The sequence below is a fragment of the Entelurus aequoreus genome, linkage group LG13, assembly GCF_033978785.1.
Source record: "Entelurus aequoreus isolate RoL-2023_Sb linkage group LG13, RoL_Eaeq_v1.1, whole genome shotgun sequence".
Lineage (NCBI taxonomy): Eukaryota > Metazoa > Chordata > Actinopteri > Syngnathiformes > Syngnathidae > Entelurus > Entelurus aequoreus.
The window spans coordinates 39,410,614-39,554,792 of NC_084743.1; positions in this window are offsets into that span (position 1 = coordinate 39,410,614).

Here is a 144,179-nt window from a genome sequence, read left to right on the forward strand (position 1 = left end):
TGGGAACGCCTCGGAATACCCCGAGAAGAGCTGGACGAAGTGGCTGGGGAGAGGGAAGTCTGGGATTTTCTGCTCAGGCTGCTGCCCCCGCAACCCGACCTCGGATAAGCGGAAGAAAATGGATGGATTTAGAATGACAGTTATACTGTCAGATTGAGTACAAAAACTAACTAAACCTTACACAATATAATGTTTCTAGTAAAACTCACAAAGATACATATCTCCAGGCATTATTAGCCATTTTGCATGTGTGGTTTAGGAGTTATGTTTAAATAAATAACTGTCAGATTGAGTGTGACACTAAACTGTCATAGTGAGTAAAACCCTTATTTTGTATTTGCAAACCTTACAAAAACAACTAAATCTAGTTAAACTCACACAGATACAATATTACAGGCATTTTTAGACATAATGCATGTTTGGTTTTAGAGTAATGTTTATATAACTTTCATATTTAGTATGACAGCTGTACTGTCATATTGAATAACAAAAACAACTAACTTGTGTCTTTGCAAACCTTACAAAATACCGTTTTTCTAGTAAAACTAACTAGATACATGCTCCAGGCATTATTAGCCATTTTGCATGTGTTGTTTGAGTTATGTTTAAATAACTGTCATATTGAGTGTGACAGTATACTGTCATAAAACCCAATTTTTGTATTTGCAACCGTGATTCTAGTAAAACTCACATATATACAATATTACAGGCAGTTTTGGACATAATGCATGTTTGGTTTTGGAGTTATGTTTATATAACTTGTATATATAGTATGACAGCTAAACTGTTATATTGAGTAAAAAAAACTAACTTGTGTTTGTCATAAAACCCAATTTTTGTATTAGCAAACCATACAACTGATTCAAATAAAACTCACATGGATTCAATATTACAGGCATTTTCAGACATTTTGAATGTTTGGTTTAAGAATTATGTTGTAATACATTTGTATTGCTTTGTTCACATTATCTCAGGATTTTTAGAACATTACTGTCATATTGAGTAAAAAAATATTTTTTGTGTTTGCAAGCCCTAAAAAAAGCATATGTTTCCAGTAAAACTCCCAAAGATGCATTATTTCAGGCATTATTAGCCATTTTTCAGGTGTGGTTTAGGAGTTATGTTTAAATAACTGTCATATTGGGTGTGGCGTTGTACTGTCATATTGAGTTAAAAAAAACTAACTTGTGTCTTTGCAAACCTTACAAAAGAAAATGTTTCTAGCAACACTCACAAACATATTTTTTTTCACGCTATTAGACATGTTTCATGTGTATTTAGGAGTTATAATTAAATAACTTTCATATTGAGTGTTAAAGTTATAATGTCATTATGTGTAAAACCTAATTTTTGTATTTGCAAACCTTACAAAAACAATTGATTGTAGTAAAACTTACATAGATTCAATATTACAGGCATTTTTAGACAATTTACATGTTTGGTTTAAAAGTTGTGTTTGAATACATTTGTATTGCTTTTTTCTCATTATCTCAGGATTCTAAGATCATTACTTTCATATTGAGTAAAACACTACTTTTTGTTTTTGCAAACCTTACAAACTCACATAAATACATTATTACAGACATTTTTAGACATGATACATGTTTGGTTTTGGAGTTATGTTTATATAACTTTTATATTTAGTATGACTGTTATACTGTCATATTGAATTAAAAAAAATAGCTTGTGTCTTTGCAAACTTTAAAAAAGTTCATTTTTCTAGTAAAACTAACAAATATACATGTCTCCAGGCATTATTACCCATTTTGCATGGGTTGTTTAGGAATTATGTTTAAAGACATTTTTATTGCTTTTTTCGCATTATCTCAGGATTCTTAGATCATTACTTTCATATTGAGTAAAAACACTACTTTTTGTTTTTGCAAACCTTACAAACTCACATAAATACATTATTACAGCCATTTTTAGACATAACACATGTTTGGTTTTGGAGTTATGTTTTGATAATTTTCATATTTAGTAGGACTGTTATACTGTCATATTTTAATTTAAAAAAACTAGGTTATGTCTTTGCAAACTGTACAAAATATAATTTTTCTAGTAAAACTAACAAAGATACATGTCTCCAGGCATTATTAGCCATTTTGCATGGGTTGTTTAGGAATTATGTTTAAAGACATTTTCATTGCTTTTTTCGCATTATCTCAGGATTCTTAGATCATTACTTTCATATTGAGTAAAAAACTACTTTTTGTTTTTGCAAACCTTACAAACTCACATAAATACATTATTAAAGGCATTTTTAGACATGACACATGTTTGGTTTTGGAGTTATGTTTATATAACTTTTATATTTAGTATGACTGTTATACTGTCATATTGAATAAAAAAAAAACTGGCTTGTGTCTTTGCAAACTTTACAAAAGATCATTTTTCTAGTAAAACTAACAAAGATACATGTCACCAGGCATTATTACCCATTTTGCATGGGTTGTTTAGGAATTATGTTTAAAGACATTTTTATTGCTTTTTTCGCATTATCTCAGGATTCTTAGATCATTGCTTTCATGTTGAGTAAAAAACTACTTTTTGTTTTTGCAAACCTTACAAACTCACATAAATACATTATTTTAGGCAATTTTAGACATGACACACGTTTGGTTCTGGAATTATGTTTATATAACCTTCATATTTAGTATGACTGGTATACTGTCTTATTGAATAAAAACAACTAGCTTGTGTCTTTGCAAACTTTAAAAAAGATACATTTTCTAGTAAAACTAACAAAGATACATGTCTCAAGCCATTATTACCCATTTTCCCTGGATTGTTTAGGAGTTATGTTTAAATACATTTTTATTGCTTTTTTCGCATTATCTCAGGATTCTAAGATCATGACTTTCATATTGAGTAAAAAACTACTTTTTGTTTTTGCAAACCTTACAAACTCACATTAATACATTATTACAGGCATTTTTAGACATGACACATGTTTGGTTTTGGAGTTATGTTTATATGACTTTTATATTTAGTATGACTGTTATACTGTCATATTGAATAAAAACAAACTAGCTTGTGTCTTTGCAAACTTTACAAAAGATCATTTTTCTAGTAAAACTAACAAAGATACATGTCTCCAGGCATTATTACCCATTTTGCATGGGTTGTTTAGGAATTATGTTTAAATACATTTTTATTGCTTTTTTCGCATTATCTCAGGATTCTTAGATCATTACTTTCATATTGAGTAAAAAACTACTTTTTGTTTTTGCAAACCTTACAAACTCACATAAATACATTATTACCGGCATTTTTAGACATGACACATGTTTGGTTTTGGAGTTATGTTCATATAACTTTTATATTTAATATGACTGTTATACTGTCATATTGAATTAAAAAAACTAGCTTTTGTCTTTGCAAACTTTACAATATATAATTTTTCTAGTAAAACTAACAAAGATACATGTCTCCAGGCATTATTAGCCATTTTGCATGGGTTGTTTAGGAATTATATTTAAATACATTTTTATTGCTTTTTTCGCATTATCTCAGGATTCTAAAATCCTTACTTTCATTGAGGAAAACACTACTTTTTGTTTTTGCAAACCTTACAAACTCACATAAATACATTATTATAGGCAATTTTAGACATGACACACGTTTGGTTCTGGAGTTATGTTTATATAACTTTCATATTTAGTATGACTGTTATACTGTCATATTGAATAAAAAAAACTAGCTTGTGTCTTTGCAAACTTTACAAAATATCATTTTTCCAGTAAAACTAAAAAAGATACATGTTTCCAGGCATTATTAGCCATTTTGCATATGTTGTTTAGGAGTAATGTTTAAATACATTTTTATTGCTTTTTTCGCATTATCTCAGGATTTTAAGAACATTACAGTCATATTGAGTAAAAAAACTACTTTTTGTGTTTGCAAGATTTAAAAAAGCATGTGTTTCGAGTAAAACGGCCAAGGATGCATTATTTCAGGCATTATTAGCCATTTTTCATGTGTGGTTTGAGTTATGGTTAAATAACTGTCATATACTGTCAGTTATGACATAGTAAGTAAAACCTAATTTATGTATTTGCAAACCTTACAAAATCATTTAAATCTAGTAAAACTCACATGGATTCAATATTACAGACATTTTTAGACATTTTGCATGTCTGGTTTAGGAATTATGTTGGAATCATTTTTATTAATTTGTTCGTATTATCTCAGAATTTTAGAACATTACTGTCATATTGAGTAAAAAAATAATTTTTGTGTTTGCAAGCCTTAAAAAAGCATATGTTTCGAGTAAAACTTACAAGAATGCATTATTTCAGGCATTGTTAGTCATTTTTCATGTGTAGTTTAAGAGTTATGTTTAAATAACTGTCATATTGAGTGTGGCAGTTAAACTGTAATATTGAGTAAAAAAAACTAACCTGTCTTTGCAAACCTTACAGAAGAAAATGTTTCTAGTAACACTCACAAAGATAAATTTTTTCACGCATTATTAGACATGTTTCATGTGTGGTTAGGAGTTATAAATAAATAATTGTCATATTGAGTGTTACAGTTTTAATGTCATGTGTAAAATCTAATTTTTGTATTTGCAAACCTTACAAAAATAATTGATTCTAGTAAAACTTATATAGATTCAATATTACAGGCATTTTTAGACATTTTACATGTTTGGTTTAAAATTTGTGTTTGAATACATTTGTATTGCTTTTTTCGCATTATCTCAGGATTCTAAGAACATTACTTTCATATTGAGTAAAAAACTACTTTTTGTTTTTGCAAACCTTACAAACTCACATAAATACATTATTACAGGCATTTTTAGACATGACACATGTTTGGTTTTGGAGTTATGTTTATATAACTTTCATAATTAGTATGACTGTTATACTGTCATATTGCATTAAAAAAACTAGCTTGTGTCTTTGATATCTTTACAAAAGATCATTTTTTTAAACTAACAACGTTACATGCCTCCCTAGGCATTATTAGCCATTTTGCATGTGTTGTTTAGGAGTTAGGTTTAAATACATTTTTATTGCTTTTTTCCCATTATCTCAGGGTTCTAAGAACTTTAAAGTCAAGTAAAAAACTACTTTTTGTGTTTGCAAAATGTAAAACTCAGTAAAACTCCCAATGATTCATTATTTCAGGCATTATTAGCCATTTTTTTGTGTGGTTTATGAGTTATGTTTACATAACTGTCATATTGAGTGTGATTTTGTCATTGTGAGTAAAACCTAATTTTTGTATTTGCAAACCTTACAAAAACAACCGATTCTAGGAAAACTCACATTGATACAATATTACAGGCATGTTTAGACATATTGCATGTTTGGTTTTGGAGTTATATTTATATAACCTTCTTTCTGAGCCGCCACCTTTGTGGTTTGCGTGTCCCACTGATCCAGGAACTATGTTGTCCGGGGGCTTCTATGGTCTCCCAAGACAAACAGGTCCTAGGTGAGGGATCAGACAAAGAGCAGCTCAAAGACCTTTATTAAAAGTACAATTGAGGACCTAGATTTTTTCTCGCCCGGACGCAGGTCACCGTGGCTCCCCTGTGGAGCCAGGCCCAGAGGTGTGGCACGATGGCGATTGACGGGCCTGTCCCCATGGGGCCCAGCCGTGCTCAGCTCGAAGAGGCAACGTGGATCCCCCCTCCAGGGCTCACCACTCATGGGCTGGGTCATAGAGGGTGCAGTGTGAGCTGGGCGGCAGCCGAAGGCAGGGCACTTGGTGGTCCGATTATCGGCTACATAAGCTCGCTCTTGGGACGTGGAACGTCACCTCGCTGGGAGGGAAGGAGCCTGAGCTGGTGCTTGAGGTGGAGACGTTCCCGGCTAGATATAGTTGGACTCACAGCAAGGGCTCTGGAACCTGTTCTCTCAGAGGGGCTGGACTGAGCTGAACTTTCATTACTTGCAACGCCAGAGTGGAAGAGATTCCACACTGGCGTTGCAACTAATGAGAGGCTGGGGTGGCAATTCTTGTTGCCCCCCGGCTCAAAGCCTGCACGTTGGACTTTAAACCCAATAGACGAGATGGTAGCTTCCTTCAGCCTTCGGGTTGGGTGACGGGTCCTGACTGTTGTTTGTGTTTACACACCAAACAGCAGCTCAGAGTACCAACTCTTTTTGGATTCCCTTGAGGGAGTACTGGAGAGTGCTCCCTCGGGTGATTCCCTTGTTCTGCTGGTGGACTTCAACGCTATGTTGGCAACGACAGTGAAACCTGGAGAGTCGTGATTGGGAAAAATGGCCACCCGGATCTGAACCCAAGTGGTGCTTTGTTATTGGACTTTTGTGCTTGTCACGGATTGTCCATAACAAACACAATGTTCAAACATAAGGGTGTCCATATGTGCACTTGGCACAAGGACACCCTCGGCCGCATGATTGACTTTGTAGTTGTGTCATGGGATTTGCGGCCTCATGTTTTGGACACTCGGTGAAGAGAGGGGCAGAGCTTTCTACCAACCACCACCTGGTGGTGAGCTGGCTCCGATGGTAGGGGGGGATGCCGGTCAGACCTGGCAGGCCCAAACGCATTGTAAGGGTCTGCTGGGAACACCTAGCAGAGTCTCCTGAAGAACTTTGAACATGTCCGGAAGAACTTTGAACATGTCACGAGGGAGGTGCTGGACATTGAGTCTGAGTGGACCATGTTCCGTTCCTTTCTTGTTGAGCCAGCTGATTGAAGCTGTGGCCGCAAGGTGTTTGGTGCCTGTCGTGGCGGTAATCCACCAGCAGTGAGGGATGCTGTCAAGCTGAAGAAAGAGGTTTTGGCTCATGGGACTCCAGAGGCAGTGGGCATACCGACAGGCCAAGTGAGACCTCCTCAGTCCCACCAACACGTCTTCCTATGAGGAAACAGTGCCTGGGAAGTCTGTGGTGGGCTCTCCTATTTCTGGGGCTGAGGTTGCCAAGGTAGTTAAAAAGCGTGTGTGTGTGCAGAAAACATCGCACAGGGCGATGTGATGCGTCTAGTGCAGTAGCCTTGGAGTAGTAGTACCTGTAGTTAGTGCATGCTGCATGCCGCTTTTGCTTGCTATGCTGCATGCTGCTTCTGCCTGATACTTATTGCTTTCAGCTAGTGCCGCCGGCTAGCCCTCTGTCTCAGAGGGCGAAAAGAGGAGCCGAGTGCATAAGCCTCCTCAGCCGGTACATAGCCTCTCCATTGTCAAGACTCGTACATGCCTCCTCGTGGCCACACACGGTAACTGGAACCTCGCGGTTCCAGGCTAAGTTGTACGGGATCTCGGAGCAGCAGGGGGCCCCAGAGACGGGGCATGCAGGCCCACCGGTGTGTGGACATGCCCTGGTGCCCAGTCAACCCCTGTCCCAGCTATGGGTAAATAACCCCAGCTATGGGCGAATAGTGAAAACCGCCTCAACGGTGGACCAGGCGGAAGATGGCGGCAGCGGAATGCACCACAACGGCTGGGAAGGCGGATGAAGGCTGCAGCAAAGACGGGTCCCCAGTCGTCTTGGTCTCCATGCCACTGGACCCTGGCCCGCTCAATGCCAAGGACTGTGTGGTGGCTGACCGTGCACCAGTCTCCCCACATTAAAAGATTCCACGCACAGGCGTCCTCCATATAGGGAATCCACCCTAAGACCCTACGGAGGACAGTCATACTCGTTTCGAGTGACCGCCGACGACGACGAGTTAAAAAGCTCCTTGGTGGCAAGGCCCCAGGGGTATGAGCTCCGTCCGGAGTTCCTTAAGGCTCTGGATGCTCTGGGGCAGTCTTGGTTGACAAGACTCTGCAACATTGCGTCTACATCGGGGGCGGTACCTCTGGATTGGCAGACCGGGGTGGTACTCCTCAGCCTTCCCGGTAAGGTCTATTCATGTGTAATGGAGAGGAGGAACCTCGGATCCAGGACGAACAGTGTGGTTTTCGTCCTGGTCGTGGAACGGTAGACCAGCTCTATACTCTCGGCAGGGTCCTTGAGTGTGCATGGGAGTTTGCCCAACCAGTCTACATAAGTTTTGTGGACTTGGAGAAGACATTCGACCTTGGCCCCCGGTAAATCCTGTGGGGAGTGCTCAGAGAGTATGGAGTATCGGCATGTCTGATTGTGGCGGGTGTCTCCCTGTATGATCAGTGTCAGAGTTTGGTCCGCATTGCCGGCAGTATGTCGGACCCCTTTCCAGTGAGGGTTGGACTCCGCCAAGGCTGCCCTTTGTCACCGATTCTGTTCATAACTTTAATGGACAGAATATCTAGGCGCAGTCATGGCTTTGAGGATCCCCTCAACGCCATGACTGCGCCTGGTTTGGTGGCTGCAGGATTAGGTCTCTGCTTTTTGCAGATGATGTGGTCCTGATGGCTTCAACTGGCCAAGATCTTCAGCTTTCATTGGATCGGTTCGCAGTGAAGCGACTGGGATGAGAATCAGCACCTCCAAGTCCGAGTCCATGGTTCTCGCCCGGGAAAGGGTGGAGTGCCATCTCGAGGTTGGGAAAGAGATCTTGCCCCAAGTGAAGGAGTTCAAGTACCTAGGAGTCTTGTTCACGAGTGAGGATAGAGTGGATTGTGAGATCTACAGGCTGATCGGTGCGGCGTCTTCATTAATGAGGACGCTATATCGATCTGTTGTGGTGAAGAAGGAGCTGAGCCAGAAGGAAAAGCTTTCAATTTACCGGTCGATCAACGTTCCCATCCTCACCTATGGTCATGAGCTTTGGGTTATGTCCGAAAGGACAAGGTCACGGGTACAAGCGGCCGAAATGAGTTTCCTCCGCCGGGTGGTGGGTCTCTCCCTTAGAGATAGGGTGAGAAGCTCTGTCATCTGGGAGGAACTCAGTGTAAAGCCGCTGCTCCTCCACATTGAGAGGAGCCAGATGAGGTGGTTCGGGCATCTGCTCAGGATGCCACCCGAACGCCTCCCTAGGTCCGAACGGCAGGAGGCCATGGGGAAGACCTAGGATACATTGGAAAGACTATGGCCTGGGAACGCCTCGGGGTCCCCCGAGAAGAGCTGGACGAAGTGGCTGGGGAGAGGGAAGTCTGGGCTCTCTGCTTAGGCTGCTGCCCCCGCAACCCGACCTCGGATAAGCGGAAGAAAATGGATGGATTTAGTATGACAGTTATACTGTCATATTGAGTGTGACAGTATACTGTCATAAAACCCAATTTTTGTATTTGCAAACCTGATTCTAGTAAAACTCACATCTATACAATATTACAGCCAATTTTGGACATAATGCACGTTTGGTTTTGGAGTTATGTTCATATAACTTTAATATATAGTATGACATCTATACTGTTATAATGAGTAAAAAAACTAACTTGTGTCTGTCATAAAACTCAATTTTTGTATTTGCAAACCTTACAAAAACAAAAGATTTTAGTAAAACTCACATGGATTCAATATTACAGGCATTTTTAGACATTTTGCATGTTTGGTTTAGGAATCATGTTGGAATACATTTGTATTGTTTTTTTCACATTATCTCAGCATTTTAAGAACTTACTGTCATATTGAGTAAAAAAAAACCTTTTGTGTTTGCAAGCCTTAAAAAAACAACCGATTCTAGTAAAACTCACATTGATACAATATTACAGGCATGTTTAGACATCTTGCATGTTTGGTTTTGGAGTTATGTTTATATAACCTGCTTTCTGAGCCGCCACCTTTGTGGTTTGCGTGTCCCACTGATCCTAGGAGATATGTTGTCCGGGGGATTCTATTCCCCCTGATAGGGTCCCCTAAGACAAACAGGTCCTAGGTGAGGAATCAGACAAAGAGCAGCTCAAAGACCTTTATGAAAAGTACAAATCGAGGACCTAGATATTTTCTCGCCCGGACGCGGGTCACCGTGGCTCCCCTGTGGAGCCAGGCCCAGAGGTGGGGCACGATGGCGAGCGACTGGTGCCCATGGGGCCCAGCTCGAAGAGGCAACGTGGGTCCCCCCTGCAATAGGCTCACCACTCATGGGCTGGGTCATAGAGGTCGGGTGCAGTGTTAGCTGGGCGGAAGCCGAAGGCAGGGCACTTGGCGGTCCGATAATCGGCTACATAAGCTCGCTCTTGGGACGTGGAACATCACCTCGCGAGGTGGAGAAGTTCCCGGCTAGATAAAGCTGGACTCACTTCGACGCACAGCCAGGGCTCTGGAACCTGTTCTCTCAAGAGGGGTTGGACTCTCTTCCACTCTGGCGTTGCAAGTAATGAGAGGCTGGGTTGGCAATTCTTGTTGCCCCCCGGCTCAAAGCCTGCACGTTGGACTTAATCCAGAAGACGAGATGGTAGCTTCCCTCCGCTTTCGGGTTGGGTGACGGGTCCTGACTGTTGTTGGTGTTTACGCACCAAACAGCAGCTCAGAGTACCCACTCTTTTTGGATTCCCTTGAGAGTGCTCCCTCGGGTGATTCCCTTGTTCTGCTGGGGGTCTTCAACGCTCATGTTGGCAACGACTTTGAAACCTGTAGAGTCGTGATTGGGAAAAATGGCCACCCGGATCTGAACCCAAGTGGTGCTTTGTTATTGAGCTTTTGTGCTCGTCACGGATTGTCCATAACAAACACAATGTTCAAACATAAGGGTGTCCATATGTGCACTTGGCACCAGGACACCCTCGGCCGCAGTTCCATTATTGACTTTGTAGTTGTGTCATGGGATTTGCGGCCTCATGTTCTGGACACTCGGGTGAAGAGAGGGGCGAGCTTTCTACCGATCACCACCTGGTGAGCTGGCTCCGATGGTGGGGTAGGATCCCGGACAGACCTGGCAGGCCCAAAAGCATTGTGAGAGTCTTTTGGGAATGCCTAGCAGAGTCTCCTGTCAGAGAGAGTTTCTTTTTCCACCTCCGGAGGAACTTTGAACATGTCACAAAGGAGGTGCTGGACATTGAGTATGAATGGATCATGTTCCGTGCCTCTCTTGTCAAGCCAGCTGATTGGAGCTGTGGCCGCAAGGTGTTTGGTGCCTGTCGTGGCGGTAATCCTAGAACCCGCTGGTGGCCACCAGCAGTGCGGGATGCCGTCAAGCTGAAGAAAGAGCTTATCTGGACCTTTTGGCTCATGGGACTCCAGAGGCAGCGGGCATACCGACAGGCCAAGCAGTGCCTGGGGAATCTGTGGTGGGCTCTCCTATTTCTGGGGCTGAGGTTGCCAAGGTAGTTTTAAAAGCTCCTCGGTGGCAAGGCCCCGGGGGTGGATGAGCTCCGTCCGGAGTTCCTTAAGGCTCTGGATGCTGTGGGGCTGTTATAGTTGACAAGACTCTGCAACATCGCGTGGACATCAGGGGCGGTACCTCTGGATTGGCAGACCGGGGTGGTGGTTCCTCTCTTTAAGAAGGGGAACCGGAGGGTGTGTTCCAACTATCGTAGATCACACTCCTCAGCCTTCCCGGTAAGGTCTATTCATGTGTACTGGAGAGGAGGAACCTCGGATCCAGGACGAACAGTGTGGTTTTCGTCCTGGTCGTGGAACGGTAGACCAGCTCTATACTCTCGGCAGGGTCCTTGAGTGTGCATTGGAGTTTGTCCAACCAGTCTACATGTGCTTTGTGGACTTGGAGAAGACATTCGACCGTGGCCACCCCGGGAAGTCCTGTGGGGAGTGCTCAGAGAGTATGGGGTATCGGCATGTCTGATTGTGGCGGGTCGCTCCCTGTATGATCGGTGTCAGAGCTTGGTCCGCATTGCCAGCAGTAAGTTGGCTGCCCTTTGTCACCAAATGTGTTCATAAATTTTATGGACAGAATTTCTAGGCGCAGTCATGGCGTTGAGGGGATCCGGTTTGGTGGCTGCAGGATTAGGTCTCTCCTTTTTGCAGATGATGTGGTCCTTATGGCTTTAACTGGCCAGGATCTTCAGCTCTCATTGGATTGGTTCGCAGCCGAGTGTGAAGCGACTGGGATGAGAATCAGCACCTCCAAGTCCGAGGTTCTCGCCCGGGAAAGGGTGGAGTGCCATCTCGAGGTTGGGCAGGAGATCTTGCCCCAAGTGGATGAGTTCAAGTACCTGGAGTCTTGTTCATGAGTGAGGGAAGAGTGGATCGTGAGATGCACAGGCTGATCGGTGCGGCGTCTTCAGTAATGAGGACGCTATATCGATTTGTTGTGGTAAGAAGGAGCTGCGCCAGAAGGAAAAGCTCTTAATTTTCCGGTCAATCTACGTTCCCATCCTCACCTATGGTCATGAGCTTTGGGTTATGACCGAAAGGACAAGATCACGGGTACAAGCGTCCGAAATGAGTTTTCTCCACTGGGTAGCGGGTCTCTCCCTTACTGAAAGAATTTTCACCGTTTAATTACAGTAACCTACTGGCAGCTAATGGTTCCAGTATAAAACTGTTTTTCTACAGCACACATACTGTGATTTATCACTACAGTTTATTACTGTAAAAAGTATCACAGTACTGTGCTGTATCAAATATACGCTTCACAGCATAATACTGTCATCTGTTTAGCGGCATCACACTGTTATTTTAGTGTATCTACTGTAATATCCATTAACTGTTAATTACAGTAAAATAATTGTAAGCACTATAGACTGAGCTTTACAGTATAATGCCACTAGAAGTTAATGAGTTGAACTTTTAATTTTTCAAAATCAAAACTCCTGCAATCTGCTGGCATAAAAATGACTGGAGAAATGGCCTTGCAAGATTATGTTTTTATTAACCAATTATTTTAAAGTGCATCAAATAAATTCAATGTACATTTAGTGCATTCTTCTTATTTTCAGTAAAGCATTTTAACATTTATAACATGTCCACTTAATTTCTAACTGGAGACAAAACACTGAACACGAGTCCAGTGTTTAGTTGTCGGCTACATAAAGCCCCACTCAAAGTCTGTGAGATGTTTTATAAGGGTGGCTACGTGAGGATTTACAGTTGCTGCCTTTTTCTGGACCAGCTTCCCGGTCTTCTTGGACAGCACCTTTCCCTGGCTAGACTTTGTTCCCCTCTCAGGGTTAACGCCAATGAATCGCCTAAAAAAGAGAGAAAGCATATTAGATATTCTGTTGTGATTGAAGATTACTTGCAGTCGATACAGAACCCCCCTCACATTTTTATTTAGGAATATGCACTGCACAAATATTAATATCAATTTTAGGATATATTTGAGCCTATACCATAACCACAGCTGTAGATGAGTGAATGCTCTAAAACCCATTAAGACAAATTCAGAGAGGAAGACAATGCTAAAGCCTCCCCAATCCCTCTCTCTATTTATGTTTTCTCTCCATCTACGGGACCGTGTATTTACGCTGATGTTTCCTGCTTTCACCCATTTAACATATCGTTACCTGCTCATTACCTATCTTCTCTGCATCCTGGGGTCACACTGGTGCTTCTTGCCTTTACCCATTCAACATATCTTTACCTGCACATTACCTACCTTCTCTGTATCCTGGAGTCAAGCTGGTGTTTCCTGCCTTTACTCATTCAACATATCTTTACCTGCACATTACCTACCTTCTCTGTATCCTGGCGTCTAGCTGATGTTTCCTGCCTTCACCCATTCAACATATCTTTACCTGCACATTACCTACCTTCCCTGCATCCTTGGGTCACACTGGTGCTTCTTTCTTTCACCATACAACATATCTTCACCTGCACATACCTACCTTGTCTGCATGGCCTCGACCACACCTGCGCTTCCTTCTTTCACCCATTCAACATACCTTCACCCGCACATTACCTACCTTCCCTGCATAGTGGGGTCACACTGGTGCTTCCTGCCTTTACCCATTCAACATATCTTCACCCGCACATTACCTACTTGCTCTGCATTCTCGGGTCAAGCTGGTGCTTCCTGCCATCATCCAGTCAACATATCTTTACCTGCAAATTACCTACTTTTTCTGCATCCTGGGGTCAAACAGGTGCTTCCTTCTTTGACCCAGTCAACATATCTTTACCTGCACATTACCTACCTTCTCTGTATCCTAGAGTCAAACTGGTGCTTCGGTCCCTAATAAGAAGGTCCACAAAGGAACAGAAGAGTCATTGATTTAAGGCACAAAATTGGGGAAAGGACAAGTCAAATTCCTGAACAGAGGTGAGAAATATAAAATAAAATATCCTAACAGTATTTTAACAGTATCAAGAGGATTTACCTTTGAACAAATTCCAATGTCCGAGGACCTTCCTCTTGGTATTCCAAGTTGAACACATAGTAGGTGGCAAGAAGGGCAGCAAGCCCTGAGATTAAGCTAGGTTGGACGCCTTTGCAGATGACATCACCTTCCATGCTGATCATCCAACGTTTTATTGTGACTTTGTCACCAGCAACTGGTACAGTCAAGAAATGCAGTTTATGTTCCTAAACAGTATCCAATATGGGTAGCATTTTAAAAGTATTTGGAATGGCCACCTCACTCGCTCTCTCTTTACTCTGTTTACATCTAGTCTCCTAAGGCAGTGGTTCTCAAATGGGGGTACGCGTACTCCTGGGGGTACTTGAAGGTATGCCAAGGGGTACGTGAGATTTTTTTTTAATATTCTAAAAATAGCAACAATTCAAAAATCCTTTATAAATATATTTATTGAATAATACTTCGACAAAATATGAATGTAAGTTCATATACTGAACAACTAATCAAGTAGGCTATTCCATTCATTACCATAAAGCCAGAGTTTCCCCCATGCCATGATGGTTTGACCCTACCTGGCGGTGCCACACGGCACCAACTGTCAATCAACTATCCATGTAGAAAACAATGGAGGCTTGGTTAAAGCGTAGTGGACATGTTCCATAAATATTGATGTTAAAGATTTCTTTTTTTTTGAAGAAATGTTGAGAATGAAGTTCATGAATCCAGATAGATCTCTATTGCAATCCCCAAAGAGGGCACTTTAAGTTGATTACTTCTATGTGTAAAAATCTTTATTTATAATTGAATCACTTGTTTATTTTTCAACAAGTTTTTAGTTATTTTTATATCTTTTTTTCCAAATAGTTCAAGAAAGACCACAACAAATGAGCAATATTTTTCACTGTTATACAATTTAATAAATCAGAAACTGATGACATAGTGCTGTATTTTACTTCTTTAACTCTTCTTTTCAACCAAAAATGCTTTGCTCTGATTAGGGGGTACTTGAATTTAAAAAATGTTCACAGGGGTACATCACTGAAAAAAGGTTGAGAACCACTGTCCTAAGGCAGTGGTTCTCAACCTTTTTTCAGTGCTGTGAACATTTTTTTAATGCAAGTAGACCTCCATGTCTTTATAACAGGAATATCCTGAATTCTCAAGTTGCATATCACAATAGTCATCATCAGTGTTAATAACACAAGAGCTGCTTGGATTTGCTGTTGAGCAAGTCAAACTTCGTTCAGTGTAGCCGTAGTGCTTCCTTGACACGTGCGATGTGAAAGTAGACTTAACTGTAAATCTTATTTCACATTGACTGAAGGGGCACGTAACTGTCGGTAATATGACTTTTCAAATGCAGGAAAAGGGCCCGTATATCATCGCACTTCGCGCTACATGAGACAATATTACAAGGTAAACCTTCTGCGCTATACATATCAGTCCTACTCTTGCCATATTTATGACGACGGCTGTGAGTTTTGAAGGCTGAGAAGTTGGAAAAAACTCTTTTGCATTTAGGGAAAGCACACTTAAACGATGCATTAGGCATACAACTATGACTTCGCATGTGTCTAACATACGCAAATACATTGCTGCAAGTCGTAGCACATATGTTGCAAGTTATCATCTTTTATGATGACTATGACAAAAAAGAAGAAAACTTAGCTAGCTAGCATGCGGCGGTACATGTCAACGATAGTGTCTGTGATGCTGACTGTGACGCTATGTCATTTCGGACTTTATAAATATATATATAAAGTAATTCAAACAGAAAATGACACATCAAGGTACAAGTGACTCTTACCTTGTTATCAAAAACACACAATGCAGTAGGATGGATTTAGCAGGGTCGGCCAGGTGAAATGAAGCTCGGTTGGACGAATTGTGGGCGGACCCAAGAAACAAGTCTGAAAAATACTGAATTACACTGTAGGTTTTACAGTAACTTACTGCTGGTTGATATTTTTTGAAAAATGCAACAAAATTTACAGTACTTAACTGCATTTAAGAAGAACATGATAGGTTGATTGGCAACACTAAATTGGCCCTAGTGTGTGAATGTGAGTGTGAATGTTGTCTGTCTATCTGTGTTGGCCCTGCGATGAGGTGGCGACTTGTCCAGGGTGTACCCCGCCTTCTGCCCGATTGTAGCTGAGTTAGGCTCCAGCGCCCCCCGCGACCCCGAAGGGAATAAGCGGTAGAAAATGGATGGATGGATGGAGTATATAACTGTAATTTTATTTTTTATTTTTACAGTAATTTTTTACAGTGAAGGTCATGGGTGTCAAACTCTGGCCCGTGGGCCAAATTTGGCCCAACGTGTAATTTGACTTGGCCCTTGAGGCAATATCAAATTAACACTAAAGCTGGACCGGCGATTATACATTGCGGCAGTGCCGCGGTAACACCGCATTCACCGCTACTTCTAATACTTGCCAAGACAAAAGTGACTCCAGCACTGCTCCCGAATTTTTTATTTTTAGCTAGTCAAACAAGTGCCGGCCCAGTTTCACATCAGTGCAGCTTCTGCACCCACACACAATTGAATGCAACGCATACTTCATCAACAGCGATACAGGTTACACTGACGGTAGCCAAATAAAAAACTTTAACACTTTTAGAAATATACGCCACACTGTGAATCCACACCAAACAAGAATGACAAACACATTTCGGGAGAACATCCGCACCGTAACACAACATAAACACAACACAACAAATACCCAGAACCCTTTGTAGCACTAAATCTTCCGGGACGCTACAAGGTGTGTGTGTGTGTGGGGGGGAGGTTTGGTGGTAGCGGGGGTGTATTTTGTAGCGTCCCGAAAGAGTTAGTGCTGCAAAAGATTCTGGGTATTTGTTCTTTTGTGTTTATGTTGTGTTACGGTACGGATGTTCTCCCGAAAAGTGTTTTTTATTTTTGTTTGGTGTGGGTTCACAGTGTGGCGTATATTTCTAACAGTGATAAAGTTTTTTATACTGTCACCCTCAGTGTAACCTGTATCGCTGTTGATGAAGTATGCGTTGCATTCATTTGTGTATGCGTGCTGAAGCTGCACATATCTTGTGACTGGGTCTGAATGATGTTAGAATTGGGTGTACGAGATATGACTGTTGAACACCTTGTTCGATAATGAAAGTTGCCTCAGCTCAAAGCCTGAGCCCCGAAATTAAAGAACTAGCATCTAAAAAAAGATGCCAGGTATCTGGCTTGGGCACATCAAATTAGATCAGTGTGTTGCAAACTGAGCAGTTTAAAGTCCTGAATGGTTGTTTTATTCATTGTTATTTTATTTTCAAATTCATTAGCCTGTGGAAAAAGTTAATGTTGATATTTACCTCAGAAGGCTGCAAATAGAAAAGAGGCATTCAATTTTTATTTAAATTGTATTTGATATGCAATTGATATTTTTTAATTATTATTATTATTATTTGAAACTCCATTTTGCATGTCACTATAAAGTTATATAAGCCTTGCTTGTTCAATATTCAATGCAAAACTTGTTTGGGTCCCTATTAATAGGTTAATTTGTTCAACCTTGGCCCGCGGCTTTGTTCAGTTTTAAACTTTGGCCCACTCTGTATTTGAGTTTGACACCCCTGGTGAAGGTGAAGCTCTGTCGTCCTGGAGGCCACGGGGAAGACCCAGGACACACTGGGAACACTATGTCTCCCGGCTGGCCTGGGAACGCCTCGGGATCCCCTGAGAAAAGGTCCTAGGTGAGGGATCAGACAAAGAGCAGCTCAAAGACCTTTATGAAAAGTACAAATCGAGGACCTAGATTTTTTCTCGCCCAGGCGCAGGTCACCGTGGCTCCCCTGTGGAGCCAGGCGCAGAGGTGGGGCACGATGGCGAGCGACTGGTGGCCGGGCCTGTCTCCATGGGGCCCTGCCGGGCTCAGCTCGAAGAGGCAACGTGGGTCAACCCTCCAATGGGCTCACCACTCATGGGCCCATTGAGGTCATAGAGGTCAGATGCAGTGTGAACTGGGCTAGAGCCGAAGGCAGGGCACTTGGCGGTCCAATTATCGGCTACATAAGCTCGCTCTTGGGACGTGGAACGTCACCTCGCTGGGAGGGAAATAGCCTGAGCTGGTGCGCGAGGTGAAGAAGTTCCGGCTAGATATAGTTGGACTAACTTCGACGCACAGCAAGGGCTCTGGAACCTGTTCTCTCAAGAGGGGCTGGACTCTCTTCCACTCTGGCGTTGCAAGCAATGAGAGGCTGGGGTGGCAATTGTTGTTGCTCAAAGCCTGCACGTTGGACTTTAACCCAGTAGACGAGATGGTAGCTTCCCTCCGCCTTCGGGTTGGGTGACGGGTCCTGACTGTTGTTTGTGTTTACGCACCAAACAGCAGCTCAGAGTACCTACTCTTTTTGGATTCCCTTGAGGGAGTACTGGAGAGTGCTCCCTCGGGTGATTCCCTTGTTCTGTTGGGGGACTTCAATGCTCATGTTGGCAAGGACAGTGAAACCTGGAGAGTCGTGATTGGGAAAAATGGCCACCCGGATCTGAACCCAAGTGGTGCTTTGTTATTGGACTTTTGTGCTCGTCACGGATTGTCCATAACAAACACAATGTTCAAACATAAGGAAGAACTTTGAACATGTCACGAGGGAGGTGCTGGACATTGAGTCTGAGTGGACCATGTTCCGTGCCTCTCTTGTCGAGCCTGCTGATTGGAGCTGTGGCCGCAAGGTGTTTGGTGCCTGTCGTGGCGGTAATCCTAGAACTCGCTGGTGGCCACCAGCAGTGAGGGATGCCGTCAAGCTGAAGAAAGAGCCTATCGGGTCCTTTTGGCTCATGGTTCTCCAGAGGCAGCGGGCATACCGACAGGCCAAGCAGTGCCTGGGGAATCTGTGGTGGACTCTCCTATTTCTGGGGCTTAGGTTGCCTAGGTAGTTAAAAAGCTCCTCTGTGGCAAGGCCCCGGTGGTGGATGAGTTCCTTAAGGCTCTGGATACTGTGGGGCTGTCTTGGTTGACAAGACTCTGCAACATCGCGTGAACATTGGGGGCGGTACCTCTGGATTGGCAGACCGGGGTGGTGGTTCCTCTCTTTAAGAAGGGGAACCGGAGGGTGTGTTCCAACTATCGTGAAACACACTCCTCAGCCTTCCCGGTAAGGTCTATTCATGTGTACTGGAGCGGAGGAAACTCGGATCCAGGACGAACAGTGTGGTTTTCGCCCTGGTCGTGGAACGGTAGACCAGGTCTATACTCTCGGCAGGGTCCTTGAGTGTGAAGCGACTGGGATGAGAATCAGCACCTCCAAGTCCAAGTCCATGGTTCTCGCGCAGGAAAGGGTCGAGTGCCATCTCCAGGTTGGGGAGGAGATCTTTCCCCAAGTGGAGGTGTTCAAGTACCTAGGAGTCTTGTTCACGAGTGAGGATGGAGTGGATCGAGAGATCCACAGGCGGATTGGTGCGGCGTCTTCAGTATTGAGGACGCTATATCGATCCGTTGTGGTGAAGAAGGAGCTGAGCCAGAAGGAAAAGCTCTCAATTTACAGTCGATCTACGTTCCCAGCTTTGGGTTATGACCGAAAGGACAAGCGGCCGAAATGTGTTTCCTCTGCCGGGTGGTGGGTCTCTCCCTTAGAGACAGGGTGAGAAGCTCTGTCATCCGGGAGGAACTCAAAGTAAAGCCGCTGCTCCTCCACATTGAGAGGAGCCATGAGGTGGTTCGGGCATCTGCTCAGGATGCCACCCGAACGCCTCTAGGGAGGTGTGGCAGGAGGCCACGGGGACGACCTAGGACACATTGGAAAGACTATGTCCCCGGCTGGCCTGGGAACGCCTCGGAATACCCCGAGAAGAGCTGGACGAAGTGGCTGGGGAGAGGGAAGTCTGGGATTTTCTGCTCAGGCTGCTGCCCCCGCAACCCGACCTCGGATAAGCGGAAGAAAATGGATGGATTTAGAATGACAGTTATACTGTCAGATTGAGTACAAAAACTAACTAAACCTTACACAATATAATGTTTCTAGTAAAACTCAGAAAGATACATATCTCCAGGCATTATTAGCCATTTTGCATGTGTTGTTTAGGAGTTATGTTTAAATAAATAACTGTCAGATTGAGTGTGACAGGAAACTGTCATAGTGAGTAAAACCCTTATTTTGTATTTGCAAACCTTACAAAAACAACTAAATCTAGTTAAACTCACACAGATACAATATTACAGGCATTTTTAGACATAATGCATGTTTGGTTTTAGAGCAATGTTTATATAACTTTCATATTTAGTATGACAGCTGTACTGTCATATTGAATAAAAAAAACAACTAACTTGTTAAACCTTACAAAATACCATTTTTCTAGTAAAACTAACTAGATACATGCTCCAGGCATTATTAGCCATTTTGCATGTGTTGTTTGAGTTATGTTTAAATAACTGTCATATTGAGTGTGACAGTATACTGTCATAAAACCCAATTTTTGTATTTGCAACCCTGATTCTAGTAAAACTCACATATATACAATATTACAGGCAGTTTTGGACATAATGTATGTTTGGTTTTGGAGTTATGTTTATATAACTTTTATATATAGTATGACAGCTAAACTGTTATATTGAGTTAAATAACTAACTTGTGTTTGTCATAAAACCCCATTTTTGTATTAGCAAACCATACAACTGATTCAAATAAAACTCACATGGATTCAATATTACAGGCATTTTCAGACATTTTGCATGTTTGGTTTAGGAATTATGTTGTAATACATTTGTATTGCTTTTTTCACATTATCTCAGGATTTTTAGAACATTACTGTCATATTGAGTAAAAAAATAATTTTTGTGTTTGCAAGCCTTAAAAAAAGCATATGTTTCCAGTAAAACTCCCAAAGATGCATTATTTCAGGCATTATTAGCCATTTTTCAGGTGTGGTTTAGGAGTTATGTTTAAATAACTGTCATATTGAGTGTGGCGTTATACTGTCATAGTGAGTTAAAAAAAACTAACTTGTGTCTTTGCAAACCTTACAAAAGAAAATGTTTCTAGCAACACTCACAAAGATAATTTTTTTCACGCTATTAGACATGTTTCATGTGTATTTAGGAGTTATAATTAAATAACTTTCATATTGAGTGTTAAAGTTATAATGTCATTATGTGTAAAACCTAATTTTTGTATTTGCAAACCTTACAAAAACAATTGATTGTAGTAAAACTTACATAGATTCAATATTACAGGCATTTTTAGACAATTTACATGTTTGGTTTAAAAGTTGTGTTTGAATACATTTGTATTGCTTTTTTCGCATTATCTCAGGATTCTAAGATCATTACTTTCATATTGAGTAAAACACTACTTTTTGTTTTTGCAAACCTTACAAACTCACATGAATACATTATTATAAGCAATTTTAGACATGACACACGTTTGGTTTTGGAGTTATGTTTATATAACTTTTATATTTAGTATGACTGTTATACTGTCATATTGAATAAAAAAAAACTAGCTTGTGTCTTTGCAAACTTTACAAAAGATCATTTTTCTAGTAAAACTAACAAAGATACATGTCTCCAGGCATTATTACCCATTTTGCATGGGTTGTTTAGGAATTATGTTTAAATACATTTTTATTGCTTTTTTCGCATTATCTCAGGATTCTTAGATCATTACTTTCATATTGAGTAAAAAACTACTTTTTGTTTTTGCAAAACTTACAAACTCACATAAATACATTATTACAGACATTTTTAGACATGACACATGTTTGGTTTTGGAGTTATGTTTATATAACTTTTATATTTAGTATGACTGTTATACTGTCATATTGAATAAAAAAAAACTAGCTTGTGTCTTTGCAAACTTTACAAAAGATAATTTTTCTAGTAAAACTAACAAAGATACATGTCTCCAGGCATTATTAGCCATTTTGCATGGGTTGTTTAGGAATTATGTTTAAATACATTTTTATTCCTTTTTTCGCATTATCTCAGGATTCTTAGATCATTACTTTCATATTGAGGAAAAAACTACTTTTTGTTTTTGCAAACCTTACAAACTCACATAAATACATTATTATAGGCAATTTTAGACATGACACACGTTTGGTTCTGGTGTTATGTTTATATAACTTTCATATTTAGTATGACTGTTATACTGTCTTATTGAATAAAAACAACTAGCTTGTGTCTTTGCAAACTTTACAAAATATACATTTCCTAGTAAAACTAACAAAGATACATGTCTCCAGGCATTATTACCCATTTTGCATGGGTTGTTTAGGAATTATGTTTAAATACATTTTTATTGCTTTTTTTGCATTATCTCAGGATTCTTAGATCATTACTTTCATATTGAGTAAAAAACTACTTTTTGTTTTTGCAAAACTTACAAACTCACATAAATACATTATTACAGACATTTTTAGACATGACACATGTTTGGTTTTGGAGTTATGTTTATATAACTTTTATATTTAGTATGACTGTTATACTGTCATATTGAATAAAAAAACTAGCTTGTGTCTTTGCAAACTTTACAAAAGATAATTTTTGTAGTAAAACTAACAAAGATACATGTCTCCAGGCCTTATTACCCATTTTGCATGGGTTGTTTTGGAATTATGTTTAAATACATTTTTATTGCTTTTTTCGCATTATCTCAGTATTCTAAAATCCTTACTTTCATATTGAGGAAAAAAATACTTTTTGTTTTTGCAAACCTTACAAACTCACATAAATACATTATTATAGGCAATTTTAGACATGACACACGTTTGGTTCTGGAGTTATGTTTATATAACTTTCATATTTAGTATGACTGTTATACTGTCTTATTGAATAAAAACAACTAGTTTGTGTCATTGCAAACTTTACAAAAGATACATTTTCTAGTAAAACTAACAAAGATACATGTCTTTAGGCATTATTACCCATTTTGCCTGGGTTGTTTAGAAGTTATGTTTAAATAAATTTTTATTGCTTTTTTCGCATTATCTCAGGATTCTAAGATCATTACTTTCATATTGAGTAAAAAACTACTTTTTGTTTTTGCAAACCTTACAAACTCACATTAATACATTATTACAGGCATTTTTAGACATGACACACGTTTGGTTCTGGAGTTATGTTTATATAACTTTCATATTTAGTATGACTGTTATACTGTCTTATTGAATAAAAACAACTAGCTTGTGTCTTTGCAAACTTTACAAAATATACATTTTCTAGTAAAACTAACAAAGATACATGTCTCTAGGCATTATTACCCATTTTGCCTGGGTTGTTTAGAAGTTATGTTTAAATAAATTTTTATTGCTTTTTTCGCATTATCTCAGGATTCTAAGATCATTACTTTCATATTGAGTAAAAAACTACTTTTTGTTTTTGCAAACCTTACAAACTCACATAAATACATTATTACAGGCATTTTTAGACATGACACATGTTTGGTTTTGGAGTTATGTTTATATAACTTTCATATTTAGTATGACTGTTATACTGTCATATTGAATAAAAAAAACTAGCTTGTGTCTTTGATATCTTTACAAAAGATCATTTTTTTAAACCAACAACGTTACATGTCTCCCTAGGCATTATTAGCCATTTTGCATGTGTTGTTTAGGAGCTGGTTTAAATACATTTTTATTGCTTTTTTCCCATTATCTCAGGGTTCTAAGAACATTACAGTCAAGTAAAAAACTACTTTTTGTGTTTGCAAAATGTAAAACTCAGTAAAACTCCCAATGATTCATTATTTCAGGCATTATTAGCCATTTTTTTGTGTGGTTTATGAGTTATGTTTAAATAACAGTCATATTGAGTGTGATTTTGTCATTGTGAGTAAAACCTAATTTTTGTATTTGCAAACCTTACAAAAACAACCGATTCTAGGAAAACTCACATTGATACAATATTACAGGCATGTTTAGACATATTGCATGTTTGGTTTTGGAGTTATATTTATATAACCTGCTTTCTGAGCCGCCACCTTTGTGGTTTGCGTGTCCCACTGATCCAGGAAATATGTTTTCCGGGGGCTTCTATGGTCTCCCAAGACAAACAGGTCCTAGGTGAGGGATCAGACAAAGAGCAGCTCAAAGACCTTTATTAAAAGTACAATTGAGGACCTAGATTTTTTCTCGCCCGGACGCAGGTCACCGTGGCTCCCCTGTGGAGCCAGGCCCAGAGGTGTGGCACGATGGCGATTGACGGGCCTGTCCCCATGGGGCCCAGCCGTGCTCAGCTCGAAGAGGCAACGTGGATCCCCCCTCCAGGGCTCACCACTCATGGGCTGGGTCATAGAGGGTGCAGTGTGAGCTGGGCGGCAGCCAAAGGCAGGGCACTTGGTGGTCCGATTATCGGCTACATAAGCTCGCTCTTGGGAGATGGAACGTCATCTCGCTGGGAGGGAAGGAGCCTGAGCTGGTGCTTGAGGTGGAGACGTTCCCGGCTAGATATAGTTGGACTCACAGCAAGGGCTCTGGAACCTGTTCTCTCAGAGGGGCTGGACTGAGCTGAACTTTCATTACTTGCAACGCCAGAGTGGAAGAGATTCCACACTGGCGTTGCAACTAATGAGAGGCTGGGGTGGCAATTCTTGTTGCCCCCCGGCTCAAAGCCTGCACGTTGGACTTTAAACCCAATAGACGAGATGGTAGCTTCCTTCAGCCTTCGGGTTGGGTGACGGGTCCTGACTGTTGTTTGTGTTTACACACCAAACAGCAGCTCAGAGTACCAACTCTTTTTGGATTCCCTTGAGGGAGTACTGGAGAGTGCTCCCTCGGGTGATTCCCTTGTTCTGCTGGTGGACTTCAACGCTATGTTGGCAACGACAGTGAAACCTGGAGAGTCGTGATTGGGAAAAATGGTCACCCGGATCTGAACCCAAGTGGTGCTTTGTTATTGGACTTTTGTGCTTGTCACGGATTGTCCATAACAAACACAATGTTCAAACATAAGGGTGTCCATATGTGCACTTGGCACAAGGACACCCTCGGCCGCATGATTGACTTTGTAGTTGTGTCATGGGATTTGCGGCCTCATGTTTTGGACACTCGGTGAAGAGAGGGGCAGAGCTTTCTACCAACCACCACCTGGTGGTGAGCTGGCTCCGATGGTAGGGGAGGATGCCGGTCAGACCTGGCAGGCCCAAACGCATTGTAAGGGTCTGCTGGGAACACCTAGCAGAGTCTCCTGAAGAACTTTGAACATGTCCGGAAGAACTTTGAACATGTCACGAGGGAGGTGCTGGACATTGAGTCTGAGTGGACCATGTTCCGTGCCAGCTGATTGAAGCTGTGGCCGCAAGGTGTTTGGTGCCTGTCGTGGCAGTAATCCACCAGCAGTGAGGGATGCTGTCAAGCTGAAGAAAGAGCCACCGGGTCCTTTTGGCTCATGGGACTCCAGAGGCAGTGGGCATACCGACAGGCCAAGCGAGACCTCCTCAGTCCCACCAACACGTCTTCCTATGAGGAAACAGTGCCTGGGAAGTCTGTGGTGGGCTCTCCTATTTCTGGGGCTGAGGTTGCCAAGGTAGTTAAAAAGCTCCTCGGTGGCAAGGCCCCAGGGGTATGAGCTCCGTCCGGAGTTCCTTAAGGCTCTGGATGCTGTGGGGCAGTCTTGGATGACAAGACTCTGCAACATTGCGTCTACATCGGGGGCGGTACCTCTGGATTGGCAGACCGGGGTGGTGGTTCCTCTCTTTAAGAAGGGGAACCGGAGGGTGTGTTCCAACTATCGTAGATCACACTCCTCAGCCTTCCCGGTAAGGTGTATTCATGTTTAATGGAGAGGAGGAACCTCGGATCCAGGACGAACAGTGTGGTTTTCGTCCTGGTCGTGGAACGGTAGACCAGCTCTATACTCTCGGCAGGGTCCTTGAGTGTGCATGGGAGTTTGCCCAACCAGTCTACATAAGTTTTGTGGACTTGGAGAAGACATTCGACCTTGGCCCCCGGTAAATCCTGTGGGGAGTGCTCAGAGAGTATGCAGTATCGGCATGTCTGATTGTGGCGGGTGTCTCCCTGTATGATCAGTGTCAGAGCTTGGTCCGCATTGCCGGCAGTATGTCGTACCCCTTTCCAGTGAGGGTTGGACTCCCCCAAGGCTGCCCTTTGTCACCGATTCTGTTCATAACTTTAATGGACATAATATCTAGGCGCAGTCATGGCTTTGAGGATCCCCTCAACGCCATGACTGCGCCTGGTTTGGTGGCTGCAGGATTAGGTCTCTGCTTTTTGCAGATGATGTGGTCCTGATGGCTTCAACTGGCCAAGATCTTCAGCTTTCATTGGATCGGTTCGCAGTGAAGCGACTGGGATGAGAATCAGCACCTCCAAGTCCGAGTCCATGGTTCTCGCCCGGGAAAGGGTGGAGTGCCATCTCGAGGTTGGGAAAGAGATCTTGCCCCAAGTGAAGGAGTTCAAGTACCTAGGAGTCTTGTTCACGAGTGAGGATAGAGTGGATTGTGAGATCTACAGGCGGATCGGTGCGGCGTCTTCATTAATGAGGACGCTATATCGATCCGTTGTGGTGAAGAAGGAGCTGAGCCAGAAGGAAAAGCTTTCAATTTACCGGTCGATCAACGTTCCCATCCTCACCTATGGTCATGAGCTTTGGGTTATGTCCGAAAGGACAAGGTCACGGGTACAAGCGGCCGAAATGAGTTTCCTCCGCCGGGTGGTGGGTCTCTCCCTTAGAGATAGGGTGAGAAGCTCTGTCATCTGGGAGGAACTCAGTGTAAAGTCGCTGCTCCTCCACATTGAGAGGAGCCAGATGAGGTGGTTCGGGCATCGGCTCAGGATGCCACCCGAACGCCTCCCTAGGTCCGAACGGCAGGAGGCTATGGGGAAGACCTAGGATACATTGGAAAGACTATGGCCTGGGAACGCCTGGGACGAAGTGGCTGGGGAGAGGGAAGTCTGGGCTCTCTGCTTAGGCTGCTGCCCCCGCAACCCGACCTCGGATAAGCGGAAGAAAATGGATGGATTTAGTATGACAGTTATACTGTCATATTGAGTGTGACAGTATACTGTCATAAAACCCAATTTTTGTATTTGCAAACCTGATTCTAGTAAAACTCACATCTATACAATATTACAGGCACTTTTGGACATAATGCACGTTTGGTTTTGGAGTTATGTTCATATAACTTTAATATATAGTATGACATCTATACTGTTATAATGAGTAAAAAAACTAACTTGTGTCTGTCATAAAACTCCATTTTTGTATTTGCAAACCTTACAAAAACAAATGATTCTAGTAAAACTCACATGGATTCAATATTACAGGCATTTTTAGACATTTTGCATGTTTGGTTTAGGAATCATGTTGGAATACATTTGTATTGTTTTTTTTCACATTATCTCAGCATTTTAAGAACTTACTGTCATATTATGTAAAAAAACCTTTTGTGTTTGCAAGCCTTAAAAAAACAACCGATTCTAGTAAAACTCACATTGATACAATATTACAGGCATGTTTAGACATCTTGCATGTTTGGTTTTGGAGTTATGTTTATATAACCTGCTTTCTGAGCCGCCACCTTTGTGGTTTGCGTGTCCCACTGATCCTAGGAGCTATGTTGTCCGGGGGCTTCTATGCCCCCTGATAGGGTCCCCCAAGACAAACAGGTCCTAGGTTAGGAATCAGACAAAGAGCAGCTCAAAGACCTTTATGAAAAGTACAAATCGAGGACCTAGATATTTTCTCGCCCGGACCCGGGTCACCGTGGCTCCCCTGTGGAGCCAGGCCCAGAGGTGGGGCACGATGGCGAGCGACTGGTGCCCATGGGGCCCAGCTCGAAGAGGCAACGTGGGTCCCCCCTGCAATAGGCTCACCACTCATGGGCTGGGTCATAGAGGTCGGGTGCAGTGTTAGCTGGGCGGAAGCCGAAGGCAGGGCACTTGGCGGTCCAATAATCGGCTACATAAGCTCGCTCTTGGGACGTGGAACGTCACCTCGCGAGGTGGAGAAGTTCCCGGCTAGATAAAGCTGGACTCACTTCGACGCACAGCAAGGGCTCTGGAACCTGTTCTCTCAAGAGGGGTTGGACTCTCTTCCACTCTGGCGTTGCAAGTAATGAGAGGCTGGGTTGGCAATTCTTGTTGCCCCCCGGCTCAAAGCCTGCACGTTGGACTTAACCCAGAAGACGAGATGGTAGCTTCCCTCCGCTTTCGGGTTGGGTGACGGGTCCTGACTGTTGTTGGTGTTTACGCACCAAACAGCAGCTCAGAGTACCCACTCTTTTTGGATTCCCTTGAGAGTGCTCCCTCGGGTGATTCCCTTGTTCTGCTGGGGGTCTTCAACGCTCATGTTGGCAACGACTTTGAAACCTGGAGAGTCGTGATTGGGAAAAATGGCCGCCCGGATCTGAACCCAAGTGGTGCTTTGTTATTGGACTTTTGTGCTCGTCACGGATTGTCCATAACAAACACAATGTTCAAACATAAGGGTGTCCATATGTGCACTTGGCACCAGGACACCCTCGGCCGCAGTTCCATTATTGACTTTGTAGTTGTGTCATGGGATTTGCGGCCTCATGTTTTGGACACTCGGGTGAAGAGAGGGGCGAGCTTTCTACCGATCACCACCTGGTGAGCTGGCTCCGATGGTGGGGTAGGATCCCGGACAGACCTGGCAGGCCCAAAAGCATTGTGAGAGTCTTTTGGGAATGCCTAGCAGAGTCTCCTGTCAGAGAGAGTTTCTTTTTCCACCTCCGGAGGAACTTTGAACATGTCACAAAGGAGGTGCTGGACATTGAGTCTGAATGGATCATGTTCCGTGCCTCTCTTGTCAAGCCAGCTGATTGGAGCTGTGGCCGCAAGGTGTTTGGTGCCTGTCGTGGCGGTAATCCTAGAACCCGCTGGTGGCCACCAGCAGTGCGGGATGCCGTCAAGCTAAAGAAAGAGCTTATCTGGTCCTTTTGGCTCATGGGACTCCAGAGGCAGCGGGCATACCGACAGGCCAATTAGTGCCTGGGGAATTTTGTGGTGGGCTCTCCTATTTCTGGGGCTGAGGTTGCCAAGATAGTTTTAAAAGCTCCTCGGTGGCAAGGCCCCAGTGGTGGATGAGCTCCGTCCGGAGTTCCTTAAGGCTCTGGATGCTGTGGGGCTGTTTTAGTTGACAAGACTCTGCAACATCGCGTGGACATCAGGGGCGGTACCTCTGGATTGGCAGACCGGGGTGGTGGTTCCTCTCTTTAAGAAGGGGAACCGGAGGGTGTGTTCCAACTATCGTAGATCACACTCCTCAGCCTTCCCGGTAAGGTCTATTCATGTGTACTGGAGAGGAGGAACCTCGGATCCAGGACGAACAGTGTGGTTTTCGTCCTGGTCGTGGAACGGTAGACCAGCTCTATACTCTCGGCAGGGTCCTTGAGTGTGCATGGGAGTTTGTCCAACCAGTCTACATGTGCTTTGTGGACTTGGAGAAGACATTCGACCGTGGCCACCCCGGGAAGTCCTGTGGGGAGTGCTCAGAGAGTATGGGGTATCGGCATGTCTGATTGTGGCGGGTCGCTCCCTGTATGATCAGTGTCAGAGCTTGGTCCGCATTGCCAGCAGTAAGTTGGCTGCCCTTTGTCACCAAATGTGTTCATAAATTTTATGGACAGAATTTCTAGGCGCAGTCATGGCGTTGAGGGGATCCGGTTTGGTGGCTCCAGGATTAGGTCTCTCCTTTTTGCAGATGATGTGGTCCTTATGGCTTTAACTGGCCAGGATCTTCAGCTCTCATTAGATTGGTTCGCAGCCGAGTGTGAAGCGACTGGGATGAGAATCAGCACCTCCAAGTCCGAGGTTCTCGCCCGGGAAAGGGTGGAGTGCCATCTCGAGGTTGGGCAGGAGATCTTGCCCCAAGTGGATGAGTTCAAGTACCTGGAGTCTTGTTCATGAGTGAGGGAAGAGTGGATCGATAGATGCACAGGCTGATCGGTGCGGCGTCTTCAGTAATGAGGACGCTATATCGATTCGTTGTGGTAAGAAGGAGCTGCGCCAGAAGGAAAAGCTCTCAATTTACCGGTCAATCTACGTTCCCATCCTCACCTATGGTCATGAGCTTTGGGTTATGACCGAAAGGACAAGATCACGGGTACAAGCGGCCGAAATGAGTTTTCTCCGCTGGGTGGCGGGTCTCTCCCTTACTGTAAGAATTTTCACCGTTTAATTACAGTAACCTACTGGCAGCTAATGGTTCCAGTATAAAACTGTTTTTCTACAGCACACATACTGTGATTTATCACTACAGTTTATTACTGTAAAAAGTATCACAGTACTGTGCTGTATCAAATATACGCTTCACAGCATAATACTGTCATCTGTTTAGCGGCATTACACTGTTATTTTAGTGTATCTACTGTAATATCCATTAACAGTTAATTACAGTAAAATAATTGTAAGCACTATAGACTGAGCTTTACAGTATAATGCCACTAGAAGTTAATGAGTTGAACTTTTAATTTTTCAAAATCAAAACCCCTGCAATCTGCTGGCATAAAAATGACTGGAGAAATGGCCTTGTAGGATTATGTTTTTATTAACCAATTATTTTAAAGTGCATCAAATACATTCAATGTACATTTAGTGCATTCTTCTTATTTTCAGTAAAGCATTTTAATATTTATAACATGTCCACTTAATTTCTAACTGGAGACAAAACACTGAACACGAGTCCAGTGTTTAGTTGTTGGCTACATAAAGCCCCACTCAAAGTCTGTGAGATGTTTTATAAGGGTGGCTACGTGAGGATTTACAGTTGCTGCCTTTTTCTGGACCAGCTTCCCGGTCTTCTTGGACACCACCTTTCCCTGGCTAGCCTTTGTTCCCCTCTCAGGGTGAACGCCAATGAATCGCCTAAAAAAGAGAGAAAGCATATTAGATATTCTGTTGTGATTGAAGATTACTTGCAGTCGATACAGAACCCCCCTCACATTGTTATTTAGGAATATGCACTGCACAAATATTAATATCAATTTTAGGATATATGTGAGCCTATACCATAACCACAGCTGTAGATGAGTGAATGCTCTAAAACCCATTAAGACAAATTCAGAGAGGAAGACAATGCTAAAGCCTCCCCAATCCCTCTCTCTATTTATGTTTTCTCTCCATCTACGGGACCGTGTATTTACGCTGATGTTTCCAGCTTTCACCCAATTAACATATCGTTACCTGCTCATTACCTATCTTCTCTGCATCCTGGGGTCACACTGGTGCTTCTTGCCTTTACCCATTCAACATATCTTTACCTGCACATTACCTACCTTCTCTGCATAGTGTGGTCACGCTGGTGCTTTCTACCTTTACCCATTCAACATATCTTTACCTGCACATTACCTACCTTCCCTGCATCCTTGGGTCACACTGGTGCTTCTTTCTTTCACCATACAACATATCTTCACCTGCACATACCTACCTTGTCTGCATGGCCTCGACCACACCTGCGCTTCCTTCTTTCACCCATTTTACCCATTCAACATATCTTCACCCGCACATTACCTACTTGCTCTGCATTCTCGGGTCAAGCTGGTGCTTCCTGCCATCATCCAGTCAACATATCTTTACCTGCAAATTACCTACTTTTTCTGCATCCTGGGGTCAAACAGGTGCTTCCTTCTTTGACCCAGTCAACATATCTTTACCTGCACATTACCTACCTTCTCTGTATCCTAGAGTCAAACTGGTGCGTCAGTCCCTAATAAGAAGGTCCACAAAGGAACAGAAGAGTCATTGATTTAAGGCACCAAATTGGGGAAATGACAAGTCAAATTCCTGAACAGAGGTGAGAAATATAAAATAAAATATCCTAACAGTATTTTAACAGTATCAAGAGGATTTACCTTTGAACAAATTCCAATGTCCGAGGACCTTCCTCTTGGTATTCCAAGTTGAACACATAGTAGGTGGCAAGAAGGGCAGCAAGCCCTGAGATTAAGCTAGGTTGGACGCCTTTGCAGATGACATCACCTTCCATGCTGATCATCCAACGTTTTATTGTGACTTTGTACAGTCAAGAAATGCAGTTTATGTTCCTAAACAGTATCCAATATGGGTAGCATTTTAAAAGTATTTGGAATGGCCACCTCACTCGCTCTCTCTTTCCTCTGTTTACATCTAGTCTCCTAAGGCAGTGGTTCTCAAATGGGGGTACGCGTACTCCTGGGGGTACTTGAAGGTATGCCAAGGGGTACGTGAGATTTTTTTTTAATATTCTAAAAATAGCAACAATTCAAAAATCCTTTATAAATATATTTATTGAATAATACTTCGACAAAATATGAATGTAAGTTCATAAACTCAACAACTAATCAAGTAGGCTATTCCATTCATTACCATAAAGCCAGAGTTTCCCCCATGCCATGATGGTTTGACCCTACCTGGCGGTGCCACACGGCACCAACTGTCAATCAACTATCCATGTAGAAAACAATGGAGGCTTGGTTAAAGCGTAGTGGACATGTTCCATAAATATTGATGTTAAAGATTTCTTTTTTTGTGAAGAAATGTTGAGAATGAAGTTCATGAATCCAGATGGATCTCTATTACAATCCCCAAAGAGGGCACTTTAAGTTGATTACTTCTATGTGTAAAAATCTTTATTTATAATTGAATCACTTGTTTATTTTTCAACAAGTTTTTAGTTATTTTTATATCTTTTTTTCCAAATAGTTCAAGAAAGACCACAACAAATGAGCAATATTTTGCACTGTTATAAGATTTAATAAATCAGAAACTGATGACATAGTGCTGTATTTTACTTCTTTATCTCTTTTTTTCAACCAAAAATGCTTTGCTCTGATTAGGGGGTACTTGAATTTAAAAAATGTTCACAGGGGTACATCACTGAAAAAAGGTTGAGAACCACTGTCCTAAGGCAGTGGTTCTCAACCTTTTTTCAGTGCTGTGAACATTTTTTTAATGCAAGTAGACCTCCATGTCTTCATAACAGGAATATCCTGAATTCTCAAGTTGCATATCACAATAGTCATCACCAGTGTTAATAACACAAGAGCTGCTTGGATTTGCTGTTGATCAAGTCAAACTTCGTTCAGTGTAGCCGTAGTGCTTCCTTGACACGTGCGATGTGAAAGTAGACTTAACTGTAAATCTTTTTTCACATTGACTGAAGGGGCACGTAACTGTCCTACCTTCGGTAATATGACTTTTCAAATGCAGGAGAAAGGCCCGTATATCATCGCACTTCGCGCTACGTGAGACAATATTACAAGGTAAACCTTCTGCGCTATACATATCAGTCCTACTCTTGCCATATTTATGACGACGGCTGTGAGTTTTGAAGGCTGAGAAGTTGGAAAAAACTCTTGTGCATTTAGGGAAAGCACAGTTAAACGATGCATTAGGCATACAACTATGACTTTGCATGTGTCTAACATACGCAAATACATTGCTGCAAGTCGTAGCACATATGTTGCAAGTTATCATCTTTTATGATGACTATGACAAAAAAGAAGAAAACTTAGCTAGCTAGCATGCGGCGGTACATGCGCGTGGTCAACGATAGTGTCTGTGATGCTGACTGTGACGCTATGTCATTTCGGACTTTATAAATATATATATAAAGTAATTCAAACAGAAAATGACACATCAAGGTACAAGTGACTCTTACCTTGTTATCAAAAACACACGATGCAGTAGGATGGATTTAGCCAGGTGAAATGAAGCTCGGTTGGACGAATTGTGGGCGGACCCAAGAAACAAGTCTGAAAAATACTGAATTACACTGTAGGTTTTACAGTAACTTACTGCTGGTCGATATTTTTTGAAAAATGCAACAAAATTTACAGTACTTAACTGCATTTAAGAAGAACATGATAGGTTGATTGGCAACACTAAATTGGCCCTAGTGTGTGAATGTGAGTGTGAATGTTGTCTGTCTATCTGTGTTGGCCCTGCGATGAGGTGGCGACTTGTCCAGGGTGTACCCCGCCTTCCGCCTGATTGTAGCTGAGATAGGCTCCAGCGCCCCCCGCGACCCCGAAGGGAATAAGCGGTAGAAAATGGATGGATGGATGGAGTATATAACTGTAATTTTATTTTTTATTTTTACAGTAATTTTTTACAGTGAAGGTCATGGGTGTCAAACTCTGGCCCGTGGGCCAAATTTGGCCCAACGTGTAATTTGGGGCGGTATAGCTCGGTTGGTAGAGTGGCCGTGCCATCAACCTGAGGGTTGCAGGTTCGATTCCCGCTTCCGCCATCCTAGTCACTGCCGTTGTGTCCTTGGGCAAGACACTTTACCCACCTGCTCTCAGTGCCACCCACACTGGTTTAAATGTAACTTAGATATTGGGTTTTCACTATGTAAAGCGCTTTGAGTCACTAGAGAAAAGCGCTATATAAATATAATTCACTTCACTTCACTTCACTTGACTTGGCCCTTGAGGCAATATCAAATTAACACTAAAGCTGGACCGTCGATTATACATTGCAGCAGTGCCGCGGTAACACCGCATTCACCGCTACTTCTAATACTTGCCAACCCTCCCGGGAGTGAAGCCAGCACTCCTCCCGAATTTTTTTTTTTTTTTTTTCAGCTAGTCAAACGAGTGCCGGCCCAGTTTCATGTCAGTGCAGCTTCTGCACCCACACACACACAATTGAATGCAACGCATACTTCATCAACAGCGATACAGGTTACACTGACGGTAGCCAAATAAAAAACTTTAACACTTTTAGAAATATACGCCACACTGTGAATCCACACCAAACAAGAATGACAAACACATTTCGGGAGAACATCCACACCGTAACACAACATAAACACAACAGAACAAATACCCGGAACCCTTTGTAGCACTAAATCTTCCGGGACGCTACAAGGTGTGTGTGTGTGTGGGGGGCGGGGGTTTGGTGGTAGCGGGGGTGTATTTTGTAGCGTCCCGAAAGAGTTAGTGCTGCAAAAGATTCTGGGTATTTGTTCTTTTGTGTTTATGTTATGTTACGGTGCGGATGTTCTCCCGAAAAGTGTTTTTTATTTTTGTTTGGTGTGGGTTCACAGTGTGGCGTATATTTCTAACAGTGTTAAAGTTTTTTATACTGGCACCCTCAGTGTAACCTGTATCGCTGTTGATGAAGTATGCGTTGCATTCATTTGTGTATGCGTGCTGAAGCTGCACATTTCTTGTGACTGGGTGTGAATGATGTTAGAATTGGGTGTACAAGATATGACTGTTGAACACCTTCGTTCGATAATGAAAGTTACCTCAGCTCAAAGCCTGAGCCCCGACATTAAAGAACTAGCATCTAAAAAAAGATGCCAGGTATCTGGCTTGGGCACATCAAATTAGATCAGTGTGTTGCAAACTGAGCAGTTTAAAGTCCTGAATGGTTGTTTTATTCATTGTTATTTTATTTTCAAATTTATTATCCTGTGGAAAAAGTTAATGTTGATATTTACCTCAGAAGGCTGCAAATAGAAAAGAGGCATTCAATTTTTATTTAAATTGTATTTGATATGCAATTGATATTTTTTAATTATTATTATTATTATTTGAAACTCCATTTTGCATGTCACTATAAAATTATATATGCCTTGCTTGTTCAATATTCAATGCAAAACTTGTTTGGGTCGCTATTAAAAGGTTAATTTGTTCAACCTTGGCCCGCGGCTTTGTTCAGTTTTAAACTTTGGCCCACTCTGTATTTGAGCTTGACACCCCTGGTGAAGGTGAAGCTCTGTCATCCTGGAGGCCACGGGGAAGACCCAGGACACATTGGGAACACTATGTCTCCCGGCTGGCCTGGGAACGCCTCGGGATCCCCTGAGAAAAGGTCCTAGGTGAGGGATCAGACAAAGAGCAGCTCAAAGACCTTTATGAAAAGTACAAATCGAGGACCTAGATTTTTTCTCGCCCAGGCGCAGGTCACCGTGGCTCCCCTGTGGAGCCAGGCGCAGAGGTGGGGCACGATGGCGAGCGACTGGTGGCCGGGCCTGTCTCCATGGGGCCCTGCCGGACTCAGCTCGAAGAGGCAACGTGGGTCAACCCTCCAATGGGCTCACCACTCATGGGCCCATTGAGGTCATAGAGGTCGGATGCAGTGTGAACTGGGCGGCAGCCGAAGGCAGGGCACTTGGCGGTCCGATTATTGGCTACATAAGCTCGCTCTTGGGACGTGGAACGTCACCTCGCTGGGAGGGAAAGAGCCTGAGCTGGTGCGCTAGGTGAAGAAGTTCCGGCTAGATATAGTTGGACTCACTTCGACGCACAGCAAGGGCTCTGGAACCTGTTCTCTCAAGAGGGGCTGGACTCTCTTCCACTCTGGCGTTGCAAGCAATGAGAGGCTGGGGTGGCAATTGTTGTTGCTCAAAGCCTGCACGTTGGACTTTAACCCAGTAGACGAGATGGTAGCTTCCCTTCGCCTTCGGGTTGGGTGACGGGTCCTGACTGTTGTTTGTGTTTACACACCAAACAGCAGCTCAGAGTACCCACTCTTTTTGGATTCCCTTGAGGGAGTACTGGAGAGTGCTCCCTCGGGTGATTCCCTTGTTCTGTTGGGGGACTTCAATGCTCATGTTGGCAAGGACAGTGAAACCTGGAGAGTCGTGATTGGGAAAAATGGCCACCCGGATCTGAACCCAAGTGGTGCTTTGTTATTGGACTTTTGTGCTCGTCACGGATTGTCCATAACAAACACAATGTTCAAACATAAGGAAGAACTTTGAACATGTCACGAGGGAGGTGCTGGACATTGAGTCTGAGTGGACCATGTTCCGTGCCTCACTTGTCGAGCCTGCTGATTGGAGCTGTGGCCGCAAGGTGTTTGGTGCCTGTCGTGGCGGTAATCCTAGAACTCGCTGGTGGCCACCAGCAGTGAGGGATGCCGTCAAGCTGAAGAAAGAGCCTATCGGGTCCTTTTGGCTCATGGGACTCCAGAGGCAGCGGGCATACCGACAGGCCAAGCAGTGCCTGGGGAATCTGTGGTGGACTCTCCTATTTCTGGGGCTTAGGTTGCCTAGGTAGTTAAAAAGCTCCTCTGTGGCAAGGCCCCGGTGGTGGATGAGTTCCTTAAGGCTCTGGATACTGTGGGGCTGTCTTGGTTGACAAGACTCTGCAACATCGCGTGAACATTGGGGGCGGTACCTCTGGATTGGCAGACCGGGGTGGTGGTTCCTCTCTTTAAGAAGGGGAACCGGAGGGTGTGTTCCAACTATCGTGAAACACACTCCTCAGCCTTCCCGGTAAGGTCTATTCATGTGTACTGGAGAGGAGGAAACTCGGATCCAGGACGAAGAGTGTGGTTTTCGCCCTGGTCGTGGAACGGTAGACCAGGTCTATACTCTCGGCAGGGTCCTTGAGTGTGAAGCGACTGGGATGAGAATCAGCACCTCCAAGTCCAAGTCCATGGTTCTCGCGCAGGAAAGGGTCGAGTGCCATCTCCAGGTTGGGGAGGAGATCTTGCCCCAAGTGGAGGAGTTCAAGTACCTAGGAGTCTTGTTCACGAGTGAGGATAGAGTGGATCGAGAGATCCACAGGCGGATTGGTGCGGCGTCTTCTGTATTGAGGACGCTATATCGATCCGTTGTGGTGAAGAAGGAGCTGAGCCAGAAGGAAAAGCTCTCAATTTACCGTCGATCTACGTTCCTAGCTTTGGGTTATGACCGAAAGGACAAGCGGCCGAAATGCGTTTCCTCTGCCGGGTGGTGGGTCTCTCCCTTAGAGACAGGGTGAGAAGCTCTGTCATCCGGGAGGAACTCAAAGTAAAGCCGCTGCTCCTCCACATTGAGAGGAGCCATGAGGTGGTTCGGGCATCTGCTCAGGATGCCACCCGAACGCCTCTAGGGAGGTGTGGCAGGAGGCCACGGGGAAGACCTAGGACACATTGGAAAGACTATGTCCCCGGCTGGCCTGGGAACGCCTCGGAAGTGGCTGGGGAGAGGGAAGTCTGGGATTTTCTGCTCAGGCTGCTGCCCCCGCAACCCGACCTCGGATAAGCGGAAGAAAATGGATGGATTTAGAATGACAGTTATACTGTCAGATTGAGTACAAAAACTAACTAAACCTTACACAATATAATGTTTCTAGTAAAACTCACAAAGATACATATCTCCAGGCATTATTAGCCATTTTGCATGTGTGGTTTAGGAGTTATGTTTAAATAAATAACTGTCAGATTGAGTGTGACAGTAAACTGTCATAGTGAGTAAAACCCTTATTTTGTATTTGCAAACCTTACAAAAACAACTAAATCTAGTTAAACTCACACAGATACAATATTACAGGCATTTTTAGACATAACGCATGTTTGGTTTTAGAGTAATGTTTATATAACTTTCATGTTTAGTATGACAGCTGTACTGTCATATTGAATAACAAAAACAACTAACTTGTGTCTTTGCAAACCTTAAAAAATACCATTTTTCTAGTAAAACTAACTAGATACATGCTCCAGGCATTATTAGCCATTTTGCATGTGTTGTTTGAGTTATGTTTAAATAACTGTCATATTGAGTGTGACAGTATACTGTCATAAAACCCAATTTTTGTATTTGCAACCCTGATTCTAGTAAAACTCACATATATACAATATTACAGGCAGTTTTGGACATAATGCATGTTTGGTTTTGGAGTTATGTTTATATAACTTTTATATATAGTATGACAGCTAAACTGTTATATTGAGTAAAAAAACTAACTTGTGTTTGTCATAAAACCCAATTTTTGTATTAGCAAACCATACAACTGATTCAAATAAAACTCACATGGATTCAATATTACAGGCATTTTCAGACATTTTGAATGTTTGGTTTAAGAATTATGTTGTAATACATTTGTATTGCTTTTTTCACATTATCTCAGGATTTTTAGAACATTACTGTCATACTGAGTAAAAAAATATTTTTTGTGTTTGCAAGCCCTAAAAAAAGCATATGTTTCCAGTAAAACTCCCAAAGATGCATTATTTCAGGCATTATTAGCCATTTTTCAGGTGTGGTTTAGGAGTTTTGTTTAAATAACTGTCACATGTGGCGTTATACTGTCATATTGAGTTAAAAAAAAACTAACTTGTGTCTTTGCAAACCTTACAAAAGAAAATGTTTCTAGCAACACTCACAAAAATATTTTTTTTCACGCTATTAGACATGTTTCATGTGTATTTAGGAGTTATAATTAAATAACTTTCATATTGAGTGTTAAAGTTATAATGTCATTATGTGTAAAACCTAATTTTTGTATTTGCAACCTTACAAAAACAATTGATTGTAGTAAAACTTACATAGATTCAATATTACAGGCATTTTTAGACAATTTACATGTTTGGTTTAAAAGTTGTGTTTGAATACATTTGTATTGCTTTTTTCGCATTATCTCAGGATTCTAAGATCATTACTTTCATATTGAGTAAAACACTACTTTTTGTTTTTGCAAACCTTACAAACTCACATAAATACATTATTACAGACATTTTTAGACATGATACATGTTTGGTTTTGGAGTTATGTTTATATAACTTTTATATTTAGTATGACTGTTATACTGTCATATTGAATTAAAAAAACTAGCTTGTGTCTTTGCAAACTTTACAAAAGTTAATTTTTCTAGTAAAACTAACAAAGATACATGTCTCCAGGCATTATTACCCATTTTGCATGGGTTGTTTAGGAATTATGTTTAAATACATTTTTATTGCTTTTTTCGCATTATCTCAGGATTCTAAAAGCCTTATTTTCATATTGAGGAAAAAACTACTTTTTGTTTTTGCAAACCTTACAAACTCACATAAATACATTATTATAGGCAATTTTAGACATGACACACGTTTGGTTCTGGAGTTATGTTTATATAACTTTCATATTTAGTATGACTGTTATACTGTCTTATTGAATAAAAACAACTAGCTTGTGTCTTTGCAAACTTTACAAAATATACATTTCCTAGTAAAACTAACAAAGATACATGTCTCCAGGCATTATTACCCATTTTGCCTGGGTTGTTTAGGAGTTATGTTTAAATACATTTGTATTGCTTTTTTCGCATTATCTCAGGATTCTAAGATCATTACTTTCATATTGAGTAAAAAACTACTTTTTGTTTTTCCAAACTTACATAAATACATTATTACAGACATTTTTAGACATGACACATGTTTGGTTTTGGAGTTATGTTTATATAACTTTCATATTTAGTATGACTGTTATCATGTCATATTGAATAAAAAAAAACTAGCTTGTGTCTTTGCAAACTTTACAAAAGACCATTTTTCTAGTAAAACTAACAAAGATACATGTCTCCAGGCATTATTACCCATTTTGCATGGGTTGTTTAGGAATTATGTTTAAAGACATTTTTATTGCTTTTTTCGCATTATCTCAGGATTCTTAGATCATTACTTTCATATTGAGTAAAAAACTACTTTTTGTTTTTGCAAACCTTACAAACTCACATAAATACATTATTAAAGGCATTTTTAGACATGACACATGTTTGGTTTTGGAGTTATGTTTATATAACTTTTATATTTAGTATGACTGTTATACTGTCATATTGAATTAAAAAAAACTGGCTTGTGTCTTTGCAAACTTTACAAAAGATCATTTTTCTAGTAAAACTAACAAAGATACATGTCACCAGGCATTATTACCCATTTTGCATGGGTTGTTTAGGAATTATGTTTAAATACATTTTTATTGCTTTTTTTTGCATTATCTCAGGATTCTTAGATCATTACTTTCATGTTGAGTAAAAAACTACTTTTTGTTTTTGCAAACCTTACAAACTCACATAAATACATTATTACAGGCATTTTTAGACATGACACATGCTTGGTTTTGGAGTTATGTTTATATAACCTTTATATTTAATATGACTGTTATACTGTCATATTGAATTTAAAAAAAATAGCTTGTGTCTTTGCAAACTTTACAAAATATCATTTTTCTAGTAAAACTAACAAAGATACATGTCTCCAGGCATTATTACCCATTTTGCATGGGTTGTTTAGGAATTATGTTTAAAGACATTTTTATTGCTTTTTTCGCATTATCTCAGGATTCTTAGATCATTACTTTCATGTTGAGTAAAAAACTACTTTTTGTTTTTGCAAACCTTACAAACTCACATAAATACATTATTACAGGCATTTTTAGACATGACACATGTTTGGTTTTGGAGTTATGTTTATATAACCTTTATATTTAATATGACTGTTATATTGAATTAAAAAAAACTAGCTTGTGTCTTTGCAAACTTTACAAAATATCATTTTTCTAGTAAAACTAACAAAGATACATGTCTCCAGGCATTATTAGCCATTTTGCATGGGTTGTTTAGGAATTATGTTTAAATACATTTTTATTGCTTTTTTCGCATTATCTCAGGATTCTAAAATCCTTACTTTCATTGAGGAAAACACTACTTTTTGTTTTTGCAAACCTTACAAACTCACATAAATACATTATTATAGGCAATTTTAGACATGACACACGTTTGGTTCTGGAGTTATGTTTATATAACTTTCATATTTAGTATGACTGTTATACTGTCATATTGAATAAAAAAAAAACTGGCTTGTGTCTTTGCAAACTTTACAAAAGATCATTTTTCCAGTAAAACTAAAAAAGATACATGTTTCCAGGCATTATTAGCCATTTTGCATATGTTGTTTAGGAGTAATGTTTAAATACATTTTTATTGCTTTTTTCGCATTATCTCAGGATTTTAAGAACATTACAGTCATATTGAGTAAAAAAACTACTTTTTGTGTTTGCAAGATTTAAAAAAGCATGTGTTTCTAGTAAAACGGCCAAGGATGCATTATTTCAGGCATTATTAGCCATTTTTCATGTGTGGTTTGAGTTATGGTTAAATAACTGTCATATACTGTCAGTTATGACATAGTAAGTAAAACCTAATTTATGTATTTGCAAACCTTACAAAATAATTTAAATCTAGTAAAACTCACATGGATTCAATATTACAGACATTTTTAGACATTTTGCATGTTTGGTTTAGGAATTATGTTGGAATCATTTTTATTAATTTGTTCGTATTATCTCAGAATTTTAGAACATTACTGTCATATTGAGTAAAAAAATATTTTTTGTGTTTGCAAGCCTTAAAAAAGCATATGTTTCGAGTAAAACTTACAAGAATGCATTATTTCAGGCATTGTTAGTCATTTTTCATGTGTAGTTTAAGAGTTATGTTTAAATAACTGTCATATTGAGTGTGGCAGTTATACTGTCATATTGAGTAAAAAAAACTAACCTGTCTTTGCAAACCTTACAAAAGAAAATGTTTCTAGTAACACTCACAAAGATAAATTTTTTCACGCATTATTAGACATGTTTCATGTGTGGTTAGGAGTTATAAATAAATAATTGTCATATTGAGTGTTACAGTTTTAATGTCATGTGTAAAACCTAATTTTTGTATTTGCAAACCTTACAAAAATAATTGATTCTAGTAAAACTTACATAGATTCAATATTACATGCATTTTTAGACATTTTACATGTTTGGTTTAAAATTTGTGTTTGAATACATTTGTATTGCTTTTTTCTCATTATCTCAGGATTCTAAGAACATTACTTTCATATTGAGTAAAAAACTACTTTTTGTTTTTGCAAACCTTACAAACTCACATAAATACATTATTACAGGCATTTTTAGACATGACACATGTTTGGTTTTGGAGTTATGTTTATATAACTTTCATATTTAGTATGACTGTTATACTGTCATATTGAATAAAAAAAACTAGCTTGTGTCTTTGATATCTTTACAAAAGATCATTTTTTTAAACTAACAACGTTACATGTCTCCCTAGGCATTATTAGCCATTTTGCATGTGTTGTTTAGGAGTTAGGTTTAAATACATTTGTATTGCTTTTTTCCCATTATCTCAGGGTTCTAAGAACTTTAAAGTCAAGTATAAAAGTACTTTTTGTGTTTGCAAAATGTAAAACTCAGTAAAACTCCCAATGATTCATTATTTCAGGCATTATTAGCAATTTTTTTGTGTGGTTTATGAGTTATGTTTAAATAACAGTGTGAGTGTGATTTTGTCATTGTGAGTAAAACCTAATTTTTGTATTTGCAAACCTTACAAAAACAACCGATTCTAGGAAAACTCACATTGATACAATATTACAGGCATGTTTAGACATATTGCATGTTTGGTTTTGGAGTTATATTTATATAACCTGCTTTCTGAGCCGCCACCTTTGTGGTTTGCGTGTCCCACTGATCCAGGAACTATGTTGTCCGGGGGCTTCTATGGTCCCCCAAGACAAACAGGTCCTAGGTGAGGGATCAGACAAAGAGCAGCTCAAAGACCTTTATTAAAAGTACAATTGAGGACCTAGATTTTTTCTCGCCCGGACGCAGGTCACCGTGGCTCCCCTGTGGAGCCAGGCCCAGAGGTGTGGCACGATGGCGATTGACGGGCCTGTCCCCATGGGGCCCAGCCGTGCTCAGCTCGAAGAGCCAACGTGGATCCCCCCTCCAGGGCTCACCACTCATGGGCTGGGTCATAGAGGGTGCAGTGTGAGCTGGGCGGCAGCCGAAGGCAGGGCACTTGGTGGTCCGATTATCGGCTACATAAGCTCGCTCTTGGGACATGGAACGTCACCTCGCTGGGAGGGAAGGAGCCTGAGCTGGTGCTTGAGGTGGAGACGTTCCCGGCTAGATATAGTTGGACTCACAGCAAGGGCTCTGGAACCTGATCTCTCAGAGGGACTGGACTGAGCTGAACTTTCATTACTTGCAACGCCAGAGTGGAAGAGATTCCACACTGGCGTTGCAACTAATGAGAGGCTGGGGTGGCAATTCTTGTTTCCCCCCGGCTCAAAGCCTGCACGTTGGACTTTAAACCCAATAGACGAGATGGTAGCTTCCTTCAGCCTTCGGGTTGGGTGACGGGTCCTGACTGTTGTTTGTGTTTACACACCAAACAGCAGCTCAGAGTACCAACTCTTTTTGGATTCCCTTGAGGGAGTACTGGAGAGTGCTCCCTCGGGTGATTCCCTTGTTCTGCTGGTGGACTTCAACGCTATGTTGGCAACGACAGTGAAACCTGGAGAGTCGTGATTGGGAAAAATGGCCACCCGGATCTGAACCCAAGTGGTGCTTTGTTATTGGACTTTTGTGCTTGTCACGGATTGTCCATAACAAACACAATGTTCAAACATAAGGGTGTCCATATGTGCACTTGGCACAAGGACACCCTCGGCCGCATGATTGACTTTGTAGTTGTGTCATGGGATTTGCGGCCTCATGTTTTGGACACTCGGTGAAGAGAGGGGCAGAGCTTTCTACCAACCACCACCTGGTGGTGAGCTGGCTCCGATGGTAGGGGGGGGGGGGGTGCCGGTCAGACCAGGCAGGCCCAAACGCATTGTAAGGGTCTGCTGGGAACACCTAGCAGAGTCTCCTGAAGAACTTTGAACATGTCCGGAAGAACTTTGAACATGTCACGAGGGAGGTGCTGGACATTGAGTCTGAGTGGACCATGTTCCGTTCCTCTCTTGTTGAGCCAGCTGATTGAAGCTGTGGCCAGCAGTGAGGGATGCTGTCAAGCTGAAGAAAGAGCCACCGGGTCCTTTTGGCTCATGGGACTCCAGAGGCAGTGGGCATACCGACAGGCCAAGCGAGACCTCCTCAGTCCCACCAACACGTCTTCCTATGAGGAAACAGTGCCTGGGAAGTCTGTGGTGGGCTCTCCTATTTCTGGGGCTGAGGTTGCCAAGGTAGTTAAAACGCTCCTTGGTGGCAAGGCCCCAGGGGTATGAGCTCCGTCCGGAGTTCCTTAAGGCTCTGGATGCTGTGGGGCAGTCCTGGTTGACAAGACTCTGCAACATTGCGTCTACATCGGGGGCGGTACCTCTGGATTGGCAGACCGGGGTGGTGGTTCCTCTCTTTAAGAAGGGGAACCGGAGGGTGTGTTCCAACTATCGTAGATCACACTCCTCAGCCTTCCCGGTAAGGTCTATTCATGTGTAATGGAGAGGAGGAACCTCGGATCCAGGACGAACAGTGTGGTTTTCGTCCTGGTCGTGGAACTGTAGACCAGCTCTATACTCTCGGCAGGGTCCTTGAGTGTGCATGGGAGTTTGCCCAACCAGTCTACATAAGTTTTGTGGACTTGGAGAAGACATTCGACCTTGGCCCCCGGTAAATCCTGTGGGGAGTGCTCAGAGAGTATGGAGTATCGGCATGTCTGATTGTGGCGGGTGTCTCCCTGTATGATCAGTGTCAGAGTTTGGTCCGCATTGCCGGCAGTATGTCGGACCCCTTTCCAGTGAGGGTTGGACTGCGCCAAGGCTGCCCTTTGTCGCCGATTCTGTTCATAACTTTAATGGACAGAATATCTAGGCGCAGTCATGGCTTTGAGGATCCCCTCAACGCCATGACTGCGCCTGGTTTGGTGGCTGCAGGATTAGGTCTCTGCTTTTTGCAGATGATGTGGTCCTGATGGCTTCAACTGGCCAAGATCTTCAGCTTTCATTGGATCGGTTCGCAGTGAAGCGACTGGGATGAGAATCAGCACCTCCAAGTCCGAGTCCATGGTTCTCGCCCGGGAAAGGGTGGAGTGCCATCTCGAGGTTGGGAAAGAGATCTTGCCCCAAGTGAAGGAGTTCAAGTACCTAGGAGTCTTGTTCACGAGTGAGGATAGAGTGGATTGTGAGATCTACAGGCGGATCGGTGCGGCGTCTTCAGTAATGAGGACGCTGTATCGATCCGTTGTAGTGAAGAAGGAGCTGAGCCAGAAGGAAAAGCTTTCAATTTACCGGTCGATCAACGTTCCCATCCTCACCTATGGTCATGAGCTTTGGGTTATGACCGAAAGGACAAGGTCACGGGTACAAGCGGCCGAAATGAGTTTCCTCCGCCGGGTGGTGGGTCTCTCCCTTAGAGATAGGGTGAGAAGCTCTGTCATCTGGGAGGAACTCAGTGTAAAGCCGCTGCTCCTCCACATTGAGAGGAGCCAGATGAGGTGGTTCGGGCATCTGCTCAGGATGCCACCCGAACGCCTCCCTAGGTCCGAACGGCAGGAGGCCATGGGGAAGACCTAGGATACATTGGAAAGACTATGGCCTGGGAACGCCTCGGGATCTCCCGAGAAGAGCTGGACGAAGTGGCTGGGGAGAGGGAAGTCTGGGCTCTCTGCTTAGGCTGCTGCCCCCGCAACCCGACCTCGGATAAGCGGAAGAAAATGGATGGATTTAGTATGACAGTTATACTGTCATATTGAGTGTGACAGTATACTGTCATACAACCCAATTTTTGTATTTGCAAACCTGATTCTAGTAAAACTCACATCTATACAATATTACAGCCAATTTTGGACATAATGCACGTTTGGTTTTGGAGTTATGTTCATATAACTTTAATTATAGTATGACATCTATACTGTTATAATGAGTAAAAAAACTAACTTGTGTCTGTCATAAAACTCAATTTTTGTATTTGCAAACCTTACAAAAACAAAAGATTCTAGTAAAACTCACATGGATTCAATATTACAGGCATTTTTAGACATTTTGCATGTTTGGTTTAGGAATCATGTTGGAATACATTTGTATTGTTTTTTTCACATTATCTCAGCATTTTAAGAACTTACTGTCATATTGAGTAAAAAAAACCTTTTGTGTTTGCAAGCCTTAAAAAAACAACCGATTCTAGTAAAACTCACATTGATACAATATTACAGGCATGTTTAGACATCTTGCATGTTTGGTTTTGGAGTTATGTTTATATAACCTGCTTTCTGAGCCGCCACCTTTGTGGTTTGCGTGTCCCACTGATCCTAGGAGCTATGTTGTCCGGGGGCTTCTATGCCCCCTGGTGGGGGCCCCCAAGACAAACAGGTCCTAGGTGAGGAATCAGACAAAGAGCAGCTCAAAGACCTTTATGAAAAGTACAAATCGAGGACCTAGATATTTTCTCGCCCGGACGCGGGTCACCGTGGCTCCCCTGTGGAGCCAGGCCCAGAGGTGGGGCACGATGGCGAGCGACTGGTGCCCATGAGGCCCAGCTCGAAGAGGCAACGTGGGTCCCCCCTGCAATAGGCTCACCACTCATGGGCTGGGTCATAGAGGTCGGGTGCAGTGTTAGCTGGGCGGAAGCCGAAGGCAGGGCACTTGGCGGTCCGATAATCGGCTACATAAGCTCGCTCTTGGGACGTGGAACGTCACCTCGCGAGATAAGGCTGGACTCACTTCGACGCACAGCAAGGGCTCTGGAACCTGTTCTCTCAAGAGGGGTTGGACTCTCTTCCACTCTGGCGTTGCAAATAATGAGAGGCTGGGTTGGCAATTCTTGTTGCCCCCCGGCTCAAAGCCTGCACGTTGGACTTAACCCAGAAGACGAGATGGTAGCTTCCCTCCGCTTTCGGGTTGGGTGACGGGTCCTGACTGTTGTTGGTGTTTACGCACCAAACAGCAGCTCAGAGTACCCACTCTTTTTGGATTCCCTTGAGAGTGCTCCCTCGGGTGATTCCCTTGTTCTGCTGGGGGTCTTCAACGCTCATGTTGGCAACGACTTTGAAACCTGGAGAGTCGTGATTGGGAAAAATGGCCACCCGGATCTGAACCCAAGTGGTGCTTTATTATTGAGCTTTTGTGCTCGTCACGGATTGTCCATAACAAACACAATGTTCAAACATAAGGGTGTCCATATGTGCACTTGGCACCAGGACACCCTCGGCCGCAGTTCCATTATTGACTTTGTAGTTGTGTCATGGGATTTGCGGCCTCATGTTTTGGACACTCGGGTGAAGAGAGGGGCGAGCTTTCTACCGATCACCACCTGGTGAGCTGGCTCCGATGGTGGGGTAGGATCCCGGACAGACCTGGCAGGCCCAAAAGCATTGTGAGAGTCTTTTGGGAATGCCTAGCAGAGTCTCCTGTCAGAGAGAGTTTCTTTTTCCACCTCCAGAGGAACTTTGAACATGTCACAAAGGAGGTGCTGGACATTGAGTCTGAATGGATCATGTTCCGTGCCTCTCTTGTCAAGCCAGCTGATTGGAGCTGTGGCCGCAAGGTGTTTGGTGCCTGTCGTGGCGGTAATCCTAGAACCCGCTGGTGGCCACCAGCAGTGCGGGATGCCGTCAAGCTGAAGAAAGAGCTTATCTGGTCCTTTTGGCTCATGGGACTCCAGAGGCAGCGGGCATACCGACAGGCCAAGCAGTGCCTGGGGAATCTGTGGTGGGCTCTCCTATTTCTGGGGCTGAGGTTGCCAAGGTAGTTTTAAAAGCTCCTCGGTGGCAAGGATGAGCTCCGTCCGGAGTTCCTTAAGGCTCTGGATGCTGTGGGGCTGTTTTAGTTGACAAGACTCTGCAACATCGCGTGGACATCAGGGGCGGTACTTCTGGATTGGCAGACCGGGGTGGTGGTTCCTCTCTTTAAGAAGGGGAACCGGAGGGTGTGTTCCAACTATCGTAGATCACACTCCTCAGCCTTCCCGGTAAGGTCTATTCATGTGTACTGGAGAGGAGGAACCTCGGATCCAGGACGAACAGTGTGGTTTTCGTCCTGGTCGTGGAACGGTAGACCAGCTCTATACTCTCGGCAGGGTCCTTGAGTGTGCATGGGAGTTTGTCCAACCAGTCTACATGTGCTTTGTGGACTTGGAGAAGACATTCGACCGTGGCCACCCCGGGAAGTCCTGTGGGGAGTGCTCAGAGAGTATGGGGTATCGGCATGTCTGATTGTGGCGGGTCGCTCCCTGTATGATCGGTGTCAGAGCTTGGTCCGCATTGCCAGCAGTAAGTTGGCTGCCCTTTGTCACCAAATGTGTTCATAAATTTTATGGACAGAATTTCTAGGCGCAGTCATGGCGTTGAGGGGATCCGGTTTGGTGGCTGCAGGATTAGGTCTCTCCTTTTTGCAGATGATGTGGTCCTTATGGCTTTAAGTGGCCAGGATCTGCAGCTCTCATTGGATTGGTTCGCAGCCGAGTGTGAAGCAACTGGGATGAGAATCAGCACCTCCAAGTCCTAGGTTCTCGCCCGGGAAAGGGTGGAGTGCCATCTCGAGGTTGGGCAGGAGATCTTGCCCCAAGTGGATGAGTTCAAGTACCTGGAGTCTTGTTCATGAGTGAGGGAAGAGTGGATCGTGAGATGCACAGGCTGATCGGTGCGGCGTCTTCAGTAATGAGGACGCTATATCGATTTGTTGTGGTAAGAAGGAGCTGCGCCAGAAGGAAAAGCTCTCAATTTACCGGTCAATCTACGTTCCCATCCTCACCTATGGTCATGAGCTTTGGGTTATGACCGAAAGGACAAGATCACGGGTACAAGCGGCCGAAATGAGTTTTCTCCGCTGGGTGGCGGGTCTCTCCCTTACTGAAAGAATTTTCACCATTTAATTACAGTAACCTACTGGCAGCTAATGGTTCCAGTATAAAACTGTTTTTCTACAGCACACATACTGTGATTTATCACTACAGTTTATTACTGTAAAAAGTATCACAGTACTGTGCTGTATCAAATACACGCTTCACAGCATAATACTGTCATCTGTTTAGCGGCATTACACTGTTATTTTAGTGTATCTACGGTAATATCCATTAACAGTTAATTACAGTAAAATAATTGTAAGCACTATAGACTGAGCTTTACAGTATAATGCCACTAGAAGTTAATGAGTTGAACTTTTAATTTTTCAAAATCAAAACCCCTGCAATCTGCTGGCATAAAAATGACTGGAGAAATGGCCTTGCAAGATTATGTTTTCATTAACCAATTATTTTAAAGTGCATCAAATAAATTCAATGTACATTTAGTGCATTCTTCTTATTTTCAGTAAAGCATTTTAACATTTATAACATGTCCACTTAATTTCTAACTGGAGACAAAACACTGAACACGAGTCCAGTGTTTAGTTGTCGGCTACATAAAGCCCCACTCAAAGTCTGTGAGATGTTTTATAAGGGTGGCTACGTGAGGATTTACAGTTGCTGCCTTTTTCTGGACCAGCTTCCCGGTCTTCTTGGACACCACCTTTCCCTGGCTAGCCTTTGTTCCCCTCTCAGGGTTAACGCCAATGAATCGCCTAAAAAAGAGAGAAAGCATATTAGATATTCTGTTGTGATTGAAGATTACTTGCAGTCGATACAGAACCCCCCTCACATTTTTATTTAGGAATATGCACTGCACAAATATTAATATCAATTTTAGGATATATTTGAGCCTATACCATAACCACAGCTGTAGATGAGTGAATGCTCTAAAACCCATTAAGACAAATTCAGAGAGGAAGACAATGCTAAAGCCTCCCCAATCCCTCTCTCTATTTATGTTTTCTCTCCATATACGGGACCGTGTATTTACGCTGATGTTTCCTGCTTTCACCCATTTAACATATCGTTACCTGCTCATTACCTATCTTCTCTGCATCCTGGGGTCACACTGGTGCTTCTTGCCTTTACCCATTCAACATATCTTTACCTGCACATTACCTACCTTCTCTGTATCCTGGAGTCAAGCTGGTGTTTCCTGCCTTTGCTCATTCAACATATCTTTACCTGCACATTACCTACCTTCTCTGTATCCTGGCGTCTAGCTGGTGTTTCCTGCCTTCACCCATTCAACATATCTTTACCTGCACATTACCTACCTTCCCTGCATCCTTGGGTCACACTGGTGCTTCTTTCTTTCACCATACAACATATCTTCACCTGCACATACCTACCTTGTCTGCATGGCCTCGACCACACCTGCGCTTCCTTCTTTCACCCATTCAACATACCTTCACCCGCACATTACCTACCTTCCCTGCATAGTGGGGTCACACTGGTGCTTCCTGCCTTTACCCATTCAACATATCTTCACCCGCACATTACCTACTTGCTCTGCATTCTCGGGTCAAGCTGGTGCTTCCTGCCATCATCCAGTCAACATATCTTTACCTGCAAATTACCTACTTTTTCTGCATCCTGGGGTCAAACAGGTGCTTCCTTCTTTGACCCAGTCAACATATCTTTACCTGCACATTACCTACCTTCTCTGTATCCTAGAGTCAAACTGGTGCTTCGGTCCCTAATAAGAAGGTCCACAAAGGAACAGAAGAGTCATTGATTTAAGGCACAAAATTGGGGAAAGGACAAGTCAAATTCCTGAACAGAGGTGAGAAATATAAAATAAAATATCCTAACAGTATTTTAACAGTATCAAGAGGATTTACCTTTGAACAAATTCCAATGTCCGAGGACCTTCTTCTTGGTATTCCAAGTTGAACACATAGTAGGTGGCAAGAAGGGCAGCAAGCCCTGAGATTAAGCTAGGTTGGACGCCTTTGCAGATGACATCACCTTCCATGCTGATCATCCAACGTTTTATTGTGACTTTGTCACCAGCAACTGGTACAGTCAAGAAATGCAGTTTATGTTCCTAAACAGTATCCAATATGGGTAGCATTTTAAAAGTATTTGGAATGGCCACCTCACTCGCTCTCTCTTTACTCTGTTTACATCTAGTCTCCTAAGGCAGTGGTTCTCAAATGGGGGTACGCGTACTCCTGGGGGTACTTGAAGGTATGCCAAGGGGTACGTAAGATTTTTTTTTAATATTCTAAAAATAGCAACAATTCAAAAATCCTTTATAAATATATTTATTGAATAATACTTCGACAAAATATGAATGTAAGTTCATATACTGAACAACTAATCAAATAGGCTATTCCATTCATTACCATAAAGCCAGAGTTTCCCCCATGCCATGATGGTTTGACCCTACCTGGCGGTGTCACACGGCACCAACTGTCAATCAACTATCCATGTAGAAAACAATGGAGGCTTGGTTAAAGCGTAGTGGACATGTTCCATAAATATTGATGTTAAAGATTTCTTTTTTTTTGAAGAAATGTTGAGAATGAAGTTCATTAATCCAGATGGATCTCTATTGCAATCCCCAAAGAGGGCACTTTAAGTTGATTACTTCTATGTGTAAAAATCTTTATTTATAATTGAATCACTTGTTTATTTTTCAACAAGTTTTTAGTTATTTTTATATCTTTTTTTCCAAATAGTTCAAGAAAGACCACAACAAATGAGCAATATTTTGCACTGTTATACAATTTAATAAGTCAGAAACTGATGACATAGTGCTGTATTTTACTTCTTTATCTCTTTTTTTCAACCAAAAATGCTTTGCTCTGATTAGGGGGTACTTGAATTTAAAAAATGTTCACAGGGGTACATCACTGAAAAAAGGTTGAGAACCACTGTCCTAAGGCAGTGGTTCTCAACCTTTTTTCAGTGCTGTGAACATTTTTTTAATGCAAGTAGACCTCCATGTCTTTATAACAGGAATATCCTGAATTCTCAAGTTGCATATCACAATAGTCATCATCAGTGTTAATAACACAAGAGCTGCTTGGATTTGCTGTTGAGCAAGTCAAACTTCGTTCAGTGTAGCCGTAGTGCTTCCTTGACACGTGCGATGTGAAAGTAGACTTAACTGTAAATCTTATTTCACATTGACTGAAGGGGCACGTAACTGTCGGTAATATGACTTTTCAAATGCAGGAAAAGGGCCCGTATATCATCGCACTTCGCGCTACATGAGACAATATTACAAGGTAAACCTTCTGCGCTATACATATCAGTCCTACTCTTGCCATATTTATGACGACGGCTGTGAGTTTTGAAGGCTGAGAAGTTGGAAAAAACTCTTGTGCATTTAGGGAAAGCACACTTAAACGATGCATTAGGCATACAACTATGACTTCGCATGTGTCTAACATACGCAAATACATTGCTGCAAGTCGTAGCACATATGTTGCAAGTTATCATCTTTTATGATGACTATGACAAAAAAGAAGAAAACTTAGCTAGCTAGCATGCGGCGGTACATGCGCGTGGTCAACGATAGTGTCTGTGATGCTGACTGTGACGCTATGTCATTTCGGACTTTATAAATATATATATAAAGTAATTCAAACAGAAAATGACACATCAAGGTACAAGTGACTCTTACCTTGTTATCAAAAACACACAATGCAGTAGGATGGATTTAGCAGGGTCGGCCAGGTGAAATGAAGCTCGGTTGGACGAATTGTGGGCGGACCCAAGAAACAAGTCTGAAAAATACTGAATTACACTGTAGGTTTTACAGTAACTTACTGCTGGTTGATATTTTTGAAAAATGCAACAAAATTTACAGTACTTAACTGCATTTAAGAAGAACATGATAGGTAGATTGGCAACACCTAAATTGGCCTAGTGTGTGAATGTGAGTGTGAATGTTGTCTGTCTATCTGTGTTGGCCCTGCGATGAGGTGGCGACTTGTCCAGGGTGTACCCCGCCTTCCGCCCGATTGTAGCTGAGATAGGCTCCAGCGCCCCCCCGCGACCCGAAGGGAAATAAGCGGTAGAAAATGGATGGATGGATGGAGTATATAACTGTAATATTATTTTTTATTTTTACAGTAATTTTTTACAGTGAAGGTCATGGGTATCAAACTCTGGCCGTGGGCCAAATTTGGCCCAACGTGTAATTTGACTTGGCCCTTGAGGCAATATCAAATTAACACTAAAGCTGGAACCGGCGATTATACATTGCGGCAGTGCCGCGGTAACACCGCATTCACCGCTACTTCTAATACTTTGCCAAGACAAAAGTGACTCCAGCACTGCTCCCGAATTTTTTATTTTTTATTTTCAGCTAGTCAAACAAGTGCCGGCCCAGTTTCACGTCAGTGCAGCTTCTGCACCCACACAAATTGAATGCAATGCATACTTCATCAACAGCGATACAGGTTACACTGACGGTAGCCAAATAAAAAACTTTAACACTTTTAGAAATATACGCCACACTGTGAATCCACACCAAACAAGATGACAAACACATTTCGGGAGAACATCCGCACCGTAACACAACATAAACACAAAACAACAAATACCAGAACCCTTTGTAGCACTAAATCTTCCGGGACGCTACAAGGTGTGTGTGTGTGTGGGGGGGAGGTTTGGTGGTAGCGGGGGTGTATTTTGTAGCGTCCCGAAAGAGTTAGTGCTGCAAAAGATTCTGGTATTTGTTCTTTTGTGTTTATGTTGTGTTACGGTACGGATGTTCTCCCGAAAAGTGTTTTTTATTTTTGTTTGGTGTGGGTTCACAGTGTGGCGTTATATTTCTAACAGTGTTAAAGTTTTTTATTACTGGCACCCTCAGTGTAACCTGTATCGCTGTTGATGAAGTATGCGTTGCATTCATTTGTGTATGCGTGCTGAAGCTGCACATATCTTGTGACTGGGTCTGAATGATGTTAGAATGGGTGTACGAGATATGACTGTTGAACACCTTGTTCGATAATGAAAGTTGCCTCAGCTCAAAAGCCTGAGCCCCGACATTAAAGAACTAGCATCTAAAAAAAGATGCCAGGTATCTGGCTTGGGCACATCAAATTAGATCAGTGTGTTGCAAACTGAGCAGTTTAAAGTCCTGAATGGTTGTTTTATTCATTGTTATTTTATTTTCAAATTTATTAGCCTGTGGAAAAAGTTAATGTTGATATTTACCTCAGAAGGCTGCAAATAGAAAAGAGGCATTCAATTTTTATTTAAATTGTATTTGATATGCAATTGATATTTTTTTAATTATTATTATTATTATTTGAAACTCCATTTTGCATGTCACTATAAAGTTATATAAGCCTTGCTTGTTCAATATTCAATGCAAAACTTGTTTGGGTCCCTATTAAAAGGTTAATTTGTTCAACCTTGGCCCGCGGCTTTGTTCAGTTTTAAACTTTGGCCCACTCTGTATTTGAGTTTGACACCCCTGGTGAAGGTGAAGCTCTGTCGTCCTGGAGGCCACGGGGAGGACCCAGGACACACTGGGAACACTATGTCTCCCGGCTGGCCTGGGAACGCCTCGGGATCCCCTGAGAAAAGGTCCTAGGTGAGGGATCAGACAAAGAGCAGTTTAAAGACCTTTATGAAAAGTACAAATCGAGGACCTAGATTTTTTCTCGCCCAGGCGCAGGTCACCGTGGCTCCCCTGTGGAGCCAGGCGCAGAGGTGGGGCACGATGGCGAGCGACTGGTGGCCGGGCCTGTCTCCATGGGGCCCTGCCGGGCTCAGCTCGAAGAGGCAACGTGGGTCAACCCTCCAATGGGCTCACCACTCATGGGCCCATTGAGGTCATAGAGGTCAGATGCAGTGTGAACTGGGCTAGAGCCGAAGGCAGGGCACTTGGCTGTCCGACTATCGGCTACATAAGCTCGCTCTTGGGACGTGGAACGTCACCTCGCTGGGAGGGAAAGAGCCTGAGCTGGTGCGTGAGGTGAAGAAGTTCCGGCTAGATATAGTTGGACTCACTTCGACGCACAGCAAGGGCTCTGGAACCTGTTCTCTCAAGAGGGGCTGGACTCTCTTCCACTCTGGCGTTGCAAGCAATGAGAGGCTGGGGTGGCAATTGTTGTTGCTCAAAGCCTGCACGTTGGACTTTAACCCAGTAGACGAGATGGTAGCTTCCCTCCGCCTTCGGGTTGGGTGACGGGTCCTTGTTTGTGTTTACGCACCAAACAGCAGCTCAGAGTACCTACTCTTTTTGGATTCCCTTGAGGGAGTACTGGAGAGTGCTCCCTCGGGTGATTCCCTTGTTCTGTTGGGGGACTTCAATGCTCATGTTGGCAAGGACAGTGAAACCTGGAGAGTCGTGATTGGGAAAAATGGCCACCCGGATCTGAACCCAAGTGGTGCTTTGTTATTGGACTTTTGTGCTCGTCACGGATTGTCCATAACAAACACAATGTTCAAACATAAGGAAGAACTTTGAACATGTCACGAGGGAGGTGCTGGACATTGAGTCTGAGTGGACCATGTTCCGTGCCTCTCTTGTCGAGCCTGCTGATTGGAGCTGTGGCCGCAAGGTGTTTGGTGCCTGTCGTGGCGGTAATCCTAGAACTCGCTGGTGGCCACCAGCAGTGAGGGATGCCGTCAAGCTGAAGAAAGAGCCTATCGGGTCCTTTTGGCTCATGGGACTCCAGAGGCAGCGGGCATACCGACAGGCCAAGCAGTGCCTGGGGAATCTGTGGTGGACTCTCCTATTTCTGGGGCTTAGGTTGCCTAGGTAGTTAAAAAGCTCCTCTGTGGCAAGGCCCCGGTGGTGGATGAGTTCCTTAAGGCTCTGGATACTGTGGGGCTGTCTTGGTTGACAAGACTCTGCAACATCGCGTGAACATTGGGGGCGGTACCTCTGGATTGGCAGACCGGGGTGGTGGTTCCTCTCTTTAAGAAGGGGAACCGGAGGGTGTGTTCCAACTATCGTGAAACACACTCCTCAGCCTTCCCGGTAAGGTCTATTCATGGGTACTGGAGAGGAGGAAACTCGGATCCAGGACGAACAGTGTGGTTTTCGCCCTGGTCGTGGAACGGTAGACCAGGTCTATACTCTCGGCAGGGTCCTTGAGTGTGACGCGACTGGGATGAGAATCAGCACCTCCAAGTCCAAGTCCATGGTTCTCGCGCAGGAAAGGGTCGAGTGCCATCTCCAGGTTGGGGAGGAGATCTTGCCCCAAGTGGAGGAGTTCAAGTACCTAGGAGTCTTGTTCACGAGTGAGGATAGAGTGGATCGAGAGATCCACAGCCGGATTGGTGCGGCGTCTTCAGTATTGAGGACGCTATATCGATCCGTTGTGGTGAAGAAGGAGCTGAGCCAGAAGGAAAAGCTCTCAATTTACAGTCGATCTACGTTCCCAGCTTTGGGTTATGACCGAAAGTACAAGCGGCCGAAATGTGTTTCCTCTGCCGGGTGGTGGGTCTCTCCCTTAGAGACAGGGTGAGAAGCTCTGTCATCCGGGAGGAACTCAAAGTACAGCCGCTGCTCCTCCACATTGAGAGGAGCCATGAGGTGGTTCGGGCATCTGCTCAGGATGCCACCCGAACGCCTCTAGGGAGGTGTGGCAGGAGGCCACGGGGAAGACCTAGGACACATTGGAAAGACTATGTCCCCGGCTGGCCTGGGAACGCCTCGGAATACCCCGAGAAGAGCTGGACGAAGTGGCTGGGGAGAGGGAAGTCTGGGATTTTCTGCTCAGGCTGCTGCCCCCGCAACCCGACCTCGGATAAGCGGAAGAAAATGGATGGATTTAGAATGACAGTTATACTGTCAGATTGAGTACAAAAACTAACTAAACCTTACACAATATAATGTTTCTAGTAAAACTCACAAAGATACATATCTCCAGGCATTATTAGCCATTTTGCATGTGTGGTTTAGGAGTTATGTTTAAATAAATAACTGTCAGATTGAGTGTGACAGTAAACTGTCATAGTGAGTAAAACCCTTATTTTGTATTTGCAAACCTTACAAAAACAACTAAATCTAGTTAAACTCACACAGATACAATATTACAGGCATTTTTAGACATAATGCATGTTTGGTTTTAGAGCAATGTTTATATAACTTTCATATTTAGTATGACAGCTGTACTGTCATATTGAATAAAAAAAACAACTAACTTGTGTCTTTGCAAACCTTACAAAATACCATTTTTCTAGTAAAACTAACTAGATTTATGCTCCAGGCATTATTAGCCATTTTGCATGTGTTGTTTGAGTTATGTTTAAATAACTGTCATATTGAGTGTGACAGTATACTGTCATAAAACCCAATTTTTGTATTTGCAACCCTGATTCTAGTAAAACTCACATATATACAATATTACAGTTAGTTTTGGACATAATGCATGTTTGGTTTTGGAGTTATGTTTATATAACTTTCATATATAGTATGACAGCTAAACTGTTATATTGAGTTAAATAACTAACTTGTGTTTGTCATAAAACCCCATTTTTGTATTAGCAAACCATACAACTGATTCAAATAAAACTCACATGGATTCAATATTACAGGCATTTTCAGACATTTTGCATGTTTGGTTTAGGAATTATGTTGTAATACATTTGTATTGCTTTTTTCACATTATCTCAGGATTTTTAGAACATTACTGTCATATTGAGTAAAAAAATAATTTTTGTGTTTGCAAGCCTTAAAAAAAGCATATGTTTCCAGTAAAACTCCCAAAGATGCATTATTTCAGGCATTATTAGCCATTTTTCAGGTGTGGTTTAGGAGTTATGTTTAAATAACTGTCATATTGAGTGTGGCGTTATACTGTCATAGTGAGTTAAAAAAAACTAACTTGTGTCTTTGCAAACCTTACAAAAGAAAATGTTTCTAGCAACACTCACAAAGATAATTTTTTTCACGCTATTAGACATGTTTCATGTGTATTTAGGAGTTATAATTAAATAACTTTCATATTGAGTGTTAAAGTTATAATGTCATTATGTGTAAAACCTAATTTTTGTATTTGCAAACCTTACAAAAACAATTGATTGTAGTAAAACTTACATAGATTCAGTATTACAGGCATTTTTAGACAATTTACATGTTAGGTTTAAAAGTTGTGTTTGAATACATTTGTATTGCTTTTTTCGCATTATCTCAGGATTCTAAGATCATTACTTTCATATTGAGTAAAACACTACTTTTTGTTTTTGCAAACCTTACAAACTCACATGAATACATTATTATAAGCAATTTTAGACATGACACACGTTTGGTTTTGGAGTTATGTTTATATAACTTTTATATTTAGTATGACTGTTATACTGTCATATTGAATAAAAAAAAAACTAGCTTGTGTCTTTGCAAACTTTACAAAAGATAATTTTTCTAGTAAAACTAACAAAGATACATGTCTCCAGGCATTATTACCCATTTTGCATGGGTTGTTTAGGAATTATGTTTAAATACATTTTTATTGCTTTTTTCGCATTATCTCAGGACTCTTAGATCATTACTTTCATATTGAGTAAAAAACTACTTTTTGTTCTTGCAAACCTTACAAACTCACATAAATACATTATTACATCTTTTTTTAGACATAACACATGTTCGGTTTTGGAGTTATGTTTTGATAACTTTCATATTTAGTAGGACTGTTATACTGTCATATTTAATTTAAAAAAACTAGCTTGTGTCTTTGCAAACTTTACAAAACATAATTTTCTAGTAAAACTAACAAAGATACATGTCTCCAGGCATTATTACCCATTTTGCATGGGTTGTTTAGGAATTATGTTTAAATACATTTTTATTGCTTTTTTCGCATTATCTCAGGATTCTTAGATCATTACTTTCATATTGAGTAAAAAACTACTTTTTGTTTTTGCAAACTTTACAAACTCACATAAATACATTATTACAGGCATTTTTAGACATAACACGTTTGGTTTTGGAGTTATGTTTTGATAACTTTCATATTTAGTAGGACTGTTATACTGTCATATTGAATAAAAAAAAAGTAGTTTGTGTCTTTGATACATTTACAAAAGATCATTTTGTAGTAAAACTAACAAAGATACATGTCTCCAGGCATTATTACCCATTTTGCATGGGTTGTTTAGGAATTATGTTTAAATACATTTTTATTGCTTTTTTCGCATTATCTCAGTATTCTAAAATCCTTACTTTCATATTGAGGAAAAAACTACTTTTTGTTTTTGCAAACCTTACAAACTCACATAAATACATTATTATAGGCAATTTTGGACATGACACACGTTTGGTTCTGGAGTTATGTTTATATAACTTTCATATTTAGTATGACTGTTATACTGTCTTATTGAATAAAAACAACTAGCTTGTGTCTTTGCAATCTTTACAAAAGATACATTTTCTTGTAAAACTAACAAAGATACATGTCTCTAGGCATTATTACCCATTTTGCCTGGGTTGTTTAGAAGTTATGTTTAAATAAATTTTTATTGCTTTTTTCGCATTATCTCAGGATTCTAAGATCATTACTTTCATATTGAGTAAAAAACTACTTTTTGTTTTTGCAAACCTTACAAACTCACATTAATACATTATTACAGGCATTTTTAGACTTGACACATGTTTGGTTTTGGAGTTATGTTTATATGACTTTTATATTTAGTATGACTGTTATACTGTCATATTGAATTAAAAAAACTAGCTTGTGTCTTTGCAAACTTTACAAAAGTTCATTTTTCTAGTAAAACTAACAAAGATACATGTCTCCAGGCATCATTAGCCATTTTGCATGGGTTGTTTAGGAATTATGTTTAAATACATTTTTATTGCTTTTTTCGCATTATCTCAGGATTCTAGATCATTACTTTCATATTGAGTAAAAACACTACTTTTTGTTTTTGCAAACCTTACAAACTCACATAAATACATTATTACAGCCATTTTTAGACATAACACATGTTTGGTTTTGGAGTTATGTTTTGATAATTTTCATATTTAGTAGGACTGTTATACTGTCATATTTTAATTTAAAAAACTAGGTTGTGTCTTTGCAAACTGTACAAAATATTATTTTTCTAGTAAAACTAACAAAGATACATGTCTCCAGGCATTATTAGCAATTTTGCATGGGTTGTTTAGGAATTTTGTTTAAATACATTTTTATTGCTTTTTTCGCATTATCTCAGGATTCTAAAAGCCTTATTTTCATATTGAGGAAAAAACTACTTTTTGTTTTTGCAAACCTTACAAACTCACATAAATACATTATTACAGACATTTTTAGACATGACACATATTTGGTTTTGGAGTTATGTTTATACAACTTTTATATTTAGTATGACTGTTATACTGTCATATTGAATTAAAAAAACTAGCTTGTGTCTTTGCAAACTTTACAAAATATACATTTCCTAGTAAAACTAACAAAGATACATGTCTCCAGGCATTATTATCCATTTTGCATGGGTTGTTTAGGAATTATGTTTAAAGACATTTTTATTGCTTTTTTCGCATTATCTCAGGATTCTTAGATCATTACTTTCATATTGAGTAAAAAACTACTTTTTGTTTTTGCAAACCTTACAAACTCACATAAATACATTATTAAAGGCATTTTTAGACATGACACATGTTTGGTTTTGGAGTTATGTTTATATAACTTTTATCTTTAGTATGACTGTTATACTGTCATATTGAATAAAAAAAAACTGGCTTGTGTCTTTGCAAACTTTACAAAAGATCATTTTTCTAGTAAAACTAACAAAGATACATGTCACCAGGCATTATTACCCATTTTGCATGGGTTGTTTAGGAATTATGTTTAAAGACATTTTTATTGCTTTTTTCGCTTATCTCAGGATTCTTAGATCATTGCTTTCATGTTGAGTAAAAAACTACTTTTTGTTTTTGCAAACCTTACAAACTCACATAAATACATTATTTTAGGCAATTTTAGACATGACACACGTTTGGTTCTGGAATTATGTTTATATAACATTCATATTTAGTATGACTGGTATACTGTCTTATTGAATAAAAACAACTAGCTTGTGTCTTTGCAAACTTTAAAAAAGATACATTTTCTAGTAAAACTAACAAAGATACATGTCTCCAGGCATTATTACCCATTTTCCCTGGATTGTTTAGGAGTTATGTTTAAATACATTTTTATTGCTTTTTTCGCATTATCTCATGATTCTAAGATCATTACTTTCATATTGAGTAAAAAACTACTTTTTGTTTTTGCAAACCTTACAAACTCACATAAATACATTATTATAGGCAATTTTGGACATGACACACGTTTGGTTCTGGAGTTATGTTTATATAACTTTCATATTTAGTATGACTGTTATACTGTCTTATTGAATAAAAACAACTAGCTTGTGTCTTTGCAATCTTTACAAAAGATACATTTTCTTGTAAAACTAACAAAGATACATGTCTCTAGGCATTATTACCCATTTTGCCTGGGTTGTTTAGAAGTTATGTTTAAATAAATTTTTATTGCTTTTTTCGCATTATCTCAGGATTCTAAGATCATTACTTTCATATTGAGTAAAAAACTACTTTTTGTTTTTGCAAACCTTACAAACTCACATTAATACATTATTACAGGCATTTTTAGACTTGACACATGTTTGGTTTTGGAGTTATGTTTATATGACTTTTATATTTAGTATGACTGTTATACTGTCATATTGAATTAAAAAAACTAGCTTGTGTCTTTGCAAACTTTACAAAAGTTCATTTTTCTAGTAAAACTAACAAAGATACATGTCTCCAGGCATCATTAGCCATTTTGCATGGGTTGTTTAGGAATTATGTTTAAATACATTTTTATTGCTTTTTTCGCATTATCTCAGGATTCTAGATCATTACTTTCATATTGAGTAAAAACACTACTTTTTGTTTTTGCAAACCTTACAAACTCACATAAATACATTATTACAGCCATTTTTAGACATAACACATGTTTGGTTTTGGAGTTATGTTTTGATAATTTTCATATTTAGTAGGACTGTTATACTGTCATATTTTAATTTTAAAAAACTAGGTTGTGTCTTTGCAAACTTTACAAAATATACATTTCCTAGTAAAACTAACAAAGATACATGTCTCCAGGCATTATTACCCATTTTCCCTGGATTGTTTAGGAGTTATGTTTAAATACATTTTTATTGCTTTTTTCGCATTATCTCAGGATTTTAAGATCATTACTTTCATATTGAGTAAAACACTACTTTTTGTTTTTGCAAACCTTACAAACTCACATTAATACATTATTACAGGCATTTTTAGACATGACACATGTTATGTGGAGTTATGTTTATATAACTTTCATATTTAGTATGACTGTTATACTGTCATATTGAATAAAAAAAACTGGCTTGTGTCTTTGCAAACTTTACAAAAGATCATTTTTCTAGTAAAACTAACAAAGATACATGTCACCAGGCATTATTACCCATTTTGCATGGGTTGTTTAGGAATTATGTTTAAAGACATTTTTATTGCTTTTTTCGCTTATCTCAGGATTCTTAGATCATTGCTTTCATGTTGAGTAAAAAACTACTTTTTGTTTTTGCAAACCTTACAAACTCACATAAATACATTATTTTAGGCAATTTTAGACATGACACATGTTTGGTTTTGGAGTTATGTTTATATAACTTTTATCTTTAGTATGACTGTTATACTGTCATATTGAATAAAAAAAAACTGGCTTGTGTCTTTGCAAACTTTACAAAAGATCATTTTTCTAGTAAAACTAACAAAGATACATGTCACCAGGCATTATTACCCATTTTGCATGGGTTGTTTAGGAATTATGTTTAAAGACATTTGTATTGCTTTTTTCGCATTATCTCAGGATTATTAGATCATTGCTTTCATGTTGAGTAAAAAACTACTTTTTGTTTTTGCAAACCTTACAAACTCACATAAATACATTATTTTAGGCAATTTTAGACATGACACACGTTTGGTTCTGGAATTATGTTTATATAACCTTCATATTTAGTATGACTGGTATACTGTCTTATTGAATAAAAACAACTAGCTTGTGTCTTTGCAAACTTTAAAAAAGATACATTTTCTAGTAAAACTAACAACGATACATGTCTCCAGGCATTATTACCCATTTTCCCTGGATTGTTTAGGAGTTATGTTTAAATACATTTTTATTGCTTTTTTCGCATTATCTCATTATTCTAAGATCATTACTTTCATATTGAGTAAAAAACTACTTTTTGTTTTTGCAAACCTTACAACCTCACATTAATACATTATTACAGGCATTTTTAGACATGACACATGTTTGGTTTTGGAGTTATGTTTATATAACTTTTATCTTTAGTATGACTGTTATACTGTCATATTGAATAAAAAAAAACTGGCTTGTGTCTTTGCAAACTTTACAAAAGATCATTTTTCTAGTAAAACTAACAAAGATACATGTCACCAGGCATTATTACCCATTTTGCATGGGTTGTTTAGGAATTATGTTTAAAGACATTTTTATTGCTTTTTTCGCATTATCTCAGGATTCTTAGATCATTGCTTTCATGTTGAGTAAAAAACTACTTTTTGTTTTTGCAAACCTTACAAACTCACATAAATACATTATTTTAGGCAATTTTAGACATGACACACGTTTGGTTCTGGAATTATGTTTATATAACCTTCATATTTAGTATGACTGGTATACTGTCTTATTGAATAAAAACAACTAGCTTGTGTCTTTGCAAACTTTAAAAAAGATACATTTTCTAGTAAAACTAACAAAGATACATGTCTCCAGGCATTATTACCCATTTTCCCTGGATTGTTTAGGAGTTATGTTTAAATACATTTTTATTGCTTTTTTTCGCATTATCTCAGGATTCTAAGATCATTACTTTCATATTGAGTAAAAAACTACTTTTTGTTTTTGCAAACCTTACAAACTCACATTACTACATTATTACAGGCATTTTTAGACATGACACATGTTTGGTTTTGGAGTTATGTTTATATGACTTTTATATTTAGTATGACTGTTATACTGTCATATTGAATTAAAAAAAACTAGCTTGTGTCTTTGCAAACTTTACAAAAGATCATTTTTCTAGTAAAACTAACAAAGATACATGTCTCCAGGCATCATTAGCCATTTTGCATGGGTTGTTTAGGAATTATGTTTAAATACATTTTTATTGCTTTTTTCGCATTATCTCAGGATTCTTAGATCATTACTTTCATATTGAGTAAAAAACTACTTTTTGTTTTTGCAAACCTTACAAACTCACATAAATACATTATTATAGGCAATTTTAGACATGACACACGTTTGGTTCTGGAGTTATGTTTATATAACTTTCATATTTAGTATGACTGTTATACTGTCATATTGAATAAAAAAAAACTGGCTTGTGTCTTTGCAAACTTTACAAAAGATCATTTTTCCAGTAAAACTAAAAAAGATACATGTTTCCAGGCATTATTAGCCATTTTGCATATGTTGTTTAGGAGTAATGTTTAAATACATTTTTATTGCTTTTTTCGCATTATCTCAGGATTTTAAGAACATTACAGTCATATTGAGTAAAAAAACTACTTTTTGTGTTTGCAAGATTTAAAAAAGCATGTGTTTCGAGTAAAACGGCCAAGGATGCATTATTTCAGGCATTATTAGCCATTGTTCATGTGTGGTTTGAGTTATGGTTAAATAACTGTCATATACTGTCAGTTATGACATAGTAAGTAAAACCTAATTTATGTATTTGCAAACCTTACAAAATCATTTAAATCTAGTAAAACTCACATGGATTCAATATTACAGACATTTTTAGACATTTTGCATGTTTGGTTTAGGAATTATGTTGGAATCATTTTTATTAATTTGTTCGTATTATCTCAGAATTTTAGAACATTACTGTCATATTGAGTAAAAAAATAATTTTTGTGTTTGCAAGCCTTAAAAAAGCATATGTTTCGAGTAAAACTTACAAGAATGCATTATTTCAGGCATTGTTAGTCATTTTTCATGTGTAGTTTAAGAGTTATGTTTAAATAACTGTCATATTGAGTGTGGCAGTTAAACTGTCATATTGAGTAAAAAAAACTAACCTGTCTTTGCAAACCTTACAAAAGAAAATGTTTCTAGTAACACTCACAAAGATAAATTTTTTCACGCATTATTAGACATGTTTCATGTGTGGTTAGGAGTTATAAATAAATAATTGTCATATTGAGTGTTACAGTTTTAATGTCATGTGTAAAATCTAATTTTTGTATTTGCAAACCTTACAAAAATAATTGATTCTAGTAAAACTTATATAGATTCAATATTACAGGCATTTTTAGACATTTTACATGTTTGGTTTAAAATTTGTGTTTGAATACATTTGTATTGCTTTTTTCGCATTATCTCAGGATTCTAAGAACATTACTTTCATATTGAGTAAAAAACTACTTTTTGTTTTTGCAAACCTTACAAACTCACATAAATACATTATTACAGGCATTTTTAGACATGACACATGTTTGGTTTTGGAGTTATGTTTATAAAACTTTCATATTTAGTATGACTGTTATACTGTCATATTGAATTAAAAAAACTAGCTTGTGTCTTTGATATCTTTACAAAAGATCATTTTTTTAAACTAACAACGTTACATGTCTCCCTAGGCATTATTAGCCATTTTGCATGTGTTGTTTAGGAGTTAGGTTTAAATACATTTTTATTGCTTTTTTCCCATTATCTCAGGGTTCTAAGAACTTTAAAGTCAAGTAAAAAACTACTTTTTGTGTTTGCAAAATGTAAAACTCAGTAAAACTCCCAATGATTCATTATTTCAGGCATTATTAGCCATTTTTTTGTGTGGTTTATGAGTTATGTTTAAATAACTGTCATATTGAGTGTGATTTTGTCATTGTGAGTAAAACCTAATTTTTGTATTTGCAAACCTTACAAAAACAACCGATTCTAGGAAAACTCACATTGATACAATATTACAGGCATGTTTAGACATATTGCATGTTTGGTTTTGGAGTTATATTTATATAACCTGCTTTCTGAGCCGCCACCTTTGTGGTTTGCGTGTCCCACTGATCCAGGAACTATGTTGTCCGGGGGCTTCTATGGTCTCCCAAGACAAACAGGTCCTAGGTGAGGGATCAGACAAAGAGCAGCTCAAAGACCTTTATTAAAAGTACAATTGAGGACCTAGATTTTTTCTCGCCCGGACGCAGGTCACCGTGGCTCCCCTGTGGAGCCAGGCCCAGAGGTGTGGCACGATGGCGATTGACGGGCCTGTCCCCATGGGGCCCAGCCGTGCTCAGCTCGAAGAGGCAACGTGGATCCCCCCTCCAGGGCTCACCACTCATGGGCTGGGTCATAGAGGGTGCAGTGTGAGCTGGGCGGCAGCCGAAGGCAGGGCACTTGGTGGTCCGATTATCGGCTACATAAGCTCGCTCTTGGGACGTGGAACGTCACCTCGCTGGGAGGGAAGGAGCCTGAGCTGGTGCTTGAGGTGGAGACGTTCCCGGCTAGATATAGTTGGACTCACAGCAAGGGCTCTGGAACCTGTTCTCTCAGAGGGGCTGGACTGAGCTGAACTTTCATTACTTGCAACGCCAGAGTGGAAGAGATTCCACACTGGCGTTGCAACTAATGAGAGGCTGGGGTGGCAATTCTTGTTGCCCCCCGGCTCAAAGCCTGCACGTTGGACTTTAAACCCAATAGACGAGATGGTAGCTTCCTTCAGCCTTCGGGTTGGGTGACGGGTCCTGACTGTTGTTTGTGTTTACACACCAACAGCAGCTCAGAGTACCAACTCTTTTTGGATTCCCTTGAGGGAGTACTGGAGAGTGCTCCCTCGGGTGATTCCCTTGTTCTGCTGGTGGACTTCAACGCTATGTTGGCAACGACAGTGAAACCTGGAGAGTCGTGATTGGGAAAAATGGCCACCCGGATCTGAACCCAAGTGGTGCTTTGTTATTGGACTTTTGTGCTTGTCACGGATTGTCCATAACAAACACAATGTTCAAACATAAGGGTGTCCATATGTGCACTTGGCACAAGGACACCCTCGGCCGCATGATTGACTTTGTAGTTGTGTCATGGGATTTGCGGCCTCATGTTTTGGACACTCGGTGAAGAGAGGGGCAGAGCTTTCTACCAACCACCACCTGGTGGTGAGCTGGCTCCGATGGTAGGGGGGGATGCCGGTCAGACCTGGCAGGCCCAAACGCATTGTAAGGGTCTGCTGGGAACACCTAACAGAGTCTCCTGAAGAACTTTGAACATGTCCGGAAGAACTTTGAACATGTCACGAGGGAGGTGCTGGACATTGAGTCTGAGTGGACCATGTTCCGTTCCTTTCTTGTTGAGCCAGCTGATTGAAGCTGTGGCCGCAAGGTGTTTGGTGCCTGTCGTGGCGGTAATCCACCAGCAGTGAGGGATGCTGTCAAGCTGAAGAAAGAGCCACCGGGTCCTTTTGGCTCATGGGACTCCAGAGGCAGTGGGCATAGCGACAGGCCAAGTGAGACCTCCTCAGTCCCACCAACACGTCTTCCTATGAGGAAACAGTGCCTGGGAAGTCTGTGGTGGGCTCTCCTATTTCTGGGGCTGAGGTTGCCAAGGTAGTTAAAAAGCTCCTTGGTGGCAAGGCCCCAGGGGTATGAGCTCCGTCCGGAGTTCCTTAAGGCTCTGGATGCTGTGGGGCAGTCTTGGTTGACAAGACTCTGCAACATTGCGTCTACATCGGGGGCGGTACCTCTGGATTGGCAGACCGGGGTGGTGGTTCCTCTCTTTAAGAAGGGGAACCGGAGGGTGTGTTCCAACTATCGTAGATCACACTCCTCAGCCTTCCCGGTAAGGTCTATTCATGTGTAATAGAGAGGAGGAACCTCGGATCCAGGACGAACAGTGTGGTTTTCGTCCTGGTCGTGGAACGGTAGACCAGCTCTATACTCTCGGCAGGGTCCTTGAGTGTGCATGGGAGTTTGCCCAACCAGTCTACATAAGTTTTGTGGACTTGGAGAAGACATTCGACCTTGGCCCCCGGTAAATCCTGTGGGGAGTGCTCAGAGAGTATGGAGTATCGGCATGTCTGATTGTGGTGGGTGTCTCCCTGTATGATCAGTGTCAGAGTTTGGTCCGCATTGCCGGCAGTATGTCGGACCCCTTTCCAGTGCGGGTTGGACTCCGCCAAGGCTGCCCTTTGTCACCGATTCTGTTCATAACTTTAATGGACAGAATATCTAGGCGCAGTCATGGCTTTGAGGATCCCCTCAACGCCATGACTGCGCCTGGTTTGGTGGCTGCAGGATTAGGTCTCTGCTTTTTGCAGATGATGTGGTCCTGATGGCTTCAACTGGCCAAGATCTTCAGCTTTCATTGGATCGGTTCGCAGTGAAGCGACTGGGATGAGAATCAGCACCTCCAAGTCTGAGTCCATGGTTCTCGCCCGGGAAAGGGTGGAGTGCCATCTCGAGGTTGGGAAAGAGATCTTGCCCCAAGTGAAGGAGTTCAAGTACCTAGGAGTCTTGTTCACGAGTGAGGATAGAGTGGATTGTGAGATCTACAGGCTGATCGGTGCGGCGTCTTCATTAATGAGGACGCTATATCGATCCGTTGTGGTGAAGAAGGAGCTGAGCCAGAAGGAAAAGCTTTCAATTTACCGGTCGATCAACGTTCCCATCCTCACCTATGGTCATGAGCTTTGGGTTATGTCCGAAAGGACAAGGTCACGGGTACAAGCGGCCGAAATGAGTTTCCTCCGCCGGGTGGTGGGTCTCTCCCTTAGAGATAGGGTGAGAAGCTCTGTCATCTGGGAGGAACTCAGTGTAAAGCCGCTGCTCCTCCACATTGAGAGGAGCCAGATGAGGTGGTCAGGATGCCACCCGAACGCCTCCCTAGGTCCGAACGGCAGGAGGCCATGGGGAAGACCTAGGATACATTGGAAAGACTATGGCCTGGGAACGCCTCGGGGTCCCCCGAGAAGAGCTGGACGAAGTGGCTGGGGAGAGGGAAGTCTGGGCTCTCTGCTTAGGCTGCTGCCCCCGCAACCCGACCTCGGATAAGCGGAAGAAAATGGATGGATTTAGTATGACAGTTATACTGTCATATTGAGTGTGACAGTATACTGTCATAAAACCCAATTTTTGTATTTGCAAACCTGATTCTAGTAAAACTCACATCTATACAATATTACAGCCAATTTTGGACATAATGCACGTTTGGTTTTGGAGTTATGTTCATATAACTTTAATATATAGTATGACATCTATACTGTTATGAGTAAAAAAACTAACTTGTGTCCGTCATAAAACTCAATTTTTGTATTTGCAAACCTTACAAAAACAAAAGATTTTAGTAAAACTCACATGGATTCAATATTACAGGCATGTTTAGACATCTTGCATGTTTGGTTTTGGAGTTATGTTTATATAACCTGCTTTCTGAGACGCCACCTTTGTGGTTTGCGTGTCCCACTGATCCTAGGAGCTATGTTGTCCGGGGGCTTCTATTCCCCCTGATAGGGTCCCCCAAGACAAACAGGTCCTAGGTGAGGAATCAGACAAAGAGCAGCTCAAAGACCTTTATGAAAAGTACAAATCGAGGACCTAGATATTTTCTCGCCCGGACGCGGGTCACCGTGGCTCCCCTGTGGAGCCAGGCCCAGAGGTGGGGCACGATGGCGAGCGACTGGTGCCCATGGGGCCCAGCTCGAAGAGGCAACGTGGGTCCCCCCTGCAATAGGCTCACCACTCATGGGCTGGGTCATAGAGGTCGGGTGCAGTGTTAGCTGGGCGGAAGCCGAAGGCAGGGCACTTGGCGGTCCGATAATCGGCTACATAAGCTCGCTCTTGGGACGTGGAACATCACCTCGCGAGGTGGAGAAGTTCCCGGCTAGATAAAGCTGGACTCACTTCGACGCACAGCAAGGGCTCTGGAACCTGTTCTCTCAAGAGGGGTTGGACTCTCTTCCACTCTGGCGTTGCAAGTAATGAGAGGCTGGGTTGGCAATTCTTGTTGCCCCCCGGCTCAAAGCCTGCACGTTGGACTTAATCCAGAAGACGAGATGGTAGCTTCCCTCCGCTTTCGGGTTGGGTGACGGGTCCTGACTGTTGTTGGTGTTTACGCACCAAACAGCAGCTCAGAGTACCCACTCTTTTTGGATTCCCTTGAGAGTGCTCCCTCTGGTGATTCCCTTGTTCTGCTGGGGGTCTTCAACGCTCATGTTGGCAACGACTTTGAAACCTGTAGAGTCGTGATTGGGAAAAATGGCCACCCGGATCTGAACCCAAGTGGTGCTTTGTTATTGAGCTTTTGTGCTCGTCACGGATTGTCCATAACAAACACAATGTTCAAACATAAGGGTGTCCATATGTGCACTTGGCACCAGGACACCCTCGGCCGCAGTTCCATTATTGACTTTGTAGTTGTGTCATGGGATTTGCGGCCTCATGTTTTGGACACTCGGGTGAAGAGAGGGGCGAGCTTTCTACCGATCACCACCTGGTGAGCTGGCTCCGATGGTGGGGTAGGATCCCGGACAGACCTGCTAGGCCCAAAAGCATTGTGAGAGTCTTTTGGGAATGCCTAGCAGAGTCTCCTGTCAGAGAGAGTTTATTTTTCCACCTCCGGAGGAACTTTGAACATGTCACAAAGGAGGTGCTGGACATTGAGTATGAATGGATCATGTTCCGTGCCTCTCTTGTCAAGCCAGCTGATTGGAGCTGTGGCCGCAAGGTGTTTGGTGCCTGTCGTGGCGGTAATCCTAGAACCCGCTGGTGGCCACCAGCAGTGCGGGATGCCGTCAAGCTGAAGAAAGAGCTTATCTGGTCCTTTTGGCTCATGGGACTCCAGACGCAGCGGCATACCGACAGGCCAAGCAGTGCCTGGGGAATCTGTGGTGGGCTCTCCTATTTCTGGGGCTGAGGTTGCCAAGGTAGTTTTAAAAGCTCCTCGGTGGCAAGGCCCCGGGGGTGGATGAGCTCCTTCCGGAGTTCCTTAAGGCTCTGGATGCTGTGGGGCTGTTTTAGTTGACAAGACTCTGCAACATCGCGTGGACATCAGGGGCGGTACCTCTGGATTGGCAGACCGGGGTGGTGGTTCCTCTCTTTAAGAAGGGGAACCGGAGGGTGTGTTCCAACTATCGTAGATCACACTCCTCAGCCTTCCCGGTAAGGTCTATTCATGTGTACTGGAGAGGAGGAACCTCGGATCCAGGACGAACAGTGTGGTTTTCGTCCTGGTCGTGGAACGGTAGACCAGCTCTATACTCTCGGCAGGGTCCTTGAGTGTGCATGGGAGTTTGTCCAACCAGTCTACATGTGCTTTGTGGACTTGGAGAAGACATTCGACCGTGGCCACCCCGGGAAGTCCTGTGGGGAGTGCTCAGAGAGTATGGGGTATCGGCATGTCTGATTGTGGCGGGTCGCTCCCTGTATGATCAGTGTCAGAGCTTGGTCCGCATTGCCAGCAGTAAGTTGGCTGCCCTTTGTCACCAAATGTGTTCATAAATTTTATGGACAGAATTTCTAGGCGCAGTCATGGCGTTGAGGGGATCCGGTTTGGTGGCTGCAGGATTAGGTCTCTCCTTTTTGCAGATGATGTGATCCTTATGGCTTTAACTGGCCAGGATCTGCAGCTCTCATTGGATTGGTTCGCAGCCGAGTGTGAAGCGACTGGGATGAGAATCAGCACCTCCAAGTCCGAGGTTCTCGCCCGGGAAAGGGTGGAGTGCCATCTCGAGGTTGGGCAGGAGATCTTGCCCCAAGTGGATGAGTTCAAGTACCTGGAGTCTTGTTCATGAGTGAGGGAAGAGTGGATCGTGAGATGCACAGGCTGATCGGTGCGGCGTCTTCAGTAATGAGGACGCTATATCGATTTGTTGTGGTAAGAAGGAGCTGCGCCAGAAGGAAAAGCTCTCAATTTTCCGGTCAATCTACGTTCCCATCCTCACCTATGGTCATGAGCTTTGGGTTATGACCGAAAGGACAAGATCACGGGTACAAGCGGCCGAAATGAGTTTTCTCCGCTGGGTGGCGGGTCTCTCCCTTACTGAAAGAATTTTCACCGTTTAATTACAGTAACCTACTGGCAGCTAATGGTTCCAGTATAAAACTGTTTTTCTACAGCACACATACTGTGATTTATCACTACAGTTTATTACTGTAAAAAGTATCACAGTACTGTGCTGTATCAAATATACGCTTCACAGCATAATACTGTCATCTGTTTAGCGGCATTACACTGTTATTTTAGTGTATCTACTGTAATATCCATTAACTGTTAATTACAGTAAAATAATTGTAAGCACTATAGACTGAGCTTTACAGTATAATGCCACTAGAAGTTAATGAGTTGAACTTTTAATTTTTCAAAATCAAAACGCCTGCAATCTGCTGGCATAAAAATGACTGGAGAAATGGCCTTGCAAGATTATGTTTTTATTAACCAATTATTTTAAAGTGCATCAAATACATTCAATGTACATTTAGTGCATTCTTCTTATTTTCAGTAAAGCATTTTAACATTTATAACATGTCCACTTAATTTCTAACTGGAGACAAAACACTGAACACGAGTCCAGTGTTTAGTTGTCGGCTACATAAAGCCCCACTCAAAGTCTGTGAGATGTTTTATAAGGGTGGCTACGTGAGGATTTACAGTTGCTGCCTTTTTCTGGACCAGCTTCCCGGTCTTCTTGGACAGCACCTTTCCCTGGCTAGCCTTTGTTCCCCTCTCAGGGTTAACGCCAATGAATCGCCTAAAAAAGAGAGAAAGCATATTAGATATTCTGTTGTGATAGAAGATTACTTGCAGTCGATACAGAACCCCCCTCACATTTTTATTTAGGAATATGCACTGCACAAATATTAATATCAATTTTAGGATATATTTGAGCCTATACCATAACCACAGCTGTAGATGAGTGAATGCTCTAAAACCCATTAAGACAAATTCAGAGAGGAAGACAATGCTAAAGCCTCCCCAATCCCTCTCTCTATTTATGTTTTCTCTCCATCTACGGGACCGTGTATTTACGCTGATGTTTCCTGCTTTCACCCATTTAACATATCGTTACCTGCTCATTACCTATCTTCTCTGCATCCTGGGGTCACACTGGTGCTTCTTGCCTTTACCCATTCAACATATATTTACCTGCACATTACCTACCTTCTCTGTATCCTGGAGTCAAGCTGGTGTTTCCTGCCTTTACTCATTCAACATATCTTTACCTGCACATTACCTACCTTCTCTGTATCCTGGCGTCTAGCTGGTGTTTCCTGCCTTCACCCATTCAACATATCTTTACCTGCACATTACCTACCTTCCCTGCATCCTTGGGTCACACTGGTGCTTCTTTCTTTCACCATACAACATATCTTCACCTGCACATACCTACCTTGTCTGCATGGCCTCGACCACACCTGCGCTTCCTTCTTTCACCCATTCAACATACCTTCACCCGCACATTACCTACCTTCCCTGCATAGTGGGGTCACACTGGTGCTTCCTGCCTTTACCCATTCAACATATCTTCACCCGCACATTACCTACTTGCTCTGCATTCTCGGGTCAAGCTGGTGCTTCCTGCCATCATCCAGTCAACATATCTTTACCTGCAAATTACCTACTTTTTCTGCATCCTGGGGTCAAACAGGTGCTTCCTTCTTTGACCCAGTCAACATATCTTTACCTGCACATTACCTACCTTCTCTGTATCCTAGAGTCAAACTGGTGCTTCGGTCCCTAATAAGAAGGTCCACAAAGGAACAGAAGAGTCATTGATTTAAGGCACAAAATTGGGGAAAGGACAAGTCAAATTCCTGAACAGAGGTGAGAAATATAAAATAAAATATCCTAACAGTATTTTAACAGTATCAAGAGGATTTACCTTTGAACAAATTCCAATGTCCGAGGACCTTCCTCTTGGTATTCCAAGTTGAACACATAGTAGGTGGCAAGAAGGGCAGCAAGCCCTGAGATTAAGCTAGGTTGGACGCCTTTGCAGATGACATCACCTTCCATGCTGATCATCCAACGTTTTATTGTGACTTTGTCACCAGCAACTGGTACAGTCAAGAAATGCAGTTTATGTTCCTAAACAGTATCCAATATGGGTAGCATTTTAAAAGTATTTGGAATGGCCACCTCACTCGCTCTCTCTTTACTCTGTTTACATCTAGTCTCCTAAGGCAGTGGTTCTCAAATGGGGGTACGCGTACTCCTGGGGGTACTTGAAGGTATGCCAAGGGGTACGTGAGATTTTTTTTTAATATTCTAAAAATAGCAACAATTCAAAAATCCTTTATAAATATATTTATTGAATAATACTTCGACAAAATATGAATGTAAGTTCATATACTGAACAACTAATCAAGTAGGCTATTCCATTCATTACCATAAAGCCAGAGTTTCCCCCATGCCATGATGGTTTGACCCTACCTGGCGGTGCCACACGGCACCAACTGTCAATCAACTATCCATGTAGAAAACAATGGAGGCTTGGTTAAAGCGTAGTGGACATGTTCCATAAATATTGATGTTAAAGATTTCTTTTTTTTTGAAGAAATGTTGAGAATGAAGTTCATGAATCCAGATGGATCTCTATTGCAATCCCCAAAGAGGGCACTTTAAGTTGATTACTTCTATGTGTAAAAATCTTTATTTATAATTGAATCACTTGTTTATTTTTCAACAAGTTTTTAGTTTTTTTTATATCTTTTTTTCCAAATAGTTCAAGAAAGACCACAACAAATGAGCAATATTTTTCACTGTTATACAATTTAATAAATCAGAAACTGATGACATAGTGCTGTTTTTTACTTCTTTATCCCTTCTTTTCAACCAAAAATGCTTTGCTCTGATTAGGGGGTACTTGAATTAAAAAAATGTTCACAGGGGTACATCACTGAAAAAAGGTTGAGAACCACTGTCCTAAGGCAGTGGTTCTCAACCTTTTTTCAGTGCTGTGAACATTTTTTTAATGCAAGTAGACCTCCATGTCTTTATAACAGGAATATCCTGAATTCTCAAGTTGCATATCACAATAGTCATCATCAGTGTTAATAACACAAGAGCTGCTTGGATTTGCTGTTGAGCAAGTCAAACTTCGTTCAGTGTAGCCGTAGTGCTTCCTTGACACGTGCGATGTGAAAGTAGACTTAACTGTAAATCTTATTTCACATTGACTGAAGGGGCACGTAACTGTCGGTAATATGACTTTTCAAATGCAGGAAAAGGGCCCGTATATCATCGCACTTCGCGCTACATGAGACAATATTACAAGGTAAACCTTCTGCGCTATACATATCAGTCCTACTCTTGCCATATTTATGACGACGGCTGTGAGTTTTGAAGGCTGAGAAGTTGGAAAAAACTCTTGTGCATTTAGGGAAAGCACACTTAAACGATGCATTAGGCATACAACTATGACTTCGCATGTGTCTAACATACGCAAATACATTGCTGCAAGTCGTAGCACATATGTTGCAAGTTATCATCTTTTATGATGACTATGACAAAAAAGAAGAAAACTTAGCTAGCTAGCATGCGGCGGTACATGCGCGTGGTCAACGATAGTGTCTGTGATGCTGACTGTGACGCTATGTCATTTCGGACTTTATAAATATATATATAAAGTAATTCAAACAGAAAATGACACATCAAGGTACAAGTGACTCTTACCTTGTTATCAAAAACACACAATGCAGTAGGATGGAAATTAGCCAGGTGAAATGAAGCTCGGTTGGACGAATTGTGGGCGGACCCAAGAAACAAGTCTGAAAAATACTGAATTACACTGTAGGTTTTACAGTAACTTACTGCTGGTCGATATTTTTTGAAAAATGCAACAAAATTTACAGTACTTAACTGCATTTAAGAAGAACATGATAGGTTGATTGGCAACACTAAATTGGCCCTAGTGTGTGAATGTGAGTGTGAATGTTGTCTGTCTATCTGTGTTGGCCCTGCGATGAGGTGGCGACTTGTCCAGGGTGTACCCCGCCTTCCGCCTGATTGTAGCTGAGATAGGCTCCAGCGCCCCCCGCGACCCCGAAGGGAATAAGCGGTAGAAAATGGATGGATGGATGGAGTATATAACTGTAATTTTATTTTTTATTTTTACAGTAATTTTTTACAGTGAAGGTCATGGGTGTCAAACTCTGGCCCGTGGGCCAAATTTGGCCCAACGTGTAATTTGACTTGGCCCTTGAGGCAATATCAAATTAACACTAAAGCTGGACCGTCGATTATACATTGCAGCAGTGCCGCGGTAACACCGCATTCACCGCTACTTCTAATACTTGCCAACCCTCCCGGGAGTGAAGCCAGCACTCCTCCCGAATTTTTTTTTTTTTTTTTTTCAGCTAGTCAAACGAGTGCCGGCCCAGTTTCATGTCAGTGCAGCTTCTGCACCCACACACACAATTGAATGCAACGCATACTTCATCAACAGCGATACAGGTTACACTGACGGTAGCCAAATAAAAAACTTTAACACTTTTAGAAATATACGCCACACTGTGAATCCACACCAAACAAGAATGACAAACACATTTCGGGAGAACATCCACACCGTAACACAACATAAACACAACAGAACAAATACCCGGAACCCTTTGTAGCACTAAATCTTCCGGGACGCTACAAGGTGTGTGTGTGTGTGGGGGGCGGGGGTTTGGTGGTAGCGGGGGTGTATTTTGTAGCGTCCCGAAAGAGTTAGTGCTGCAAAAGATTCTGGGTATTTGTTCTTTTGTGTTTATGTTATGTTACGGTGCGGATGTTCTCCCGAAAAGTGTTTTTTATTTTTGTTTGGTGTGGGTTCACAGTGTGGCGTATATTTCTAACAGTGTTAAAGTTTTTTATACTGGCACCCTCAGTGTAACCTGTATCGCTGTTGATGAAGTATGCGTTGCATTCATTTGTGTAAGCTTGCTGAAGCTGCACATTTCTTGTGACTGGGTGTGAATGATGTTAGAATTGGGTGTACAAGATATGACTGTTGAACACCTTCGTTCGATAATGAAAGTTACCTCAGCTCAAAGCCTGAGCCCCGACATTAAAGAACTAGCATCTAAAAAAATATGCCAGGTATCTGGCTTGGGCACATCAAATTAGATCAGTGTGTTGCAAACTGAGCAGTTTAAAGTCCTGAATGGTTGTTTTATTCATTGTTATTTTATTTTCAAATTTATTATCCTGTGGAAAAAGTTAATGTTGATATTTACCTCAGAAGGCTGCAAATAGAAAAGAGGCATTCAATTTTTATTTAAATTGTATTTGATATGCAATTGATATTTTTTAATTATTATTATTATTATTTGAAACTCCATTTTGCATGTCACTATAAAATTATATAAGCCTTGCTTGTTCAATATTCAATGCAAAACTTGTTTGGGTCGCTATTAAAAGGTTAATTTGTTCAACCTTGGCCCGCGGCTTTGTTCAGTTTTAAACTTTGGCCCACTCTGTATTTGAGCTTGACACCCCTGGTGAAGGTGAAGCTCTGTCATCCTGGAGGCCACGGGGAAGACCCAGGACACATTGGGAACACTATGTCTCCCGGCTGGCCTGGGAACGCCTCGGGATCCCCTGAGAAAAGGTCCTAGGTGAGGGATCAGACAAAGAGCAGCTCAAAGACCTTTATGAAAAGTACAAATCGAGGACCTAGATTTTTTCTCGCCCAGGCGCAGGTCACCGTGGCTCCCCTGTGGAGCCAGGCGCAGAGGTGGGGCACGATGGCGAGCGACTGGTGGCCGGGCCTGTCTCCATGGGGCCCTGCCGGACTCAGCTCGAAGAGGCAACGTGGGTCAACCCTCCAATGGGCTCACCACTCATGGGCCCATTGAGGTCATAGAGGTCGGATGCAGTGTGAACTGGGCGGCAGCCGAAGGCAGGGCACTTGGCGGTCCGATTATTGGCTACATAAGCTCGCTCTTGGGACGTGGAACGTCACCTCGCTGGGAGGGAAAGAGCCTGAGCTGGTGCGCTAGGTGAAGAAGTTCCGGCTAGATATAGTTGGACTCACTTCGACGCACAGCAAGGGCTCTGGAACCTGTTCTCTCAAGAGGGGCTGGACTCTCTTCCACTCTGGCGTTGCAAGCAATGAGAGGCTGGGGTGGCAATTGTTGTTGCTCAAAGCCTGCACGTTGGACTTTAACCCAGTAGACGAGATGGTAGCTTCCCTTCGCCTTCGGGTTGGGTGACGGGTCCTGACTGTTGTTTGTGTTTACACACCAAACAGCAGCTCAGAGTACCCACTCTTTTTGGATTCCCTTGAGGGAGTACTGGAGAGTGCTCCCTCGGGTGATTCCCCTGTTCTGTTGGGGGACTTCAATGCTCATGTTGGCAAGGACAGTGAAACCTGGAGAGTCGTGATTGGGAAAAATGGCCACCCGGATCTGAACCCAAGTGGTGCTTTGTTATTGGACTTTTGTGCTCGTCACGGATTGTCCATAACAAACACAATGTTCAAACATAAGGAAGAACTTTGAACATGTCACGAGGGAGGTGCTGGACATTGAGTCTGAGTGGACCATGTTCCGTGCCTCACTTGTCGAGCCTGCTGATTGGAGCTGTGGCCGCAAGGTGTTTGGTGCCTGTCGTGGCGGTAATCTTAGAACTCGCTGGTGGCCACCAGCAGTGAGGGATGCCGTCAAGCTGAAGAACGAGCCTATCGGGTCCTTTTGGCTCATGGGACTCCAGAGGCAGCGGGCATACCGACAGGCCAAGCAGTGCCTGGGGAATCTGTGGTGGACTCTCCTATTTCTGGGGCTTAGGTTGCCTAGGTAGTTAAAAAGCTCCTCTGTGGCAAGGCCCCGGTGGTGGATGAGTTCCTTAAGGCTCTGGATACTGTGGGGCTGTCTTGGTTGACAAGACTCTGCAACATCGCGTGAACATTGGGGGCGGTACCTCTGGATTGGCAGACCGGGGTGGTGGTTCCTCTCTTTAAGAAGGGGAACCGGAGGGTGTGTTCCAACTATCGTGAAACACACTCCTCAGCCTTCCCGGTAAGGTCTATTCATGTGTACTGGAGAGGAGGAAACTCGGATCCAGGACGAAGAGTGTGGTTTTCGCCCTGGTCGTGGAACAGTAGACCAGGTCTATACTCTCGGCAGGGTCCTTGAGTGTGAAGCGACTGGGATGAGAATCAGCACCTCCAAGTCCAAGTCCATGGTTCTCGCGCAGGAAAGGGTCGAGTGCCATCTCCAGGTTGGGGAGGAGATCTTGCCCCAAGTGGAGGAGTTCAAGTACCTAGGAGTCTTGTTCACGAGTGAGGATAGAGTGGATCGAGAGATCCACAGGCGGATTGGTGCGGCGTCTTCTGTATTGAGGACGCTATATCGATCCGTTGTGGTGAAGAAGGAGCTGAGCCCGAAGGAAAAGCTCTCAATTTACCGTCGATCTACGTTCCTAGCTTTGGGTTATGACCGAAAGGACAAGCGGCCGAAATGCGTTTCCTCTGCCGGGTGGTGGGTCTCTCCCTTAGAGACAGGGTGAGAAGCTCTGTCATCCGGGAGGAACTCAAAGTAAAGCCGCTGCTCCTCCACATTGACAGGAGCCATGAGGTGGTTCGGGCATCTGCTCAGGATGCCACCCGAACGCCTCTAGGGAGGTGTGGCAGGAGGCCACGGGGAAGACCTAGGACACATTGGAAAGACTATGTCCCCGGCTGGCCTGGGAACGCCTCGGAAGTGGCTGGGGAGAGGGAAGTCTGGGATTTTCTGCTCAGGCTGCTGCCCCCGCAACCCGACCTCGGATAAGCGGAATAAAATGGATGGATTTAGAATGACAGTTATACTGTCAGATTGAGTACAAAAACTAACTAAACCTTACACAATATAATGTTTCTAGTAAAACTCACAAAGATACATATCTCCAGGCATTATTAGCCATTTTGCATGTGTGGTTTAGGAGTTATGTTTAAATAAATAACTGTCAGATTGAGTGTGACAGTAAACTGTCATAGTGAGTAAAACCCTTATTTTGTATTTGCAAACCTTACAAAAACAACTAAATCTAGTTAAACTCACACAGATACAATATTACAGGCATTTTTAGACATAATGCATGTTTGGTTTTAGAGTAATGTTTATATAACTTTCATGTTTAGTATGACAGCTGTACTGTCATATTGAATAACAAAAACAACTAACTTGTGTCTTTGCAAACCTTACAAAATACCATTTTTCTAGTAAAACTAACTAGATACATGCTCCAGGCATTATTAGCCATTTTGCATGTGTTGTTTGAGTTATGTTTAAATAACTGTCATATTGAGTGTGACAGTATACTGTCATAAAACCCAATTTTTGTATTTGCAACCCTGATTCTAGTAAAACTCACATATATACAATATTACAGGCAGTTTTGGACATAATGCATGTTTGGTTTTGGAGTTATGTTTATATAACTTTTATATATAGTATGACAGCTAAACTGTTATATTGAGTAAAAAAACTAACTTGTGTTTGTCATGAAACCCAATTTTTGTATTAGCAAACCATACAACTGATTCAAATAAAACTCACATGGATTCAATATTACAGGCATTTTCAGACATTTTGAATGTTTGGTTTAAGAATTATGTTGTAATACATTTGTATTGCTTTTTTCACATTATCTCAGGATTTTTAGAACATTACTGTCATACTGAGTAAAAAAATATTTTTTGTGTTTGCAAGCCCTAAAAAAAGCATATGTTTCCAGTAAAACTCCCAAAGATGCATTATTTCAGGCATTATTAGCCATTTTTCAGGTGTGGTTTAGGAGTTTTGTTTAAATAACTGTTACATTTGGCGTTATACTGTCATATTGAGTTAAAAAAAAACTAACTTGTGTCTTTGCAAACCTTACAAAAGAAAATGTTTCTAGCAACACTCACAAAAATATTTTTTTTCACGCTATTAGACATGTTTCATGTGTATTTAGGAGTTATAATTAAATAACTTTCATATTGAGTGTTAAAGTTATAATGTCATTATGTATAAAACCTAATTTTTGTATTTGCAACCTTACAAAAACAATTGATTGTAGTAAAACTTACATAGATTCAATATTACAGGCATTTTTAGACAATTTACATGTTTGGTTTAAAAGTTGTGTTTGAATACATTTGTATTGCTTTTTTCGCATTATCTCAGGATTCTAATATCATTACTTTCATATTGAGTAAAACACTACTTTTTGTTTTTGCAAACCTTACAAACTCACATAAATACATTATTACAGACATTTTTAGACATGATACATGTTTGGTTTTGGAGTTATGTTTATATAACTTTTATATTTAGTATGACTGTTATACTGTCATTTTGAATTAAAAAAACTAGCTTGTGTCTTTGCAAACTTTACAAAAGTTAATTTTTCTAGTAAAACTAACAAAGATACATGTCTCCAGGCATTATTACCCATTTTGCATGGGTTGTTTAGGAATTATGTTTAAATACATTTTTATTGCTTTTTTCGCATTATCTCAGGATTCTTAGATCATTACTTTCATATTGAGTAAAAAAACTACTTTTTGTTTTTGCAAACCTTACAAACTCACATAAATACATTATTACAGCCATTTTTAGACATGACACATGTTTGGTTTTGGAGTTATGTTTATATAACTTTCATATTTAGTATGACTGTTATCATGTCATATTGAATAAAAAAAAACTAGCTTGTGTCTTTGCAAACTTTACAAAAGACAATTTTTCTAGTAAAACTAACAAAGATACATGTCTCCAGGCATTATTACCCATTTTGCATGGGTTGTTTAGGAATTATGTTTAAATACATTTTTATTGCTTTTTTCGCATTATCTCAGGATTTTAAGATCATTACTTTCATATTGAGTAAAAAACTACTTTTTGTTTTTGCAAACCTTACAAACTCACATAAATACATTATTATAGGCAATTTTAGACATGACACACGTTTGGTTCTGGAGTTATGTTTATATAACTTTCATATTTAGTATGACTGTTATACTGTCTTATTGAATAAAAAAAAACTAGCTTGTGTCTTTGCAAACTTTACAAAAGACCATTTTTCTAGTAAAACTAACAAAGATACATGTCTCCAGGCATTATTACCCATTTTGCATGGGTTGTTTAGGAATTATGTTTAAATACATTTTTATTGCTTTTTTCGCATTATCTCAGGATTCTAAGATCATTACTTTCATATTGAGTAAAAAACTACTTTTTTTTTTGCAACCTTACAAACTCACATAAATACATTATTACAGACATTTTTAGACATGACACATGTTTGGTTTTGGAGTTATGTTTATATAACTTTTATATTTAGTATGACTGTTATACTGTCATATTGAATTAAAAAAAAATAGCTTGTGTCTTTGCAAACTTTAGAAAATATACATTTCCTAGTAAAACTAACAAAGATACATGTCTCCAGGCATTATTACCCATTTTGCATGGGTTGTTTAGGAATTATGTTTAAATACATTTTTATTGCTTTTTTCGCATTATCTCAGGATTTTAAGATCATTACTTTCATATTGAGTAAAAAACTACTTTTTGTTTTTGCAAACCTTACAAACTCACATTAATACATTATTACAGGCATTTTTAGACATGACACATGTTTGGTTTTGGAGTTATGTTTATATAACTTTCATATTTAGTATGACTGTTATCATGTCATATTGAATAGAAAAAAACTTGCTTGTGTCTTTGCAAACTTTACAAAAGACCATTTTTCTAGTAAAACTAACAAAGATACATGTCTCCAGGCATTATTACCCATTTTGCTTGGGTTGTTTAGGAATTATGTTTAAATACATTTTTATTGCTTTTTTCGCATTATCTCAGGATTCTAAGATCATTACTTTCATATTGAGTAAAAAACTACTTTTTGTTTTTGCAACCTTACAAACTCACATAAATACATTATTACAGACATTTTTAGACATGACACATGTTTGGTTTTGGAGTTATGTTTATATAACTTTTATATTTAGTATGACTGTTATACTGTCATATTGAATTAAAAAAAAATAGCTTGTGTCTTTGCAAACTTTAGAAAATATACATTTCCTACTAAAACTAACAAAGATACATGTCTCCAGGCATTATTACCCATTTTGCATGGGTTGTTTAGGAATTATGTTTAAATACATTTTTATTGCTTTTTTCGCATTATCTCAGGATTTTAAGATCATTACTTTCATATTGAGTAAAAAACTACTTTTTGTTTTTGCAAACCTTACAAACTCACATTAATACATTATTACAGGCATTTTTAGACATGATACATGTTTGGTTTTGGAGTTATGTTTATATAACTTTTATATTTAGTATGACTGTTATACTGTCATATTGAATTAAAAAAACTAGCTTGTGTCTTTGCAAACTTTACAAAAGTTAATTTTTCTAGTAAAACTAACAAAGATACATGTCTCCAGGCATTATTAGCCATTTTGCATGGGTTGTTTAGGAATTATGTTTAAATACATTTTTATTGCTTTTTTCGCATTATCTCAGGATTCTAAAAGCCTTATTTTCATATTGAGGAAAAAACTACTTTTTGTTTTTGCAAACCTTACAAACTCACATAAATACATTATTATAGGCAATTTTAGACATGACACACGTTTGGTTCTGGAGTTATGTTTATATAACTTTCATATTTAGTATGACTGTTATACTGTCTTATTGAATAAAAACAACTAGCTTGTGTCTTTGCAAACTTTACAATATATACATTTCCTAGTAAAACTAACAAAGATACATGTCTCCAGGCATTATTACCCATTTTGCCTGGGTTGTTTAGGAGTTATGTTTAAATACATTTTTATTGCTTTTTTCGCATTATCTCAGGATTCTAAGATCATTACTTTCATATTGAGTAAAAAACTACTTTTTGTATTTACAACCTTACAAACTCACATAAATACATTATTACAGACATTTTTAGACATGACACATGTTTGGTTTTGGAGTTATGTTTATATAACTTTTATATTTAGTATGACTGTTATACTGTCATATTGAATTTAAAAAAAATAGCTTGTGTCTTTGCAAACTTTAGAAAATATACATTTCCTAGTAAAACTAACAAAGATACATGTCTCCAGGTATTATTACCCATTTTGCATGGGTTGTTTAGGAATTATGTTTAAATACATTTTTATTGCTTTTTTCGCATTATCTCAGGATTTTAAGATCATTACTTTCATATTGAGTAAAAAACTACTTTTTGTTTTTGCAAACCTTACAAACTCACATTAATACATTATTACAGGCATTTTTAGACATGACACATGTTTGGTTTTGGAGTTATGTTTATATAACTTTCATATTTAGTATGACTGTTATCATGTCATATTGAATAAAAAAAAACTAGCTTGTGTCTTTGCAAACTTTACAAAAGACCATTTTTCTAGTAAAACTAACAAAGATACATGTCTCCAGGCATTATTAGCCATTTTGCATGGGTTGTTTAGGAATTATGTTTAAATACATTTTTATTGCTTTTTTCGCATTATCTCAGGATTCTAAAATCCTTACTTTCATTGAGGAAAACACTACTTTTTGTTTTTGCAAACCTTACAAACTCACATAAATACATTATTACCGAAATTTTTAGACATGACACATGTTTGGTTTTGGAGTTATGTTCATATAACTTTTATATTTAATATGACTGTTATACTGTCATATTGAATTAAAAAAACTAGCTTTTGTCTTTGCAAACTTTACAATATATAATTTTTCTAGTAAAACTAACAAAGATACATGTCTCCAGGCATTATTAGCCATTTTGCATGGGTTGTTTAGGAATTATATTTAAATACATTTTTATTGCTTTTTTCGCATTATCTCAGGATTCTAAAATCCTTACTTTCATTGAGGAAAACACTACTTTTTGTTTTTGCAAACCTTACAAACTCACATAAATACATTATTATAGGCAATTTTAGACATGACACACGTTTGGTTCTGGAGTTATGTTTATATAACTTTCATATTTAGTATGACTGTTATACTGTCATATTGAATAAAAAAAAACTGGCTTGTGTCTTTGCAAACTTTACAAAAGATCATTTTTCCAGTAAAACTAAAAAAGATACATGTTTCCAGGCATTATTAGCCATTTTGCATATGTTGTTTAGGAGTAATGTTTAAATACATTTTTATTGCTTTTTTCGCATTATCTCAGGATTTTAAGAACATTACAGTCATATTGAGTAAAAAAACTACTTTTTGTGTTTGCAAGATTTAAAAAAGCATGTGTTTTCTAGTAAAACGGCCAAGGATGCATTATTTCAGGCATTATTAGCCATTTTTCATGTGTGGTTTGAGTTATGGTTAAATAACTGTCATATACTGTCAGTTATGACATAGTAAGTAAAACCTAATTTATGTATTTGCAAACCTTACAAAATCATTTAAATCTAGTAAAACTCACATGGATTCAATATTACAGACATTTTTAGACATTTTGCATGTTTGGTTTAGGAATTATGTTGGAATCATTTTTATTAATTTGTTCGTATTATCTCAGAATTTTAGAACAGTACTGTCATATTGAGTAAAAAAATATTTTTTGTGTTTGCAAGCCTTAAAAAAGCATATGTTTCGAGTAAAACTTACAAGAATGCATTATTTCAGGCATTGTTAGTCATTTTTCATGTGTAGTTTAAGAGTTATGTTTAAATAACTGTCATATTGAGTGTGGCAGTTATACTGTCATATTGAGTAAAAAAAACTAACCTGTCTTTGCAAACCTTACAAAAGAAAATGTTTCTAGTAACACTCACAAAGATACATTTTTTCACGCATTATTAGACATGTTTCATGTGTGGTTAGGAGTTATAAATAAATAATTGTCATATTGAGTGTTACAGTTTTAATGTCATGTGTAAAACCTAATTTTTGTATTTTCAAACCTTACAAAAATAATTGATTCTAGTAAAACTTATATAGATTCAATATTACATGCATTTTTAGACATTTTACATGTTTGGTTTAAAATTTGTGTTTGAATACATTTGTATTGCTTTTTTCGCATTATCTCAGGATTCTAAGAACATTACTTTCATATTGAGTAAAAAACTACTTTTTGTTTTTGCAAACCTTACAAACTCACATAAATACCTTATTACAGGCATTTTTAGACATGACACATGTTTGGTTTTGGAGTTATGTTTATATAACTTTCATATTTAGTATGACTGTTATACTGTCATATTGAATAAAAAAAACTAGCTTGTGTCTTTGATATCTTTACAAAAGATCATTTTTTTAAACTAACAACGTTACATGTCTCCCTAGGCATTATTAGCCATTTTGCATGTGTTGTTTAGGAGTTAGGTTTAAATACATTTGTATTGCTTTTTTCCCATTATCTCAGGGTTCTAAGAACTTTAAAGTCAAGTATAAAACTACTTTTTGTGTTTGCAAAATGTAAAACTCAGTAAAACTCCCAATGATTCATTATTTCAGGCATTATTAGCCATTTTTTTGTGTGGTTTATGAGTTATGTTTAAATAACAGTCATATTGAGTGTGATTTTGTCATTGTGAGTAAAACCTAATTTTTGTATTTGCAAACCTTACAAAAACAACCGATTCTAGGAAAACTCACATTGATACAATATTACAGGCATGTTTAGACATATTGCATGTTTGGTTTTGGAGTTATATTTATATAACCTGCTTTCTGAGCCGCCACCTTTGTGGTTTGCGTGTCCCACTGATCCAGGAACTATGTTGTCTGGGGGCTTCTATGGTCTCCCAAGACAAACAGGTCCTAGGTGAGGGATCAGACAAAGAGCAGCTCAAAGACCTTTATTAAAAGTACAATTGAGGACCTAGATTTTTTCTCGCCCGGACGCAGGTCACCGTGGCTCCCCTGTGGAGCCAGGCCCAGAGGTGTGGCACGATGGCGATTGACGGGCCTGTCCCCATGGGGCCCAGCCGTGCTCAGCTCGAAGAGCCAACGTGGATCCCCCCTCCGAGGCTCACCACTCATGGGCTGGGTCATAGAGGGTGCAGTGTGAGCTGGGCGGCAGCCGAAGGCAGGGCACTTGGTGGTCCGATTATCGGCTACATAAGCTCGCTCTTGGGACATGGAACGTCACCTCGCTGGGAGGGAAGGAGCCTGAGCTGGTGCTTGAGGTGGAGACGTTCCCGGCTAGATATAGTTGGACTCACAGCAAGGGCTCTGGAACCTGTTCTCTCAGAGGGGCTGGACTGAGCTGAACTTTCATTACTTGCAACGCCAGAGTGGAAGAGATTCCACACTGGCGTTGCAACTAATGAGAGGCTGGGGTGGCAATTCTTGTTGCCCCCCGGCTCAAAGCCTGCACGTTGGACTTTAAACCCAATAGACGAGATGGTAGCTTCCTTCAGCCTTCGGGTTGGGTGACGGGTCCTGACTGTTGTTTGTGTTTACACACCAAACAGCAGCTCAGAGTACCAACTCTTTTTGGATTCCCTTGAGGGAGTACTGGAGAGTGCTCCCTCGGGTGATTCCCTTGTTCTGCTGGTGGACTTCAACGCTATGTTGGCAACGACAGTGAAACCTGGAGAGTCGTGATTGGGAAAAATGGCCACCCGGATCTGAACCCAAGTGGTGCTTTGTTATTGGACTTTTGTGCTTGTCACGGATTGTCCATAACAAACACAATGTTCAAACATAAGGGTGTCCATATGTGCACTTGGCACAAGGACACCCTCGGCCGCATGATTGACTTTGTAGTTGTGTCATGGGATTTGCGGCCTCATGTTTTGGACACTCGGTGAAGAGAGGGGCAGAGCTTTCTACCAACCACCACCTGGTGGTGAGCTGGCTCCGATGGTAGGGGAGGATGCCGGTCAGACCTGGCAGGCCCAAACGCATTGTAAGGGTCTGCTGGGAACACCTAGCAGAGTCTCCTGAAGAACTTTGAACATGTCCGGAAGAACTTTGAACATGTCACGAGGGAGGTGCTGGACATTGAGTCTGAGTGGACCATGTTCCGTTCCTCTCTTGTTGAGCCAGCTGATTGAAGCTGTGGCCGCACGGTGTTTGGTGCCTGTTGTGGCAGTAATCCACCAGCAGTGAGGGATGCTGTCAAGCTGAAGAAAGAGCCACCGGGTCCTTTTGGCTCATGGGACTCCAGAGGCAGTGGGCATACCGACAGGCCAAGCGAGACCTCCTCAGTCCCACCAACACGTCTTCCTATGAGGAAACAGTGCCTGGGAAGTCTGTGGTGGGCTCTCCTATTTCTGGGGCTGAGGTTGCCAAGGTAGTTAAAAAGCTCCTCGGTGGCAAGGCCCCAGGGGTATGAGCTCCGTCCGGAGTTCCTTAAGGCTCTGGATGCTGTGGGGCAGTCTTGGTTGACAAGACTCTGCAACATTGCGTCTACATCGGGGGCGGTACCTCTGGATTGGCAGACCGGGGTGGTGGTTCCTCTCTTTAAGAAGGGGAACCGGAGGGTGTGTTCCAACTATCGTAGATCACACTCCTCAGCCTTCCCGGTAAGGTCTATTCATGTGTAATGGAGAGGAGGAACCTCGGATCCAGGACGAACAGTGTGGTTTTCGTCCTGGTCGTGGAACGGTAGACCAGCTCTATACTCTCGGCAGGGTCCTTGAGTGTGCATGGGAGTTTGCCCAACCAGTCTACATAAGTTTTGTGGACTTGGAGAAGACATTCTACCTTGGCCCCCGGTAAATCCTGTGGGGAGTGCTCAGAGAGTATGGAGTATCGGCATGTCTGATTGTGGCGGGTGTCTCCCTGTATGATCAGTGTCAGAGTTTGGTCCGCATTGCCGGCAGTATGTCGGACCCCTTTCCAGTGAGGGTTGGACTGCGCCAAGGCTGCCCTTTGTCACCGATTCTGTTCATAACTTTAATGGACAGAATATATAGGCGCAGTCATGGCTTTGAGGATCCCCTCAACGCCATGACTGCGCCTGGTTTGGTGGCTGCAGGATTAGGTCTCTGCTTTTTGCAGATGATGTGGTCCTGATGGCTTCAACTGGCCAAGATCTTCAGCTTTCATTGGATCGGTTCGCAGTGAAGCGACTGGGATGAGAATCAGCACCTCCAAGTCCGAGTCCATGGTTCTCGCCTGGGAAAGGGTGGAGTGCCATCTCGAGGTTGGGAAAGAGATCTTGCCCCAAGTGAAGGAGTTCAAGTACCTAGGAGTCTTGTTCACGAGTGAGGATAGAGTGGATTGTGAGATCTACAGGCGGATCGGTGCGGCGTCTTCAGTAATGAGGACGCTGTATCGATCCGTTGTGGTGAAGAAGGAGCTGAGCCAGAAGGAAAAGCTTTCAATTTACCGGTCGATCAACGTTCCCATCCTCACCTATGGTCATGAGCTTTGGGTTATGACCGAAAGGACAAGGTCACGGGTACAAGCGGCCGAAATGAGTTTCCTCCGCCGGGTGGTGGGTCTCTCCCTTAGAGATAGGGTGAGAAGCTCTGTCATCTGGGAGGAACTCAGTGTAAAGCCGCTGCTCCTCCACATTGAGAGGAGCCAGATGAGGTGGTTCGGGCATCTGCTCAGGATGCCACCCGAACGCCTCCCTAGGTCCGAACGGCAGGAGGCCATGGGGAAGACCTAGGATACATTGGAAAGACTATGGCCTGGGAACGCCTCGGGATCTCCCGAGAAGAGCTGGACGAAGTGGATGGGGAGAGGGAAGTCTGGGCTCTCTGCTTAGGCTGCTGCCCCCGCAACCCGACCTCGGATAAGCGGAAGAAAATGGATGGATTTAGTATGACAGTTATACTGTCATATTGAGTGTGACAGTATACTGTCATACAACCCAATTTTTGTATTTGCAAACCTGATTCTAGTAAAACTCACATCTATACAATATTACAGCCAATTTTGGACATAATGCACGTTTGGTTTTGGAGTTATGTTCATATAACTTTAATTATAGTATGACATCTATACTGTTATAATGAGTAAAAAAACTAACTTGTGTCTGTCATAAAACTCAATTTTTGTATTTGCAAACCTTACAAAAACAAAAGATTCTAGTAAAACTCACATGTATTCAATATTACAGGCATTTTTAGACATTTTGCATGTTTGGTTTAGGAATCATGTTGGAATACATTTGTATTGTTTTTTTCACATTATCTCAGCATTTTAAGAACTTACTGTCATATTGAGTAAAAAAAACCTTTTGTGTTAGCAAGCCTTAAAAAAACAACCGATTCTAGTAAAACTCACATTGATACAATATTACAGGCATGTTTAGACATCTTGCATGTTTGGTTTTGGAGTTATGTTTATATAACCTGCTTTCTGAGCCGCCACCTTTGTGGTTTGCGTGTCCCACTGATCCTAGGAGCTATGTTGTCCGGGGCTTCTATGCCCCCTGGTAGGGGGCCCCCAAGACAAACAGGTCCTAGGTGAGGAATCAGACAAAGAGCAGCTCAAAGACCTTTATGAAAAGTACAAATCGAGGACCTAGATATTTTCTCGCCTGGACGCGGGTCACCGTGGCTCCCCTGTGGAGCCAGGCCCAGAGGTGGGGCACGATGGTGAGTGACTGGTGCCCATGGGGCCCAGCTTGAAGAGGCAACGTGGGTCCCCCCTGCAATAGGCTCACCACTCATGGGCTGGGTCATAGAGGTCGGGTGCAGTGTTAGCTGGGCGGAAGCCGAAGGCAGGGCACTTGGCGGTCCGATAATCGGCTACATAAGCTCGCTCTTGGGACGTGGAACGTCACCTCGCGAGATAAAGCTGGACTCACTTTGACGCACAGCAAGGGCTCTGGAACCTGTTCTCTCAAGAGGGGTTGGACTCTCTTCCACTCTGGCGTTGCAAGTAATGAGAGGCTGGGTTGGCAATTCTTGTTGCCCCCCGGCTCAAAGCCTGCACGTTGGACTTAACCCAGAAGACGAGATGGTAGCTTCCCTCCGCTTTCGGGTTGGGTGACGGGTCCTGACTGTTGTTGGTGTTTACGCACCAAACAGCAGCTCAGAGTACCCACTCTTTTTGGATTCCCTTGAGAGTGCTCCCTCGGGTGATTCCCTTGTTCTGCTGGGGGTCTTCAACGCTCATGTTGGCAACGACTTTGAAACCTGGAGAGTCGTGATTGGGAAAAATGGCCACCCGGATCTGAACCCAAGTGGTGCTTTGTTATTGAGCTTTTGTGCTCGTCACGGATTGTCCATAACAAACACAATGTTCAAACATAAGGGTGTCCATATGTGCACTTGGCACCAGGACACCCTCGGCCGCAGTTCCATTATTGACTTTGTAGTTGTGTCATGGGATTTGCGGCCTCATGTTTTGGACACTCGGGTGAAGAGAGGGGCGAGCTTTCTACCGATCACCACCTGGTGAGCTGGCTCCGATGGCAGGCCCAAAAGCATTGTGAGAGTCTTTTGGGAATGCCTAGCAGAGTCTCCTGTCTGAGAGAGTTTCTTTTTCCACCTCCGGAGGAACTTTGAACATGTCACAAAGGAGGTGCTGGACATTGAGTCTGAATGGATCATGTTCCGTGCCTCTCTTGTCAAGCCAGCTAATTGGAGCTGTGGCCGCAAGGTGTTTGGTGCCTGTCGTGGCGGTAATCCTAGAACTCGCTGGTGGCCACCAGCAGTGCGGGATGCCGTCAAGCTGAAGAAAGAGCTTATCTGGTCCTTTTGGCTCATGGGACTCCAGAGGCAGCGGGCATACCGACAGGCCAAGCAGTGCCTGGGGAATCTGTGGTGGGCTCTCCTATTTCTGGGGCTGAGGTTGCCAAGGTAGTTTTAAAAGCTCCTCGGTGGCAAGGCCCCGGGGGTGGATGAGCTCCGTCCGGAGTTCCTTAAGGCTCTGGATGCTGTGGGGCTGTTTTAGTTGACAAGACTCTGCAACATCGCGTGGACATCAGGGGCGGTACCTCTGGATTGGCAGACCGGGGTGGTGGTTCCTCTCTTTAAGAAGGGGAACCGGAGGGTGTGATCCAACTATCGTAGATCACACTCCTCAGCCTTCCCGGTAAGGTCTATTCATGTGTACTGGAGAGGAGGAACCTCGGATCCAGGACGAACAGTGTGGTTTTCGTCCTGGTCGTGGAACGGTAGACCAGCTCTATACTCTCGGCAGGGTCCTTGAGTGTGCATGGGAGTTTGTCCAACCAGTCTACATGTGCTTTGTGGACTTGGAGAAGACATTCGACCGTGGCCACCCCGGGAAGTCCTGTGGGGAGTGCCCAGAGAGTATGGGGTATCGGCATGTCTGATTGTGGCGGGTCGCTCCCTGTATGATCGGTGTCAGAGCTTGGTCCGCATTGCCAGCAGTAAGTTGGCTGCCCTTTGTCACCAAATGTGTTCATAAATTTTATGGACAGAATTTGTAGGCGCAGTCATGGCGTTGAGGGGATCCGGTTTGGTGGCTGCAGGATTAGGTCTCTCCTTTTTGCAGATGATGTGGTCCTTATGGCTTTAACTGGCCAGGATCTGCAGCTCTCATTGGATTGGTTCGCAGCCGAGTGTGAAGCGACTGGGATGAGAATCAGCACCTCCAAGTCCGAGGTTCTCGCCCGGGAAAGGGTGGAGTGCCATCTCGAGGTTGGGCAGGAGATCTTGCCCCAAGTGGATGAGTTCAAGTACCTGGAGTCTTGTTCATGAGTGAGGGAAGAGTGGATCGTGAGATGCACAGGCTGATCGGTGCGGCGTCTTCAGTAATGAGGACGCTATATCGATTTGTTGTGGTAAGAAGGAGCTGCGCCAGAAGGAAAAGCTCTCAATTTTCCGGTCAATCTACGTTCCCATCCTCACCTATGGTCATGAGCTTTGGGTTATGACCGAAAGGACAAGATCACGGGTACAAGCGGCCGAAATGAGTTTTCTCCGCTGGGTGGCGGGTCTCTCCCTTACTGAAAGAATTTTCACCGTTTAATTACAGTAACCTACTGGCAGCTAATGGTTCCAGTATAAAACTGTTTTTCTACAGCACACATACTGTGATTTATCACTACAGTTTATTACTGTAAAAAGTATCACAGTACTGTGCTATATCAAATATACGCTTCACAGCATAATACTGTCATCTGTTTAGCGGCATTACACTGTTATTTTAGTGTATCTACTGTAATATCCATTAACTGTTAATTACAGTAAAATAATTGTAAGCACTATAGACTGAGCTTTAAGGTATAATGCCACTAGAAGTTAATGAGTTGAACTTTTAATTTTTCAAAATCAAAACGCCTGCAATCTGCTGGCATAAAAATGACTGGAGAAATGGCCTTGCAAGATTATGTTTTTATTAACCAATTATTTTAAAGTGCATCAAATAAATTCAATGTACATTTAGTGCATTCTTCTTATTTTCAGTAAAGCATTTTAACATTTATAACATGTCCACTTAATTTCTAACTGGAGACAAAACACTGAACACGAGTCCAGTGTTTAGTTGTCGGCTACATAAAGCCCCACTCAAAGTCTGTGAGATGTTTTATAAGGGTGGCTACGTGAGGATTTACAGTTGCTGCCTTTTTCTGGACCAGCTTCCCGGTCTTCTTGGACAGCACCTTTCCCTGGCTAGCCTTTGTTCCCCTCTCAGGGTTAACGCCAATGAATCGCCTAAAAAAGAGAGAAAGCATATTAGATATTCTGTTGTGATTGAAGATTACTTGCAGTCGATACAGAACCCCCCTCACATTTTTTATTTAGGAATATGCACTGCACAAATATTAATATCAATTTTAGGATATATTTGAGCCTATACCATAACCACAGCTGTAGATGAGTGAATGCTCTAAAACCCATTAAGACAAATTCAGAGAGGAAGACAATGCTAAAGCCTCCCCAATCCCTCTCTCTATTTATGTTTTCTCTCCATCTACGGGACCGTGTATTTACGCTGATGTTTCCAGCTTTCACCCATTTAACATATCGTTACCTGCTCATTACCTATCTTCTCTGCATCCTGGGGTCACACTGGTGCTTCTTGCCTTTACCCATTCAACATATCTTTACCTGCACATTACCTACCTTCTCTGTATCCTGGCGTCTAGCTGGTGTTTCCTGCCTTCACCCATTCAACATATCTTTACCTGCACATTACCTACCTTCCCTGCATCCTTGGGTCACACTGGTGCTTCTTTCTTTCACCATACAACATATCTTCACCTGCACATACCTACCTTGTCTGCATGGCCTCGACCACACCTGCGCTTCCTTCTTTCACCCATTCAACATACCTTCACCCGCACATTACCTACCTTCCCTGCATAGTGGGGTCACACTGGTGCTTCCTGCCTTTACCCATTCAACATATCTTCACCCGCACATTACCTACTTGCTCTGCATTCTCGGGTCAAGGTGGTGCTTCCTGCCATCATCCAGTCAACATATCTTTACCTGCAAATTACCTACTTTTTCTGCATCCTGGGGTCAAACAGGTGCTTCCTTCTTTGACCCAGTCAACATATCTTTACCTGCACATTACCTACCTTCTCTGTATCCTAGAGTCAAACTGGTGCTTCGGTCCCTAATAAGAAGGTCCACAAAGGAACAGAAGAGTCATTGATTTAAGGCACAAAATTGGGGAAAGGACAAGTCAAATTCCTGAACAGAGGTGAGAAATATAAAATAAAATATCCTAACAGTATTTTAACAGTATCAAGAGGATTTACCTTTGAACAAATTCCAATGTCCGAGGACCTTCCTCTTGGTATTCCAAGTTGAACACATAGTAGGTGGCAAGAAGGGCAGCAAGCCCTGAGATTAAGCTAGGTTGGACGCCTTTGCAGATGACATCACCTTCCATGCTGATCATCCAACGTTTTATTGTGACTTTGTCACCAGCAACTGGTACAGTCAAGAAATGCAGTTTATGTTCCTAAACAGTATCCAATATGGGTAGCATTTTAAAAGTATTTGGAATGGCCACCTCACTCGCTCTCTCTTTACTCTGTTTACATCTAGTCTCCTAAGGCAGTGGTTTTCAAATGGGGGTACGCATACTCCTGGGGGTACTTGAAGGTATGCCAAGGGGTACGTGAGATTTTTTTTTAATATTCTAAAAATAGCAACAATTCAAAAATCCTTTATAAATATATTTATTGAATAATACTTCGACAAAATATGAATGTAAGTTCATATACTGAACAACTAATCAAGTAGGCTATTCCATTCATTACCATAAAGCCAGAGTTTCCCCCATGCCATGATGGTTTGACCCTACCTGGCGGTGCCACACGGCACCAACTGTCAATCAACTATCCATGTAGAAAACAATGGAGGCTTGGTTAAAGCGTAGTGGACATGTTCCATAAATATTGATGTTAAAGATTTCTTTTTTTTTGAAGAAATGTTGAGAATGAAGTTCATGAATCCAGATGGATCTCTATTGCAATCCCCAAAGAGGGCACTTTAAGTTGATTACTTCTATGTGTAAAAATCTTTATTTATAATTGAATCACTTGTTTATTTTTCAACAAGTTTTTAGTTTTTTTTATATCTTTTTTTCCAAATAGTTCAAGAAAGACCACAACAAATGAGCAATATTTTTCACTGTTATACAATTTAATAAATCAGAAACTGATGACATAGTGCTGTATTTTACTTCTTTATCTCTTCTTTTCAACCAAAAATGCTTTGCTCTGATTAGGGGGTACTTGAATTTAAAAAATGTTCACAGGGGTACATCACTGAAAAAAGGTTGAGAACCACTGTCCTAAGGCAGTGGTTCTCAACCTTTTTTCAGTGCTGTGAACATTTTTTTAATGCAAGTAGACCTCCATGTCTTTATAACAGGAATATCCTGAATTCTCAAGTTGCATATCACAATAGTCATCATCAGTGTTAATAACACAAGAGCTGCTTGGATTTGCTGTTGAGCAAGTCAAACTTCGTTCAGTGTAGCCGTAGTGCTTCCTTGACACGTGCGATGTGAAAGTAGACTTAACTGTAAATCTTATTTCACATTGACTGAAGGGGCACGTAACTGTCGGTAATATGACTTTTCAAATGCAGGAAAAGGGCCCGTATATCATCGCACTTCGCGCTACATGAGACAATATTACAAGGTAAACCTTCTGCGCTATACATATCAGTCCTACTCTTGCCATATTTATGACGACGGCTGTGAGTTTTGAAGGCTGAGAAGTTGGAAAAAACTCTTGTGCATTTAGGGAAAGCACACTTAAACGATGCATTAGGCATACAACTATGACTTCGCATGTGTCTAACATACGCAAATACATTGCTGCAAGTCGTAGCACATATGTTGCAAGTTATCATCTTTTATGATGACTATGACAAAAAAGAAGAAAACTTAGCTAGCTAGCATGCGGCGGTACATGCGCGTGGTCAACGATAGTGTCTGTGATGCTGACTGTGACGCTATGTCATTTCGGACTTTATAAATATATATATAAAGTAATTCAAACAGAAAATGACACATCAAGGTACAAGTGACTCTTACCTTGTTATCAAAAACACACAATGCAGTAGGATGGATTTAGCAGGGTCGGCCAGGTGAAATGAAGCTCGGTTGGACGAATTGTGGGCGGACCCAAGAAACAAGTCTGAAAAATACTGAATTACACTGTAGGTTTTACAGTAACTTACTGCTGGTTGATATTTTTTGAAAAATGCAACAAAATTTACAGTACTTAACTGCATTTAAGAAGAACATGATAGGTTGATTGGCAACACTAAATTGGCCCTAGTGTGTGAATGTGAGTGTGAATGTTGTCTGTCTATCTGTGTTGGCCCTGCGATGAGGTGGCGACTTGTCCAGGGTGTACCCCGCCTTCCGCCCGATTGTAGCTGAGATAGGCTCCAGCGCCCCCCGCGACCCCGAAGGGAATAAGCGGTAGAAAATGGATGGATGGATGGAGTATATAACTGTAATTTTATTTTTTATTTTTACAGTAATTTTTTACAGTGAAGGTCATGGGTATCAAACTCTGGCCCGTGGGCCAAATTTGGCCCAACGTGTAATTTGACTTGGCCCTTGAGGCAATATCAAATTAACACTAAAGCTGGACCGGCGATTATACATTGCGGCAGTGCCGCGGTAACACCGCATTCACCGCTACTTCTAATACTTGCCAAGACAAAAGTGACTCCAGCAGTGCTCCCGAATTTTTTATTTTTTATTTTCAGCTAGTCAAACAAGTGCCGGCCCAGTTTCACGTCAGTGCAGCTTCTGCACCCACACACAATTGAATGCAACGCATACTTCATCAACAGCGATACAGGTTACACTGACGGTAGCCAAATAAGAAACTTTAACACTTTTAGAAATATACGCCACACTGTGAATCCACATCAAACAAGAATGACAAACACATTTCGGGAGAACATCCGCACCGTAACACAACATAAACACAACACAACAAATACCCAGAACCCTTTGTAGCACTAAATCTTCCGGGACGCTACAAGGTGTGTGTGTGTGTGGGGGGGAGGTTTGGTGGTAGCGGGGGTGTATTTTGTAGCGTCCCGAAAGAGTTAGTGCTGCAAAAGATTCTGGGTATTTGTTCTTTTGTGTTTATGTTGTGTTACGGTACGGATGTTCTCCCGAAAAGTGTTTTTTATTTTTGTTTGGTGTGGGTTCACAGTGTGGCGTATATTTCTAACAGTGTTAAAGTTTTTTATACTGGCACCCTCAGTGTAACCTGTATCGCTGTTGATGAAGTATGCGTTGCATTCATTTGTGTATGCGTGCTGAAGCTGCACATATCTTGTGACTGGGTCTGAATGATGTTAGAATTGGGTGTACGAGATATGACTGTTGAACACCTTGTTCGATAATGAAAGTTGCCTCAGCTCAAAGCCTGAGCCCCGACGTTAAAGAACTGGCATCTAAAAAAAGATGCCAGGTATCTGGCTTGGGCACATCAAATTAGATCAGTGTGTTGCAAACTGAGCAGTTTAAAGTCCTGAATGGTTGTTTTATTCATTGTTATTTTATTTTCAAATTTATTAGCCTGTGGAAAAAGTTAATGTTGATATTTACCTCAGAAGGCTGCAAATAGAAAAGAGGCATTCAATTTTTATTTAAATTGTATTTGATATGCAATTGATATTTTTTAATTATTATTATTATTATTTGAAACTCCATTTTTCATGTCACTATAAAGTTATATAAGCCTTGCTTGTTCAATATTCAATGCAAAACTTGTTTGGGTCCCTATTAAAAGGTTAATTTGTTCAACCTTGGCCCGCGGCTTTGTTCAGTTTTAAACTTTGGCCCACTCTGTATTTGAGTTTGACACCCCTGGTGAAGGTGAAGCTCTGTCGTCCTGGAGGCCACGGGGAAGACCCAGGACACACTGGGAACACTATGTCTCCCGGCTGGCCTGGGAACGCCTCGGGATCCCCTAAGAAAAGGTCCTAGGTGAGGGATCAGACAAAGAGCAGCTCAAAGACCTTTATGAAAAGTACAAATCGAGGACCTAGATTTTTTCTCGCCCAGGCGCAGGTCACCGTGGCTCCCCTGTGGAGCCAGGCGCAGAGGTGGGGCACGATGGCGAGCGACTGGTGGCCGGGCCTGTCTCCATGGGGCCCTGCCGGGCTCAGCTCGAAGAGGCAACGTGGGTCAACCCTCCAATGGGCTCACCACTCATGGGCCCATTGAGGTCATAGAGGTCAGATGCAGTGTGAACTGGGCTAGAGCCGAAGGCAGGGCACTTGGCTGTCCGATTATCGGCTACATAAGCTCGCTCTTGGGACGTGGAACGTCACCTCGCTGGGAGGGAAAGAGCCTGAGCTGGTGCGCGAGGTGAAGAAGTTCCGGCTAGATATAGTTGGACTCACTTCGACGCACAGCAAGGGCTCTGGAACCTGTTCTCTCAAGAGGGGCTGGACTCTCTTCCACTCTGGCGTTGCAAGCAATGAGAGGCTGGGGTGGCAATTGTTGTTGCTCAAAGCCTGCACGTTGGACTTTAACCCAGTAGACGAGATGGTAGCTTCCCTCCGCCTTCGGGTTGGGTGACGGGTCCTTGTTTGTGTTTACGCACCAAACAGCAGCTCAGAGTACCTACTCTTTTTGGATTCCCTTGAGGGAGTACTGGAGAGTGCTCCCTCGGGTGATTCCCTTGTTCGGTTGGGGGACTTCAATGCTCATGTTGGCAAGGACAGTGAAACCTGGAGAGTCGTGATTGGGAAAAATGGCCACCCGGATCTGAACCCAAGTGATGCTTTGTTATTGGACTTTTGTGCTCGTCACGGATTGTCCATAACAAACACAATGTTCAAACATAAGGAAGAACTTTGAACATGTCACGAGGGAGGTGCTGGACATTGAGTCTGAGTGGACCATGTTCCGTGCCTCTCTTGTCGAGCCTGCTGATTGGAGCTGTGGCCGCAAGGTGTTTGGTGCCTGTCGTGGCGGTAATCCTAGAACTCGATGGTGGCCACCAGCAGTGAGGGATGCCGTCTAGCTGAAGAAAGAGCCTATCGGGTCCTTTTGGCTCATGGGACTCCAGAGGCAGCGGGCATACCGACAGGCCAAGCAGTGCCTGGGGAATCTGTGGTGGACTCTCCTATTTCTGGGGCTTAGGTTGCCTAGGTAGTTAAAAAGCTCCTCTGTGGCAAGGCCCCGGTGGTGGATGAGTTCCTTAAGGCTCTGGATACTGTGGGGCTGTCTTGGTTGACAAGACTCTGCAACATCGCGTGAACATTGGGGGCGGTACCTCTGGATTGGCAGACCGGGGTGGTGGTTCCTCTCTTTAAGAAGGGGAACCGGAGGGTGTGTTCCAACTATCGTGAAACACACTCCTCAGCCTTCCCGGTAAGGTCTATTCATGTGTACCGGAGAGGAGGAAACTCGGATCCAGGACGAACAGTGTGGTTTTCGTCCTGGTCGTGGAACGGTAGATTAGGTCTATGCTCTCGGCAGGGTCCTTGAGTGTGAAGCGACTGGGATGAGAATCAGCACCTCCAAGTCCAAGTCCACGCAGGAAAGGGTCGAGTGCCATCTCCAGGTTGGGGAGGAGATCTTGCCCCAAGTGGAGGAGTTCAAGTACCTAGGAGTCTTGTTCACGAGTGAGGATAGAGTGGATCGAGAGATCCACAGGCGGATCGGTGCGGCGTCTTCAGTATTGAGGACGCTATATCGATCCGTTGTGGTGAAGAAGGAGCTGAGCCAGAAGGAAAAGCTCTCAATTTACCGTCGATCTACGTTCCTAGCTTTGGGTTATGACCGAAAGGACAAGCGGCCGAAATGCGTTTCCTCTGCCGGGTGGTGGGTCTCTCCCTTAGAGACAGGGTGAGAAGCTCTGTCATCCGGGAGGAACTCAAAGTAAAGCCGCTGCTCCTCCACATTGAGAGGAGCCATGAGGTGGTTCGGGCATCTGCTCAGGATGCCACCCGAACGCCTCTAGGGAGGTGTGGCAGGAGGCCACGGGGAAGACCTAGGACACATTGGAAAGACTATGTCCCCGGCTGGCCTGGGAACGCCTCGGAATACCCCGAGAAGAGCTGGACGAAGTGGCTGGGGAGAGGGAAGTCTGGGATTTTCTGCTCAGGCTGCTGCCCCCGCAACCCGACCTCGGATAAGCGGAAGAAAATGGATGGATTTAGAATGACAGTTATACTGTCAGATTGAGTACAAAAACTAACTAAATCTTACACAATATGATGTTTCTAGTAAAACTCACAAATATACATATCTCCAGGCATTATTAGCCATTAGTTATGTTTAAATAAATAACTGTCAGATTGAGTGTGACAGTAAACTGTCATAGTGAGTAAAACCCTTATTTTGTATTTGCAAACCTTACAAAAACAACTAAATCTAGTTAAACTCACACAGATACAATATTACAGGCATTTTTAGACATAATGCATGTTTGGCTTTTCAGTAATGTTTATATAACTTTCATATTTAGTATGACAGCTGTACTGTCATATTGAATTAAAAAAACAACTAACTTGTGTCTTTGCAAGCCTTACAAAATACCATTTTTCTAGTAAAACTAACTAGATACATGCTCCAGGCATTATTAGCCATTTTGCATGTGTTGTTTGAGTTATGTTTAAATAACTGTCATATTGAGTGTGACAGTATACTGTCATAAAACCCAATTTTTGTATTTGCAACCCTGATTCTAGTAAAACTCACATATATACAATATTACAGGCAGTTTTGGACATAATGCATGTTTGGTTTTGGAGTTATGTTTATATAACTTTCATATATAGTATGACAGCTAAACTGTTATATTGAGTAAAAAAACTAACTTGTGTTTGTCATAAAACCCAATTTTTGTATTAGCAAACCATACAACTGATTCAAATAAAACTCACATGGATTCAATATTACGGCATTTTCAGACATTTTGCATGTTTGGTTTAAGAATTATGTTGTAATACATTTGTATTGCTTTTTTCGCATTATCTCAGGATTTTAAGAACATTACTGTCATATTGAGTAAAAAAATAATTTTTGTGTTTGCAAGCCCTAAAAAAAGCGTATGTTTCCAGTAAAACTCCCAAAGATGCATTATTTCAGGCATTATTAGCCATTTTTCAGGTGTGGTTTAGGAGTTATGTTTAAATAACTGTCATATTGAGTGTGGCGTTCTACTGTCATATTGAGTTAAAAAAAACTAACTTGTGTCTTTGCAAACCTTACAAAAGAAAATGTTTCTAGCAACACTCACAAAAATATTTTTTTTCACGCTATTAGATATGTTTCATGTGTATTTAGGAGTTATAATTAAATAACTTTCATATTGAGTGTTAAAGTTATAATGTCATTATGTGTAAAACCTAATTTTTTATTTGCAAACCTTACAAAAACAATTGATTGTAGTAAAACTTACATAGATTCAATATTACAGGCATTTTTAGACAATTTACATGTTTGGTTTAAAAGTTGTGTTTGAATACATTTGTATTGCTTTTTTCTCATTATCTCAGGATTCTAAGATCATTACTTTCATATTGAGTAAAACACTACTTTTTGTTTTTGCAAACCTTACAAACTCACATAAATACATTATTACAGACATTTTTAGACATGATACATGTTTGGTTTTGGAGTTATGTTTATATAACTTTTATATTTAGTATGACTGTTATACTGTCATATTGAATTAAAAAAAACTAGCTTGTGTCTTTGCAAACTTTAAAAAAGTTCATTTTTCTAGTAAAACTAACAAATATACATGTCTCCAGGCATTATTACCCATTTTGCATGGGTTGTTTAGGAATTATGTTTAAAGACATTTTTATTGCTTTTTTCGCATTATCTCAGGATTCTTAGATCATTACTTTCATATTGAGTAAAAAACTACTTTTTGTTTTTGCAAACCTTACAAACTCACATTAATACATTATTACAGGCATTTTTAGACATGACACATGTTTGGTTTTGGAGTTATGTTTATATAACTTTTATATTTAATATGACTGTTATACTGTCATATTGAATTAAAAAAAACTAGCTTGTGTCTTTGCAAACTTTACAAAATATCATTTTTCTAGTAAAACTAACAAAGATACATGTCTCCAGGCATTATTAGCCATTTTGCATGGGTTGTTTAGGAATTATGTTTAAATACATTTTTATTGCTTTTTTCGCATTATCTCAGGATTCTAAAATCCTTACTTTCATATTGAGGAAAAAAATACTTTTTGTTTTTGCAAACCTTACAAACACATAAATACATTATTATAAGCAATTTTAGACATGACACACGTTTGGTTCTGGAGTTATGTTTATATAACTTTCATATTTAGTATGACTGTTATACTGTCTTATTGAATAAAAACAACTAGCTTGTGTCTTTGCAAACTTTACAAAAGATACATTTTCTAGTAAAACTAACAAAGATACATGTCTCCAGGCATTATTACCCATTTTCCCTGGGTTGTTTAGGAGTTATGTTTAAATACATTTTTTATTGCTTTTTTCGCATTATCTCAGGATTCTAAGATCATTACTTTCATATTGAGTAAAAAACTACTTTTTGTTTTTGCAAACCTTACAAACTCACATTAATACATTATTACAGGCATTTTTAGACATGACACATGTTTGATTTTGGAGTTATGTTTATATGACTTTTATATTTAGTATGACTGTTATACTGTCATATTGAATAAAAAAAAACTAGCTTGTGTCTTTGCAAACCTTACAAAAGATCATTTTTTCTAGTAAAACTAACAAAGATAAATGTCTCCAGGCATTATTACCCATTTTGCATGGATTGTTTAGGAATTATGTTTAAATACATTTTTATTGCTTTTTTCGCATTATCTCAGGTTTTAAGATCATTACTTTCATATTGAGTAAAAAACTACTTTTTGTTTTTGCAAACCTTACAAACTCACATAAATACATTATTACAGGCATTTTTAGACATGACACATGTTTGGTTTAGGAGTTATGTTCATATAACTTTCATATTTAGTATGACTGTTATACTGTCATATTGAATAAAAAAAAACTAGCTTGTGTCTTTGCAAACTTTACAAAAGATCATTTTTCTAGTAAAACTAACAAAGATACATGTCTCCAGGCATTATTACCCATTTTGCATGGGTTGTTTAGGAATTATGTTTAAAGACATTTTTATTGCTTTTTTCGCATTATCTCAGGATTCTTCGATCATTACATTCATATTGTGTAAAAAACTACTTTTTGTTTTTGCAAACCTTACAAACTCACATAAATACATTATTACAGGCATTTTTAGACATGACACATGTTTGGTTTTGGAGTTATGTTCATATAACTTTTATATTTAATATGACTGTTATACTGTCATATTGAATGAAAAAAAACTAGCTTTTGTCTTTGCAAACTTTACAAAATATCATTTTTCTAGTAAAACTAACAAAGATACATGTCTCCAGGCATTATTAGCCATTTTGCATGGGTTGTTTAGGAATTATGTTTAAATACATTTTTATTGCTTTTTTCGCATTATCTCAGGATTCTAAAATCCTTACTTTCATATTGAGGAAAACACTACTTTTTGTTTGTGCAAACCTTACAAACTCACATAAATACATTTTTATAGGCAATTTTAGACATGACACACGTTTGGTTCTGGAGTTATGTTTATATAACTTTCATATTTAGTATGACTGTTATGCTGTCTTATTGAAAAAAAAAAACAACTAGCTTTTGTCTTTGCAAACTTTACAAAATATACATTTTCTAGTAAAACTAACAAAGATACATGTCTCCAGGCATTATTACCCATTTTGCCTGGGTTGTTTAGGAGTTATGTTTAAATACATTTTTATTGCTTTTTTCGCATTATCTCAGGATTCTAAGATCATTACTTTCATATTGAGTAAAAAACTACTTTTTGTTTTTGCAAACCTTACAAACTCACATTAATACATTATTACAGGCATTTTTAGACATGACACATGTTATGTGGAGTTATGTTTATATAACTTTCATATTTAGTATGACTGTTATACTGTCATATTGAATAAAAAAAACTGGCTTGTGTCTTTGCAAACTTTACAAAAGATCATTTTTCCAGTAAAACTAAAAAAGATACATGTTTCCAGGCATTATTAGCCTTTTTGCATATGTTGTTTAGGAGTAATGTTTAAATACATTTGTATTGCTTTTTTCGCATTATCTCAGGATTTTAAGAACATTGCAGTCATATTGAGTAAAAAAACTACTTTTTGTGTTTGCAAGATTTAAAAAAGCATGTGTTTCGAGTAAAACGGCCAAGGATGCATTATTTCAGGCATTATTAGCCATTTTCCATGTGTGGTTTGAGTTATGGTTAAATAACTGTCATATACTGTCAGTTATGACATAGTAAGTAAAACATAATTTATGTATTTGCAAACCTTACAAAATCATTTAAATCTAGTAAAACTCACATGGATTCAATATTACAGACATTTTTAGACATTTTGCATGTTTGGTTTAGGAATTATGTTGGAATCATTTTTATTAATTTGTTCGTATTATCTCAGAATTTTAGAACATTACTGTCATATTGAGTAAACAAATAATTTTTTTGTTTGCAAGCCTTAAAAAAGCATATGTTTCGAGTAAAACTTACAAGAATGCATTATTTCAGGCATTGTTAGTCATTTTTCATGTGTAGTTTAAGAGTTATGTTTAAATAACTGTCATATTGAGTGTGGCAGTTATACTGTCATATTGAGTAAAAAAAACTAACCTGTCTTTGCAAACCTTACATAAGAAAATGTTTCTTGTAACACTCACAAAGATAAATTTTTTCACGCATTATTAGACATGTTTCATGTGTGGTTAGGAGTTATAAATAAATAATTGTCATATTGAGTGTTACAGTTTTAATGTCATTATGTGTAAAACCTAATTTTTGTATTTGCAAACCTTACAAAAACAATTGATTCTAGTAAAACTTATATAGATTCAATATTAAGGCATTTTTAGACATTTTACATGTTTGGTTTAAAATTTGTGTTTGAATACATTTGTATTGCTTTTTTCTCATTATCTCAGGATTCTAAGAACATTACTTTCATATTGAGTAAAAAACTACTTTTTGTTTTTGCAAACCTTACAAACTCACATAAATACATTATTACAGGCATTTTTAGACATGACACATGTTTGGTTTTGGAGTTATGTTTAAATAACTTTCATATTTAGTATGACTGTTATACTGTCATATTGAATAAAAAAAACTAGCTTGTGTCTTTGATATCTTTACAAAAGATCATTTTTTTAAACTAACAACGTTACATGTCTTCCTAGGCATTATTAGCCATTTTGCATGTGTTGTTTAGGAGTTAGGTTTAAATACATTTTTATTGCTTTTTTCCCATTATCTCAGGGTTCTAAGAACTTTAAAGTCAAGTAAAAAACTACTTTTTGTGTTTGCAAAATATAAAACTCAGTAAAACTCCCAATGATTCATTATTTCAGGCATTATTAGCCATTTTTTTGTGTGGTTTATGAGTTATGTTTAAATAACTGTCATATTGAGTGTGAATTTGTCATTGTGAGTAAAACCTAATTTTTGTATTTGCAAACCTTACAAAAACAACCAATTCTAGGAAAACTCACATTGATACAATATTACAGGCATGTTTAGACATATTGCATGTTTGGTTTTGGAGTTATATTTATATAACCTGCTTACTGAGCCGCCACCTTTGTGGTTTGCGTGTCCCACTGATCCAGGAACAACTATGGCTTCTATGGTCTCCCAAGACAAACAGGTCCTAGGTGAGGGATCAGACAAAGAGCAGCTCAAAGACCTTTATTAAAAGTACAATTGAGGACCTAGATTTTTTCTCGCCCGGACGCAGGTCACCGTGGCTCCCCTGTGGAGCCAGGCCCAGAGGTGTGGCACGATGGCGATTGACGGGCCTGTCCCCATGGGGCCCAGCCGTGCTCAGCTCGAAGAGCCAACGTGGATCCCCCCTCCGAGGCTCACCACTCATGGGCTGGGTCATAGAGGGTGCAGTGTGAGCTGGGCGGCAGCCGAAGGCAGGGCACTTGGTGGTCCGATTATCGGCTACATAAGCTCGCTCTTGGGACATGGAACGTCACCTCGCTGGGAGGGAAGGAGCCTGAGCTGTTGCTTGAGGTGGAGACGTTCCCGGCTAGATATAGTTGGACTCACAGCAAGGGCTCTGGAACCTGTTCTCTCAGAGGGGCTGGACTGAGCTGAACTTTCATTACTTGCAACGCCAGAGTGGAAGGGATTCCACACTGGCGTTGCAACTAATGAGAGGCTGGGGTGGCAATTCTTGTTGCCCCCCGGCTCAAAGCCTGCACGTTGGACTTTAAACCCAATAGACGAGATGGTAGCTTCCTTCAGCCTTCGGGTTGGGTGACGGGTCCTGACTGTTGTTTGTGTTTACACACCAAACAGCAGCTCAGAGTACCAACTCTTTTTGGATTCCCTTGAGGGAGTACTGGAGAGTGCTCCCTCGGGTGATTCCCTTGTTCTGCTGGTGGACTTCAACACTATGTTGGCAACGACAGTGAAACCTGGAGAGTCGTGATTGGGAAAAATGGCCACCCGGATCTGAACCCAAGTGGTGCTTTGTTATTGGACTTTTGTGCTTGTCACGGATTGTCCATAACAAACACAATGTTCAAACATAAGGGTGTCCATATGTGCACTTGGCACAAGGACACCCTCGGCCGCATGATTGACTTTGTAGTTGTGTCATGGGATTTGCGGCCTCATGTTTTGGACACTCGGTGAAGAGAGGGGCAGAGCTTTCTACCAACCACCACCTGGTGGTGAGCTGGCTCCGATGGTAGGGGAGGATGCCGGTCAGACCTGGCAGGCCCAAACGCATTGTAAGGGTCTGCTGGGAACACCTAGCAGAGTCTCCTGAAGAACTTTGAACATGTCCGGAAGAACTTTGAACATGTCACGAGGGAGGTGCTGGACATTGAGTCTGAGTGGACCATGTTCCGTTCCTCTCTTGTTGAGCCAGCTGATTGAAGCTGTGGCCGCACGGTGTTTGGTGCCTGTTGTGGCAGTAATCCACCAGCAGTGAGGGATGCTGTCAAGCTGAAGAAAGAGCCACCGGGTCCTTTTGGCTCATGGGACTCCAGAGGCAGTGGGCATACCGACAGGCCAAGCGAGACCTCCTCAGTCCCACCAACACGTCTTCCTATGAGGAAACAGTGCCTGGGAAGTCTGTGGTGGGCTCTCCTATTTCTGGGGCTGAGGTTGCCAAGGTAGTTAAAAAGCTCCTCGGTGGCAAGGCCCCAGGGGTATGAGCTCCGTCCGGAGTTCCTTAAGGCTCTGGATGCTGTGGGGCAGTCTTGGTTGACAAGACTCTGCAACATTGCGTCTACATCGGGGGCGGTACCTCTGGATTGGCAGACCGGGGTGGTGGTTCCTCTCTTTAAGAAGGGGAACCGGAGGGTGTGTTCCAACTATCGTAGATCACACTCCTCAGCCTTCCCGGTAAGGTCTATTCATGTGTAATGGAGAGGAGGAACCTCGGATCCAGGACGAACAGTGTAGTTTTCGTCCTGGTCGTGGAACGGTAGACCAGCTCTATACTCTCGGCAGGGTCCTTGAGTGTTCATGGGAGTTTGCCCAACCAGTCTACATAAGTTTTGTGGACTTGGAGAAGACATTCGACCTTGGCCCCCGGTAAATCCTGTGGGGAGTGCTCAGAGAGTATGCAGTATCGGCATGTCTGATTGTGGCGGGTGTCTCCCTGTATGATCAGTGTCAGAGCTTGGTCCGCATTGCCGGCAGTATGTCGTACCCCTTTCCAGTGAGGGTTGGACTCCCCCAAGGCTGCCCTTTGTCACCGATTCTGTTCATAACTTTAATGGACATAATATCTAGGCGCAGTCATGGCTTTGAGGATCCCCTCAACGCCATGACTGCGCCTGGTTTGGTGGCTGCAGGATTAGGTCTCTGCTTTTTGCAGATGATGTGGTCCTGATGGCTTCAACTGGCCAAGATCTTCAGCTTTCATTGGATCGGTTCGCAGTGAAGCGACTGGGATGAGAATCAGCACCTCCAAGTCCGAGTCCATGGTTCTCGCCCGGGAAAGGGTGGAGTGCCATTTCGAGGTTGGGAAAGAGATCTTGCCCCAAGTGAAGGAGTTCAAGTACCTAGGAGTCTTGTTCACGAGTGAGGATAGAGTGGATTGTGAGATCTACAGGCGGATCGGTGCGGCGTCTTCATTAATGAGGACGCTATATCGATCCGTTGTGGTGAAGAAGGAGCTGCGCCAGAAGGAAAAGCTTTCAATTTACCGGTCGATCAACGTTCCCATCCTCACCTATGGTCATGAGCTTTGGGTTGTGTCCGAAAGGACAAGGTCACGGGTACAAGCGGCCAAAATGAGCTTCTCTCCCTTAGAGATAGGGTGAGAAGCTCTGTCATCTGGGAGGAACTCAGTGTAAAGCCGCTGCTCCTCCACATTGAGAGGAGCCAGATGAGGTGGTTCGGGCATCTGCTCAGGATGCCACCCGAACGCCTCCCTAGGTCCGAACGGCAGGAGGCCATGGGGAAGACCTAGGATACATTGGAAAGACTATGGCCTGGGAACGCCTCGGGATCCCCCGAGAAGAGCTGGACGAAGTGGCTGGGGAGAGGGAAGTCTGGGCTCTCTGCTTAGGCTGCTGCCCCCGCAACCCGACCTCGGATAAGCGGAAGAAAATGGATGGATTTCGTATGACTGTTATACTGTCATATTGAGTGTGACAGTATACTGTCATAAAACCCAATTTTTGTATTTGCAAACCTGATTCTAGTAAAACTCACATCTATACAATATTACAGGCAATTTTGGACATAATGCACGTTTGGTTTTGGAGTTATGTTCATATAACTTTAATATATAGTATGACATCTATACTGTTATAATGAGTAAAAAAAGTAACTTGTGTCCGTCATAAAACTCAATTTTTGTATTTGTAAAACAAATGATTCTAGTAAAACTCACATGGATTCAATATTACAGGCATTTTTAGACATTTTGCATGTTTGGTTTAGGAATCATGTTGGAATACATTTGTATTGTTTTTTTCACATTATCTCAGCATTTTAAGAACTTACTGTCATATTGAGTAAAAAAAACCTTTTGTGTTTGCAAGCCTTAAAAAAACAACCGATTCTAGTAAAACTCACATTGATACAATATTACAGGCATGTTTAGACATCTTGCATGTTTGGTTTTGGAGTTATGTTTATATAACCTGCTTTCTGAGCCGCCACCTTTGTGGTTTACGTGTCCCACTGATCCTAGGAGCTATGTTGTCCGGGGGCTTCTATGCCCCCTGATAGGGTCCCCCAAGACAAACAGGTCCTAGGTGAGGAATCAGACAAAGAGTAGCTCAAAGACCTTTATGAAAAGTACAAATCGAGGACCTAGATATTTTCTCGCCCGGACGCGGGTCACCGTGGCTCCCCTGTGGAGCCAGGCCCAGAGGTGGGGCACGATGGCGAGCGACTGGTGCCCATGGGGCCCAGCTCGAAGAGGCAACGTGGGTCCCCCCTGCAATAGGCTCACCACTCATGGGCTGGGTCATAGAGGTCGGGTGCAGTGTTAGCTGGACGGAAGCCGAAGGCAGGGCACTTGGCGGTCCGATTATCGGCTACATAAGCTCGCTCTTGGGACGTGGAACGTCACCTCGCGAGGTGGAGAAGTTCCCGGCTAGATAAAGCTGGACTCACTTCGACGCACAGCAAGGGCTCTGGAACCTGTTCTCTCAAGAGGGGTTGGACTCTCTTCCACTCTGGCGTTGCAAGTAATGAGAGGCTGGGTTGGCAATTCTTGTTGCCCCCCGGCTCAAAGCCTGCACATTGGACTTAACCCAGAAGACGAGATGGTAGCTTCCCTCCGCTTTCGGGTTGGGTGACGGGTCCTGACTATTGTTGGTGTTTACGCACCAAACAGCAGCTCAGAGTACCCACTCTTTTTGGATTCCCTTGAGAGTGCTCCCTCGGGTGATTCCCTTGTTCTGCTGGGGGTCTTCAACGCTCATGTTGGCAACGACTTTGAAACCTGTAGAGTCGTGATTGGGAAAAATGGCCACCCGGATCTGAACCCAAGTGGTGCTTTGTTATTGGACTTTTGTGCTCGTCACGGATTGTCCATAACAAACACAATGTTCAAACATAAGGGTGTCCATATGTGCACTTGGCACCAGGACACCCTCGGCCGCAGTTCCATTATTGACTTTGTAGTTGTGTCATGGGATTTGCGGCCTCATGTTTTGGACACTCGGGTGAAGAGAGGGGCGAGCTTTCTACCGATCACCACCTGGTGGTGAGCTGGCTCCGATGGTGGGGTAGGATGGCAGGCCCAAAAGCATTGTGAGAGTCTTTTGGGAATGCCTAGCAGAGTCTCCTGTCAGAGAGAGTTTCTTTTTCCACCTCCGGAGGAACTTTGAACATGTCACAAAGGAGGTGCTGGACATTGAGTCTGAATGGATCATGTTCCGTGCCTCTCTTGTCAAGCCAGCTGATTGGAGCTGTGGCCGCAAGGTGTTTGGTGCCTGTCGCGGCGGTAATCCTAGAACCTGCTGGTGGCCACCAGCAGTGCGGGATGCCGTCAAGCTGAAGAAAGAGCTTATCTGGTCCTTTTGGCTCATGGGACTCCAGAGGCAGCGGGCATACCGACAGGCCAAGCAGTGCCTGGGGAATCTGTGGTGGGCTCTCCTATTTCTGGGGCTGAGGTTGCCAAGATAGTTTTAAAAGCTCCTCGGTGGCAAGGCCCCGGGGGTGGATGAGCTCCGTCCGGAGTTCCTTAAGGCTCTGGATGCTGTGGGGCTGTTTTAGTTGACAAGACTCTGCAACATCGCGTGGACATCAGGGGCGGTACCTCTGGATTGGCAGACCGGGGTGGTGGTTCCTCTCTTTAAGAAGGGGAACCGGAGGGTGTGTTCCAACTATCGTAGATCACACTCCTCAGCCTTCCCGGTAAGGTCTATTCATGTGTACTGGAGAGGAGGAACCTCGGATCCAGGACGAACAGTGTGGTTTTCGTCCTGGTCGTGGAACGGTAGACCAGCTCTATACTCTCGGCAGGGTCCTTGAGTGTGCATGGGAGTTTGTCCAACCAGTCTACATGTGCTTTGTGGACTTGGAGAAGACATTCGACCGTGGCCACCCCGGGAAGTCCTGTGGGGAGTGCTCAGAGAGTATGGGGTATCGGCATGTCTAATTGTGGCGGGTCGCTCCCTGTATGATCAGTGTCAGAGCTTGGTCCGCATTGCCAGCAGTAAGTTGGCTGCCCTTTGTCACCAAATGTGTTCATAAATTTTATGGACAGAATTTCTAGGTGCAGTCATGGCGTTGAGGGGATCCGGTTTGGTGGCTGCAGGATTAGGTCTCTCCTTTTTGCAGATGATGTGGTCCTTATGGCTTCAACTGGCCAGGATCTTCAGCTCTCATTGGATTGGTTCGCAGCCGAGTGTGAAGCGACTGGGATGAGAATCAGCACCTCCAAGTCCGAGGTTCTCGCCCGGGAAAGGGTGGAGTGCCATCTCGAGGTTGGGCAGGAGATCTTGCCCCAAGTGGATGAGTTCAAGTACCTGGAGTCTTGTTCATGAGTGAGGGAAGAGTGGATCGTGAGATGCACAGGCTGATCGGTGCGGCGTCTTCAGTAATGAGGACGCTATATCGATTCGTTGTGGTAAGAAGGAGCTGCGCCAGAAGGAAAAATTCTCTCAATTTACCGGTCAATCTACGTTCCCATCCTCACCTATGGTCATGAGCTTTGGGTAATGACCGAAAGGACAAGATCACGGGTACAAGCGGCCGAAATGAGTTTTCTCCGCTGGGTGGCGGGTCTCTCCCTTACTGTAAGAATTTTCACCGTTTAATTACAGTAACCTACTGGCAGCTAATGGTTCCAGTATAAAACTGTTTTTCTACAGCACACATACTGTGATTTATCACTACAGTTTATTACTGTAAAAAGTATCACAGTACTGTGCTGTATCAAATATACGCTTCACAGCATAATACTGTCATCTGTTTAGCGGCATTACACTGTTATTTTAGTGTATCTACTGTAATATCCATTAACAGTTAATTACAGTAAAATAATTGTAAGCACTGAGCTTTACAGTATAATGCCACTAGAAGTTAATGAGTTGAACTTTTAATTTTTCAAAATCAAAACCCCTGCAATCTGCTGGCATAAAAATGACTGGAGAAATGGCCTTGCAAGATTATGTTTTTATTAACCAATTATTTTAAAGTGCATCAAATACATTCAATGTACATTTAGTGCATTCTTCTTATTTTCAGTAAAGCATTTTAACATTTATAACATGTCCACTTAATTTCTAACTGGAGACAAAACACTGAACACGAGTCCAGTGTTTAGTTGTCGGCTACATAAAGCCCTACTCAAAGTCTGTGAGATGTTTTTTAAGGGTGGCTACGTGAGGATTTACAGTTGCTGCCTTTTTCTGGACCAGCTTCCCGGTCTTCTTGGACACCACCTTTCCCTGGCTAGCCTTTGTTCCCCTCTCAGGGTTAACGCCAATGAATCGCCTAAAAAAGAGAGAAAGCATATTAGATATTCTGTTGTGATTGAAGATTACTTGCAGTCGATACAGAACCCCCCTCACATTGTTATTTAGGAATATGCACTGCACAAATATTAATATCAATTTTAGGATATATGTGAGCCTATACCATAACCACAGCTGTAGATGAGTGAATGCTCTAAAACCCATTAAGACAAATTCAGAGAGGAAGACAATGCTAAAGCCTCCCCAATCCCTCTCTCTATTTATGTTTTCTCTCCATCTACGGGACCGTGTATTTACGCTGATGTTTCCTGTTTTCACCCATTTAACATATCGTTACCTGCTCATTACCTATCTTCTCTGCATCCTGGGGTCACACTGGTGCTTCTTGCCTTTACCCATTCAACATATCTTTACCTGCACATTACCTACCTTCTCTGTATCCTGGAGTCAAGCTGGTGTTTCCTGCCTTTACTCATTCAACATATCTTTACCTGCACATTACCTACCTTCTCTGTATCCTGGCGTCTAGCTGGTGTTTCCTGCCTTCACCTATTCAACATATCTTTACCTGCACATTACCTACCTTCCCTGCATCCTTGGGTCACACTGGTGCTTCTTTCTTTCACCATACAACATATCTTCACCTGCACATACCTACCTTGTCTGCATGGCCTCGACCACACCTGCGCTTCCTTCTTTCACCCATTCAACATACCTTCACCCGCACATTACCTACCTTCCCTGCATAGTGGGGTCACACTGGTGCTTCCTGCCTTTACCCATTCAACATATCTTCACCCGCACATTACCTACTTGCTCTGCATTCTCGGGTCAAGCTGGTGCTTCCTGCCATCATCCAGTCAACATATCTTTACCTGCAAATTACCTACTTTTTCTGCATCCTGGGGTCAAACAGGTGCTTCCTTCTTTGACCCAGTCAACATATCTTTACCTGCACATTACCTACCTTCTCTGTATCCTAGAGTCAAACTGGTGCTTCGGTCCCTAATAAGAAGGTCCACAAAGGAACAGAAGAGTCATTGATTTAAGGCACAAAATTGGGGAAATGACAAGTCAAATTCCTGAACAGAGGTGAGAAATATAAAATAAAATATCCTAACGGTATTTTAACAGTATCAAGAGGATTTACCTTTGAACAAATTCCAATGTCCGAGGACCTTCCTCTTGGTATTCCAAGTTGAACACATAGTAGGTGGCAAGAAGGGCAGCAAGCCCTGAGATTAAGCTAGGTTGGACGCCTTTGCAGATGACATCACCTTCCATGCTGATCATCCAACGTTTTATTGTGACTTTGTCACCAGCAACTGGTACAGTCAAGAAATGCAGTTTATGTTCCTAAACAGTATCCAATATGGGTAGCATTTTAAAAGTATTTGGAATGGCTACCTCACTCGCTCTCTCTTTCCTCTGTTTACATCTAGTCTCCTAAGGCAGTGGTTCTCAAATGGGGGTACGCGTACTCCTGGGGGTACTTGAAGGTATGCCAAGGGGTACGTGAGATTTTTTTTTAATATTCTAAAAATAGCAACAATTCAAAAATCCTTCATAAATATATTTATTGAATAATACTTCGACAAAATATGAATGTAAGTTCATAAACTGAACAACTAATCAAGTAGGCTATTCCATTCATTACCATAAAGCCAGAGTTTCCCCCATGCCATGATGGTTTGACCCTACCTGGCGGTGCCACACGGCACCAACTGTCAATCAACTATCCATGTAGAAAACAATGGAGGCTTGGTTAAAGCGTAGTGGACATGTTCCATAAATATTGATGTTAAAGATTTCTTTTTTTTTGAAGAAATGTTGAGAATGAAGTTCATGAATCCAGATGGATCTCTATTGCAATCCCCAAAGAGGGCACTTTAAGTTGATTACTTCTATGTGTAAAAATCTTTATTTATAATTGAATCACTTGTTTATTTTTCAACAAGTTTTTAGTTATTTTTATATCTTTTTTTCCAAATAGTTCAAGAAAGACCACAACAAATGAGCAATATTTTGCACTGTTATACAATTTAATAAATCAGAAACTGATGACATAGTGCTGTATTTTACTTCTTTATCTCTTTTTTTCAACCAAAAATGCTTTGCTCTGATTATGGGGTACTTGAATTTAAAAAATGTTCACAGGGGTACATCACTGAAAAAAGGTTGAGAACCACTGTCCTAAGGCAGTGGTTCTCAACCTTTTTTCAGTGCTGTGAACATTTTTTTAATGCAAGTAGACCTCCATGTCTTCATAACAGGAATATCCTGTATCCTCAAGTTGCATATCACAATAGTCATCATCAGTGTTAATAACACAAGAGCTGCTTGGATTTGCTGTTGAGCAAGTCAAACTTCGTTCAGTGTAGCCGTAGTGCTTCCTTGACACGTGCGATGTGAAAGTAGACTTAACTGTAAATCTTTTTTCACATTGACTGAAGGGGCACGTAACTGTCCTACCTTCGGTAATATGACTTTTCAAATGCAGGAGAAGGGCCCGTATATCATCGCACTTCGCGCTACATGAGACAATATTACAAGGTAAACCTTCTGCGCTATACATATCAGTCCTACTCTTGCCATATTTATGACGACGGCTGTGAGTTTTGAAGGCTGAGAAGTTGGAAAAAACTCTTGTGCATTTAGGGAAAGCACACTTAAACGATGCATTAGGCATACAACTATGACTTCGCATGTGTCTAACATACGCAAATACATTGCTGCAAGTCGTAGCACATATGTTGCAAGTTATCATCTTTTATGATGACTATGACAAAAAAGAAGAAAACTTAGCTAGCTAGCATGCGGCGGTACATGCGCGTGGTCAACGATAGTGTCTGTGATGCTGACTGTGACGCTATGTCATTTCGGACTTTATAAATATATATATAAAGTAATTCAAACAGAAAATGACACATCAAGGTACAAGTGACTCTTACCTTGTTATTAAAAACACACAATGCAGTAGGATGGATTTAGCGGGGTCGGCCAGGTGAAATGAAGCCCGGTTGGACGAATTGTGGGCGGACCCAAGAAACAAGTCTGAAAAATACTGAATTACACTGTAGGTTTTACAGTAACTTACTGCTGGTTGATATTTTTTGAAAAATGCAACAAAATTTACAGTACTTAACTGCATTTAAGAAGAACATGATAGGTTGATTGGCAACACTAAATTGGCCCTAGTGTGTGAATGTGAGTGTGAATGTTGTCTGTCTATCTGTGTTGGCCCTGCGATGAGGTGGCGACTTGTCCAGGGTGTACCCCGCCTTCCGCCCGATTGTAGCTGAGATAGGCTCCAGTGCCCCCCGCGACCCCGAAGGGAATAAGCGGTAGAAAATGGATGGATGGATGGAGTATATAACTGTAATTTTATTTTTTATTTTTACAGTAATTTTTTACAGTGAAGGTCATGGGTGTCAAACCAAATTTGGCCCAACGTGTAATTTGACTTGGCCCTTGAGGCAATATCAAATTAACACTAAAGCTGGACCGGCGATTATACATTGCGGCAGTGCCGCGGTAACACCGCATTCACCGCTACTTCTAATACTTGCCAAGACAAAAGTGACTCCAGCACTCCTCCCGAATTTTTTTTTTTTTTTTCAGCTAGTCAAACGAGTGCCGGCCCAGTTTCATGTCAGTGCAGCTTCTGCACCCACACACAATTGAATGCAACGCATACTTCATCAACAGCGATACAGGTTACACTGACGGTAGCCAAATAAAAAACTTTAACACTTTTAGAAATATACGCCACACTGTGAATCCACACCAAACAAGTATGACAAAAACTCATTTCAGGAGAACATCCGCACCGTAACACAACATAAACACAACACAACAAATACCCAGAACCCTTTGTAGCACTAAATCTTCCGGGACGCTACAAGGTGTGTGTGTGTGTGGGGGGGAGGTTTGGTGGTAGCGGGGGTGTATTTTGTAGCGTCCCGAAAGAGTTAGTGCTGCAAAAGATTCTGGGTATTTGTTCTTTTGTGTTTATGTTGTGTTACGGTGCGGATGTTCTCCCGAAATGTGTTTTTTATTTTTGTTTGGTGTGGGTTCACAGTGTGGCGTATATTTCTAACAGTGTTAAAGTTTTTTATACTGGCACCCTCAGTGTAACCTGTATCGCTGTTGATGAAGTATGCGTTGCATTTATTTGTGTATGCGTGCTGAAGCTGCACATATCTTGTGACTGGGTGTGAATGATGTTAGAATTGGGTGTACGAGATATGACTGTTGAACACCTTGTTCGATAATGAAAGTTGCCTCAGCTCAAAGCCTGAGCCCCGACATTAAAGAACGAGCATCTAAAAAAAGATGCCAGGTATCTGGCTTGGGCACATCAAATTAGATCAGTGTGTTGCAAACTGAGCAGTTTAAAGTCCTGAATGGTTGTTTTATTCATTGTTATTTTATTTTCAAATGTATTAGCCTGTGGAAAAAGTTAATGTTGATTTTACCTCAGAAGGCTGCAAATAGAAAAGAGGCATTCAATTTTTATTTAAATTGTATTTGATATGCAATTGATATTTTTTAATTATTATTATTATTATTTGAAACTCCATTTTGCATGTCACTATAAAGTTATATAAGCCTTGCTTGTTCAATATTCAATGCAAAACTTGTTTGGGTCCCTATTAAAAGGTTAATTTGTTCAACCTTGGCCCGCGGCTTTGTTCAGTTTTAAACTTTGGCCCACTCTGTATTTGAGGTTGACACCCCTGGTGAAGGTGAAGCTCTGTCATCCTGGAGGCCACGGGGAAGACCCAGGACACACTGGGAACACTATGTCTCCCGGCTGGCCTGGGAACGCCTGGGGATCCCCTGAGAAAAGGTCCTAGGTGAGGGATCAGACAAAGAGCAGCTCAAAGACCTTTATGAAAAGTACAAATCGAGGACCTAGATTTTTTCTCGCCCAGGCGCAGGTCACCGTGGCTCCCCTGTGGAGCCAGGCGCAGAGGTGGGGCACGATGGCGAGCGACTGGTGGCCGGGCCTGTCTCCATGGGGCCCTGCCGGGCTCAGCTCGAAGAGGCAACGTGGGTCAACCCTCCAATGGGCTCACCACTCATGGGCCCATTGAGGTCATAGAGGTCAGATGCAGTGTGAACTGGGCGGCAGCCGAAGGCAGGGCACTTGGCGGTCCGATTATCGGCTACATAAGCTCGCTCTTGGGACGTGGAACGTCACCTCGCTGGGAGGGAAAGAGCCTGAGCTGGTGCGCGAGGTGAAGAAGTTCCGGCTAGATATAGTTGGACTCACTTCGACGCACAGCAAGGGCTCTGGAACCTGTTCTCTCAAGAGAGGCTGGACTCTCTTCCACTCTGGCGTTGCAAGCAATGAGAGGCAGGGGTGGCAATTGTTGTTGCTCAAAGCCTGCACGTTGGACTTTAACCCAGTAGACGAGATGGTAGTTTCCCTCCGCCTTCGGGTTGGGTGACGGGTCCTGACTGTTGTTTGTGTTTACGCACCAAACAGCAGCTCAGAGTACCCACTCTTTTTGGATTCCCTTGAGGGAGTACTGGAGAGTGCTCCCTCGGGTGATTCCCTTGTTCTGTTGGGGGACTTCAATGCTCATGTTGGCAAGGACAGTGAAACCTGGAGAGTCGTGATTGGGAAAAATGGCCACCCGGATCTGAACCCAAGTGGTGCTTTGTTATTGGACTTTTGTGCTCGTCACGGATTGTCCATAACAAACACAATGTTCAAACATAAGGAAGAACTTTGAACATGTCACGAGGGAGGTGCTGGACATTGAGTCTGAGTGGACCATGTTCCGTGCCTCTCTTGTCGAGTCTGCTGATTGGAGCTGTGGCCGCAAGGTGTTTGGTGCCTGTCGTGGCGGTAATCCTAGAATTCGCTGGTGGCCACCAGCAGTGAGGGATGCCGTCAAGCTGAAGAAAGAGCCTATCGGGTCCTTTTGGCTCATGGGACTCCAGAGGCAGCGGGCATACCGACAGGCCAAGCAGTCCCTGGGGAATCTGTGGTGGACTCTCCTAATTCTGGGGCTTAGGTTGCCTAGGTAGTTAAAAAGCTCCTCTGTGGCAAGGCCCCGGTGGTGGATGAGTTCCTTAAGGCTCTGGATACTGTGGGGCTGTCTTGGTTGACAAGACTCTGCAACATCGCGTGAACATTGGGGGCGGTACCTCTGGATTGGCAGACCGGGGTGGTGGTTCCTCTCTTTAAGAAGGGGAACCGGAGGGTGTGTTCCAACTATCGTGAAACACACTCCTCAGCCTTCCCGGTAAGGTCTATTCATGTGTACTGGAGAGGAGGAAACTCGGATCCAGGACGAACAGTGTGGTTTTCGTCCTGGTCGTGGAACGGTAGACCAGGTCTATACTCTCGGCAGGCTCCTTGAGTGTGAAGCGACTGGGATGAGAATCAGCACCTCCAAGTCCAAGTCCGTGGTTCTCGCGCAGGAAAGGGTCGAGTGCCATCTCCAGGTTGGGGAGGAGATCTTGCCCCAAGTGGAGGAGTTCAAGTACCTAGGAGTCTTGTTCACGAGTGAGGATAGAGTGGATCGAGAGATCCACAGGCGGATTGGTGCGGCGTCTTCAGTATTGAGGACGCTATATCGATCCGTTGTGGTGAAGAAGGAGCTGAGCCAGAAGGAAAAGCTCTCAATTTACCGTCGATCTACGTTCCCAGCTTTGGGTTATGACTGAAAGGACAAGCGGCCGAAATGCGTTTCCTCTGCCGGGTGGTGGGTCTCTCCCTTAGAGACAGGGTGAGAAGCTCTGTCATCCGGGAGGAACTCAAAGTAAAGCCGCTGCTCCTCCACATTGAGAGGAGGCATGAGGTGGTTCGGGCATCTGCTCAGGATGCCACCCGAACGCCTCTAGGGAGGTGTGGCAGGAGGCCACGGGGAAGACCTAGGACACATTGGAAAGATTATGTCCCCGGCTGGCCTGGGAACGCCTCGGAATACCCCGAGAAGAGCTGGACGAAGTGGCTGGGGAGAGGGAAGTCTGGGATTTTCTGCTCAGGCTGCTGCCCCCGCAACCCGACCTCGGATAAGCGGAAGAAAATGGATGGATTTAGAATGACAGTTATACTGTCAGATTGAGTACAAAAACTAACTAAACCTTACACAATATAATGTTTGTAGTAAAACTCACAAAGATACATATCTCCAGGCATTATTAGCCATTTTGCATGTGTGGTTTAGGAGTTATGTTTAAATAAATAACTGTCAGATTGAGTGTGACAGTAAACTGTCATAGTGAGTAAAACCCTTATTTTGTATTTGCAAACCTTACAAAAACAACTTAATCTAGTTAAACTCACACAGATACAATATTACAGGCATTTTTAGACACAATGCATGTTTGGTTTTAGAGTAATGTTTATATAACTTTCATATTTAGTATGACAGTTATACTGTCATATTGAATAAAAAAAACAACTAACCTGTGTCTTTGCAAACCTTACAAAATACCATTTTTCTAGTAAAACTAACTAAGATACATGCTCCAGGCATTATTAGCTATTTTGCATGTGTTGTTTGAGTTATGTTTAAATAACTGTCATATTGAGTGTGACAGTATACTGTCATAAATCCCAATTTTTGTATTTGCAACCCTGATTCTGGTAAAACTCACATATATACAATATTACAGGCAGTTTTGGACATAATGCATGTTTGGTTTTGGTTTTGGAGTTATGTTTTTATAACTTTCATATATAGTATGACAGCTAAACTGTTATATTGAGAAAAAAACAATTTTTGTATTAGCAAACCATACAACTGATTCAAATAAAACTCACATGGATTCAATATTACAGGCATTTTCAGACATTTTGCATGTTTGGTTTAGGAATTATGTTGTAATACATAATACAATACAAATAATTTTTGTGTTTGCAAGCCTTAAAAAAGCATGTTTCCAGTAAAACTCCCAAAGATGCATTATTTCAGGCATTATTAGCCATTTTTCAGGTGTGGTTTAGGAGTTATGTTAAAATAACTGTCATATTGAGTGTGGCGTTATACTGTCATATTGAGTTAAAAAAAAACTAACTTGTGTCTTTGCAAACCTTACAAAAGAAAATGTTTCTAGCAACACTCACAAAGATATTTTTTTTCACGCTATTAGACATGTTTCATGTGTATTTAGGAGTTATAATTAAATAACTTTCATATTGAGTGTTAAAGTTATAATGTCATTATGTGTAAAACCTAATTTTTGTATTTGCAAACCTTACAAAAACAATTGATTCTAGTCAAACTTACATTGATTCAATATTACAGGCATTTTTAGACAATTTACATGTTTGGTTTAAAAGTTGTGTTTGAATACATTTGTATTGCTTTATTCACATTATCTCAGGATTCTAAGATCATTACTTTCATATTGAGTAAAACACTACTTTAGTTTTTTGCAAACGTTACAAACTCACATGATACATTATTATAAGCAATTTTAGACATGACACACGTTTGGTTCTGGAGTTATGTTTATATAACTTTTATATTTAGTATGACTGTTATACTGTCATATTGAATAAAAAAAAAACTAGCTTGTGTCTTTGCAAACTTTACAAAAGATCATTTTTCTAGTAAAACTAACAAAGATACATGTCTCCAGGCATTATTACCCATTTTGCATGGGTTGTTTAGGAATTATGTTTAAATAAATTTGTATTGCTTTTTTCGCATTATCTCAGGATTCTTAGATCATTACTTTCATATTGAGTAAAAAACTACTTTTTGTTTTAGCAAACCTTACAAATTCACATAAATACATTATTACAGGCATTTTTAGACATAACACATGTTTGGTTTTGGAGTTATGTTTATATAACTTTTATATTTAATATGACTGTTATACTGTCACATTGAATTAAAAAAACTAGCTTGTGTCTTTGCAAACTTTACAAAAGTTCATTTTTCTAGTAAAACTAACAAAGATACATGTCTCCAGGCATTATTACCCATTTTGCATGGGTTGTTTAGGAATTATGTTTAAATACAATTGTATTGCTTTTTTCGCATTATCTCAGGATTCTTATATCATTACTTTCATATTGAGGAAAAAACTACTTTTTGTTTTTGCAAACCTTACAAACTCACATAAATACATTATTACAGACATTTTTAGACATGACACATGTTTGGTTTTGGAGTTATGTTTATATAACTTTTATATTTAGTATGACTGTTATACTGTCATATTGAATTTAAAAAAACTAGCTTGTGTCTTTGCAAACTTTACAAAAGATCATTTTTCTAGTAAAACTAACAAAGATACATGTCTCCAGGCATCATTAGCCATTTTGCATGGGTTGTTTAGGAATTATGTTTAAATACATTTTTATTGCTTTTTTCGCATTATCTCAGGATTCTAAAATCCTTACTTTCATATTGAGGAAAAAACTACTTTTTGTTTTTGCAAACCTTACAAACTCACATTAATACATTATTACAGGCATTTTTAGACATGACACGTTTGGTTTTGGAGTTATGTTTCCAGGCATTATTAGCCATTTTGCATATTTTGTTTAGGAGTAATGTTTAAATACATTTGTATTGCTTTTTTCACATTATCTCAGGATTCTTAGATCATTACTTTCATATTGAGTAAAAAACTACTTTTTGTGTTTGCAAGATTTAAAAAAGCATGTGTTTCGAGTAAAACGGCCAAAGATGCATTATTTCAGGCATTATTAGCCATTTTTCATGTGTGGTTTGAGTTATGGTTAAATAACTGTCATATACTGTCAGTTATGACATAGTAAGTAAAACCTAATTTATGTATTTGCAAACCTTACAAAATCATTTAAATCTAGTAAAACTCACATGGATTCAATATTACAGACATTTTTAGACTTTTGCATGTTTGGTTTAGGAATTATGTTGGAATCATTTTTATTAATTTGTTCGTATTTTCTCAGAATTTTAGAACATTACTGTCATATTGAGTAAATAAATAATTTTTGTGTTTGCAAGCCTTAAAAAAGCATATGTTTCGAGTAAAACTTACAAGAATGCATTATTTCAGGCATTGTTAATCATTTTTCATGTGTAGTTTAAGAGTTATGTTTAAATAACTGTCATATTGAGTGTGGCAGTTATACTATCATATTGAGTAAAAAAAAACTAACCTGTCTTTGCAAACCTTACAAAAGAAAATGTTTCTAGTAACACTCACAAAGATACATTTGTTCACGCATTATTAGACATGTTTCATGTGTGGTTAGGAGTTATAAATAAATAATTGTCATATTGAGTGTTACAGTTTTAATGTCATTATGTGTAAAACCTAATTTTTGTATTTGCAAACCTTACAAAAACAACAGATTCTAGTAAAACTTATATAGATTCAATAATACAGGCATTTTTAGACATTTTACATGTTTGGTTTAAAATTTGTGTTTGAATACATTTGTATTGCTTTTTTCGCATTATCTCAGGATTCTAAGAACATTACTTTCATATTGAGTAAAAAACTACTTTTTGTTTTTGTAAACCTTACAAACTCACATAAATACATTATTACAGGCATTTTTAGACATGACACATGTTTGGTTTTGGAGTTATGTTTATATAACTTTCATATTTATTATGACTGTTATACTGTCATATTGAATTTAAAAAACTAGCTTGTGTCTTTGATATCTTTACAAAAGATCATTTTTTTAAACTAACAACGTTACATGTCTCCCTAGGCATTATTAGCCATTTTGCATGTGTTGTTTAGGAGTTAGGTTTAAATACATTTTTATTGCTTTTTTCCCATTATCTCAGGGTTCTAAGAACATTACAGTCAAGTAAAAAACTACTTTTCGTGTTTGCAAAATGTAAAACTCAGTAAAACTCCCAATGATTCATTATTTCAGGCATTATTAGCCATTTTTTTGTGTGGTTTATGAGTTATGTTTAAATAGCTGTCATATTGAGTGTGATTTTGTCATTGTGAGTAAAACCTAATTTTTGTATTTGCAAACCTTACAAAAACAACCGATTCTAGGAAAACTCACATTGATACAATATTACAGGCATGTTTAGACATATTGCATGTTTGGTTTTGGAGTTATATTTATATAACCTGCTTTCTGAGCTGCCACCTTTGTGGTTTGCGTGTCCCACTGATCCAGGAACTATGTTGTCCGGAGGCTTCTATGGTCTCCCAAGACAAACAGGTCCTAGGTGAGGGATCAGACAAAGAGCAGCTCAAAGACCTTTATTAAAAGTATGATTGAGGACCTAGATTTTTTCTCGCCCGGATGCAGGTCACCGTGGCTCCCCTGTGGAGCCAGGCCCAGAGGTGTGGCATGATGGCGATTGACGGGCCTGTCCCCATGGGGCCCAGCCGTGCTCAGCTCGAATAGGCAACGTGGATCCCCCCTCCAGGGCTCACCACTCATGGGCTGGGTCATAGAGGGTGCAGTGTGAGCTTTGTGGTCCCATTATCGGCTACATAAGCTCGCTCTTGGGACATGGAACGTCACCTCGCTGGGAGGGAAGGAGCCTGAGCTGGTGCTTGAGGTGGAGACGTTCCCGGCTAGATATAGTTGGACTCACAGCAAGGGCTCTGGAACCTGTTCTCTCAGAGGGGCTGGACTGAGCTGAACTTTCATTACTTGCAACTAATGAGAGGCTGGGGTGGAAATTCTTGTTGCAAAGCCTGCACGTTGGACTTTAAACCCAATAGACGAGATGGTAGCTTCCTTCAGCCTTCGGGTTGGGTGACGGGTCCTGACTGTTGTTTGTGTTTACACACCAAACAGCAGCTCAGAGTACCAACACTTTTTGGATTCCCTTGAGGGAGTACTGGAGAGTGCTCCCTCGGGTGATTCCCTTGTTCTGCTGGTGGACTTCAACGCTATGTTGGCAACGACAGTGAAACCTGGAGAGTCGTGATTGGGAAAAATGGCCACCCGGATCTGAACCCAAGTGGTGCTTTGTTATTGGACTTTTGTGCTTGTCACGGATTGTCCATAACAAACACAATGTTCAAACATAAGGGTGTCCATATGTGCACTTGGCACAAGGACACCATCGGCCGCATGATTGACTTTGTAGTTGTGTCATGGGATTTGCGGCCTCATGTTTTGGACAGTCGGTGAAGAGAGGGGCAGAGCTTTCTACCAACCACCACCTGGTGGTGAGCTGGCTCCGATGGTAGGGGAGGATGCCGATCAGACCTGGCAGGCCCAAACGCGTTGTAAGGGTCTGCTGGGAACACCTAGCAGAGTCTCCTGAAGAACTTTGAACATGTCCGGAAGAACTTTGAACATGTCACGAGGGAGGTGATGGACATTGAGTCGGAGTGGACCATGTTCCGTTCCTCTCTTGTTGAGCCAGCTGATTGAAGCTGTGGCCGCAAGGTGTTTGGTGCCTGTCGTGGCGGTAATCCACCAGCAGTGAGGGATGCTATCAAGCTGAAGAAAGAGCCACCGGGTCCTTTTGGCTCATGGGACTCCAGAGGCAGTGGGCATACCGACAGGCCAAGCGAGACCTCCTCAGTCCCACCAACACGTCGTCCTATGAAGAAACAGTGCCTGGGAAGTCTGTGGTGGGCTCCCCTATTTCTGGGGCTGAGGTAGCCAAGGTAGTTAAAAGGCTCCTCGGTGGCAAGGCCCCGGTGGTATGAGCTCCGTCCGGAGTTCCTTAAGGCTCTGGATGCTGTGGGGCTGTCTTGGTTGACAAGACTCTGCAACATTGCGTCTACTTCGGGGGCGGTACCTCTGGATTGGCAGACCGGGGTGGTGGTTCCTCTCGTTAAGAAGGGGAACCGGAGGGTGTGTTCCAACTATCGTAGATCACACTCCTCAGCCTTCCCGGTAAGGTCTATTCATTTGTAATGGAGAGGAGGAACCTCGGATCCAGGACGAACAGTGTGGTTTTCGTCCTGGTCGTGGAACGGTAGACCAGCTCTATACTCTCGGCAGGGTCCTTGAGTGTGCATGGGAGTTTGCCCAACCAGTATACATAAGTTTTGTGGACTTGGAGAAGACATTCGACCTTGGCCCCCGGTAAATCCTGTGGGGAGTGCTCAGAGAGTATGGAGTATCGGCATGTCTGATTGTGGCGGGTGTCTCCCTGTATGATCAGTGTCAGAGCTTGGTCCGCATTGCCGGCAGTATGTCGGACCCCTTTCCAGTGAGGGTTGGACTCCGCCAAGGTTGCCCTTTGTCACCGATTCTGTTCATAACTTTAATGGACATAATATCTAGGCGCAGTCATGGCTTTGAGGATCCCCTCAACGCCATGACTGCGCCTGGTTTGGTGGCTGCAGGATTAGGTATCTGCTTTTTGCAGATGATGTGGTCCTGATGGCTTCAACTGGCCAAGATCTTCAGCTTTCATTGGATCGGTTCGCAGTGAAGCGACTGGGATGAGAATCAGCACCTCCAAGTCCGAGTCCATGGTTCTCGCCCGGGAAAGGGTGGAGTGCCATCTCGAGGTTGGGAAAGAGATCTTGCCCCAAGTGAAGGAGTTCAAGTACCTAGGAGTCTTGTTCACGAGTGAGGATAGAGTGGATTATGAGATCTACAGGCGGATCGGTGCGGCGTCTTCAGTAATGAGGACGCTATATCGATCCGTTGTGGTGAAGAAGGAGCTGAGCCAGAAGGAAAAGCTTTCAATTTACCGGTCGATCAACGTTCCCATCCTCACCTATGGTCATGAGCTTTGGGTTATGACCGAAAGGACAAGGTCACGGGTACAAGCGGCCGAAATGAGTTTCCTCCGCCGGGTGGTGGGTCTCTCCCTTAGAGATAGGGTGAGAAGCTCTGTCATCTGGGAGGAACTCAGTGTAAAGCCGCTGCTCCTCCACATTGAGAGGAGCCAGATGAGGTGGTTCGGGCATCTGCTCAGGATGCCACCCGAACGCCTCCCTAGGTCCGAACGGTAGGAGGCCATGGGGAAGACCTAGGATACATTGGAAAGACTATGGCCTGGGAACGCCTCGGGATCCCCCGAGAAGAGCTGGACGAAGTGGCTGGGGAGAGGGAAGTCTGGGCTCTCTGCTTAGGCTGCTGCCCCCGCAACCCGACCTCGGATAAGCGGAAGAAAATGGATGGATTTAGTATGACAGTTATACTGTCATATTGAGTGTGACAGTATACTGTCATAAAACCCAATTTTTGTATTTGCAAACCTGATTCTAGTAAAACTCACATCTATACAATATTACAGGCAATTTTGGACATAATGCACGTTTGGTTTTGGAGTTATGTTCATATAACTTTAATATATAGTATGACATCTATACTGTTATAATGAGTAAAAAAGCTAACTTGTGTCTGTCATAAAACTCAATTTTTGTATTTGCAAACCTTACAAAAACAAATGATTCTAGTAAAACTCACATGGATTCAATATTACAGGCATTTTTAGACATTTTGCATGTTTGGTTTAGGAATCATGTTGGAATACATTTGTATTGTTTTTTTCACATTATCTCAGCATTTTAAGAACTTACTGTCATATTGAGTAAAAAAAACCTTTTGTGTTTGCAAGCCTTAAAAAAACAACCGATTCTAGTAAAACTCACATTGATACAATATTACAGGCATGTTTAGACATCTTGCATGTTTGGTTTTGGAGTTATGTTTATATAACCTGCTTTCTGAGCCGCCACCTTTGTGGTTTGCGTGTCCCACTGATCCTAGGAGCAGGGGCGGATTAAGAAATTTTGGCCCCCTGGGCCTGACATGGTCTTGGCCCCTCAACCCCCCGCGCGTGTGGGCGCACACACACGCACGCACTATGCAAGAAATACTGTATACTGTGAACAGACATGCACACTGTACTGTACAGAAGAGTGCACATACTGCACACACACTATTAGGTATACCACACAGACACTGACAAGCACAGGTTTCACACAGACACAGGGGGAGGGGATAAATGGCCTAAAAATAAACATTTTTGAAAATGATTACGCCCACTTCAGTGATGGTGCATTGGGTCATTTGAGAGATATTATGTATTGGAAGTTGGTAGCTATCATGAAATAAACCCCCCAACCCACCCAAAAAACTAAATCGGACATGATTTTTGCCCCCTTTTCCTCCCTTCTATCATTAAAAATAAAATAATATCTTAGGAAAACACATTGGCATAACGGCAGCTGTGCAGCAAATTGAGGCTCAAAGTCTGTATCTATTTGTGGTTAAGCTTGAGGAGAAGGAGAAAGGTAAAATGATAACATGCATCGGAGAGCACCACAAAGAAAGGTGTAGGCCAGTTCATGGTACAAGGGCTGCATGCAGGTCAAGATAGCCCATTTCCAAGAATGCTATAGTGGCTGGACAGGCACTGGACATGTCCTGAACTCAGTGTCAGACGTGGCTGCCGAATACTTGGATGAAGTGAAGCAGCTGACAGATCTCATGCTGCCCCATCTGAAGACTGTCCTGGCCAGGCAGAGGATGGATGAGGAGACCTTCCCAATGGACCCTGTCAGTGAACAGGCTAGTAACATTGATGGCACCCCTGTGCACAACATTGGGATGGAGAGACAATGTGGCAAGGTGGACTACAAACTGAAGAAGTTGGGCACACTGAACGCAGTCAATAGGTCAATAATTTTACAGAAGAGCCAGGAGCTTCAGAGGTTTCAAGGCAGCAGCACAAGCAAAAAGGGAGGTTGAACTCAACTGGAGTAAATTCATGAAGGCAAAATTCGAGAGTAGGGCAGATGAGAAACAAGAGATGGCTCAAAGAAAGGAGAGTAAGAGACTAGACATGCTGGACACACTGAAATCTTTTGATGGCCCCTTCACGATAGTGGGGAAGTTGAAAAGTTCCTTGTGGATGAAAGTCTGCACAAGAATGCAAAGCTGCAGAGAATGAAGCTTGAGGTTCAGTTTGCCAGAGAAAGCACCAAGCTTCTGCCTAAAGTCAATCCTATCTTCACAATCCAGGTGACACTTCCCAGAAATGGCAAAAGTGCAATTCTCCAAGTCATAATGGATACTTAGAATTTTATGGTGGTGGTAAGTATTCATGAAAACAGGTAGCCTAACATTAGTGAATGGGTGAATTCTGGAAATAACCTAAAAATCTTACACAGTGCACCTTTAAGCAAGGGGTTTCTTTCGTGCTTTCAATTTTGCAAAATCATCCACCACATCATTGAAGTCCAACTCTCTTGTCAGCTCACTCTCAATTGCCATTAGAGATAACGCATTTAATCTTTTCTGAGTCATTCTTGTGCGCAGCTCATTTTTTACTCTTGACAAAAGAGAGAATGAGCGTTCTCCCTCACAGTTACTGACCGGTAGAGTGAGAAAAATCTGTAGCGCAATGTATGTATTAGGAAACGTAGGCTGTAGTCCAAAATGTATTATTGTTTTGAGCAGTCCTGAAGGGGTCCTCTCCTCATCAGTGTTGTTGAGCTGTATAAAAGATTTGAACTGTATAAGCTCCTGTCCAAGACTTTCATTGAGGTCAGATGGGTATGATTCAGTGAGAATCTTGGCCTTGTGAAGGACTGAAGCATTGGACTCTGTATCCAAAGAGAAAAGGACACTGAACAAATTGTTCAGATGTTTGTAGGCCTCCAGACGGTGATTAAGGCTTGAACTCAGTTGATCAATAGAGGCAATAAATGTCTCTATTTGAAACAGTTGCCTTCCCTCAAGCACAACATCTGGGGATGCTGATTCATCAGCAAACTTTTTACGTTTCCTCGTCCGTTCAGCCCTGTAAGATGGGGTGCCACCCAACATGTTTAAGGCTTTCTGCTCAAAATGATCAAATAGATCTCTTTGGGAGAGAACAAAGGTGCGCAGAGATTCCAGCAATCTAACTGCTGTACCAAGGTCCATGTCTGCTTTTTGAAGTTGCAGACTTGTGGCCTGAAATCTGGACAGAACAGTGTCCCAAAAGCCTGCCATGAAGGCCATCTCAAGTGAATCCAGCTTCCGCACTAGACTGTCAGCTTCAGTTCGTGTGTCTCGTTTCTCTGTGTCATCAGTGGAAATAACCTGTAGTGCTGCTTTTATTTTACTGTAGTTCTGCCACAGTGCTTTGGTAGATTCTGCACGGCAACTCCAACGCGTGTTGGATAAAGCTTTAAGTGTGAGATCTATGTTGGAATTGCCAAATACCCTGTCCCATCGGTGTGTGGATGCAGTTGTGAAGTTGTAAATAGACTGAATCAAGTCAAAATACTTAGAGACTTCATTTCCACATCTGTCAATGCTGTTGACTCCCACCAAATTCAAAGAGTGAGCTGCACATGGAATATAGTGTATTAATGGGTTGCTTTTCTTTAAGTGAGCCTGCAACCCATTATACCTCCCTGACATGTTGCTGGCATTATCATAAGCCTGCCCCCTGCAATTTGACAGCTCTAACCCTAGATTTTCCAACACAGACATGACACAGTTAGCCAAACTTTCACCTGTATGGCTAGTAATGGGCTCAAAACCCACAAAGCGTTCAACAACACTGCCCTCTTTGCTAACAAAACGGAATATGAATGTCAATTGGTCCACATGAGATAAATCTGGGGTTGAATCCACAATGATAGAGTAGTATTTGCTTGCTTGCAGTTCATCTGCTATAGCCTGTTTGGTTTTTGCACCCATCAATTCAATGAATTCCTCACAAATGGTGGAGGACAGATATGAGGTATTACCTCGACCCATCTGCCCAAACTTTCTGATGTGATCCTTTAGAAAGGGATCAAATTCAGCCAGGACCTCCAGAATACCAAGGTAGTTCCCATTGAGAGGAGACCCTAACGATTCATTTTTACCCCTAAATGCAAGGCCCCTTTCTGCAAGGAATTTAATGACTGCAACAACTCTTTGTAACACCTGCCTCCAATAGCTGCTCTCTGCCTGAAACTGTTTGAACAGGTCTGCATCAACTGTGGCACCTTTGGCGCGGTTCAAGACTGCTTGCATGCAGGTTATGTGCTCAGCACTTCGCTCATGTTCACCAAATCTTTCTGAGTGTTTCCAATCACAATAGCCTGTCACAAAAGAATGCGTTTTTGGGGAAAACAGTTTGCATGCAAAGCAGTAAACATTACCAGTAGAGGGAGAGTACATCAGCCACTCTCTTTGTACTCGTTGTCCATTGGGCAAGTGTGAAGTAAAATGTTCATTGTTTAGGCATCGGGTTTTGCCTCCTAGCCCACTGTTCCTCACAGAAGCTGGATAATGGCTGTGACGGTTGTGAAATGATTTTGCACCTCTTTGAATAAGAACTTCCTTCATTGACTCAGTGAGGGTCTCAGCCCATTTAGCGGGATCACTAGGTAGAGTTGTCACTGTAGATGGTGTTGAAGAAAGATTCAGCTCATTTTCTATGCTGTCCAGAGGTGCAGTGACCTCACATTCATCCGAGCAACTGGCTACTGCTGAATTGGTTGAATCATAAGCATCAGAAGCATTTGGTTCAGTGTCTACACTTGTAGTGGTCTCAGGATCTTGGGAGCTACATGCTAGCTCAGGTGCATTGCTAACCTTAGCTGAATTTGCAGTAGCATTTATAGAATTGCTTTCAGCAGATGTCTTTGTACTGAAGAAGCTGGAGATATTTGGAACACTCTCAAGTAAAACTGATTCCTTTTTTTTCTTTTCTTGCTGAATTTTTTTTCTAGCTCCTCCACTTAAACGTTTATGATCCATATTTCCCTTCTTTCTTTGCACATTGGCTCTTTGCCTATCACAACAGATAAACCAACTATGTGTGTGTGTGTGTGTGTGTGTGTGTGTGTGTGTGTGTGTGAGTTTGTTTGTGTGTTTATGATCGGTGCTGCTTCCTTCAAGTGTGTGAGGTGATTTAGAAAACTAGCAACCCAGCATCAACACTCCAAAGCAGAGAATAACAGCTTACTAGCATAGACAATTGAGAGCAGAGAATCAACTGATTCGTCTGATAGACAGCAGGAGAGCAGAGTGGTCAGTGATGATCGAATCAAGAAAATGTCTAAATGGCAAGGGAACAGACTGATTTGTACTGAGGAGAAAGAGAGAGAGAGCCAATTACAGTGAAATATATTCCAAAAGAGCCAAGTGACTAGCTGAAGGCAGGGACAAATGCCTTGGAGTGACCAACAAGAGTGCAAAGTACCAAATGGCAAAATGTGGAAAGACCAACAGGCAGATCTGCTTTTACCTCTTATCTTCACAACCAAAAAGTTGCTAAATGATGTTTTCAGTCGCTAGCCAGGTATGGCCAAAAGACGCGAAATCTAGCGGCAAAGTCGGTCAATCACACTGACAGTGAAACAAATATTTTGAAAAGATAATAATTGTACACCTTTGTGCACTTTAGTCTTCTATCTAAATATTTTCACAAAGGACACCAAGGCAGCTTGCTAGCTATGATGGGAGCAACAATGTCTGATAGACAGCAGGAGAGCAGAGTGGTCAGTGATGATCCAATCAAGAAAATGTCTAAATGGCAAGGGAACAGACTGATTTGTACTGAGGAGAAAGAGAGAGCCAAGTACAGTTAAATATATTCCAGAGCCAAGTGACTAACTGAAGGCAAAGACAACAGCCAGATACCTTAGCAGAGACCAACAAGAATTCAAAGTACCTAATAGCAAGATGGCGAGACCAACACAATAAATTGTATTAGGATTTAATTTATTAACGTTAATCTTAACAGCCAAAAAGTTGCTGAATAATGTTTGTAGTCGCTAGCCAGGTATGCCCAAAACAAGAGTCGCTAAACCTAGCAGCAAAGTTGCTTAATTGCAACACACTCTAGGATTCAGGGGAATTAAGGATAATAAAGATATTAATTGTACAACTTTTTGTACTTTTTTTCTAGTTTTTTGAGTCGCCAGCCATGTATGGCCAAAAGTCGCTAATTGAATGCCAACGTTGCTTAATCGCCAACACACTGGGACTCACTGAAGGACTGACTGAATAAAAAAGATAATTAAGATAATTGTGTACTTTTCTCTTCTGATATTTTCTCTAAGGACCCCAAGCTATCTGCAAGCAGCAATAATGTCTGACAGACAGGAGAGCAGAGTGGTCAGTGATGAATGGCAAGGGAACAGGCTGATTTGTACTGAGGAGAAAGAGAGAGAGAGAGCCAATTACAGTGAAATATATTCCAAAAGAGCCAAGTGACTAGCTGAAGGCAGGGACAAATGCCTTGGAGTGACCAAGAAGAGTGCAAAGTACCAAATGGCAAAATGTGGGAAGACCAACAGGAAGATCTGCTTTTACCACTTATCTTCACAACCAAAAAGTCGCTAAATGATGTTTTTAGTCGCTAGCCAGGTATGGCCAAAAGACGCGAAATCTAGCGGCAAAGTCGGTCAATCACACAGTGAAACAAATAATTTTAAAAAGATAGTAATCGTACAATGTCTTGTACTTTTGTCTTCTTTCTTAATATTTCTCAAAGGACACCAAAATGTCGCTATCTGCAGGCAGCTTGCTAGCTATGATGGCAGCAACAATGTACCTTAGAGTGACTGACCAACAAGAGCTCAAAGTACCTAATGGCAAAATGTGGAGAGACAGACACAATAAATTGCATTAAGATGAAGAGAACTGTTGCTATTATTAATCTTAACATCAACCAGAAAGTCGCTAAATGTCACCAGCCAGGTATGGCCAAAAGTCGCTTAATTGGCCACACACAGTAACAGAGAAACTAACAAAAAAAAGATCATAAAGATAATAGTTGTACAACTGTGTGTACTTTTGTCTTCTTTCTAAATATTTTCCCAAAGGACACCAAAATGTTGCTATCTGCAGGCGGGAGCGTGCCTATGTTCCCCGGGTCCTATGTTCCCCGGGTCCTATGTTCCCCGGTTGTTCCTGGGTCTTTGTATGCGACCGGGGAACTTAGGACCCTTTTTCTAAAAAAGGGTCCTATGTTCCCTGCATTGTATCTGGCGAAATTGCGAAATTGTGCCCTGACCAAAACCATCCCTAAACCTAACCTGTCACAGGGCGTTGTGGAGCACTTTTTTTTGGCGAAATTGTGCCCTGACCAAAACTATCCCTAAACCTAACCTGTCACAGGGCGTTGTGGAGCACTTTTTTTTGGCGAAATTGTGCCCTGACCAAAACTATCCCTAAACCTAACCTGTCACAGGGCGTTGTGGAGCACTTTTTTGGCGAAATTGTGCCCTGACCAAAACCATCCCTAAACCTAACCTGTCACAGGGCGTGCGGCAGCAGATAGAGCAACTCAAACGCGAACTTCCTTCCTTCGACAACTTAAACGCGTCTCTGTCATGCGTGTCTGCGTGCGTCTTACTTAGTCGCGCATTGGAAGCAGTGGGGAACATAGAACCCTTTTCTGGAAAAAGTGTTGTACGTTCCCCGCAGCGGGGAACATAGAACCCTTTTTTTTAAAAAGGGTCCTTAGTTCCCCGGTAGAGGGGAACATAGGACCCGGGTAACATAGGGACGGGGAACATAGGGATGACCCGCTGCAGGCAGCTTGCTAGCTATGATGGCAGCAACGATGTCTGCCAGACAGGAGAGAGTGGTCAGTGACGATCGAATCGAGAAAATGACAAAATGGGTCAAAGACCAAAAAGTTATTAACTGACAGCAGTGACAAATGTCAGACTGTAAACTTTCTCGAAAGAAAAGGACAAAATGGGAAGATGCTGATAATAACAGCAAAATGGAAAATATAAGAATTTCCAAGTAATGCTCAACTCAAGTGTGTGTGTGTGTGTGTGTGCGCGCGTTAAACTTCTTGTTGAATGATTTCAAATTATCTCTGAGTCTGAACTGAGGGAAAGGAAACCAAATTTTGAGCAGTCTCTCACGAGTTCAAAATACCAAATGAGGAGATTCTAAAAGAACAGACCGGTTTATGAAAGACTCGATGGGGGAGGGGCACAGCTAAGAATACTTGAGTGAGATTCTGTGATCCAAATTCGAGATAGAGCTTTTTGATAATGATAATTTGTCAGAGTAAGGTTGTGTAATCAAAATTTGAGAATGAGCTTTGTCAATCAATCAAGAATATTTGCATTAAGTTCTGTGATCAAAATTCAGAAACAACCTTTAATAATTGATAAAGAATATGTGAGTGAGGTTGTGTGATCCATCCAATTTGAGAATTAGCTTTGATAATAATGATTGAGAGCCTCTGGCCCTCTGTGGATCATGGCCGCGGGGCCAATTTTGCCTGGCCCCTTGGGGCCTCTGTGGGTCGTGGCCGCGGGGCCAAGTTGGCCTGGCCCCTTGGGGCCTCTGACCCTCTATGGATCGGGGCCAAGTTGTCCTGACCCCTCGGGGCCTCTGGCCCTCTATGGATCATGGCCGCGGGGCCAAGTTGGCCTGACCCCTTAGGACCTCAGGCCCTCTGTGGGTCGCGGCCGCGGGGCCAAGTTGACCTGGCCCCTTGGGGCCTCTTACCCTCTATGGATCGTGGCCGCGGGGCCAAGTTGACCTGGCCCCTTGGGGCCTCTGGCCTTCTGTGGCTCGCGGCCGCGGGGCCAAGTTGGCCTGGCCCTTTGGGGCCTCTGGCCTTCTGTGGGTCGTGGCCGCGGGGCCAAGTTGGCCTGGCCCCTTGGGGCCTCTGACCGTCTATGGATCGTGGCCGCGGGGCCAAGTTGACCTGGCCCCCTGGGGCCTCTGACCCTCTATGGATCGTGGCCGCGGGGCCAAGTTGGCCTGGCCCCTTGGGGCCTCTGACCGTCTATGGATCATGGCCGCGGGGCCATGTTGGCCTGGCCCCTTGGGGCCTCTGGTCCTCTGTGGGTCGCGGCCGCGGGGCCAAGTTGACCTGGCCCCTTGGGGCCTCTTACCCTCTATGGATCATGGCCGCGGGGCCAAGTTGGCCTGGCCCCTTGGGGCTTAAGATTATTATTTTTGCAAAAGTAGTTTTGCTTGGGTCGCGGCCGCGGGGCCAAGTTGGCCTGGCCCCTTGGGGCCTCTGGCCCCCTGGGCCTGGGCCCGGTAGGCCCGGTCATTAATCCACCTATGCCTAGGAGCTATGTTGTCCGGGGGCTTCTATGCCCCCTGATAGGGTCCCCCAAGACAAACAGGTCCTAGGTGAGGAATCAGACAAAGAGCAGCTCAAAGACCTTTATGAAAAGTACAAATCGAGGACCTAGATATTTTCTCGCCCGGACGCGGGTCACCGTGGCTCCCCTGTGGAGCCAGGCCCAGAGGTGGGGCACGATGGCGAGCGACTGGTGCCCATGGGGCCCAGCTCGAAGAGGCAACGTGGGTCCCCCCTGCAATAGGCTCACCACTCATGGGCTGGGTCATAGAGGTCGGGTGCAGTGTTAGCTGGGCGGAAGCCGAAGGCAGGGCACTTGGCGGTCCGATAATCGGCTACATAAGCTCGCTCTTGGGATGTGGAACGTCACCTCGCGAGGTGGAGAAGTTCCCGGCTAGATAAAGCTGGACTCACTTCGACGCACAGCAAGGGCTCTGGAACCTGTTCTCTCAAGAGGGGTTGGACTCTCTTCCACTCTGGCGTTGCAAGTAATGAGAGGCTGGGTTGGCAATTCTTGTTGCCCCCCGGCTCAAAGCCTGCACGTTGGACATAACCCAGAAGACGAGATGGTAGCTTCCCTCCGCTTTCGGGTTGGGTGACGGGTCCTGACTGTTGTTGGTGTTTACGCACCAAACAGCAGCTCAGAGTACCCACTCTTTTTGGATTCCCTTGAGAGTGATCCCTCGGGTGATTCCCTTGTTCTGCTGGGGGTCTTCAACGCTCATGTTGGCAACGACTTTGAAACCTGGAGAGTCGTGATTGGGAAAAATGGCCACCCGGATCTGAACCCAAGTGGTGCTTTGTTATTGAGCTTTTGTGCTCGTCACGGATTGTCCATAACAAACACAATGTTCAAACATAAGGGTGTCCATATGTGCACTTGGCACCAGGACACCCTCGGCAACAGTTCCATTATTGACTTTGTAGTTGTGTCATGGGATTTGCGGCCTCATGTTTTGGACACTCGGGTGAAGAGAGGGGCGAGCTTTCTACCGATCACCACCTGGTGAGCTGGCTCCGATGGTGGGGTAGGATCCCGGACAGACCTGGCAGGCCCAAAAGCATTGTGAGAGTCTTTTGGGAATGCCTAGCAGAGTCTCCTGTCTGAGAGAGTTTCTTTTTCCACCTCCGGAGGAACTTTGAACATGTCACAAAGGAGGTGCTGGACATTGAGTCTAAATGGATCATGTTCCGTGCCTCTCTTGTCAAGCCAGCTGATTGGAGCTGTGGCCCCAAGGTGTTTGGTGCCTGTCGTGGCGGTAATCCTAGAACCCGCTGGTGGCCACCAGCAGTGCGGGATGCCGTCAAGCTGAAGAAAGAGCTTATCTGGTCCATTTGGCTCATGGGACTCCAGAGGCAGCGGGCATACCGACAGGCCAAGCAGTGCCTGGGGAATCTGTGGTGGGCTCTCCTATTTCTGGGGCTGAGGTTGCCAAGGTAGTTTTAAAAGCTCCTCGGTGGCAAGGCCCCGGGGGTGGATGAGCTCCGTCCGGAGTTCCTTAAGGCTCTGGATGCTGTGGGGCTGTTTTAGTTGACAAGACTCTGCAACATCGCGTGGACATCAGGGGCGGTACCTCTGGATTGGCAGACCGGGGTGGTGGTTCCTCTCTTTAAGAAGGGGAACCGGAGGGTGTGTTCCAACTATCGTAGATCACACTCCTCAGCCTTCCCGGTAAGGTCTATTCATGTGTACTGGAGAGGAGGAACCTCGGATCCAGGACGAACAGTGTGGTTTTCGTCCTGGTCGTGGAACGGTAGACCAGCTCTATACTCTCGGCAGGGTCCTTGAGTGTGCATGGGAGTTTGTCCAACCAGTCTACATGTGCTTTGTGGACTTGGAGAAGACATTCGACCGTGGCCACCCCGGGAAGTCCTGTGGGGAGTGCTCAGAGAGTATGGGGTATCGGCATGTCTGATTGTGGCGGGTCGCTCCCTGTATGATCGGTGTCAGAGCTTGGTCCGCATTGCCAGCAGTAAGTTGGCTGCCCTTTGTCACCAAATGTGTTCATAAATTTTATGGACAGAATTTCTAGGCGCAGTCATGGCGTTGAGGGGATCCGGTTTGGTGGCTGCAGGATTAGGTCTCTCCTTTTTGCAGATGATGTGGTCCTTATGGCTTTAACTGGCCAGGATCTTCAGCTCTCATTGGATTGGTTCGCAGCCGAGTGTGAAGCGACTGGGATGAGAATCAGCACCTCCAAGTCCGAGGTTCTCGCCCGGGAAAGGGTGGAGTGCCATCTCGAGGTTGGGCAGGAGATCTTGCCCCAAGTGGATGAGTTCAACTACCTGGAGTCTTGTTCATGAGTGAGGGAAGAGTGGATCGTGAGATGCACAGGCTGATCGGTGCGGCGTCTTCAGTAATGAGGACGCTATATCGATTTGTTGTGGTAAGAAGGAGCTGCGCCAGAAGGAAAAGCTCTCAATTTACCCGTCAATCTACGTTCCCATCCTCACCTATGGTCATGAGCTTTGGGTTATGACCGAAAGGACAAGATCACGGGTACAAGCGGCCGAAATGAGTTTTCTCCGCTGGGTGGCGGGTCTCTCCCTTACTGAAAGAATTTTCACCGTTTAATTACAGTAACCTACTGGCAGCTAATGGTTCCAGTATAAAACAGTTTTTCTACAGCACACATACGGTGATTTATCACTACAGTTTATTACTGTAAAAAGTATCACAGTACTGTGCTGTATCAAATATACGCTTCACAGCATAATACTGTCATCTGTTTAGCGGCATTACACTGTTATTTTAGTGTATCTACTGTAATATCCATTAACTGTTAATTACAGTAAAGTAATTGTAAGCACTATAGACTGAGCTTTACAGTATAATGCCACTAGAAGTTAATGAGTTGAACTTTTAATTTTTCAAAATCAAAACCCCTGCAATCTGCTGGCATAAAAATGACTGGAGAAATGGCCTTGCAAGATTATGTTTTTATTAACCAATTATTTTAAAGTGCATCAAATAAATTCAATGTACATTTAGTGCATTCTTCTTATTTTCAGTAAAGCATTTTAACATTTATAACATGTCCACTTAATTTCTAACTGGAGACAAAACACTGAACACGAGTCCAGTGTTTAGTTGTCGGCTACATAAAGCCCCACTCAAAGTCCGTGAGATGTTTTATAAGGGTGGCTACGTGAGGATTTACAGTTGCTGCCTTTTTCTGGACCAGCTTCCCGGTCTTCTTGGACACCACCTTTCCCTGGCTAGCCTTTGTTCCCCTCTCAGGGTTAACGCCAATGAATCGCCTAAAAAAGAGAGAAAGCATATTAGATATTCTGTTGTGATTGAAGATTACTTGCAGTCGATACAGAACCCCCCTCACATTTTTATTTAGGAATATGCACTGCACAAATATTAATATCAATTTTAGGATATATTTGAGCCTATACCATAACCACAGCTGTAGATGAGTGAATGCTCTAAAACCCATTAAGACAAATTCAGAGAGGAAGACAATGCTAAAGCCTCCCCAATCCTTCTCTCTATTTATGTTTTCTCTCCATCTACGGGACCGTGTATTTACGCTGATGTTTCCTGCTTTCACCCATTTAACATATCGTTACCTGCTCATTACCTATCTTCTCTGCATCCTGGGGTCACACTGGTGCTTCTTGCCTTTACCCATTCAACATATCTTTACCTGCACATTACCTACCTTCTCTGTATCCTGGAGTCAAGCTGGTGTTTCCTGCCTTTACTCATTCAACATATCTTTACCTGCACATTACCTACCTTCTCTGTATCCTGGCGTCTAGCTGGTGTTTCCTGCCTTCACCCATTCAACATATCTTTACCTGCACATTACCTACCTTCCCTGCATCCTTGGGTCACACTGGTACTTCTTCTTTCACCATACAACATATCTTCACCTGCACATACCTACCTTGTCTGCATGGCCTCGACCACACATGCGCTTCCTTCTTTCACCCATTCAACATACCTTCACCCGCACATTACCTACCTTCCCTGCATAGTGGGGTCACACTGGTGCTTCCTGCCTTCACCCATTCAACATATCTTCACCCGCACATTACCTACTTGCTCTGCATTCTCGGGTCAAGCTGGTGCTTCCTGCCATCATCCAGTCAACATATCTTTACCTGCAAATTACCTACTTTTTCTGCATCCTGGGGTCAAACAGGTGCTTCCTTCTTTGACCCAGTCAACATATCTTTACCTGCACATTACCTACCTTCTCTGTATCCTAGAGTCAAACTGGTGCTTCGGTCCCTAATAAGAAGGTCCACAAAGGAACAGAAGAGTCATTGATTTAAGGCACAAAATTGGGGAGAAGGACAAGTCAAATTCCTGAACAGAGGTGAGAAATATAAAATAAAATATCCTAACGGTATTTTAACAGTATCAAGAGGATTTACCTTTGAACAAATTCCAATGTCCGAGGGACCTTCCTCTTGGTATTCCAAGTTGAACACATAGTAGGTGGCAAGAAGGGCAGCAAGCCCTGATATTAAGCTAGGTTGGACGCCTTTGCAGATGACATCACCTTCTATGCTGATCATCCAACGTTTTATTGTGACTTTGTCACCAGCAACTGGTACAGTCAAGAAATGCAGTTTATGTTCCTAAACAGTATCCAATATGGGGTAGCATTTTAAAAGTATTTGGAATGGCCACCTCACTCGCTCTCTCTTTACTCTGTTTACATCTAGTCTCCTAAGGCAGTGGTTCTCAAATGGGGGTACGCGTACTCCTGGGGGTACTTGAAGGTATGCCAAGGGGTACGTGAGATTTTTTTTTAATATTCTAAAAATAGCAACAATTCAAAAATCCTTTATAAATATATTTATTGAATAATACTTCGACAAAATATGAATGTAAGTTCATATACTGAACAACTAATCAAGTAGGCTATTCCATTCATTACCATAAAGCCAGAGTTTCCCCCATGCCATGATGGTTTGACCCTACCTGGCGGTGCCACACGGCACCAACTGTCAATCAACTATCCATGTAGAAAACAATGGAGGCTTGGTTTAAAGCGTAGTGGACATGTTCCATAAATATTGATGTTAAAGATTTCTTTTTTTTTGAAGAAATGTTGAGAATGAAGTTCATGAATCCAGATAGATCTCTATTGCAATCCCCAAAGAGGGCACTTTAAGTTGATTACTTCTATGTGTAAAAATCTTTATTTATAATTGAATCACTTGTTTATTTTTCAACAAGTTTTTAGTTATTTGTATATCTTTTTTCCAAATAGTTCAAGAAAGACCACAACAAATGAGCAATATTTTGCACTGTTATACAATTTAATAAATCAGAAACTGATGACATAGTGCTGTATTTTACTTCTTATCTCTTTTTTTCAACCAAAAATGCTTTGCTCTGATTAGGGGGTACTTGAATTTAAAAAATGTTCACAGGGGTACATCACTGAAAAAAGGTTGAGAACCACTGTCCTAAGGCAGTGGTTCTCAACCTTTTTTCAGTGCTGTGAACATTTTTTTAATGCAAGTAGACCTCCATGTCTTTATAACAGGATTATCCTGAATTCTCAAGTTGCATATCACAATAGTCATCATCAGTGTTAATAACACAAGAGCTGCTTGGATTTGCTGTAGAGCAAGTCAAACTTCGTTCAGTGTAGCCGTAGTGCTTCCTTGACATGTGCGATGTGAAAGTAGACTTAACTGTAAATCTTTTTTCACATTGACTGAAGGGGCACGTAACTGTCGGTAATATGACTTTTCAAATGCAGGAAAAGGGCCCGTATATCAGCGCACTTCGCGCTACATGAGACAATATTACAAGGTAAACCTTCTGCGCTATACATTTCAGTCCTACTCTTGCCATATTTATGACGACGGCTGTGAGTTTTGAAGGCTGAGAAGTTGGAAAAAACTCTTGTGCATTTAGGGAAAGCACACTTAAACGATGCATTAGGCATACAACTATGACTTCGCATGTGTCTAACATACGCAAATACATTGCTGCAAGTCGTAGCACATATGTTGCAAGTTATCATCTTTTATGATGACTATGACAAAAAAGAAGAAAACTTAGCTAGCTAGCATGCGGCGGTACATGCGCGTGGTCAACGATAGTGTCTGTGATGCTGACTGTGACGCTATGTCATTTCGGACTTTATAAATATATATATAAAGTAATTCAAACAGAAAATGACACATCAAGGTACAAGTGACTCTTACCTTGTTATCAAAAACACACAATGCAGTAGGATGGATTTAGCAGGGTCGGCCAGGTGAAATGAAGCTCGGTTGGACGAATTGTGGGCGGACCCAAGAAACAAGTCTGAAAAATACTGAATTACACTGTAGGTTTTACAGTAACTTACTGCTGGTTGATATTTTTTGAAAAATGCAACAAAATTTACAGTACTTAACTGCATTTAAGAAGAACATGATAGGTTGATTGGCAACACTAAATTGGCCCTAGTGTGTGAATGTGAGTGTGAATGTTGTCTGTCTATCTGTGTTGGCCCTGCGATGAGGTGGCGACTTGTCCAGGGTGTACCCCGCCTGCCGCCCGATTGTAGCTGAGATAGGCTCCAGCGCCCCCCGCGACCCCGAAGGGAATAAGCGGTAGAAAATGGATGGATGGATGGAGTATATAACTGTAATTTTATTTTTTATTTTTACAGTAATTTTTTACAGTGAAGGTCATGGGTGTCAAACTCTGGCCCGTGGGCCAAATTTGGCCCAACGTGTAATTTGACTTGGCCCTTGAGGCAATATCAAATTAACACTAAAGCTGGACCGGCGATTATACATTGCGGCAGTGCCGCGGTAACACCGCATTCACCGCTACTTCTAATACTTGCCAAGACAAAAGTGACTCCAGCACTGCTCCCGAATTTTTATTTTTTTATTTTCAGCTAGTCAAACAAGTGCCGGCCCAGTTTCACGTCAGTGCAGCTTCTGCACCCACACACAATTGAATGCAACGCATACTTCATCAACAGCGATACAGGTTACACTGACGGTAGCCAAATAAAAAACTTTAACACTTTTAGAAATATACGCCACACTGTGAATCCACACCAAACAAGAATGACAAACACATTTCGGGAGAACATCCGCACCGTAACACAACATAAACACAACACAACAAATACCCGGAACGCTTTGTAGCACTAAATCTTCCGGGACGCTACAAGGTGTACACACACCTGTCCGCCCCCCCACACTGTGTGGGGGGCGGGGGTTTGGTGGTAGCGGGGGTGTATTTTGTAGCGTCCCGAAAGAGTTAGTGCTGCAAAAGATTCTGGGTATTTGTTCTTTTGAGTTTATGTTATGTTACGGTGCGGATGTTCTCCCGAAAAGTGTTTTTTATTTTTGTTTGGTGTGGGTTCACAGTGTGGCGTATATTTCTAACAGTGTTAAAGTTTTTTATACTGGCACCCTCAGTGTAACCTGTATCGCTGTTGATGAAGTATGCGTTGCATTCATTTGTGTATGCGTGCTGAAGCTGCACATATCTTGTGACTGGGTCTGAATGATGTTAGAATTGGGTGTACGAGATATGACTGTTGAACATCTTGTTCGATAATGAAAGTTGCCTCAGCTCAAAGCCTGAGCCCCGACATTAAAGAACTAGCATCTAAAAAACGATGCCAGGTATCTGGCTTGGGCACATTAAATTAGATCAGTGTGTTGCAAACTGAGCAGTTTAAAGTCCTGAATGGTTGTTTTATTCATTGTTATTTTATTTTCAAATTTATTAGCCTGTGGAAAAAGTTAATGTTGATATTTACCTCAGAAGGCTGCAAATAGAAAAGAGGCATTCAATTTTTATTTAAATTGTATTTGATATGCAATTGATATTTTTTAATTATTATTATTATTATTTGAAACTCCATTTTGCATGTCACTATAAAGTTATATAAGCCTTGCTTGTTCAATATTCAATGCAAAACTTGTTTGGGTCCCTATTAAAAGGTTAATTTGTTCAACCTTGGCCCGCGGCTTTGTTCAGTTTTAAACTTTGGCCCACTCTGTATTTGAGTTTGACACCCCTGCTGAAGGTGAAGCTCTGTCGTCCTGGAGGCCACGGGGAAGACCCAGGACACACTGGGAACACTATGTCTCCCGGCTGGCCTGGGAACGCCTCGGGATCCCCTGAG